The sequence below is a fragment of the Pelodiscus sinensis genome, chromosome 23 (genome assembly GCF_052426305.1).
Source record: "Pelodiscus sinensis isolate ZL-2025 chromosome 23, ASM5242630v1, whole genome shotgun sequence".
NCBI lineage: Eukaryota > Metazoa > Chordata > Testudines > Trionychidae > Pelodiscus > Pelodiscus sinensis.
Window position 1 is genome coordinate 20343031 of NC_143074.1, and position 141935 is coordinate 20484965.

At 50.7% G+C, this 141935-nt stretch overlaps 2 protein-coding genes across 4 annotated transcripts; one reads left to right on the forward strand and one right to left on the reverse strand.

The window, feature by feature from the left end:
- Positions 1-2450: 2450 nt before the first annotated feature.
- AGPAT2 (1-acylglycerol-3-phosphate O-acyltransferase 2) lies at positions 2451-32103 on the forward strand. Its single transcript, XM_075905348.2, has 6 exons — positions 2451-2718; positions 19680-19813; positions 21984-22159; positions 22879-22974; positions 26458-26530; positions 29305-32103. The coding sequence occupies exons 1-6, from the start codon at positions 2525-2527 to the stop codon at positions 29469-29471; spliced, it is 840 nt and encodes a 279-aa protein (XP_075761463.2). The 5' UTR covers positions 2451-2524; the 3' UTR covers positions 29472-32103.
- A 2829-nt stretch (positions 32104-34932) lies between these two features.
- Positions 34933-71046, reverse strand: EGFL7 (EGF like domain multiple 7). 3 transcript variants are annotated; one of them, XM_006120759.5, is made up of 10 exons: positions 70803-71046; positions 63910-63979; positions 49793-49987; positions 46529-46651; positions 45978-46090; positions 44133-44228; positions 42677-42856; positions 39998-40062; positions 39476-39638; positions 34933-35288 (listed from the first exon to the last, which is right to left on the reverse strand). In XM_006120759.5, the coding sequence occupies exons 3-10, from the start codon at positions 49867-49869 to the stop codon at positions 35266-35268; spliced, it is 840 nt and encodes a 279-aa protein (XP_006120821.3). In that variant the 5' UTR covers positions 49870-49987; positions 63910-63979; positions 70803-71046; the 3' UTR covers positions 34933-35265. The 3 variants fall into 3 exon arrangements, with proteins under 3 accessions (XP_006120821.3, XP_075761461.2, XP_075761460.2); XM_075905346.2 differs by lacking the exon at positions 63910-63979; XM_075905345.2 differs by lacking the exons at positions 63910-63979; positions 70803-71046 and adding an exon at positions 60045-60136.
- Between the last annotated feature and the right edge of the window lie 70889 nt (positions 71047-141935).

The window sequence follows — 141935 nt, forward strand, 5'->3', positions numbered from 1 at the left end:
GAGTGCCGGGGGGCGGCGCAGGGGGACAGGCAGTGAGGGTGCCAGGGGGCGGCGCAGGGGACAGGCAGTGAGGGTGCCAGGGGGCGGCGCAGGGGGACAGGCAGTGAGGGTGCCAGGGGGCGGCGCAGGGGACAGGCAGTGAGGGTGCCGGGGGGCGGCACAGGGGACAGGCAGTGAGGGTGCCGGGGGGCGGCACAGGGAACAGGCAGTGAGGGTGCCAGGGGGGCGGCGCAGGGGACAGGCAGTGAGGGTGCCAGGGGGGCGGCGCAGGGGACAGGCAGTGAGGGTGCCGGGGGGCGGCGCAGGGAACAGGCAGTGAGGGTGCCGGGGGGCGGCACAGGGGACAGGCAGTGAGGGTGCCGGGGGGCGGCACAGGGGACAGGCAGTGAGGGTGCCGGGGGGCGGCACAGGGAACAGGCAGTGAGGGTGCCAGGGGGGCGGCGCAGGGGACAGGCAGTGAGGGTGCCAGGGGGGCGGCGCAGGGGACAGGCAGTGAGGGTGCCGGGGGGCGGCACAGGGGACAGGCAGTGAGGGTGCCAGGGGGGCGGCGCAGGGGACAGGCAGTGAGGGTGCCAGGGGGGCGGCGCAGGGGACAGGCAGTGAGGGTGCCGGGGGGCGGCGCAGGGAACAGGCAGTGAGGGTGCCGGGGGGCGGCGCAGGGGACAGGCAGTGAGGGTGCCGGGGGGCGGCACAGGGGACAGGCAGTGAGGGTGCCGGGGGGCGGCGCAGGGGACAGGCAGTGAGGGTGCCGGGGGGCGGCACAGGGGACAGGCAGTAAGGGTGCCAGGGGGGCGGCGCAGGGGACAGGCAGTGAGGGTGCCGGGGGGCGGCGCAGGGGGACAGGCAGTGAGGGTGCCAGGGGGCGGCGCAGGGGGACAGGCAGTGAGGGTGCCGGGGGGCGGCGCAGGGGACAGGCAGTGAGGGTGCCAGGGGGCGGTGCAGGGGGACAGGCAGTGAGGGTGCCAGGGGGGCGGCGCAGGGGACAGGCAGTGAGGGTGCCAGGGGGCGGTGCAGGGGGACAGGCAGTGAGGGTGCCAGGGGGCGGCGCAGGGGACAGGCAGTGAGGGTGCCAGGGGGCGGTGCAGGGGGACAGGCAGTGAGGGTGCCAGGGGGCGGTGCAGGGGGACAGGCAGTGAGGGTGCCGGGGGGCGGTGCAGGGGGACAGGCAGTGAGGGTGCCAGGGGGCGGCGCAGGGGGACAGGCAGTGAGGGTGGCAGGGGGGCGGCGCAGGGGACAGGCAGTGAGGGTGCCAGGGGGGCAGTGAGGGTGCCGGGGGGGCGGCGCAGGGGACAGGCAGTGAGGGTGCCGGGGGGCGGCGCAGGGGACAGGCAGTGAGGGTGCCAGGGGGGCAGCGCAGGGAACAGGCAGTGAGGGTGCCAGGGGGGCAGCGCAGGGAACAGGCAGTGAGGGTGCCGGGGGGCGGCGCAGGGGACAGGCAGTGAGGGTGCCAGGGGGCGGCGCAGGGAACAGGCAGTGAGGGTGCCGGGGGGCGGCGCAGGGAACAGGCAGTGAGGGTGCCAGGGGGGCAGCGCAGGGAACAGGCAGTGAGGGTGCTGGGGGGCGGCGCAGGGGACAGGCAGTGAGGGTGCCGGGGGGCGGTGCAGGGAACAGGCAGTGAGGGTGCCAGGGGGCGGCGCAGGGAACAGGCAGTGAGGGTGCCAGGGGGCGGCGCAGGGGACAGGCAGTGAGGGTGCCGGGGGGCGGCGCAGGGAACAGGCAGTGAGGGTGCCAGGGGGCGGCGCAGGGGGACAGGCAGTGAGGGTGCCGGGGGGCGGCGCAGGGAACAGGCAGTGAGGTTGCCAGGGGGCGGCGCAGGGGGACAGGCAGTGAGGGTGCCAGGGGGGCGGCGCAGGGGACAGGCAGTGAAGGTGCCAGGGGGCGGCGCAGGGGACAGGCAGTGAGGGTGCCAGGGGGCGGCGCAGGGGACAGGCAGTGAGGGTGCCAGGGGGGCGGCGCAGGGGGACAGGCAGTGAGGGTGCCAGGGGGGCGGCGCAGGGGACAGGCAGTGAAGGTGCCAGGGGGCGGCGCAGGGGACAGGCAGTGAGGGTGCCAGGGGGGCGGCGCAGGGGGACAGGCAGTGAGGGTGCCAGGGGGGCGGCGCAGGGAACAGGCAGTGAGGGTGCCGGGGGGGTGGTGCAGGGGACAGGCAGTGAGGGTGCCAGGGGGGCGGTGCAGGGGACAGGCAGTGAGGGTGCCAGGGGGGTGGTGCAGGGGACAGGCAGTGAGGGTGCCAGGGGGCGGCGCAGGGGGACAGGGGGGCAGTGAGGGTGCCAGGGGGGCAGTGAGGGTGCCAGGGGGCGGCGCAGGGGGAGTGTCCGGGCCGGGGCGCACGGGAGGGAGGGCAGGACGCGCCGGGTGCGCCCGACGGGAGGGCAGGAGGCTGCGGCCGGCGGCGCTGGGCGTGCCCGGCTCGGGCCCTCCCCCGGCGGAGGGCGGGGTGCGCGCACCGCCCCTTAAGGGCGGCAGAGGCCGCGCCCGGCCCGGCTGGTCTGTCGGGGCTGAGCTCGCCGCGTGTCCCGGGCCCATGGAGCCGAGCTGGCTGCTGGCGGGCGCCGCGCTGCTGCTCCTGCTCCTGCTCCCGGCGCTGGCCGCGCTCAGCCCCGCCGCGCTCTTCCAGCTCAAGATCGCCGGCTACTGCGCGCTCTGCCTGGCGGCCTCGGCGCTGGCCGCCCCGCTCTGCCTGCTGCGGCACGGCGGCCGCACCGTGCGCAACATGAGGCGAGTGCCCGGCCGGGGGGGGGAGGAAAGTCCCGAGCCCGGCTCCCCTCCACGCGCCTTGGTGCGCCCCCCCCCGACGGCTGAATTGGGGGGCTGCGCCCCGGGGAGGGGTGGGAGCCTGCGGCGTGTCGGGGCCCGCACGTGTGCAACGCGCCCCCCCCAAAGCAGCCTTGCGCTGTGACAGCGGCTCTGCCCTCCGGCTCGACGGGGCGGTCCCGGCTCTTCTCCGCGCAGCCCTGGGAGCTCCGAGCAGCAGCTGGTCGCGGCGCTGGGCAGGATTTGGGCAGCGGGCTGGAAAGCTGGCAGTGGCGGGTCCCAAGCGGCTAGAGCCGGGAGGAAGCGGAGCTAGGCTGGTAGCGTGGCTGTCTGCCCCCAAACGCACTTCCTGAGCGGCTTGCAACCAAAACAGTGACGGCCTTTAGCTCTGGTGGCTGGCTACTGACCTGCGGTGGTTTGCCAAGGGCTGGCAGGGCTAGGAGCGGGCTAAAAATACCCTCCAGACTTTCCTAGCTTTTGGTTTCAGAGTTGGAGCCGCCTTAGTCTGTAACAGGAAAAACTTAAAACCACCCCCAATAGTCTGGTAGCCCTGGAAAGACTAACAGGATATGTAGATGGTATCATGAGTTCTGAAGAAGTGGGCTGTGCCCATGAAAGCTCATGATACCAGCGACATGTTTTTAGATTTTCACGTGCTACCAGACTGTTGGGGGTGGTTTAAGTTTTTCCTAACTTTGTTTGCACCCGATACCAGTTACTATGCAGGGTAGGGACAGCCTGTGTGGGTATGCAGGAGGGGTCTGCATGCCCTCTCTGTTAAGATGTGATATGGCCTGAACACATACTTGGGGCTTTTTATTCCAAGAGGTAGGAGGAGATCCTGGTGAACTGTAGCTGTTGTGTTGTGAAGTGGGCGTGTGGATTTGCGTGTTTCATGCAGCTGGTTGGACAGCATGGGTTAGTGGGAAGGAGGGCTTTTAAGACACATATTCTGTCACTCAAGCAGTTTTAATCTCAAATTGTTTTTTTTTTAATCCATCCCATTGCCTAAAATAAAACACCGCAGGCTTAGAGGGGAGACTTGTTTGTCTCTTTCTTGTTCAATAATGCACCTGGTTGCTGAATGCCCCACAAGAAGGTATCTGAGGGGTTGCAGTGTTAGTCTGTAACTTGTTAAAGAACAAGTTAGTCTTCAAGGTGCCACCGGACTACAAGTGTATGTATCATGAGCTTTCATGGGCAAAACACACTTTCTCAGAGGGTATGAAAGCTGGCAAACCACAGAATGTGGTTTATTCCAGTCTCTGAAGCTAGTGAGCTGTATTTAGACCTAGGTAGCCTGTGCCAGTTGGAGCCCTGACTTATTTTGCCTCTGCTGCTTAACTATCTGTCCTACCTGGCACTTAGCTTATGCTCTGCTGCTGTCCCCAGACCTGAAGCAGAGACTGTGTAGCTCTAAGGCTTGTAATTTTTTGGCCCGGTTTCTATTGGTGGAAAAGATGAAACCTCTTTCTGTATTGCCGTACTAGTGCGGGGCTTACCGGTTACACTGCTCTGATTCTAACGACATTCAGTCCAGGCTAGGGTGAGGGTCTGTGGGAAATCGAGGCTACCCCCAGGGCTGGACACACAATCCCACCACTTCCAGCAGTGCCAACGTGATGCAAAAGTCCCATCTCGACTGTGTTGGCTCAAGCACTGCTGAAAGTGGTGGTGTAGCTCAGTGGTTATCGAACAGTGGGTCACGCCCCAGTGCTGGGTGGTGGAGTGTCCAGCACTGTATCGCATTGCTGCAGGGGGATCAGGTGAGCAGTGGCGGGGCTAAGGCAGCGACCTGCCTGTCCTGGCACCGTAGACTGCCAAGCAGCTGGCAGAGGCCCGGCTCCTGAGGGGAAGAGCGCACCGGGCTCCATGGACTCTCCAATTCCCGAGCTCTCATTGGCTGGGGATCTGCTGCTGTCTGCTTCTGGGGCACAGCATGGTCTGCGGTGCTAGGAGAGGCAGGAAGCTGCCGTAGTGCCCTGCTGCACCACTGACTGGGGGCCGCTCTGCGTAAGCCCCTCCTGCCTTAGCTCTGCCCCAAAACTGGAGGCCCTTCCAGCACTCCGAAGTGCTCATCCTCAGCCCTATCCCGGAGCCCACACTCTAGTTAAGTTACGTTGGGTCCTGGGCACCAGCGATCTTCTTCAGCTGGATCCTGAAGAAAAAAAAGTTTGAAAACTGGTGGTGCATAGTGTCCAGGCAAGCTGAAGACAGTAGAATTTCCTATCCCGGTCTGGTCTAAGGTTGTTAACATGTGGCTATTTGGCAAATCGTAAAGAGACGCTTAGTCGATAAGCATCTCCATAGGAGTCGACTCGAGCTGGGATTGAGCAGTCCTGGCTTGTGCCGCAGCTCCAGAGCCACCTGTACTGCAGCTTTGCATTTTAAATGGAGGAAGAGCCACTAGGCTCTTCCTACGTTTAAAATGCAGAGGCGCGGCGATCCGCATGAGCCGCCTGCTCGGTCCCGGCTCGTGCTGAGACCTGCAGCCCCTGTTCGTGGCGGACAGTCCTGTCTGCCACCCACAAGTTGGTGCCGGAGCAGCCCCTGTGTTGTGGTTCTGAGTCCTGTCAGCCCCGTCCATGGCCAGACTCCAGAGACCGTAGTAAGAACAAGTAGTAAATATTTTGGGGTCTGTCCTGATTTGGTGCCGGTCTGCCTATTGATGAACCCTGGTTTAGAGTTGTTTGAATGAATGAATGAAGACCGTATGTTTCCCGGATTATTGGTTTGGCTTAAAGGAGAACTGGGGTAGGGAGAAACAAGCAAGAAGGGGAGAAAATGGCTCAAGACGAGCCATTTCTCAGCAAACCCTTAAGAATTTGGAGATGATGCCGGGACAGGAAAGAGTCAGGGAAAACTACACTGGGATGCAGGTGCCTGTAGCAGTTAGGTTTGCGGAGGTGCCCATTGGAGATCTATAGGTAAGATGGATGTGCTGGTAAAATGTTACCATCTGAATGCTTTGTTCCTCCTGCAGTATCAACCGTACTGTTTTGTCACCGTAGACTCTGGGTCAGACACCATCAGAGTCCAACCAAACACAGTCCCATCTGCTGAGTAAGAATGGCTGAAAGGCCAATGGGCAGTGTTCTGTAAGCTGGGCACTGGTGCAGCCACTCGGGAGAGAGTCCAACGCTGCCCAGCTGATTAGCAGAGCACCCACAGCTAGGTTTTGTTTCTACTGGTGGTGCACGTTCACATGTGCCTTGGTGCGCATAAATTATTCCGCACGTGGATGGAAAAAATGAGGGAACATTGTCCAGGGTGAAAGTGGGAGAATTGTGGTGGTCCACCTTAGGAGAGGGAAAGGCATGAGGTTTAAGATGTAAGAGGTGCACTCAGAAACCAGCAAATGTTCAGAGGTGCAGCAAGTTCTGTAACAGTCTGGAGCGGGACAGTAAGCCTCTTCTACAACCAGGAAATACAGGTTGAACCTCTCTAATCCGGCACCCTTGACTGGTGCCAAGCCAGAGAATGTGCCGAATCGTGGGAGGTCAGTATTATCTAGCAGCATGACCAACCCTTCCACTGCTTAAAAGACACTTAGGGGTAAATTAGAGCTAAATATGAGCAGACAACATTAGTCACCAGTCCTGGCTCTCAAGTAAACTTTACAGGACTGTGGGGAAACTTAGCCGCACCCCTGAGTAGACACCCAGCTAACTAAAATCATGCTGGACCACAGATGTTGCTGGACTAGAGAGATTCAAACTACTGTGGTGGAAATTTCCTTGCTGTTGCTAACGCCACTTAACTGTATTGGGAAGCCCAGCTGTCAAAAGGCTGCTGGTTGTTCAAGCCATCCTGGGATTCCCCCCTCCTCCCCCCCCCCCCCCACACACACTGCCCCTCCCCCAGAGTGGGGTTGGCCATATCTTGAACACGGCGGATGTTTATAGCGACAGCTGTTTCTGAAAGCCGTGTGTCCTTTGCTCTTGTATGTCTGTTGGTGCATAGTCACAAGATTCGTCTTCTGTTCTCTGTGCACACGTGACAGTTTCATTTTTATCAGCTGCCTGAGAGCCATCTTTCCCCGTGCCTTCCAACCTCTCCCAGGCTTGTCTAATTGGCAGCTGCTGCTGTTTCGGTTCATTGTGAGGGCGTTTCCGCATTAGGGTCATATGACCCTAATTATACTCCTGCCAGCAGCCAAAGGGCTTTTCAAAGAGCATCCGGCTAGATCAGTGTTTGCTAAAAACACTCCTCTTTTTTTGGTCTGTTAACTCTAAGGTGTGTGGCTGGAGGTGCTTTCTTCTGAACCAGATGTGAAGCGCAGGGTTGCTCTCTGAGGGTCCTTGCCAAATTCGGTTAGGGGTTTTTCAGTTTTCCTTAGATGTCTGCCCACGGAACCCATCCTTACTCATGTCCCATCTTGAACTGGAGCTGCGTGCTGTTACGCAGCTGTTGTGTATCACCCTGGAGGTAGAGATGTTTTAGTGGTGGGTGGTATGAGATGCTCCTGGATCTTAGGGGTGTGTGTGTGTGGGGGGCGGGCGCCCGCCCGCGCTCCCCTTCTCCCCCCGCATTGCTGGCTCCCCATGAGCACTGGCTCTCACCTGCCCCATTCTCCCCTCCACTCCAATCATGCTGCTGCCTCTGTATCCGAGGCAGCAGCATGGAGGGAAGGGAGGCGGCTCAGCAGGAGCTGGTATGTGTGGGGAGGCAGCCGTATGGGTAAGATGGGGCAGTGTATAATGGTACACATTAACCAATGAGCCCAGGTGTATCGGTTAACCATGTACATGGTTATCTCATTTCCATACTGGATAGTAAATACAGATGATCTGAGTCCAGTGACATTCTGTTCTCACTCCAGTGCTGCAGGAATACAGTTGAGTAGCTAGAGTGACTTTTATAGGTATGTGGTATAATCTAGGGCGCAGGAACAAGCTACCCCACGTTGAGCCTGCGTATGTACAAAACGAATTGATTCAGAACAGGTATGTGGAATCCTTGTTAACCATTCGCATCCCTGATTCACAATGACTATTTCTTGGTATGTTTCAGATCTCTGTCTTTAAATGGAAGGGTGTAGCTATCAAACCAATGTCCCCGTTTTTGTTGTCGCTTTTGACAGCTGTGGCCTGTTGCAGTCAGATCAGAAGAGCCCCTCTAGTGTTCCCTTGAGCTACATCCCTGTATCTTTGAGCCTCTTTAAGCCATTCCTAATGTACATCAACTGGTATTGGTCCTACAAAACCCAAGACGTGCGCTGCATGTTATCTACTAGCACTGTACCAATCTGCTGGCTATTTGCATATACAGCTGCTGCTTACAGAAAATTATTCTGATAGGCACTAACTAGTGGTGGCTTTTTTAAACTAAAGAATATTTCTGCAAAGCATGCACAGAGTGATTGGGCAACAAAATGTCAAATGAAATTTAATGTGGGTAAGTGTAAAGTAATGCATGTTGGAGGGGAGAAAAAACCCCAACTATACGTACAGTATGATGGGGGGGCTAATTTGACTACGACAAATCAGGAAAGATCTTGGCGTTATCGTGGGTAGCTCTCTGAAAACGTCCACTCAGTGTGCAGCGGCGGTCAAAAAGGCAAACAGGATGTTAGGAATTATTAAGAAAGGGATAGAAAATAAGACACAGAATATCTTACTGCCCCTGTATAAAACTGTGGTACGCCCACATCTTGAATATTGTGTACAGATGTGGTCTCTTCACCTCAAAAAAGATATTTTGGCCTTAGAAAAGGTTCAGGAAAGGGCAACTAAAATGATTAGGGGTTTGGAACGGGTCACATATGAGGAGAGGTTAACGCAACTGGGGCTTTTCAGTTTAGAAAAGAGGAGATTAAGGGGGGCTATGATAGAGGTCTATAAAATCATGAGTGGTGTGGAGAGGGTGAATAAAGAAAAGTTATTTATTAGTTCCCATAATAGAAGAACTAGAGGACACCAAATGAAGTTAATGGGTAGCAGGTTTAACACTAATAAAAGAAAGTTCTTCTTCACACAGCGTGTAGTCAACCTGTGGAACTCCTTGCCAGAGGAGGCTGTGAAGACTAGGACTAGAACAGAGTTTCAAGAGACGCTAGATAATTTCATGGAGGTTAGGTCCATAAAAGGCTATTATCCAGGAGATAGAAATGGTGTCCCTGGCCTCTGTTTGTCCGAGGCTGGAGAAGGATGGCAGGAGACAAATCGCTTGATCATTGTCTTCGGTCCACCCTCTCTGGGGTACCTGGTGCTGGCCACTGTTGGCAGACAGGATACTGGGCTAGATGGACCTTTGGTCTGACCCAGTACGGCCGTTCTTATGTTCTTATGAATACTTCAGCTGAGGGGACAGACTTGTAGGAACCACCATGAAACTGAAAGACTCCTCAATCTGAGAACCTACAGCTGTACTGTCAAACCAGGCTGAGGGCTTGATAAAAAAAATTCTATAAAAGCAAAAATACTTCTCCTGTGCTCTTGCTGTTAATCTTGCTACTGTGACCTCTCTTTAGATCTGGAGGAAGGAAGGGAAAAAAAAATCGACTTGTACTTCATTTGACCTCCGAGGTACTGTTCTCGTGTTGTCAAAGCAACCGCTGTAGTTGAAGGGCAAGTCAAGCTACAGTTAGATGTTTAAACGTTTTCCTTGGGTCATTGACTGAGTGTGCTGAAACTTTCACTGCTTTCCCATGTGTGTTTCTTGGGATCCTGGCCGCCTGCATGGCACATCGAGTCCTTCTGTGACCTTGATAAACAGCCAAAAGGGTTCTATGGCCATGGATAAATAGCCTTGGGAAAATTTGTCACTTATGGTACAGGTTGGACCTCCCTGGTTTGGCACACAGGACCTGAGTGGTCTCGGATGAGGGATTTTTACTGGACCGGGGAGGTCACTTCTGGCCCTCTGCTGCCCCCGGCTTTCCCCAGCCAATGAGAGCTCGGGAATTGGAGAGTCCATGGAGCCCGGTGCGCTCTTCCCCTCTGCATTGTACCAGGTTCTCAGCCCCCTTTCCATAATGCACCTGAACTCTCTAATCTTAACATCCATGGTCCTGCCGGATCATAGGTGTTGCTGGACCAGAGTCCTGGTTTATAGAGGTGCAACATTTTGGTCTGAAGACTCCCTTCAGAAGAGGAATATTACTCAAGGTCTTTCCTGTCTCTAACATGGAAAGTGGACTACCTTGTCCTTGTTTATTGGTCTGTCTGTGTTTTAAGCTAGTCTTCCATATGCCATCACTTAAACATCTCCCCTACTTTGATCTCCTTTCCCTTGCCTACTTGTATGAGGGGCAGGGAAGTAAAACTATAGTAGATGTTAGGAGCCTGGACTTTTTCCAGTCATTGGTGTGATGGGCTCGGGCCCTATCTGGGTGGGGAGGAAGGATTTTTTTTTTTTCTTCGCCCTGGTGGGTGAGGAGCTGAGAGAAGCAAGAATAAAGACTTGTGTAAAGGAGAGTGAGTGAAGGACACAAGTAGCAAATCGGAGAAGGGGTGGGGACTGAAGACAAGATGTTACGACTGGGCAAGCAAAGTGTTGTACTTCCTTTAAACGTGTTTCCACGTGGGCAACAGTGGTCCAGTGCATGTAAATGTATACAGATTAGCTGTCTGCTTCCAGTGAGATTAGCTGCATGGTTTTGCATGCTGCGAAGGTTGTTCACTGCACACCAAGCACAGTTCAGTGGTTACAACAGCTCCTGGGAAACGTTCCAGATAGAATGGTCTTTCCTGGATTCTTCCATTAAGACTCAGAGGGTTGTGGAACTCTCTGTGCTAAACGGCACAACCGGGGCCCCTTCAACTCTAATTGTTGGCTACACTTGTAGCATGCTGGTGCAAGCAACAGCAGCGTTAGCTGCCTAGCTAGGCCTGTGTTCTGTGCCTGGCAGGTGCTTGCTGGCTTGCTTTGCAGTCTAGGCACTTGGAATGTGTGTGCCATGTTAGCAGGGTAATTCCTCTGAACTAGGCCCATACTCTGGCCCTCTTATGTGCATGATGGTAGCTTTCATAATTGGACAGAAGGCCATTAAGTACCAAGTACTGTAAAATCTCGAGTACAATGCTCACCGATTGTATAATGAGCACCCTGACTTTGAAGTCTTTTCACAATGGAAAAATCTAGATGCCTATATATAATGCGCACCTATGAAACGAACCTGTAAGTAGCTCCCGGGCCGGGGAACTCCCCCTCTCCTCCTCACAAGGCGAGGAGCCGGCGGTGCTGCCAGGCTGCAGCACCCTGGTTTGCTGCCTGCCTGGTGCTCCTTCAGGCTGTGCCCGGTGGCCCCTGCGGCAGGCGCGGGCTTGGCACGGTGCGGGGCAGCTGTCCGGGGGGGAGGGGAGGGCAGGTTTTAAACTCCGCCACCGGCTCCCCGGGTTGCTCCTCGCCTTGTCCGGCTCTCTTTGCAGAAGTGGCTTTTCCGCTAAAAAGGCTGTTTGTCAGAACACCTCCCTCCCCTCGCAAGACTCCTCATTCCTCAAAAATTGAGGTTGACAGTCTTGCGAAAGTCGTCTCCCCCCCCCCCCCCCCGACATGGCCTTGTCTACACAAGGCTTTTTATTGGGGGGGAAAACCTCTTCTGCAAAAAGAATCGGAAGAAGATCTGTACATGTAAGCGTGATTTGCATATCCTCTTCCGCAAAAAAAGCAATGTAGCCGTAGCCTTAGATCCCAGGGACATCTTGGATTTTAAGAGCTGAGAAAAGTTTAAAAAAAAGAATCAGTATTTTGCAGAGACTTGATGAGGACTTCAGTCTGCTGCTGTTTGTTGCTTTTAACCAGGGTGGATTTGATCAATTCAAATGACTAGTCAGGAAGATGCAATTTAATCCTGGTTTTCTACACAAGTGCATTCTTGGTGGTGGTTGTAACCTTGAACTATGTTCTTCACAACTCAGTGATAGATGTCGATTTCATTTTTAGAAGGCGTGTGTTTTTAAACAGTGACTGACTTTGAAAACTTTTCAGATTAATTTGACAGCTATATCAGAAAGTGAAGGATTAGGTATTTCATTTACCAAAGGTAATTGAAGCAGATAGTACACCTCCCAATGGCTTCACAAATATCTCTACTTTAACAGTTAATCATTAATATTTGGAGAACTTTCGTGCCATGCTGTATTAGGAGAACATCACCAGACAGATATTTTAAATTGCTTTATTTAACTAAAACAAGGCCATATGTTACAAGTTTGCCGTTTGGGGTGGGGAGAGAGTGTGTTAACAAACCAAGCATTGAAATTCAAACATTCAAATTTTTTAAAATCAAGGTTTTTTGGTTAATTGGTTTTTAACTAAAATAGTTTAAATGAAATTTTTTTTTTAAACGAATTAAAGTGACTGTCAGCCAGGTCAAGGTGAGAAACATAAAATATTAGCTTCAATTCATTTTTTTAAACTTTTTGCACTTTTAGAGAGGTGAGGGATTGACTGTGTGTACACATTTGCAGAGGGACAATAGGGTTAGTTTCTCACCTCTACAACGTGTTTAAAAACATTTTTGCTTTTAACAAGCGTGTTGGCTCTGGAGACCCACATCCACAGTTCGGGAACTGCAAAATCAAGCATCTCTGATAGTATCTTCTAGACTTGAGCACGGAGTCCCATTGTGGCGATAGAAAGATTAATTTAATCTATACAGAAGTCTCTGGAACTCCATAAAACCAGGTCCCTAATCCATGAATTATTGGAACTCCTTTACAAAACTCTTCTTAAACATTATGGCTACGTCTACACTGGCATGATTTTCTGGAAATGCTTAAAATGGAACAGTTTTCCATTATAAGTATTTCTGGAAAAAGCTCGTCTACATTGGCAGGATGCTTTTCCGGAAAAATACTGCCAATGTAGACACGCTTTTCCGCAAAAAAGCCCCGATCGCCATTTTCACGATCGGGGCTTTTTTGCGGAAAAGAAATCTGTGCTGTCTACACTGGCCTTTCTCCAGAACAGTTTTCCGGAAAAGGACTTTTGCCCAAATGGGAGCAGCATAGTTTTTCTGGAAAAGCCCTGATGATTTTACAGTAGATCGTCCGTGCTTTTCCGGAAATTCAAGGTGCCAGTGTAGACAGCTGGCAAGCTATTCTGGAAAAGCGGCTGATTTTCCGGAATAAGTGGCCAGTGTAGACACAGCCCAAATGAATTAGAATTGATGATCCCTATTCCATGATGAGCGATCTTTGAGCTTTGATGCATCTTAATTAAAATGATCTTTGCATAACTTAGTGTTTTATTTAAACTCCAATTTAAATTTTTTTTAATCCATCCTGCTTTTAACACTGGATCACTTTGTACTGTTCTGGACTTTGTTCATTCAGGGCAGCAGATGGCCCCCTCCCTTGGCCAGGTAGTACTGGGCCAGCCTCAAGGCATACTACCTACTGAGAGCTGTTTGGGTGAGGGTGAGGGGGTGTGTAGGGGGGAGGCACTTCTGGCTTCAACTTGTTCTGGTTAGAACAAAGGTCAGGTTTATTTTAAAAGCTCTGCTCCACTGAGGCAGGATTGCACATGCTGAAGGCTAGGCTTGCTGGCATGGCAGCTCTGTGGCTCGAATGTGAGCCAAGTCTCCTGTCGGGGGGGGGGTATTCATGTTGTGTCTTCCGTTGGGTACAGAACATTCCAATGCCGGAACTCGGTCTAGGCTGATGTTGCCATAAAAAAACGGTCCTCTCTGCTGTAAAACCTGGCCCGGAGTGTTTTTTGGGGCTGGTGTTTCGAGCACGGCTGAGCTGCCAGGGACTCCATGTGTGTTCCTGAAATAGTGCTGTGCCCTGGGATATCTGTAAGCAGCTAGCCGCCTAATCAGCTCAGAGGAACTGACGTGAGAGCTGTGCGCACCTGCAGAAGCTCTGGCTTCAAACGCTGGGTGATCGGACCTGATGGCTTGCCGGGTTCACTTGGTTCTCTGTGCCACTGCTTGCCTGCTGCTGTAGCCAGATAGCATGGCTGAAATCAGTGTGGTTTCTTTTCAGTCCGTCAGCAAAGCTGGTAGGGGGGTGTGTGTGTGTTTGGGGAGGGGGGTATACATCACAGTTGGTAGGAGTGTGTATGTGGGGAGGGGGGTGTACACGTCAGGGTATGTAGCTTTTGGCTTTTAATCCTTAGCACCAGTCTCCTGGCTCCAATCTCTAGTCTTTCCCCTTGACTAGTGGATTGAGGTTTAACCGGCACTGATGCAAGCTGCCTAAATAAGTGAATGACGTACACAGCTTAGATAGCAGTGGCAGACTTTGTCTCTGCCGCTGATTCAGCTCCTGGCTCCATAATGCCAAGCCCAGTGTGAGTGGGAAGAGGTCACTATAGACCAGCAGTAGGCTCAAAGGTTGCTTGTGCCACCCACATCCGATGGTAAAATCTCCTTAAGCTGCCAACATGTAGCCTGCCTCATGAGAACTGTATAAGCACAAGGTACATCCTGCATGCACAGTGTCATTAACTATTGACGGGCGTGTGTGCACGGCAGATAGGAACCTGCAGCTGACGCAGGCTGATGGCCCCACAACCTGCGCCCTATTTTAATTGTGATGTGCAAGGTCTACACTAGAAGTCTAGCTAGGGCTGTGGCCTAGGACCCTCCCACCTTGGAGGATTGTAGAACCCAAGTGCCAGTGTCGATGCTGAAATTAGACACCCCGCAAGCCAAGCTCTGAGATTGTCAGCAGACGAAGGCCAGATGTGGGTTCTTTTAATTACAGTGTAGACCTGTGCTTGCAAATACTCCTGGCCAACCAATATGTTATCAGAGGCCTAATTAAACTCCACATTAGATTGCGAAACTAAAAGGTTATTTGTGGAGGCTTGTGCAATCCAGTCGGGTGGTCAGGAGGTTTGGGTGCCCGTGACTTGTACAGAGGGGAAGTGTCTACGTGCCAGGGACCAAGCCGAGTGTTGGAGAGAAGCATGCAAACGGGGAGTGAGCGCAGCTGTTCCAGTGCAGTTTGCACAGCTATCAGAGGCCCTGCATCTGCATCTAGGATCTGACCAAGCTGCAGCAGGTTGGCTGTTTCTCCCCCTCTGGGTAGCCGTGAAAATGGACACTTAGCTTCAGGAGCAAACAACTGACTTAAGAACAGCAGCAGAGTCAGGGACTGGAGGAAGACAGAGCCTGGCCAATATGACTAGTCCCCCTCTTCTCCCCACCCCTCCTCTGTCCCTTGGAGTAACCAGGGAGATAAAGGAACCCATTTCCTCCTGTCCCCTGCAGGCATCTTAGTAACAGGAGACTCCTGGCTGTTGTAGTGCTGTCAGGTGTAAATCCCAGCGGTAACGCCCTCTTGCCCAGTTACTGTAGCTGAATGAGTCAGCCCCTGTGCGCTCTGGCTTTGCCCCTCTTGTGCATGAGCAGTCTTGAGGCACCTCTGCCAAATTGTGCAACATGGACCTTCCTCTCTCTGGCGAGAGCGAGGGAGTGGCTTGCTGTGGCATATGCCCTTGGGTAACTTGCAACCGGCTCCTCCTGCTGCTTTCTGCCCAGCAGCCTAATTTCCAAAGCAGTGACCTCTCCTCTGGTTTGGAGGCGGGGTTGGAATTTGGGTCATTCTCTTGGCTGGGATATTTCGCAGTCCTTATGCTGACTGTCACACCCCTTTGCCTGTGTGTCTGGAGGGGGACAAATGGTCTGCAACAGGAGTGGAATCCCATTGTAGAAGTTTCCCTATTCAGGAGGACAGTAAAACCTGCTAGTCCAGTAGTCTGGTCACTTACAGGACTAGCTGCACCTCTGAACACTTGCTGGTCTGAGTGCATCTCTCATGCCTCATGCCTTGGGCCTACAAAGTAGGGATGTGAAAGTTTAACCAGTGGGGGCCGGAGCAGCCCCTGCCTACTGCGTGTGGGGGGAGGGCGGGGGGAGGCGTTCTTGCCTAGCTGGGCTGGAGCAGCTGCCCAACCTTCTCTTGAATCTGTTTAACTGGTTAAACAATATGTTTAACCAATTAAACAGGATTTTACATCCCTACAGCAAAGACTTAGTCGCTGTGTTAGAAAAATCTTGGGCATGCTAGGTGTGAGCGATTGCCTCTTGTTGGTTACTCTTGGTAGTAAAACGAGCTGTGCAGATACAGACTCGAATGCAGCCTGGATTGGAAATCACTGGGAGTTGCCACTTAGTGCATGGAGCACTGGTTCGTTCGGACACCCTGAGAACCAGGAAAAAAAGAAACGTACTTTATTTGTAGCTTACCGGGCAGGAGTTGTTAGCTTCTCTTTGGAGGCTTGTTGGGCTCCTGGGGGCCAGTCTACAAGGGGGTGACGGATTAAAATCGACTCAATCACTTTCTCTGTGGGAAAGTGTCCTTGGTGCAAACCACTCCTGCCGTTGACAGGAAGTAGAGCGTTCGTTCTCCCAGGTCTTGGCACAGACTGTGCTGGGTAGGCCACAGGAGTTAGGACTGATGTGCTGTGCAGAGAACATAAGAACAGCCGCACTGGGTCAGACCAAAGGTCCATCTAGCCCAGTATCCTGTCTGCTGACAGTGGCCAGCACCAGGTACCCCAGAGAGAGTGGGCCGAAGACAATGATCAAGCGATTTGTCTCCTGCCATCCTTCTCCAGCCTCTGACAAACAGAGGCCAGGGACACCATTTCTCTCTCCTGGATAATAGCCTTTTACGGACCTAAACTCCATGAAATTATCTAGCTTCTCTTGAAACTCTGTTGTTGTCCTAGCCTTCACAGCCTCCTCTGGCAAGGAGTTCCACAGGTTGACTACGCAATGTGTGAAGAAGAACTTTCTTTTATTAGTTTTAAACATGCTACCCATTAATTTCATTTGGTGTCCTCTAGTTCTTCTATTATGGGAACTAATAAATAACTTTTCTTCATCCGCCCTCTCCACACCACTCATTTTATAGACCTCTATCATATCCCCCCTCAGTCTCCTCTTTTCTAAACTGAAAAGTCCCAGTCGTTTTAACTTCTCTTCATATGGGACCCGTTCCAAACCCCTAATCATTTTAGTTGCCCTTTTCTGAACGCTTTCCAAGGCCAAAATAGCTTTTTTGAGGCGAGGAGACCACATCTGTACACAGTACACAGAGGGGCTCGCATTGCTGTTCTGGAGGTAGAGGGCTAGGGTTTTCCAGCACTTTCCTTACCGGTGTCAAACCACGTCTGGTACTCCGTGGATGTGACCAGCTTGAGGAGTATGTGCTGGCCTGTCAGGAGCCTAGACGTCTCGCTAACCACCTTACAGCAATAAGATTTAGTACTGATCCGGGAGGGAAAGTTGTCCTCGCCTGTCCTTGCTGCTTTCTAAGGAAACAAGCAGCAGCAGAGTAGGACTAAATCAGACGCATCTATCCGTACTGTTAACTTCTGACACAATGAGACTCTGCAGAAAGCTTCTGCTTCTCCTACTCTCCTTTTGCAATCGGAAACAGCATTACCAGAGCGTGGTGGTTTCCACAGTTGGACTCTTTCTGGGAGGGAACTTGAACATGTAGCAAGACTGTCAATTTTTGCCTGCTTTCTGTGGAGGGAGAACCTGTCCTGACCAGCTTTACACCTGACACGCTGCCCTCTGGACCCTCCCTAAGGCGTGGGTGTTGGCTGCTTCCAGCCTCCCACTCAGCTGGCTGTAAAAAGCCTCAGTCTGTTCAGTCCAAACTGTAATTACTTGTGGCATTATCTCGAACCTAGCTGGGGTTTGACTGAGAGAGTTCTTCCTGGTCTCCTCCCAGCAGCCATGCTGTCATGAAGAAAATCCTGAGGCAGAAATGTATGGAGGGGTGTCCTGGTGGGTTAAGGACTAGGTGAGCTGGGTTCTGTTCCTGGCTTTGCCCTGGCTCCACTGGGCCTGTGTCTCATTACCCTTATTTTACCCAGACTGGGGAAAAACGCTGGCTTCCTGTAGAAAGTGTTCTGAGCTCTGTAGATGAAAAGTGCCATAGAAGAGCTAACTGGGGGTGATGGACAGGCGAGAAAACCCTAACGTGTAGCATGGACAGGGGTGGTGCTTGGATCAACAGCTGGCGTGACGGACTCTAAACGTGGCTTGTGTCTGCGTGGCCTGTGGTAACACTCTTCTGGTAACCGTGGCAACTCACCATGTCTGCACCCTACCAGAGGCCTAGCTTGAAACATGGGCCTGTGGGGTGGTTCCTATGGTGTGTTGGAATCTCTAACCATGTTCATAGGCTGCTTTAACCAGCTGAGCTGGGAGGAAAAGCAGCCTGCGGCTCTGTGCGGATGCCCGGGGCATGCTGGCGCCGTGACCTAAATGCATTGAGTCCAGGTGATGGGTGTGGCTGTACAGACAGTCATGCTGCCAGAAGCTGTTGTGTGGGCACAAGCGGAACAGCAACCTTTGTCCTACCTCGCTGCAGAATTGCTGCTCCATGCCAGTGGGGGCAAGTCTGGGCTGAGGGGGAAGGGGCAGCCAGCAGGTGCTTCGGAAATTGCCGTCCCCTTTGCTCGGGCGTGTATTAGGGCGGGAAGGCACCCATCCCATCCCATTCATGCCTGAGACGTTAGTCTTGGTGACGGGGCTGTGCCTGGCGTGTTTGTGTGGCAAGGTGGGAAGGTTCGGTTAGGGTGTGTTAGCATCTTCTACTCCAAGACAAGAGCCAGTCTAAAAGACCTGCCTCCCTCTCTTCCTTCCCCTGCCAGCAGTATGGGAGTATGAAGTGCATTCATATTCCTTGTTAACTTTCAGTGCTGTCACATGTTCATCTTCTGGAGAAATGGTCTGAAGCAAATAAGATGCAGCTTAATAAGGACAAAGGCAAAGTACTTCACTTGGGAAGGAACAATCCCTTTCACATGTACAGAAGAATGGGAAGTGACTGTCTAGGAAGGAGTACTGCAGAAAGGGATCTAGAGGTCGTAGTGGACCACAAGTTAAATATGAGTCAACAGTGTCACCCTGCAAAAGAAGCAAACTTCATTCTAGGATGTATTAAGAGGAGTGTTGTGAGCAAGTCACGAGAAGTCATTCTTCCCCTCTACTCTGTGCTGATTGGGCCTCAATTGGAGTATTGTGTCCAGTTCTGGGCACTGCATTTCAGGAAAGATATGGAGAAGGTCCAGAGAAGAACAAAAATTAACGGTCTAGAAAACATGACCTATGAGGGAAGACTGAAAGAACTGGGTTTGTTTAGTTTGGAAGAGAAGACTGGGAGGGTGTCTACATAGAAAAGATATTTTGGAATAATGGCCTTTATTCTGAAATAACTATGCGAGGATCTACACTGCAATTCTGTTTCAAAATTATTTCAAAATAACGGATGGCTTATTCTGACTTCTGTAAACCCCATTCTACGAAGAATGCCTATTTCGAAATAAGGCATGTGTAGATGCTTCACTTCCGCTGTTTTGAAATAGCCCCTCACCAAACCATTCTAAGTTATTCCTCCTGGGGAATCTAAATCGAGATAGCATGTCTACATTTGGAAAGCCTGCCTCAGACTAATTTTGAGGCTTCCTTGCAGTGTAGAAGTGCTATTTCGGAATAACTATTCTGGAATAGTTTATTTTGAAATAACTGTGCAGTGTAGACTTAGCCGATGTGATAGTAGCTTTCAGGTACTTAAAATAGGTGTTAGGAGAAGGGAAAACCATTATTTTCCTTAATGTCTGATAGGACAAGAAGCAATGGGCTTAAATTGCAGCAAGGGAGGTTTAGGTTGGACATCTGAAAAAAACTTTCTACCTGTTTGGGTGGTTAAGCACTGAAATAAATTGCCCAGGGAGGCTGTGGAATCTGCATCACTGGAGATACCTTGGAGCAGGCTAGAGAGAACAAATGATAGTTTGACACCAGTGTCCTGTGAAGTAGGGATGTGAATGGCTAAGTGGTATGTATTACCCTTACCAAGGAAAAGTGACACTCTTTGCTCCTCAGGCCTCTTTCTCTGGCTTAATAGTTTCTTTCTCCTGCCCTAGTGCGTCTTCCATGCTGTCACGTAGACCCTTCTTGACTCAGAGGCCTGCTGGCTCCTGACTTTCTTCTCTCGTCTATGCAGAATCATTGCCAATATCGTCAAGACCTTCAAGTATATTTATGGCCTGAGGTTTGAGGTGCAAGGTCTGGAGAACTTCGAGGTGGAGGGGCCATGTGTCATCGTGTCAAACCATCAGAGCATCCTGGACATGATGGGTGAGTTGCTTGGGTGGGGAAAGATGTGGTCTCTTGTTCAAAAGGGAACAGGTGTGTGTGGGGGGAGACACGACACCTAGTTTTGCTGTTGGGGAAGCTCTGTGCTTCTCCGTGAGTGGGAGAGTATCCAAGATGTGTGGTGGAAGAGGCAGTAGGAGCCCTGTTTGGGTGTCACAAAGTGCATTGGCCAGTTCCATCAACAGAAATTGCCCCACAGGTGTCCAAAGCCCCAGCAGTGTCTTAAGGAAAGTGATGCACTGTATATTCGGGGGGCAAAAGGGGGGAGTGCCTATGGTCTGGCTCTCTAACCATAGCATGTGGGAAGTACTGAGCTCTGTAGCCTGGTATGTAGCAGCCTAGGTATTGCCAGGCTGGATCAGCCCCCCAGGTCTGTCTGGTTCAGTGTCCCCCATGATGGTGACAGCCGCCACCGGATGCTTTGGATGCAGATGTAAGAACAGTTGTGGGATAATCCAGCACAGTCACAAGAGGGAATCAATAGTGTGAGTTCTAGTCTGAACTGTCCCTGACCAGCGCTGTGCCCCCTCCTGGGGAGAAGAATGTGGCTCTCCTCCTCTTCTTCCCCCCCCCCCTTTCACTTCTGTCCGTGCTTTCTAGTGATCCTATGCTGGATATTTGTTACTATAGCTACCTAAGGGCACACATACGCTTCTGCAAAGATAGATGCTCTGGATGTTGAGCTTCTGGCATTTGATTTAGCAGGTCTGGTAAGGACCTGCTAAATCAAACACTCAGGGCGCCCCCTGTTGACCCCAGAACGCCTCTCGGTTATGAGGAGAAAGAGGAGTCGATGGAATTTTTCCTGTTGCCCACTCGCCATGCGGCCCTCCCAGAAAAATCAGTGCAAGGTACATCGACTCCAGCTATGAGAACTGCGTTTATCTTGCATCAGTATTTCTCCGCCAGTGTAGACCTGAGGCTCTGAACAGATATAGCGGGGCCTCCCTGATTACTGACCGATGGTAAGCATGAGTCAAGTCTAGGCCTTTATTTCAGGGCAAGCACAGAAGAACCTTTCTGTGAAACTGCAGGTTAAGGTCTGCCGGTGGCCTAGGGCCAGGTGCTCCTTTCAGAATTGACTGGCTGCCCTAGCAGAGGGCTGCAAAGCAACCTTCCTCCCCTGCAAAGCTCTAAAAGACAAGCCAGGCAATGAGGGATGTGGAGGGGCACCCACAGGCTGTGCTCCCGCTTTCTCCAGGTTGGGACACTGGTCCTGGGGGGAGGAGGGGGGGGGGGCAGTGCGTCAGCTGGAATGCCTCTTGGCTTGCTCGGGTATGTCCCGAGGGCTTGTTCCTCTTGACAGATGTGAACACGGCAGGGGTAGTGAAAGGCTTTAAACCAGCTTGGCTAAGCAGGTGGGCAAACAGAGCCCTTTGAAGGAGGGAGGAGATGGTGGCTCAGCACCGCAACTCCACAATTGAGACTGCACTGTTAGTGTCCTTAGATATGGAGAGAGACCTTAGGGCCTCGGCTGTGGAGCAGGAACCCGCTGTGCTCGGTGCTGTACAAATGCCACTTGAGTCCAGGAAGGATCAGGCGATCTGAAGATGGTGGTGGAGTCTGACTCCACCTTATAGACATGGGAGCAAGCAGGGGGTCTAACGCTGAGGTAAAGTGAGCGATGGCCAAGCTGGAATAAAACCCAGGTTCCCCCCCCCCCCCTTTCTTGCAGCCCTTGGCTTTTCAGGATGGCAGCAGGTGCCTGTATTTTAAATTACCTTTCTGGGCTGCAGCCCCTATTCAAGAAGCCAAGGTCCTAGCATGCCCAAATATGTTTGCTGCTGCTCCTCTGCTATAGAACAAAGGAGGCCTCTGAAGCAGACCTCCTAAAACAGCTGCATGTTCCCCAGGTTTCCTTCCCCCTCCTGCCCGCATGCCGTGCCCTGGTCTCATTCCATCCTCCTATGACCAACTCTCTTTGGTGTCTAATACCTGAAATACCCTCTGTGCTTTGAGCACCAGCTGTGCCGGTGAACCGCCACCCTGCCTGAACACACAGGCTGTTGCGCCCCTTAGCTCCGGACATTTGCTGTCAAGCCTGGCTCGAGTTCATCTGCTGCCGCTCTGGTTTGCAGGTGAAAGAATGGTGTTCCAGCTTGGCTTACTGTGGGTGGGTTTCTCTCTCTCCCTCTCTCTGCTCCTGGCTTAGGGTTGATGGAAATCCTCCCCGATGACTGTGTTCAGATCGGCAAGAAGGAGCTGCTGTACACAGGGCCGGTGGGCCTGATCATGTACCTGGGCGGTGTCATCTTCATCAACAGGAAGAGCACAAGCAATGCCAAGACGGTGATGTCCGGAGTGGCTCAGACCATGCTGGATGAGAACGTGAGTATGGTACATGGCCAATAGAGACCAGCAGTGCCTAGCACGCTCACAGTTTTAGAGTAGAGTGATGCACATTATGGGACATAGATGTCCAGTGGATTAAGTAGAGGAGGATACTTGGAGAACTAATGTGGACTTCAGATGTCCATCCTGACTGTACCTACAACCCACAGCAACATCTTGGCTACGTCTAGACTGGCATGATTTTCCGCAAATGCTTTTAACAGAAAAGTGTTTCCATTAATAGCATTTGCTGAAAAGAGCATCTAGATTGGCACGGACGCTTTTCCACAAAAGAACTTTTTGCGGAAAAGCGTCCGTGCCAATCTAGATGCAGTTTTGCGCAAGAAAGCCCCGATCGCCATTTTCGCCATCGGTGCTTTTTTGCACAAAACAATACCGCGTTGTCTACACTGGCCCTCTTGCACAAAAGCATTTGCGCAAGAGGGCTTTTGCCTGAAAAAGGGAGCAGCATAGCATTTCTGCAAGAACACTGACAATCTTACATGAGATCGTCAGTGTTCTTGCGGAAATTCAAGCGGTCAGTGTAGACAGCTGGCAAGCTTTTTCGGAAAAACTTGCCAGTCTAGACTCAGCCCTTCTGTTCCAAGCAACTCAGAACAGGTATACAGTCTAGAGAGATTGTGTTTGGTCAGATTATGTGGGTTAATTCTACAGCAGTAAATTCCATTTGTTCAGCTGATCTCCCTGTCTTGCAGGTGAAGGTTTGGGTGTACCCAGAAGGCACGAGGAACGGGAATGGGGACTTGTTACCGTTCAAGAAAGGCGCTTTCCATCTCGCGGTACAGGCGCAGGTAAAGCTTGCTGACCTCTCAGGGCTGCCGACGACCTAAACAGGCCTTCCACCAAAAGGACTGCCACTGGCCACGTGGGAATTCTTGAATGTCACTTAGCATGCTCACGTGTATGGACCAGAGTGCCCAAGACAGTAAATGGCAGAGGGGCAGCTTTCTCACCAGGCACCCTGAAATATGAATCTCCTTGGAAGACTGCTCCTGAAACTTTTTTTGAGGCTCTTGTTCCTGTCTTGTTTGTGGAGGGCTGATCCGGCCAGCAGTAAACCTTTCTCCCTGCTGCACTATGAGCAGAACACGTTTTAGCAGCTGTACCCCTTCTGGGCTGAACACGAGGCCTCTGCAGTTTTGCACACAGCAACATGGGCACGGATGTGCTCTGAGACTTGCTGGGCTTTGATTTCTCCTCTCCCAAAGCAGACCCTCTCCCAAAGCAGACTCCTTGCTGGGCTTTGATTTCTCCTCTCCCAAAGCAGACTCCTTCACGCTGATGGGTGGCACCAGCCTATCGGCTCCCCACTCCTCTGATCTTCAGTCTCTGGGATGATTTGTGGGTGAAAAGCTGCGCAACAGCCTGGGGGAAGCCTCCTTCCCCATCTCTCATGGGTACAGCACAAGCAGCAGCAGCAGGGCCAACCTAGAGCAGGCCGGGAGAGATTTCTCCCCATAGCCCACTCAAAAGTCCCTCAAAGAGGGGCAGTGCAGCTCGAGAACCAGAGCGCTCCATGGGGCTTCAGATGCTAGTCGCAGCCCTTCCTTCTGAAATAGCTGCTGCTAAGCAGTGGAGAGCCCAGTGTCTGGCATGCTTGCGTGTTCCCAAACCCCAGTGACATACAGGAAGGAGCAGGTGATCCCACTTGGCCATTCCTGAGGTCTTGTCTGCTGACTGCTTTGTCTGCTATAGGCAAATCTCCATTAATTTAGCCATCTCCTAGAACTGGAAGGGACCTTGAAAGGTCATAGTCCAGTCCCCTGCCTTCCAGTCCCCTGCCTTCACAGCAGGACCAAGCACCATCCCTGATGAATTTTTGCCCCAAATCCCTAAATGGCCTCCACAAGGATTGAACTCCCAACCCTGGGTTTAGCAGGCCAATGCTCAAACCACTGAGCTACCCCCTCCCTAGGCTAGCCCACTGCCATCTAGACTCAGTGAGCTGACGGAAGGCATTGTTTGCTGGTGTCTTGTAGCCCCCGTCTTCCCCATGGGTGGCGGGTGAAGGCCCAGTTGGGGAAGGTGAGCACCAGACCTGCCTCTTCCACCTGAAGCCCCGCCCACCCCAGCCCAATCCTTCCCGGCCACCTGGAGAACTAGGGCTGTCATGCAGTGGCTCCAGCCCTCCCTGGTGGCTGGGGAAGCCATGCTGCTGCACTGCAGCTGGGGCGTGTAGGCAGTTTTGGGACGGCAGTGCCCATGCCCTTCCCAAACAACGTTAGCTGTGCTGATAGTAGGGTGGGGTTTTTTTGATTGACACTGCTGGGTGTACACGCCAGAGTTTTGCCACTATTGATACGTTGGCGCAGGGTGTGTGACTTGTATGCTCCTTGCCTGGGGGCCACTTAATGAATTCTGGTATGTGGTCACAGGCTGGCTCCATTCCCCCACCCTGGAAGGAGTAGGAGCGGGGCTGGGGACTAGCCTCTCCCCAGAGTTGTCCGGGACCAGAAGCTTTGAATTAAAAACCCAGCAAAGGGCTCCCGGCTCTGGCCCCTGCTGGGGTAGAGCTACAACTGAGAGCCCTTTAAATCACTGTAGCAACCCCAGGCGACTGCCAGGCAACACAGTAGTGACCGGCCCGGGAGCCGCAAGCCCTTTAAATAGCAATTTAAATGGCTCCCAGCCTCTTCACTACCACGTTGCCCGGCAGTTGCCCTGGGTTGCTGCAGCTATTTAAAAGGCTCGTGGCTCTGGCCCCTGCCTGGGTAATACCACGGCCATGAGCCATGGCCATTTAAATAGACTCCTGCTGCCTGAACCGCTGCCTGGAAATTCTGCGGCAGGCTATAAATAGGAAGTGGCCAGATGTAGTCTGGGGGCCAGATCAGTGTTAGCTGGGCTGGATCCGGCCCCCCGGACTGCATCTTGCCTGGGCCTGCCCTAGCCATTATAGCCAAGCTATTCTAGTGCTATAGAATGCTATTATAGCATTCTATTATGCTATTATAACCATGCTCCCAAGACTTTGGGCATTTTGCTTCAAATACATTTAGTCAAGTCCCAGACAGCTGTCTCCCGGCTTAGGAAGGCCTACTGACTTTGAAAGCCAAAGACCGAACTCTGTGATCTCTCATATCTGTTCTGTGTTTGCGGAAGGCATGATGGTGGTGTGTAAACAAACTTTCAAGGGACCATAATGGACTAAGGATGTTAAATAACCCTTGACCATGAACTCCGGTAGTTCCCGGCCATCAGGAGCAGCCCTAGACTAGCTGTTGGTAACTGGTGCCCTAGGTGAAACGTGTGACTGGTGCCTCCGCCTCCAAAGCCCTCTATGGCCGTTTTTCTTGGTGTCCATGGCGACCGCCTAGGTCGCCTGTATTGACTGGCCGCCACTGCCAGCCATGTCAGGCCTCCACAGCTGCTGTGGGGCTGGGCGGCAGGCCTGACCTTAAAATGACTAAAGGTTCATGTTTAACCAGCTAGGCATTTTAACATCCTGATCAGGGACAGTGAAGAAGAAAATCCTGAGATTGTAGCTGTTAACCTATTTCCAGTATATTTGCCTCCGCCTCCTTCCTATCTAATGGGCAGCTCAAACCCAGTATGACTTACCAAGCTAATTCCAGCGAACTACCACAAATAAGTCACCCGGTGACAAGTCAGTCACGATGGATTGGTGGTGACTGGCTCCATTGGCCAAGGATCCTCCATAATGTGCCAGATGTACAAATTGCTGCCTCCTCTCCATTGTTCTGTCAGGCTCCTCGGAAGTGACTGGAAACAGCGATTCCTGTTCTGAAATGTTGAACCAGTCCCAGCTGGCCTGCTCCTCGCGTGGGCTTAGAAGCCTTTACAGGGCATGTTAGAGCTGCTTCTTCACCAAGGGGGGCTTCACCAAGAAGGATTAAACGTGGCTCAGCAGGACCGTGGCTTTAGGCTTGGACTAGTCAGCAAGTGGGATACTGGGTATAGAGTGCTGGCCTGAAACCTCAGGTCTGTTCCCAGGGCTCCTCGTGATCGTAGGAAAGGCATTTGGGGCCCCACTCAAAGGGATGGGGTTGCCTAATTTCCACTGATCTCAATGGGCGTGAAGGGCCTGATACCTCACTGAACACCTGAGCCTTAATCTTGGACTCCATTTTACATACAGGCGCGGAGGGAGTAACTTTCTCCTACCCTGTGTTCTTGGCCTTGGATGGCAGGTTCATCAGGATTAAGGCTCTGCTCTGTATCTATAGAGTACCTCGTACAGTGGGGCCTCGGTGTTGGCTGGTGCCATGCTATTGTAATACAAAAATCCCTTTCTGTACTCTTTCCCCGCCTAGGTTCCAGTTATTCCCGTGGTGTATTCCTCATTCACTTCGTTCTACAATCCAGCCAAGAAGCTCTTTATATCAGGTACTGTCTAGCTTAGTCCTTTGAAACCCAGGTTGCTGCTCTGGCTGTACCTAGCGACCCCTTGTTTACGGGTGATCTGTCTCTGCTCTCCCAGCAGAAGAAAAGCCGGGCACAGGTGCTGTGACGTGTTTATCTTGTGGTGGTTGCCTGCTTACAAAGCTGTTTGTTCAGTTTCTTTGCGTCTCCCAGAGCCAGACTTTTTTTTTTTTTTTTTCCCTCCAGCAGAGCTCCTCTCAAATCCCTCAGTTGAATTTTCTTGACCATCTGGGCTGTAGGTGCCCCCAAAAGGAAGCCGAGTCCCCTTCACATACACTCTTGCACTGTGCCCCCCGCCCCCCCATCCGGTACTCAGGGCAGCATTTAGGCTACAAGGAGCACTTGGTGTTGGAACAGGACTGTGTCTGTTGACTGGCTGCTCTTTAAATGTACCCTACTGTGCATCTTTGAGGTCTTCGGATGGAGACCAGAGATCTAATTCTAGCAATTTTTGGACACGTGTAGCCTTTCAGCTCCCAAAGTGTTTTTATTTAAAAAAAAGAGTAGGTCAAAATCATCTCCATTTTACATATGGGGAAACTGAGGCACAGAGCAGAAAAGTGACTTGCCTGAGCTCACCCACTAGGCCACGGGCAGAGCCACGGAGTGGCTGTTCTTATGGCAGGCATTGTGGCCGTGTGTTGAACACGGGGCTTGGGAGATCTCGGTTCTGTGCGCCTGGTACTGCCACTAGCCTGCTGGGGTGATTTCAAGCAAGTCACTGTCCTGCTCTCTGCCTCAGTTTCCCCATCTGTATGATTGGGGTGATTTTGACCTTCATTTGTTAAAGCACTTTGAGGTCTTGGCTGGAAAGTGCTGGGTAAGAGCTAGGCTAGGGTGGTGGTGGTGTTCCCAGCCCAGAGCCACTCTTCAAGGGTCTCCCCACTGGTGGGGGCACAAGGAGAGATGTAAACACCCTGCTGCACTAGCGAATGGGCTGAGATGTGGTCCAGGACGCGCTCGCTGGCAGTGGATGCTGATGGGCCCAAGAGGAACAGATGAGCAAAGCAGCTTCCTGCTGGGCATGACCCAGTACTGTCACTGTCCTGTTTTGTCGTCCTCTGCAGCTGCTCCCTCCACAGGTGCAGGCTAGGTCCCTGGTTGGCTCTTTTTGGCTGACGCGCTCTCTCCAGGGTATCCGCATGCACCTGGCCCTGTAAGACAGAGCGCCTGACGGGCTCCGGCCTCACCTTGCAGGAGTGTTTACCAAGGCAGGAGTTTCTTTATCTGCTCAGTCAGGAGCTTTTACCATCAAAGGAGCGACTCCGCGCTCTCCCTGAAGGGCTTCCGGAGTGGGTTCAGCAGCACCTGCCGGCTGTACCCAGCCTCTGACAGTCAAGGGCACCCTGGACTCTGAAGTGGTGATTGTGACTTTCCTGGAGTGGGTGCATGGCTGCCCTCTTGGGGCCCTCTCTGCCGTTGCGTGCCACAGCCGTTCTGCAGAAAAGCCGCCGGGTATACGACCTGATGTAACAGCAGGATCTGTTAATTCTGCGCCTCCCCTCTTCCCCCCCCCCCCAAAAAAAAAAATCTTGCCCTGCACAGCAAAAGCCACCCCAGAGAACTGCACCTCCAGGCAGCCATGTGGAGGGTGGCTGGTACTTTGCTTCAGAGCCCAGGCACTCCTTAGTCATGTGTCTCTTCTTCTTCTCCCCCCCGTCCCCTCCCCAAAGGAGCAATGAGTTTGAGGTAAACATGCAGTTCCAAGGAGTGCTGACTTCTCTGAGAGCCAAGTGGCTTGGCCTCCAGTGAAGTACCTGGGCTTGATTGTGGCTTTAGTGACTGGCCTGGGCAGATCAGGTAGGCGAAAGGGTGCGTAGCGCAAGGAGCGTATGCCTAGAAACAGAGCTTGGCCGAGCACATGGAAGGCTCTTGTTTCGGACGGTGCTCTTGCTGTGTGTAAGCTCATCCCATGATCCTACCTAATACCTCCCAAGGACCGACAGATTCCAAGAGTGAGATCTTGTTCCAATTGGCTCAGTTCATTCCTAAGGGGGAGGCCGAAGATGCAGGCTTGGGCATTGAGTGTAAAAATACACAACCCTGAGTTTCATGTACTTGTATGTTGCATAGCATTGACGACTTGACGTGACACATGCCCAAGGAAATCGGCTTCATGGGATGCTATTCTCTACTTGCTTGGCTATGCGAGGGGGTTGTGCTATCCCAATCCTCTGTAGATAAGGCTTGATTAGTAACAGCTATGACAATATTACCCTGCTTTCTAAAAATGCCAGGGCCTCTAATTAGAGACTCATACAGACTCTGCCACTAGCCTCGTGGGAGCGGGGAAAGGATATTCCATTGTCTGCCCTGTGTTGCGGTTTGCAGGCATTTCCTGCAGTAGGAAGTCACAGGGGTGGGTCTTGATGCCTGCTGCCAGGAGCTGCTTGTACGCAGCCTTGTGTCATAGCGGGAAAAGATCTATCCTCGGGAATAGCTGCCACAGCTTACGGGATAGTTTGCTTAGACTGGGCTGTCGGCTCTGACCCGCTCTGCTAGGCTCAGGTGCACAGGTGTCGGAGGAGGGGTTTCTGACTGGTATTGAAGCCGTAGGATTGGTGGAGAATGGCCATCTAATGTGGACTCTCCACGGGAGATCGCACGAGCAGGTTAGACACGCCTGTTGGGGATGGTCTGGCTAAGACTTAGCCCTGCCGCGAGGGCAGGGCTCTGGACTAGAAGACTTCTCGAGGCCCCATGAAAATGCAGAGTGACATTGCATCTCCTGTTCTTAGGTAAAATCCGGGTTGAGGTGCTCCAGCCAATTGAGACCAAGGGCCTGACAGCCGAGGACGTCGCTGACCTCACGGAGAGATGCTACTGCACCATGAGAGAGACGTTTTTCAGACTGTCCGGCACAGCCAGGGAGGTGAACGGCTCAGCCCCCACCTCTCAACAATAGTCTCCCCAAAGAGCAAGGACTGAGAGGATCGGTTCCCGTTGCCAAAATATCCAAGGGGCTTCTCCCCTTCCTTTGCAGCCGGCTCAGGTGAAGCTGAACTTGCTGCTTAGGGAGCCCTTAGTTGACAAACGCCCTTTGTTGGCCCAGTTCTACTGTTGAGTGAATCGTTTGTGGGTTCTTTATCGCCCATCGGGAAGAGCGTCCACCACGCGGAGTTTGACACCTTGCCGGTGTTAGTGAAGGGTGCCTGTCTAGACGCCCGGTGCAGTGATCTCTCAGCTCTTGTGGGAGCTGCTGGGCTGGTTGGGGTTGCAGAAGACCGTGTTAAGGTCCTAGCCTCGACCCCAGTAAGCCTGTGCCAAACCACTGGATGCCAAAGACCCTATTGAGTACTACATCTCAGCCTCCAGGTAACTGAAACCCACATTCACCTTGTCCCTAGCTGCTGCCTGAAGCAGTGAGGGTCGGAGCAGGTGTCCAGGTGATGCTCTGTTAGTACATTCTCAACACTTAATGCAGGGGTCTCAGACGTGGGCCAGCTGGAGCGATGGGGCAGTCACTCCAGCCGGGCGCTGGAGAGCCTTGATTGAATGCCTAAGGCAGTAGTCTCTGCCAGTAAGTCTGGCTCAAGGCTGAAATTCCGCTTCCCAGAGCTGCCCTGCACTCCGTGTTCACAGAAGCGTCTTTCTTCCCAGCCTCTCGCCTCCCGACACAATGGGCTCCTGCCAGATCCGCTTGTTTCGGTGCGTGGGCGTGTCTTTGCGCATGCAGCATCTGGGATGTGGCTCAAAGACCAGCCGCTCACTCCTCTCCGATGCTCTTCTGATGTAATGGCCAAGTCACACGACACAGCCCAGGGTGTTCTGACCAGGAGTTCTGAGGCAGGTTGCACAGATACCAGGCCCTACCTGCTCTCCAGAGTGAACTCCCCCTCCTACCTTCCCCCCTCCCCCGGTACTTTTAGCACTCTGCAGCCTAAGGCTTGCTATGGGCAGGTTTCTACGCTCACTGCCTTCAGGTTCAGGTGGGCTTTCTGGGGCTTGTTGTTTTAGACACTGCCCCTTCATGAAGTCAAGTTTCCATGTCCACTGAGTGGACAAGCTCCATGTGGGGTCATTTAGGGATGGGTGGTGGGGAAACCTGATATGGCATTAGGGTAAAACCAATCAAGACACTTAACATGATGGCTGCCGCAATGCACTTTGTGGGGACGTTATCTCAAAACCAAATTTTTTTTTTTGGGGGGGGGAGGGGAGAATACACTTATGCCAAGAGCGGCGCTAAATTACAAGGATGAGACACCCACAAAGATGGGGACCCATCTCTTTTCATTCCCAGTTTTGCAATACTGCCTGTACCCCTGACTTGTGCTCCACCCGATGGCCGGCTTTTAGCCTGGTGCCAGGTATGGCAGGCTGAAGAACAGGTAGATGAGGCATATCCTCGGTATTTGTTGCAACATTTTCAGTGCTCCCACATGCTGGTTAAAATACTTTAATCTGGGCTTTATACCTAGACTCGCTCTTGCTTCCTAAGGGTTTTATTGGGCTGTTTGAAATGCTGCACTTCTGAAGCATTGACCAAAAGACCATGCCTGCCATGCAAATCTGTCCTGAAACGTTAGCCTTACTAGGACAGTGCGTTTCCATTGTGAAAGCCGTGATGTTGGAGATGTAAAATGGGCTACGTGGGGGAGGTGGGTGATGACCCTGCATCAAGGTTTCTATCCATCTGAATTGGCCAGCTGAGAAACAGCACCTAGAGGGATTCCCACTGAATCGCTGACAGATGGGTGTGAAGGGCTCCTGGTAACTGAGTTTTAGACTCTCCTCACCCAGCCATAGAACTGTAGCACCCCTATCTCTGCTGTTACTCCAGTTGAGGTTTGTTCCCTGGGGGAGCACGTGTTGGCCATGGGAACTCCCACAGACTTGCGTAGAGGCCTTGTGGGAATGCTCCCTCAAGCTCCAAAGGCAGAATGTCTCTTCTTGTAATGTGCAGGGCATCTTCCCCCAGCCCCCTCCTCAGCAAGTGGCAGTGGAGACGTTCCTGTCTCAATTGCTGAATGGCCTGTGTTTCCATAAAAGAACACCCACGTCTAATGCATAAAGCACTAATGCAGAACAGGGAGGACCCAGATAGAGGGTGTTGGGGGTAGGCAGCGCCACTTGGCCAGGGGTAGTGCTGGGATGACCAATGAATAGTTGAGTATCTGTCTTGTACAGTCCAGACCTCAGTTCTGAAAGCAAGCCACCCTTCTGCTTTTCCTTGCTGGTCTGATGGCTGTTCAGAATGGTGCTTTGTCTTCCCTTCTTAGGGAAGGAAAAAAATGGCTGTATAATTAAGGCCAAGTTCTTGTGGCGTTTGCCTGAGTCCTGCCCAGAGAGTCCTGTCTAGGGTGAGCAGCTGGGCTGGGAAGGTGACTGCACGGGGTGGATAATCTTTCTTCAGCCAAAGATGACTCTGTATCAGATGTATAAAGTGTAATTCTGCTATGAACACGGTGGGAAAAGGGGATGAGTGTACACAAAGGCCGTTGTCCATTCAGTTTTTTAAAACCATGTATATTTGATCAGATGTACACTTTTATAAAGCAGTTATTTAAATAAAAAGCCTTGTGTGAAGTGGTTTTGTTTTTGTTTTTTTTAAACCGGGTTGAGTTGATTTTATTACCTGAGCCCCAGTCTACGCCAGGGAGTTCTTTCAGACAGTGTCCACACTACCAAGCCAGTTTCAAAATAATGGGCTGGTCATTTCAAAATCTGCACTCTGGTGTGGTTTTTTTCTTTTTTTTTTAAATAAGGAATATGCTAATTTTGAAAGTGTTAGTGTGGATGGGCCTGTTTTGAAATAACTATGTTAAAACATGGTACTCTGGGGCAGATAACCTGCAGGTTATGCAAAGTTTTACAGCCCCCGCCCCACACAGGCTATAGTGTGTGTGTGTGTGTGTGTGTGTGTGTGTGTGTGTGTGTGTGTGTGTGTGTGTGTGTGTGTGTGTGTGTGTGTGTGTGTGTGTGTGTGTCGCAACTGTCACAGGAAGGGACCAAGCAGGCAGAGCAGAGGGGGATGAGAATTCAGGGAAGAGGTAATCAGCTGTGGGGAGGGAGAGGAGATTCCCCTGCTGTAGAAATACCCAGCAACCTTTCTTCCCTCTGTTGCATCTGTCTGAATGTGGCTGGCTTTCTGTGACGTGGCTTTAAGGATACGGCTTTAAGGACACAGCTCCTTTGCTCAGCTTTGGCTGCCTGGGGCAGACAGCTCACCCCAGGGGAGTGCACAGCACAGGCAGAAGGCAGCTGGGGAAGGTTGGAGAAGGTGTGAGGGGTAAGCCCAGTCACCTTCCCTTCCCATGCAGTGTGGGGCAGACTCACCCCAGGGGAGCCAGCCTGTCAGGCTGTGGCCATCTACTGTGCTTTGGCAGTTGAGCATTTAGGAGCTTAAATGCTTCTGAACAAAAAGCTCAGACCCTGAGGCCAGAGTTAATTACCTTCATTATCTTTCATTAACAGTACCTGCGGGCTATACACGTGTGCTGGGTAGGTAAGATGTTTTTTACTCAATCAGGATAAACCATGGGTACTAGACAGGTGCAGGTAATACTTGTGTGTGGGTTATATACGCTGATTTACGGCAATTACTCCCCAGTGCTTCCTGGGCCTCTAAGTGGAGGTATTGCAGATGCACTAACAGGGCCTGCCTTGGACTACTTTTGAGGCTCCGGTGTAGCAGGGAGAGCTGATTTCAATTTTATTTTGAGTTTTCAAATTTTAGTTATCTTGAAATTTCCTAGTGTAGACATGCCCTCGGGGTGCTTACTTTTGAAGAGGTAGTGTGCCCAATACTGTCCAATTAGCCTTTGGTACTTATGAATCTGCCCCTGGTCAAATCTTTGTCCCCTGCAAGCAGGGTGAGGTAATGGGGGAAGAGCCGTATGTGTACCAAAGCTGTGTTCTGTTCCTTCCCTTCTCTCCAAATGGATGGTTATTTGACACTTACTAGCTGGAGACAGGGGTGTGAGTACTAGAGTGCATGACTGTGAGGATCACTGCAGAAGATTCTGCTCTGATTAACAATTTTGTGGGAAATTGTTAGTCTTCCCCAGTGAAGCACTTGACAGCTTGTGTGAGGCTACCCAAGTGACATGCCCCTGTTGAGACACAGGACTGAATGACTCATGCTAGGGAAGTAAAACGTGTTACAAACATCTGCAGCGAGGGATCATCTGTGTAGTGTGTGGAGTCCTCCATGGACACAATCTATTCACATCTGAGTGCTCCATGGAGTTGGGGGGCTGTACAGTCACATGCTGGCAGGCTGAATACTGCTTGGCCTACAATGCCTTCTGATCCAAGCATGGCTGGAGCCCTGAGGACAGCAGGGGCTTCCTTCTCCTGAGCCCTAAGGAACCCTGTGCTCCCTATTTAGCACCAAGAGCGACGAACAGAAAAGATCTGCTGGCCTTGAATAGCTTCCTTTACCAGCCCTTCCCCTCTACTACTGTTTCCCCAGAGCAGCAGGCTGGTGTAGAGGGTAGCTGGCAGCGTGCTCTCCTTCGGCTCCGGGGTTTCCATGCTGCTGGAGATGTGATGGGGTAGTTATGTTTCCCGGGCAGCTGTGTACAACCCCCTCCTGCTAAGCCACACTGCCCCTTCAGGCCTACCATGGCTTTATTCCACTTGTGCCTGTCTCTCCCCTACTCCTGCCTACGCCATCTTCACCTGCTTCTTCCTACTGCGGGGTTTGGCTCTGCATTTCAATCAAGCTGCGGTAACCAAAAGCTGCTAGGCTCTCCACCAAATTTGGCCGTGCCTGAGGCAGGGAAAGGGGAGGATCCCCTGAGAAGTGCTGATAGAGGGTAGAATAACATCCCTACCCCATGGGACTGCATAGGGTTTCCTCCGTGGCTCAGTGTATTGGCTCGGTTCAGCCCGGCCCTGCCCTGCCCGTGTTAACACTGATAACCAGCCGCGCGGCACAGCATGTAACTTTAATGCAGAAACAGCACCACCCTACAGAGTGCTTGGCTGATAGAAGGTGCATGACTTTCCTACTTGCGAACAGCTGGAGCCAGCAGGCCTAAGTCTTACGGGGTGGGCTCTGGCCGGCCCCTGTGGCAGGGAGCAGGGCCAATGAAAGCAGCTGGCTGCTCCCTGTGGCTTTTTGCATGGCACCCTTAGTTCCTATTGGTGGAAACCTGGCCAATGAGAAATTTTGCTGGGAGTAGGGGCAGTATGCTGAACCCTCTGCCTTCCTCCCTTCCTTCCAACACAGCCAGCCACCTGTCTGAGACTGCTGGGGGTGGGGGGGGGGGAGAGAGTCCTGATATTATAGGCTCTTCCCCCTTAAGATCTCAGACTTCTACGCTAAACAAGCTGCTGCGCCTACAGCTCATCTCGTACGGCTGTACCACACAGTTAATTTGTTTCTGACTGAGTTAGGTGAAAGACCAGGCCAACAATTAAGCACCACATGGTTTTGCTTTTAGTAAGTCTCTGGGGCGGGGCCAGCTGGACCGACGCTGGGAAGAAAGTGTTACAACCCTGAGCATCTTGTACAACTTGGCTGTGAGGGCAAAACACAAAGCTGCTTTAAAAGCCTTCTGGGAGAGGCTCAGTTTTTTGAAAAACACACTGGGCCTCTTCAGATCAAGATAAACTATGCGCCTCCATCCCAGGCTGTCCTCAAGGCCTTGTGGTATCTTCCTTCAGGCTGAATCCAGCAGTGCTGAGACAGGACGTGCACGGTTATCGACGCTCTCTGGTCCCACCGGGAAGTGCTGCACCTCTTCTCATTAACGTTCGTTCTTACATGAACCTGAAACCAGACCATTCCAAAGCCAGTGTTAGTTGGGGGTCAGTCTCCATGCAGATGGACTTTATTTTTCAGATGGGAGTGATCCTAAGATCAGCCCAACTAGTACAAAAGCAACATGTAGACCAGACCCAGTCACAGTGGGGGTGTTTGGGACTTGTTACCCTTTTACAAACTTCTAGGCTACATCTAGACTGGCATGATTTTCCGGAAATGCTTTTAACAGAAAAGTTTTCCGTTAAAAGCATTTTCAGAACAGAGCGTCTAGATTGGCACGGATGCTTTTCCACAAAAGCACTTTTTGCGGAAAAGCGTTCGTGGCCAATCTAGACGCGCTTTTGCGCAAAAAAGCCCCGATCGCCATTTTCGCAGTCAGGGCTTTTTTGCGCAAAACAAATCTCAGCTGTCTACACTGGCCCTTTTGCGCAAAAGGGACTTTTGCCTGAACAGGAGCAGCATAGTATTTCCGCAAGAAGCACTGATTTCTTACAGTAGGAAGTCAGTGCTTTTGCAGAAATTCAAGCGGCCAGTGTAGACAGCTGACAAGTTTTTCCGGAAAAGCGGCTGATTTTCTGGAAAAATTGGTCAGTCTAGAGACAGCCCTAGACTGTCAGGTATCTGGTTTTTGCCCAGACAGTCCAGTTTTCACCTCCTCAGTCTGGTTAAAAAAAAAAAACCCAGAAAACACCAGACATGTAAAATGGCCGATATTTTCTGTTTTTCTCGGATGGGAGGCCAGTGGGGACATTCGTCCCCTGCTGCATCTGGCAGAGGAGGGGTAGCGGAATTATTTAAAGGTGCAATGACTTTTTTTTTTTTTTTTGCTCAACAAGTTTGGTGGGGGGGGAGGGGAACCAGGGGACCAATTTTTTTCCCACCATGTTCAGTATTTTTATTTGAAAGTATCTGGCAACCCTACAAACTTCAGAGACACTGCTAGGTGTGAATGAGTGGAACCCTTACACACTGAGTAATTTAGCATTTGATGTTATGAGACAAGTGGGTGTAAAATCACTTGCACGCAAATGCAGCACAACAAACAAACCTAACTGGTGGGGTGGTTAAGCACTGGAATAAGTAGCTTAAGGAGGCTGTAGACTCTCCATCACTGGAGATTTTTAAGACCAGTTTAGATAAACACCTGTCAGGGATTATCAGATGCTGCTTGGTCCTGCTGTGAGGGCCGGGGACGGGACTTCTGGAGGTCCCTTCCAGTTTTAGTGTTCTAGGCTAAAATTCTCTAAATCATGAGGCCCTTAATGTTAGTTAAAACGTGTTTTTTATTCACAAAGCATTTCACCATTTAATGCTTCTAGCCTACTCCTGGTGAGGGAGGTGCAGATTTGCAGCACACAGTACAAAAAAAGGTAACTAAAAGATCACTCTTAGCTCAGTTCTCGGTTTAGCATCAGGCCCTTCGGAGCTAGGTAAGCCTCCAGCACTAATTGCTTGGCACCCACACAGCCAAATACCCCCATACGTGGCACAGAGTGGAAGCAAAACTGCTTGCAAGTGGAGCCTTTACACACCCCTTTTTCAAGAGCTTAGGAAGGTACCTGGAATTCCTTTCCATCCTCCTTGTGACTAAACCCACTGCAGTGTCAGGTTTGGCACCATTGGTGCCGTGTACTTTAGGCTATGTCTACACTGCGCTGGTTTTGTGCAAGAAATATGCAAATGAGGCTAAGCGTAGAATATTGCGGAGCCTCATTTGCATAATTAATGAGCAGCCGCTTTTTGTGCAAGAGGCAAAACCCCCCCTCTTGTGCAAGCGCCGTTCTTCCTGAAAAAAATGAAAAAGCCTCTTGCGCAAAAAGTGGCTGCTCATTAATTATGCAAATGAGGCTTAGTGTGACGAGTCTTAGTTCCCATTTTCCAACATGCTTATTTTAAAAGGGCAAAAATCAGTTGCAGGTATGAACATTAAGTGACCTTAGAAGGCGGCATGGAACTATTCCAGCTAATGGTCTCCTATGTACGCATCCTTATCACGAGCATAACACTGGAATGTGGAGCTGAGTGAGTTGATTTCAAGAAATGTCATGACAGAGCAACTCCTGTAACATTTTCCCCCATCATTTAAGTTTTTCTTTTTAAGCCAAAGCCTTGCCCCTTTGTAATAGGAACCATCTGAAAACTGACTTTGCTTATGTGGGTAAGAACAAGGCAACCTGTATTGGAACGAGGTATGTTGTGGGACTTTCTATGCCATTTCGAGACCGGGTAACTAATTGGGAATTGAATTGTAGTCTTGCTGTACATCAGTCCTGAGTGGACAAACCCAGCAAGGTTGATCTAAAGCGGTTAATGGAAAACAAGGCTTTCAAATGCAAAAGTTGTAAAAGGCTGGCAAATTGCACATTAAAACAAAGCACTTAAAAATTGAAATGGGAAATAAAACACTGTGTTAGCACTCATAGCAGTGCTCCACGGAGGGCTCTGTACACTGAAATTAATGCAGTTGTGTGAAAACACAAACCTCTACCAGGCTGTGCTGAAATAAACATCAACCTAATGCTTGCTGTTAATTTCACCAAGCTGCGTCAATTTCCAGGATGCACATATTAGCTGGATAACTACAGCAGACATGAACATCATGGTGGGAAATTAAGCTCCACGCCAGAGTCTTTCTCCAGCAGCTACACTTTTTCAGACGCTAAGGTTTTCATCAAATGCTTTGTTCAAAGTTGTCGTGCAATTGTGCCTTTTCTAACCAGCATTGATTAGCTGCGCTGCAGAAAAGACATGGTTTAGTTGCTCCAATGTTCCCTTTACTCTGTTTAGTTCTGTACTCACCCAATTCTGATGATATAGCCACAAACCCTAGCATCTAAGTTTGGTAATTAGCTGGACTGTTAGTATTGAGTTTCACTGAAGTTGAGGCAGTTCATGGACCCTGGCAGTGGCAGGAAAAGCAGCAGAGATAATAATATGTACCCTTTATGCAGCCCAAAAAAATGTCATCTCCATTTATTATCTTTGGATGCTTCACGAAGGTTTCAAATTCAACACCCGCACAAACAGCTTTGAAATGAAATGATGCATCTTTTATTAATTACAAGCTGCTGGTTTTGTTGTTCGTTATGTCTAGGCCACAATAAATCTACTTCTGCTCTGAGCCAATTGGTCTGCATGTGAGTGGTGTGTCTACAAAAGATGAGCTTTACAAAAGGGAAGCAATTTGGCATTTGTACCTTACACTGCTATCTGCCCATTTAATTTGAATGGCTACATCTGAGAATGGGCGAGAGCACTTTGTCTCTGTCCTTCCCCCCCTTCGCTCTTCGAGGTAGGGAGGTGGCTTTTTGAAGCGAGCTTGTATAGACAATGAACTAGAGTGAAATCCACAAAGTGCCAGTGTTCCTTCTGATCTTTTCCAGACAGGTGCGGAATAAATTGTACATGCCCCAAGGCATGTGTGAATGTTCACCACCAGTAGAAACAAAAACCTCGGGCTGTGTCTAGACTGGCAAGTTTTTCCGGAAAATCAGCAGCTTTTCCGGAAAAACTTGCCAGCTGTCTACACTGGCCACTTAAATTTCCGGAAAAGCACTGACGATCTCATGTAAAATCATCAGTGCTTTTCCGGAAAAACTGTGCTGCTCCCGTTCGGGCAAAAGTCTTTTTCCAAAAGACTTTTGCCTTTAGGGCCAGTGTAGGCAGCATAGTCCTGTTTTCCACAAAAAAGCCCCGATCACAAAAATGGCGATCGGGGCTTTTTTGCGGAAAAGCGGGTCTAGATTGGCCATGGACGCTTTTCCGCAAAAAGTGCTTTTGCGGAAAAGCATCCTGCCAATCTAGACGTGCTTTTCAACGGAAAACTTTTTCCGTTAAAAGCATTTTCGGAAATTCATGCCGGTGTAGACGTAGCCTTGCTGTGGGCACTTTGGTAATCAGCTCGGTGGCAGTGGAATCTCTCCTGCATACGCGCCCAGCTTACGGAAAATATTGGTGATTGCTGATCCAACCCCTTTCTTTTAATAGTAGAGGAAGTGAAATGTAACCGAGTGGTAGAACCGGGATTAGAATTCAGGAGCAGGGTGCCTTACCAACCAGGCATCTGTGGCAGCGCCGTTGCCATAGGAAAAGGCGCAGGGGGTGAAGCGAACTCGCCAGTAAAAGCTCTAGCAATAACCCAAGCCAGTGGGCTTCCCCTTGCTGCACAGGGCCCAACTAGCCTTGCCCCTTACATGTCTCCAGCCGCTCCTCCAGGAAGGCGATCTGATCGCTCAGGGAGTCAATTCTATCCAGCTGCCGCAGGGAGTGAATCAGCAGGCGGATGGGGTCTGTGCTGGCGTCATCTGCTGCCGATGGCACGAAGTTATGGAACGGCGCCAACACCAGCTGGAGTTTCTTTAGAGCGAAAGGAGCCAGTTAGTATAACAGAGATGGAAACTATCAGACCACCCACCGGGACCTGCCCCTATAGCCCAGGGCTGGCAGAGCGGAATGGTAGGGGTAGAAGTTAACCAGGCTCTTGTTCCCGTGTGCGCTGCGTTCAGCAGGCCACACAGCTGGGAACGCTGATCCCAGGAGGCCAGATGCTATTTTTAATTTCGCCACCTCATCGAGCCGGGGGAAGGCAAGACGGCTGGATGTGACCAGCTGTGCGGCGAGGCGCTGGAGTCAAACGGGCCGGGGTTGATTGAAAGAGACACCGACAAAAGGCGGCAGCGCGCTCGCCTGCGTCTCCGGGGGCACGTGCGTCTCACCTGCTCCAGCGCCTCCACCCGGCTCCTCAGGGCCTGTATTTCTCCCCTCGTTTCACCGGAGACACCTGCCAGGAGCAATGGTCACAGACACCGCAGGAGTTAGTCACGGCCCGCACTGGGAACCGGCGGCGTCCGCAGCGGACTGTGGGCTGCCACCTCTGCGGTGCAAAAGACCTAAAAAGGCGGCGCAACGGGGTGCACTGAGCCCTGATGGATTCCCCAGCTCTCCTGGGACAACCTGGCCACCCTCAGGGAGGCGGGCAGCAGCCAAAGGATTAAACCAGAGGGCTGCCCGCCTGAGGGAACCAGCCGCCTAATGCTGAGCTCTGACCTGCCCGGCAAGACAAGGGCGCTACCTCACAGCTCAGACGTACTCCCCTCCCCCTCACACCCCATATCAGTTAGCTAGAAATCCCTATAGGGTGGTTGCAGGGCAAGGTCTCGTTCACGCAGGATTGGCCCCTCTACGCGCCCGAGTGAGTTCGTTGGACAGGGGCCTTGGGTGGGGGCAGGGACATGCACAGTCTGTGGCACCACAGACTTCCGTGGCGTGGCCCTCTGAGGGGAGGTTTTGCAGATGCACCAAGCAGGAGCCTCACCTGCTACAAACTAGCCGTAGCCCCCCTGCGGCCAATAACGCAGCTGAAGGGGTGGCCCAAAGCCAGCACCCAGCCCACGGGGACAATCCAGCAATGACTGGAGCTCGGGGTCTTTGCACGGTTGCATGAGGCATCCAGAGCCTAACCCTGCAGGCACATTACCCCACAAACTACAGCCAGACTTTCCCCCTCACTGGGGAGCAAACCCCGGGTCCAAAATGTGTGTGTGGCGGGCTGGCGAGAGGGCAGCGGCTGGGGAAATTGTTCTGGACGGGAGAGAGCAGCAGCCAAAGGCAGTCAGTAATTCTAACCATTCCTCTAATTTAGCCCTGGAGTAGCTTTCCCCAAAGGCTCTGAATTAGACACATGGCCCTCAGCCCCTGCCACTGTGCCTTCGGGCTGCTCCGGGGCCAAAGCTACTTTGCAAGTGAAAACCTACTACAGCCCTGGGGTAAAAATGAACCCACGGGGCCCTTGGCACGCTGCTCCTCCAGCAAAGCAGGAATGGCCCGACCCGTGGCGCGCCAGAGCGGGCTGCAGCCAGGGGCCGTTTGCCTTGCGGCGTCTGCAGGATGGTGGCTTGCAACGAGGCGTCCCGTTGCTAGCCACCGTCCTGCAGACGCCGCGAGGCAGTGAGGTGCTTTCACCGCATCGGCAACACCCCACCAGCTAGCCGCCGATCTGCCGAGGGAGCAGGTGTTGGTAGGCGGTGCCGGGCTGTGACGGATGCACGGGAGGCCCTACCCCCCCACGACAGCAGCACCGGGACCAGCCCCACAGCTGAGGCGAGCCGGCGCAGCTCCATCACCTCAGCAGGGTGACGAGAAAAACGGCCCCTGCCCTCGGACTAAAGCACCATCGTGGTGCTGCTGCTCTTCACGGGGCGGGGGCAGCAAAGCGTTGGCTTGAGGTGGGACAGGCCTCTAACCCGGTCAGGCCTCTGCCTCCGTAGCGCCCTCGAGATCAGGCCTCGTGCCTCGACAGAACTGTTGGTCACTATGGCGATGATGCCCTCGCGGGGTCTGTGATTTTACCAGACGTCTGTGGCTACTGCTGTCGTCCTGCCCCTGGAACCTGGACCCCATGCTCCCCGGTCCTGCAGCTTGTGGTGGGGGCTATGGCTGGGGCTGTAGGCCTCTGCCTCATGGCTTTGGCTGGGCACTAAAGCCAGGGCCACACACCATCCTTGTAGCTTCCTAGGGGTGAGCTTCCTCCCTCTTCTCCACCACCCCCATGGCTGTGGCTGGGGCTTTGCAGCCGGGGCCCCGTGGATGCCTCCTTCCCCCATCCCTGTGGCTGCAGCTGCTGAATCTAGGGTTGAGGGGTTCACTCTATGGAAATGGGGCTCGGCTTATTGGTTTCCCCCCTCCCAGGACTCTGGCCGTCATTCTCCCCCTCCCTGGTTATTTTTAGTAAAGCCACAGACGGGTCACGGGGCACCCATGAATTGTTGCTTGTCGCCCAGGACCCGGCCGTGCCGTTTCCTAAAAAGAACCGGGATGAAATCTGAGCCAGCTGGGATGTCCCGAGCGGGGAAGGTGGCTCTGGAGATGAGAGGGGGCAGGCCGCGGGGATCACGTCCACAGCCACGTGGGCAGGTGCAGCCCTTCCGCCCGTGCTGCTCCGGTCTGTCGCCAGGGCTGGCCGCAGCGCATTATTACTCACGGTACGAGTTTGAAGTGTCACAGCGCGTACCAAAAGTAATAATGAGCCGGCACCAGCGTCGCCGCCACGCCCGTCCGCGGGGCCCGGGAGTCACACGCAGAGGAAAGACGATGTTGTGTTGACCCAGTTGTCTCGCTGTTGGCCATGGGGTCCCTGGCCTGGCCAGGAGCTGGCTTCCCATCAGCTAGGGTGGGGGTCTCATCCCGTAACTGATTAAACCTCACAGCACGCCATTATCCCCGTTACAGGCAAGGCTCCTAGCCCTGGTCACACGTCAGAATTGAACCCAGGAATTCTGGTTCCCAGCCCCCTGGGCTAGCGACTCCCACAGCCTCGTAAAAGCCCCGCAGTTCAAATTCAGCCCAGCCCTACACTGACAGCTGCACCTGCATGAGCTGAGGCTGTTCGCTGTTACCTGAGTGGTTGAAGGCAGGGGAGGCAGCGACCTCTGTCCCAGGGGGTGGCTGCAGAGCGTGGCATGATTTTCCGTCGGGGCCGAGCCTTTGCCCAGACGGACAGGCGCAGCGATAGCTCCCCGGAGTGTTGACACAATGCTGGCTGCAGCCGTGACTCCGGCCGGCGCATTCATCCACATCTGAAAGCAGAGAGGTATAGTCCTGGGGGTCTGAGCTCATGTGCCATCTGGAACCCTCTCCCACCCCGGGCAAAGCCCGTGGAAGAAGGTGGCAGGTAAATCTGCAGTGCTCTGTGCTCACCCCCAGCAAGACGTGGTCCCCTCACAAAGCGCATAGGTGGGCCTGCGTGAGGGTTAGGAGTGGGAGAGCTTCGACTACAGAGCCGTCTGTCATTCCTTGGGGGACGGCTTAATCCGGGCCACAGTTTGGGGAGGCCTAATGTGGTGACAGCAGGCCGGATTAGTTTGAGAACAACTATACCCAGCTGCCCGAGAAGAGACTCTCTGCTGTCAATGCAGCCTGCTGGAGTATCTCTTTGCACAGGCACTAAACGTCATGGCCCTAATTCTCCACCGTGTGACTCCCATTTCATGCCTCTGTTGCTACACCAGGAGTAGCCCCCTGACACATCAGTCCCAGGGCTCCTCCAAAGGGCAAAACCAAAGCCCCTGGTCTGAACACTCCCAAATTCTGGCTCTACATCTAAACATCCTCTGTCAAAGCAGCACCGTCGTCTCTCCAGCCTCCCCCCTGCAGCAGCAGCCTGCTGCTGTGTTCCTAGCAAGGCAGAATGGGAGCAGTCCAATGATTTGCCTTGTTTGTGCCCCAAACAGAGCAGCTCACTCAGTTATCAGACGCTTCTCGGAGCTTTGAAAAGGGGGCGGGGGGGAGAGCGTGCACATGCCTGCAGGGCAGCAGAGATCACAAAACACTGAGCACAGCCATCAGGGTAGCCATTATGGGATACTAATAAAAACCATTTCTCTTGACAAAACAAACAGCAGAGTCCATGCTGGCTCTTTGTCAGCAATAAAGGGAGGGGAAAAGACAAAAGACTCTTGCAGGAATGGACGTTTTTTGTGGCCAAAACTGGGTATTTTTCCTGACAAAAGTCGCATTATGATGCGTATGCGCTCACAGTTTTGCCACCAAATGGCAGTTTTTGGAGACAAAACGTGCCAGTGTAGACAAGGTCTTACTCTTTCAGCCAAAGGGGCAGAGGCCTGGGACTCTGGTGGTGCCCAGTTCAGGGTCACTCCCTGCTGAGAGCCAACAGGGGAAACGATTAGGCCTACACCCTCTTCCCAGGGCTACTGGCTAATACAGGAGATGGTTGTCAGCTACTGCAAATCACCTTCTACAAGTCAGCCTGACTTATTCCCTCCCCTGCCCCTACACTGCCGGAAACTCCAGCAAAGACACTGGGATACACAACTGGGAGACCAGCACTGTTACCTGTCTGGCAGGATTTCCCCATCCACCCTGCGGGGCAGGTGCATCTGTCTGGGGCTGAACAGCTCCCACCGTGTTGACACGGCAACCTGCAAATTGCTGTAAAACAAAAGCGCCAGGTCACGGTGTTGCTGGGGCGAATGTCTGGGCGTCCCGACACCCGCACGTGCGCCCTCCCTCACAAACTCCTCAGGTCAGGGAGACTTTACTGCACAGACAGTAAACTGCAGGCGCCCCTCAAGCGAAGCCCCAGATCTGGGCCGGAGTCTAGAATGGCTCTGAAAGCAGACGGGCCTGCTTTCCATGAACGCCGGTCTTGCATATGTAGCTCAACCCGCTGCAGCCCTGGAAAGAAGACGCCATCCTGACAGCATAGGAAGTGGGAGTCACAAAGGGGAGGGGGCGTCAGTAGCCGCGCTCGCTCAGTGAAGGGCTTGGGGGGGGGGCGTGTTATTCTATCGCAGTCTAGTTTGGTCTGGTAAGAGCTTCGCATCCAATGTGCTTGGCGTTGCTTTTGCGCGGCACATCACTTTTTCCCCCGCAAAGCAGAGCTGTCCCATTACTGCTGATTTATGCGGAAAGGGTTTCTTCATTTCCCCTCGGGTACAAGCCACGCTAAGAAAGCGATATGTAAGCCAGGCGAGCAAAGTGGCAAAGAATGGCTGTACACGCCCGGCTAATTGAAACCGATCTGTTCTCCAATGTGAGTGCTGGAAGGACACGGGACTGCTTAGTGCAAGAGGGAATTACGCTGGGTTCAGACAGACCTGATAACAAGGGAGAAACTGGGCAGGGTTTTCAGGCGCATTCTGTGACCAGAGAGATGCTGAGAGCCGTTTACAGTGTGTTAACAGCCCGTCTGTGCTCTATTCCCCTCCTCACTAGCACAGCCAATCCCACCAACCACTGGTGGAGATGCGAATACTTTTCATTCAGGCTATGTGTACAGTACAGTGTTTTCCCGGAAAAACTCTGCTGCGTCCACGAAACGTGTCCGCTTTTTGGGAAAAGTTTCGGAAAAAGTGGGCATGTTCTTTTGGAAGCCCTGTATTCCTCGTTTTGGCTATGTCGACACTGTGTTCTTTTTTCGGAAAAAGATATGCAGATTGCAAATCACAATTTGCGTCCCTTTTTCCACTTCTTTTGTGGAAGAGGCTTCTCCGACATTTGGCCCGTCTACACTGGGCCAAATGTCGGGGAAAAAAAACCCTTTTTTGGAACATCCCTTCTTCCTCGTAAAACAAGATTTACAGGGATGCCGAAAAAGCGCATCTGCTCTTCCGAAAAAAATTTCGGAAGAGCAGACGCATTCCTTGGACGCAGCAGAGTTTTTCTGGGATATCAGCGGTATCCCGGAAAAACTCTGCAATGTAGGCATATCCTTTATGAGGAATAAGGGCTCTTCCAAAAGAGAAAGTTTTCCCCACTTTTGGTCCTGGGAAAAAAAGAGGGAAAAGATCGCAACGTAGACATAGCCTAAGAGACTTCCACACAGAAAGCTCATTGCTATTGACTTGGCAAGAGCCATGAGCAGATCACATCCTTTCTGGTGCCTCAGTTCTCCCTTCGGTGACCCAGAGGTTCTAAATACTCCTCCCACGTCCTCAAGTCAGGAGCAGAATCCACCTCTCCGGACTGTCGATCCGCTAGGCCGATGCTGTCCCTCTCGCAGCCCTGGGACCAATTCTGCTCTCGTTTACACCAGGGTAAGTCAGGCAGAAATCCACCGACGTCAATGAAAAAAGACAGGTGTCAAACCGGTGTACGGGACAGCAGGACCAATGCGCCGGAGGGGAGATGCTGTAATCTCATCATGACCCCTATTCTGCTCGCGCTGCCCTCGTTTACCTTTGCTGCATCCGACTGCGTGGGCACTTGTCCGTCTCCATCCGGGGCAGCACATATACACGGGCTGGGAAAGTCTCTGGAAGGCCTGGCGATAGGCAACCTTGTATGTGGTTCTGCAGTAAGGTTCGGGAAAGGTGTTAGGGACTGAGCCGGTACGGGGTGAAGAAAGAGCCAAACCCTGCCTCGGCCTGGCTCCAGGGAGCAGTGGATCAGCCCTGTGCCGCTTACTTCCCTTGCTGTGTCCGCTTGGCCGTGCCCACTCCAGGCTGATGTCCTCCCAAGAGTAGGGGTTGTGTCCTTACCCACACCAAGAGCCAGGTAGCTCTGTCTCTCCCAACAGGGATCTGGGGGAACAGGCTTCCTCCCTCCCTGTGTGCAGGCGTGTGAGACCCAGGGCACGATCGCGCCTTCTACACCGGGGACAAACCCTTTGCTAAGACACTGCGTCTAGGGGCCAGTCTGTGGGCTCCGCATGGGCGTCATCCAGCCCCGGCGTGGACAGGTGATTCCAGACGCCGCCTGGTGCAGCGACAGCCCCCATCCTTCCTCACCTGTACGTACTGCAGAGCCGGTATCCCTGGCACGTCGTGAGGTAGGGCTGGTAGACGGGCTGCACGTAGGACTCCACGTACGGCACGGCTCGGTTCTGCACCGCCGCGGTGCACACTCTGCGGCTAGACACAAGGCAGCGAGTCTCACGCAAAGGGAAAGCCACGGGGATCAGCCCCCGAAGGCCAAGGTTGGAGGGCGGGGAAGGGATGTGACATGAAAACCAAGGCAGGAGGCCAAATCCAGCTCCCGTGCAAGAGGATGCCATGCCACGGTCTTCTGTGCAACTGTGCCCTTACTCCTAGGCTTGATTTGGCCATGGGGAAATCTGATTCTCAGCCAGGGGTGATGCTCAGCTTGTGAAGGCAAAGACTTTCATGGGGGTTAAAAAAGAGGTAGATAGCCATCGATGGACCTACCCTCCATGGGGTGGGAGGAGGGGTGGGACTGGTGTCCCTAGCCTCTGTTTGTCTGGAAATGGGTGACAGGAGAGGGATCGCGTGAGGATTACTTGTTGTGTTCCCTCTTTATGGGGCACCTGGCATTGGCTACTGTCAGCAGACAGGATCCTGAGCTAGATGGACCTTTGGTCTGGCCATTCTTATGGTCCCATTCCTTCAATGAAGCTGCGTCAATTTCCACTGGCGGAGAATCTGGCCAAGAACCTCGAACAGACTCGGGTTAGCTGCAATTGCTAAGGTTCCCTTCATTCCTCCGCTCTGGTACCTTTGGGAAGAGGAGCCAATACAGGCTTCTAAAACTGAGCTCAGGTAGAGCCCGGGCATATCCGCTGTGCATCCTGCCACGCGGCTGCAGGGAGTTTGCACGCCGCACATCTCTCCGAGAGGTTCTACACTCCCAGGTAGGCTCCCTTCCGCCCTCGAGCTGCAAGGCTCCCTCTGATTGGCCGACACATTGTCACCGGGAACAGTGCCGCTCGTTCCAATGTCGGGAACAGAGATCTGCAGCTGGCACGGCTGCCATGCAACGTCTCGGCACAGAGACCTATGCTGGCTGCTGTACAATTACCGAGCGAAGCAGAGGAATCCAACCCCCCCAGTGAGGGAATCGTTTCCTCGGGAGCAGCAGACAACACCCCCACAGTATAGGGGACATGGCAACGCTGTAAGAAAAATCATTCGCTTTTTAGCGGGCCTTCCATTTGTTTTCATGCCATGATTGTGGCGACACTGGAAACACCTGGGTGATGACCAAAAATCAACAGCGAGGGCCAGATTCTGCTCAGCGGGATCAAACCCCTTCCACCAAAGTAGCTCTACATTTGCACCGGGGCGACTGAGATCAGGATCTGCCCCCTACCCCAACTACACCCCCCGCAAGGCAAAAGTTTCATGCAATTCACATCCAAAGAGTTCTTGGTTAAGGACGTTGGCACCGTTTTGCCTTTTGCCAGCTGGAGAGGTGCTGTTCCACTGGATGCAGTCTGGTACAGATCTTAGCCTCTGGAGCAGATGCCCATTAAGAGACCCAATTATTTGTGCCAGCTCCTCAGCCAAATTAGAAACTCGAACTAAAGTGCTGAAAATTAATACTGACATCAGATGCCTTCCGTTAACTCCGGATAACTCATTTCGCCCTGCTGGATTCGTGGTATGGGAGAGGCAGTTCTGCTGACATTTTTATTAAGCTATCTCTGCTCTGGACGCGTGGATATATCTCAGCAGCCAGTCTTTCTTCCCCGAGAGTGAGTGCGCGTGCATGTGCGGAAGACACAGAGGTTCAGCTTGAGGACTTCATTACTACAGGATGGCAAAAGATTAAGTGCTGTAGCAAGGGCTAGATCCCTCACTGCCGCGGTGTCGCCAGAAGGGCTCACTTGAGTGGACCCTGATTTCGAGTGGGCAATGATGGGAGGGGAGATTAAACCCCAGCATCCCAACCCTGCTCCTGGCTGGAGCACCGGGCGCAGAGGGATCAGCCCCTGCACCAAAGCCCTGCTCCCTCGCCAGAGCCAGGTCGGTCTCTGCACCTGGCCTGCATGGATAGACCTGGAAGCAAAGTGGGTGGGGTATGGCCCACCGGGGCTACACCACTGCCTCATTGTAGAATCTGTCTAGGTAGGTCAGAATTACACAAGTGGGGTCCAGACAGAAATATTTCCAGGAGGAGATGAATTAACTGGGGTGCAGAATCAAATCCAGACTTCCTAAAATGTCAACATAGCCATCAAGAGGAAGTCTTGCTTTGGAACTGGGTTGCTGGTTTGACCCATTACAGAGCTGAGGGTTCATTGTGACATAGCAGACAAATTCCAAAGAATGCCAAGATCTACGCTACCCCAGGAGGAATGTGCAAATTTTCCTCTTATGCCCTATTTAGCTTTTTGATTCCCCACGCCAAGTGGCGAAGACACTCTCTTTGTATATGCTGCGCGAAACTCAGCTGATTCTCTTGAATGTATTTGGAGGACTTTCTGCTTTAGAGATGTAGCAGACAAATGCCAAAGTTTTCCTATCCTGAATTTCCCCACAGTTCAATGTGTATTTGGAGCCAGAGGTTTGGTTTAGATACTATTAATAATTATTTTATTTTTAGTAATAATAATAGTATTAATAAGTAATAATTAATAGCAATTATGTGTGATCAGATAGGAGACATCAAATCCCATGCTTCAGGACACACACAGCCACTGTGGTCCGGAAGGAACTGTTCCACCGTCTACAGCATTGCCCACTTGGCTAAGTACACTGAGGGCGCGAGAGTTTGCCCTCGCCTGATACGTCACTTCTTGGCTGCTGCCAGTGGCAGGATACTGAACTTGGTGAACCAGCCATTCGTGTGTACGTGCACATTGACACGTGTCTGGGGGCGTGCAGCAAGAGTGTGCACGTGTGTGAGTAAACACGCGGATGGGTGTGGCGGTGGAGTGTGTGCCTTTATGCTCGAGGGGGGGTGAACACCCTCAGGAGTGTGCCCTAATGACACAAACCATTAGCAGCTTATGCTCTATTTAGCTTTTTGATTCCCCACACCAACCGGCAAAGACACTCTATACTGCACAGAATTCAGCTGATTCTCTTGAATTTATATGGAGGACTTTCTGCATTAGAGACGTAGCAGACAAATTCCAAAGTTTGCCAAGACCTACGCTACTACCATAGGAGGAATCTGCAAAGTTGCTTCTTGCTTGGCCCCGCATGTGAAAACTGCTTATTCCCATGCAGCAGACTGGCCCCCGAAAAGGCCTCTCCTTGTGTGTGTGAGGCAAGCCAGACTTCTGAAGTCTGGACAAAGACGAGACTTACCCTGACCAGGCAAAACGCTCCGTGCTGGTCACGCCCAGGAGGACAAATCCCGTGAGGAGGCAGAGGATGGTCTGCATTTCCTGTTCTCTGCGGGGTTTTTCTTTTCTGCCGTGCAATATTGTGTGGCATGAAGGAGTGTCGCTCCTGGCTAGGAAGCACCAGCATTTACTGCATGTCTCTCCTCAGTGGGGAACCCTGGAAGCAAAAGAATAACACTCTTACCATGCAGTGTCCGTACTAGGGCTACATCTAGACTGCAGGCTTCTTTCGGAAGGACCTTTTTTCGGAAGAGATCTTCAGGAAAAACATCTTCCGAAAGAGCACATCCACACACAAAAGCGCATTGAAAAAACGATCTGCTTTTTCAGCAGATGGGGTATGTCTAGACTACATCCCTCTGTCGCCAGAGGGACATAAATTAGACATACCGAAATTGCTAATGAAGCGGGGATTTAAATATCCCGCTCTTCATTAGAATAAAAATGGCCACCACTTTTTGCTGACGCTGCACTTTGCCGGCAAAAAGCAGCAGTCTAGACGGGGACGGGTCAACAAGGAAAGCCTTTTCCGAAAGATCCTGTAAACCTCGTTGCACGAGGTATAAGGGATCGGTCAGAAAAGGCTTTCCTTGTTGACCGATCCCCGTCTAGACTGCCGCTTTTTGCCGGCAAAGTGCTGTGTCAGCAAAAAGCGGCGGCCATTCTTATTCTAATGAAGTACGGGATATTTAAATCCCCGCTTCATTAGCAATTTTGGTATGTCTAATTTATGTCCCTCTGGCGACATAGGGATGTAGTCTAGACATACGCATAGCGTCCACACTGAATGGACACTGTCTCCCATGTAAGTTGTGATTTCTATGGATGGAGTGGCCACCAGAGTACCTGTGTTTTTTCCTCTTCCCTCTTCTTTCGAAAGAACTCCCTCTTCCCCATCCCCACACACCTTTTCCCGAAAGAGCTCTTTTGGAAAAAGTCTTCTTCCTCGTAGAAAGAGGTTTACCAATGCCGGAACCTTCCCTACCTCCCCCGCCCTCCGCCCCTCATTCTTTCTATTTACTTTTGGAAGAATGCGATTGTAGTGCGGACGTAACTCAGATTTTGTCGGAAAAACAGCCATATTTCCGACAAAAGTCTAACGTGTAGACGTACCTTGGGCCAGTGATGGTGACGTCTCCGTGGGGTCAGGGAGCGCTTTCACTCGAAGGGACTCAGAAGTCCCCTGCGGTGTGCTAGCAAAGCCATACAGCATCTGCTCTTACAGCGACACAGTGTGAGCTAAGCCGGCGGTAAAAGAGCAGAGGCCTCTGGCCTGGGACTCAGGAGATCGGTTTCAATTCCTCTTTCAGTCACCGTCTCCCTCTGTGACCTGGGGCACATCGCGGAAGCTCTTGGTGCCCTTATCTGGCAATGGGACTAGTAAGATTGACTTTGCCTCTTTCAACCCTAAGCATTCTGGGGCAGGAACAGTAGTTCCTCATTTAACCTGTGCCCGCTTAACACGTTTTCACGATAGCACAATTTTTTTTTTAGGGAATGTTTTTTAAATTACACGAATGTCCCCGGAATAACACGATTTTCCCAGCCAGCCCATTGCTGGTGGCTGCGCGGGGCTTCCCCCACCTCCCTGCAAAGCGGCGGAGGGCTTGCCACTTGCCGCACCGTTCCCCGGTGACGCCCCCTCGCCGGATGCAGTGCGGGTCCCAGCAGACCCATCACAGGGGCATAGTCCCAACCCAATCCCCCTCCCCTCTCCTCCCCCCTTCCCTTCCCCTGAGCCAAAAACCTCCCCTACCTGCTATAACCCAGTCCCCTTTCTCTCCCAACCTTATGTCCCGGTCCCAACAGACACCACCGCTTGAAACGCAACCCCCACCTTTTTCATTATTTTCAATGGGAAAATTGACACGTTTTCACTTAACATGATCATTTTCTGAAACATATCTATAGTGTTAAATGAGGAATTACTGTACAGCATCTAGCTCAGCCTATTTATTACTGCGCTGGTAGTAACGTAGGAGTCACAATTATGGACTTTCAAAGAAACAAACATCACTCAGGCCAGCCACCCACTGCTCTCAATAACCCAGCCCGCACGAGTGAGTCTCCCTGTAATAACAAACCAAAATGTCCCGCCAATGCTTACCACCGACCCTACAATAACAAAGCTCCCTGCCGCTCACAAGTCCCTTCTACAGGAACAACCCAGCGTGTGCAACAACCTCCCTTCCAAACCGTTGTGCGGTTACCAGCAAGGATAAGACAAGAAGACCTGCAGGGTGTTAAATGTAGAAGTGTTTTTAAAAAAAATTAAAGGTCATAGTTATTTCACAGCTGGTTCACGCTGAATACTGCTGGGTCAAATCGTCACGTGGCCTAAAAATCCACCACGCTTCAATGACGTCAGCGGCATTACACTGTTTTACACCATCTGAAGATCAGGCCTCACAAGTTTTAGGAAGATTTTCCTTTTCTAGGGATAGAATAAATGGCTTGTTGATCTGAGAGAAGATCTGTACCGCTCATGCCAGATAGGGAGGCCGATCGAAAGGTCTGTAATGTATATGGCTTCATAACAGTGCGTGATTGAAATACAAATGAAATAGTGCAAATGAAATAGTGCAAGAGGCCTCCAACACAAGGGTCCTCTCCGGTACTTAGGAAGGCGGCATGCTCTCACTGCAAAGTCAATACTAAGCAAGTTGGGAATAAAGAGGCATTGATTCGGCTAGCAGAAGGCAAATAGACGAGGCAGAGTTCTAACAGGTCAATAACACTATCTAGTTCAAACAAACTACAGTGCACTGACCTCCAGATGACAGGAGTGAAAGGGAGAAAAAAAGCCCAACTCAAATTCATGACGATTAAAGAGGGTCAAGTCTTTCCCAACCTACTCTGTGAAACAAACCAGTTCTACTGGGAGACGTGAGCTTAATAAGGAACGCCCGCCTGGGAACGGGGCAATATCACAGTGAGAGCACTAACAGCTTGTAAAAGGGGAAATCGAGGCTGGAAAGAGAATGGGAACGATCCACGCTGACATCATGGCGTTTCTTTAGGAGACTTTCCAGCTCTCCGGATCTTCAGCTGGTGTCGAGCGGCAAAGCTCGATGGAAGCCTGGTGTGACGCCGGATGAGCATCTGGTTCAAAGTAGCACAAGGTGCAGAAAATAATGGTTATGGGGCCTAACCTGACTCCCGGTGGATTGGCTCCTATGTACTAGGGAAGCTGTGATGGCGCATCGGGGTTCCCCCCGATCCTGCACCCCCGTGGCAGCCAGAACAGTCTCCGCCAGCTGATAGAATAGAGAGGGTTTATTGCTTCTCCAGGGTACAGCCCAGCATAGACGTGATGTGGCTACAGGAGTCAGGGCCAGGATGCCTCAGACCCCTTGAGATGGGGTGTCTAAGCCTCTAGACTCCCAACCCCCTGCTTTGTCTGTCCCCTTCATGGTTTCCCCTAGTCAAAACCTGACTCTTCCCCCAATACTCACTGCCTTTTTTCAGTCCCTGCCCTCAACAGGTAAGCACCAGTTGGGTCACTGTCTATGTGACCTTAGGCTCCTCAGGCGCACCCCCCCCCACCCCTCTACTGTGCAGTGTTTACAGATACAGGCCAGTAGGGGTCACCCACAGCCCAAACACAGTGCCGGTGTGCCCACTACATCACAGAAGCAGCCTGAAGCAGCGGTGGAGGTCTGGCGTAGAGGGGGAAGTGAGGTCGAGAACAGAGGAGGAAGAGCTCGAAAAAACGTAACAGCAGCCCTTGATCCAAACACTCTTGCTCAAGGAGTGACATGATGAGCTCAGCGGCAGCAGGTGGGCTGCACCCTTGCAGAGGACAAGTGCGATTGTAACCTACTGCTTGGGCTAAAAGCCAGCTGGCTCTCAGCTAAGGTTACAGAGCAAACTCATTCTTTCTCTCTCCGAAAGTGGTCTACGTGCCAGTGGTTTTCAAACAACGGGTCGCGACCCAGGACTGGGGGGTGGAATGTCGGGCGCCGGGTCTTGTTGCTGCAGGGGGATTGGGTGAGTGGGGGCGCTAAGGCAGGTTACTTGCCTGTCCTGGCACCGCAGACTGCGCTGCGCCCCAGAAGTGGCCGGCAGCAGGCCCGGCTCCTAGGTGTGGAGGGGGGGAGCGCACAGGGCTCTATGCACTGCCGCTGCCCCGAGCACTAGTTCCACACTCCCATTGGCTGGGAATCTGCTGCGGCTGTTTCTGGGGCGGAGCAGGGTCTGCGGTGCTAGGAGAGGCAGGAAGCTGTCTTAGCCCCCCCACTGCACCGCTGACCCATTTGAGGTCCCAGCCCTGAGTCCACAAAGCCAGAGCCCCCTCCTGCAGCCAACGCTCTCATCCTCAGCCCCCGTCCCCAGAACCCACACTCCAGTCAAACTATGTTGGGTTGTGGCACCAACAATTTTCTTCCACTGAGTCACGAGACAAAAAGTTTGAAAATCTCAATGCCACTAGATGGGCCAGTGAACCAATCACAACATGCCATGTCATAACCCAAGTCCACTTAAGATTGGCAGTTTCCACAGACACCAATGGGATCTGGATTAGCTTCCTGGAGAACATGTGGGAAACAGCCAGAGAAACAATGGAGAAGCAGAGGGGTGGCTCGAAGCTGGTTCAAATCCCCAAGTTCCATGGACTAGAATCAGATCTATAGATCTGAAGACCAGAAGGGACTTTCTGGTCACCTGGCCCTGTCTAACCCTAAGCGAGGCGGTTAGAAGTTATTCTGCCATTCCTGCAGTGGACAAACTGACATGTTGCACTGGTACTTCATTGAGAGGCAGATTAGAATATGCAAATCCCTCGCATATTATGCAACTATTAACATAATCTTCCTGTGTCTGAAGGGTTCAAAGTTCGTCCTGGTTTCTTGCATGTGTGTCTGCATAATGATTTCACTGGGGGAGGGAGGATTTGTTGATTTGCTGCCATTATCGCTTAGGGAAATCTAGCTGCTGAGATGAAGTCTGTGTCAGCAGCGTTCGTCCCCCTTGCCTGGGTACTGGCAGCCAGTGGCTCGTTACTGGCAATGAGCACGCTGCACAGCTTTGTCCCAGCTTGTATTAACAAGCAGGTTCCATCTCACGGTAGGGATGTTAAATATCGGTTAATGGAATAGTCGAGTAACCTCGTGAATTCTTATTGGTTAGTCGATTATGCTGTAGTCCCCGGGGGCGGGGCCGGCAGCCAGTGCACTCCAGTTCTACTTCCAGGGAGCCCGCTGCTGCCTCTGATACAGCGTGGGGTGCCAGGTGGGAGCAGGTCCGCGAGGATAACCCGTTTAAAAACCAGTTCCTATCACGGTCTGGCTGCCTGTCGCCCCTTCTGCTGCCACTGATAAAGAGGCAGCAGCGTGGGGCGGCAGCAGCCCCTGTCTGGGGCAGGTCTGAGCTCCCAGACCCGGCACGAGCCAGAACTGAGTCAGGCTGCCTGCCTGCCTGGCTCCTAATACACTTTAAATGCAGAGCCGCAGCAGGGGTAGGTCCCAGACCCATCACCCCTGGACTGAGCCGGCCAGGACTGAGCCGGCCAGCCTGCTAAAAATGTACTGGCGGCAGAGGAGTGGGGGGAAAATGCGTGTAGTCTATAGCACTAACCTATAAGCTTTTGCTTATTGGTTAATTGGTTAATCAACTATACTATTATGTCTCTATCTCATAGCAAGGAACCATGAATTTTTGCTTCTTCACACTCAACCCGCTCCTCCGCTGGCTCAGTGGGACAATTCACCAGACCCGAGGATCCGACCCAAAAAAGCGCAGCTCTGACTCCATCAGGAGATCGACGACCCAACCTCCCTCTTCCACCACCGCACTGTGTCTGATAAATCCTAAATAGTCTCAGGGTCATGGACAGTGTTGGCTGCCTCCCGTGCGCCCCCTTGTGGCCAGGCAGCCTTCGCAGGGCCCTATTTTCCCCCTTCTTTGGGGCACCTCAAACTTTCCACAGTCCAAAGAAACATTCCCCCCCTGGGAGCCCGCTGGACCAACTCCAGCATCGTTCAATGTCTCCCCAGGAACTAAACTTGCTGTCAACAGCGGCTTCTTCAAGCCAGCGGCCGCTCCTTTGACTTCTGCTTCCCTTCGCTGGCTCCCTCCCCTTCACAGCAGCTCTTTATAGGGAATTTCACAATCTCATTCAGGTTCTGCTCACCCTGTACTCGAGCCTGCCCTACCTCCAGCCTCCCCAGCTCATGGGGTACGTGAGCCTGTTACTGGTGCCAAATCCTCACCAAGTTGCTTTGTTGCACCTTTTTTAGTGGGGGAGGGGGAGCCAAAAATCTTTTCCGCCCGGGGTGACAAGGCACCTGCTCAAATACGGCAGTGACCGTTCACTGCTTGTCTACAGATGATTTTGCCCTTTAACTAGGACTCTGAAAGAATCTATGTGAGAGTCCTTACAGAGGGCGGCACCACAGAGAAACGAACAGCATCAACAGCCCGCAGGAAGGGAAGGAAACTCTCTATGAGCACTGAGTTGTGCAAAAGACACCTTAGCGGGGGTCATCAGATCACCTAAAGCCGTCCTAGCTCCTTCTGACCTCACCTAGTGTACGATGCAAACCATAATCCTCCACGCCAATGGTATTTCCTCAACGAGACTGAATTCCACGTTCTAAACCAAACCCCAACAATCGTCTCAGACCATCCACCGAGCTCCCACTGACTGAGGTAGGAGTTTCGCCAGCATGGAGGCCACAAAGACTTACAGGTAGTGTTCCCTGTCAGTTAGGTGCTTGTGCAGCCACTCGGGAGAGATACAAACGCCACCCAACTGATAAGCAGAGCACCCGCAGCTCTGCCGGAAAGAATTAATGGACACAAATCCGATATCCAAAAAGGCAATACACAGAAACCTGTTGGATTACACTTTAATCTGCCCAGACACTCATTAATGGATCTCCAAGTCACCATGTTGCTTCTGGTCAATTCCACAAGCCAAATACACAGGGAAGGGTTGGAACGTAACTTCATTTACAAGTTTAATTCTTATGCAAATAGTATGAACAGGGACATGGGCTGGCTCACACAAGGCTGGCCAACCAACCAACCAACCAATGGAAGTGCTAATTGTTCTTATCAGCCTCTCATAACTATTTGAACCATCTACTCACTGTCTCTTTTTTTCTTTCCCCCTTCTTGTTTCTCTCTCCTACTCCCCCCTGCCCCCACCCCGCTTCCCTTATTTATTCTTGGATCTGGACTTCTAATACTCCAGTCAACTGAAGAAGTGGGTTGCACCCACGAAAGCACATGATCTGGTGCCAAATCCTCTACATGTTTTGTTAGTCTGTAACAGAAAAAACTTAAAAACAACAAATAGACTAGTAGCATCTTAAAGACTAACTTGGCTACCCCTCTGAAACCCACAGCTAGGTTTGTGTTTCTTCTGGTGGTGCATATTTGCACATGCCTTGGTGCATATAACAAAATGTATTCCATGCAGAAAATCCACCTGTGGATGGAAACGAATAGAGGGAACATGCATTATAAGCCCGGGTCCCAAAGGACAATTTGTTTTCATGTCTTTGGTTTTTAAAAACAGAACAAAACAGATTTGTTTCCCCTTTCCCTTTCCCTCCCCTTCTCCCCCCCCTGTCAGAAAAGACGCAGTATCCTTGGTGTCTCGTATAATTATTGTTAAACATCAGATAAAGAATGGATCTTGATACAATCAGAGCTGTTCTACACATTGTGAATGCACGTATGAAGCCAGGAGCCATCAGAGCGCCAGAAGAGGCCTGATGCTTGTGTGTCAGATTGCAATTTAGCCCTGGCTTTTCTCCGTTTCTTTTCTACAATGATTGGCAGCAGTAACAATGCTGCTTCTGTGTATGTCACAGCAAAATCTTGGTATGATAAGAACAAAAAAAAAAAGCCCAACACAAGACATTTTTACGCAGCCTTCCAAGTCTCAACGGTGTCTCAAGTTGTACCATGTAAAGTATGTTGCTCTTCTGTAAGCAGCTGTAGGCTCCTGAAATGTTAGGAGGCATCAGAGCCTTGTAATGTGAGTGTCTGTAGCCAAATGTGAGTCTGGTGGTTGCATCTGACTTTTAGCCAAAAGTATACGCTAAAATTCCAACCCACAAAGCTGTTGCCTAAACTACTGCAGGAGCCAACAGAAAACATTATCACATGGTGTGTGTCAACCGTGCCACTTTCTCCAGCTCCGTAGCCGACACCCAAGCCTTAGCGAAAGTCTATTATGGAATCACTGTGCCGGGGTCTATTTTCTAAGTAATGCCAGGGTTCAGTGCTGCAGCTCCCATCCACCTTAGCAGGAGCGAAAACATTCCTTACGGATCTATTCTGATGCTGGGGGGACTTTTGGAATCCCATTCCTGTCACCAGAGTGCCTGATCCTACCTGGGGACATCAAAGTCCTCTGGACTTGAGCGAGAGACAGCAACTTCTGTAGGGACCCAGCCTCAAACTACTCACAACAATTCCTCTTCCTTAGTGCTCCACAGGCCACTGCAGCAGGGCACCGCATAGATCAGTGGTGGACAACACGCATGTGGCCTGTGAGACATTTTGTTTATGGGTTACCAGATTCGGCTGGTTTTCATCTGCACAGGGTTTTTTTTTTTTCCTATTGGTATTACTAATGTGACACCCGAATAACACAAGGGCAGGTGAAGTGAGCTGTGTGTTCATTGCCCACAACATGGACTGTGAGAGCCGGGTGCTCCCTCTGCATCCACTCAAAAGCCCTGCTACAGTTCCATCAGCACCCCCTGCAAATTCTAGGCACGCAAGCGCAGTCAGCAACACTGCCCGACCCCGGGACAGCATCTTGGTTAGGACAATCTTGCCACCCACTGGGATGAAGGAGGGCCTCTCATGCAGCCCACTCACTAGCCTAGGTTGCCCATCACTGGTGTAGCTGAAGTGTCATATTCATGAAGCAAATTACAACTAGATCCTGCAGTCAGTGGAGCTGAAGATTAGAGAGAGAGAGAGAGAGGTATATGGGGATAGATAGATAGATAGATAGATAGATAGATAGATAGATAGATAGATAGATGTGTAGGGGATGGATAGATAGATATGTGGGGGATAGACGGGGTGTATAGGGATAGATAGATATGTGGGGGATGGAGAGGGTGTAGATAGATAGATAGCGGTGTGGGGGATAAATAGATATGTGGGAGATAGGGCGTATAGGCATAGATAGATAGATAGATAGATAGATAGATAGATAGATAGATAGATATGGGTGTGGGGGATAGATAGACAGACAGACAGACAGACAGACAGATAGATTAGATAGATAGATAGATAGATAGATATGTGGGGGATAGACGGGGTGTATAGGGATAGATAGATATGTGGGGAATGGAGATGGTGTAGATAGATAGATAGATAGATAGATGTGTACGGGATGGATAGATAGATATGTGGGGGATAGACGGGGTGTATAGGGATAGATAGATATGTGGGGGAAGGAGAGGGTGTAGATAGATAGATAGATAGCGGTGTGGGGGATAAATAGATATGTGGGAGATAGGGTGTATAGGCATAGATAGATAGATAGATAGATAGATAGATAGATAGATATGTGGGGGATAGTCGGGGTGTATAGGGATAGATAGATATGTGGGGAATGGAGATGGTGTAGATAGATAGATAGATAGATAGGGGTGTAGGGGATAGATAGACAGATAGACATGTGGGGGATGGAGAGGGTGTAGATAGATAGATTGGAGCCCCAGCTTAGATGCAAACTTCTCCAAACTCAGAGCTGAGTGTCTGGTTAAGCTTGGACTCATTAAAATAGCTGGTTAATTTTAAAAAAAGACTTTCACTCCAATTCTGCCCTGGTGGCGCTCGGGGAAGATGTGTCTCCTTTCCCCACCTCGTCCCACCCCGTGCTCCCAGCAGAAGCAGCCCCCAGTACACGAGGCATCTCGCCGCCCTCGGACACTGCGGCCCCGGAGCCGCTAGAGGGGGACCTCTCCTAAGGGTCCGGGCGAGCCTGGCGCTGGGCGAGCCCAGGGTGCAGGGGCGGGGCGGGGCGCTGTCCCCAGCGGAGCCCGCCCGGGGGAAGCCGGGGCCCCGCAGCGCAGTGTCTGTCCCGGCGCGCGGGGTTCGCTCCCCCGCATCGCTGCGACCTCCCCGGGAGCCTGCTGCGCCGGGACCCGCTCCTGCCCACCGCGCCGGATCGACCAAGAACCCGGTGCCCCCCCGTTGCCTTTTTGCAAGGAGCCTCCCGGCCCGTTTAGACCCACCAGCCAGAGGAATCCGAATTGCAAAGGGAGCCGACTCCGTCCTGCCCCCCGAGCGCGCTTCGCCAGCCCGGGGCTGCCGCCTACTCACGGTGAGGGAGGGAGGCGACTGGGCAGCGAGAGCCCGCCCCGAGCCCGCCGGCTGCCCCGAGCCGCGCACACGCAGCGCCCCTGCCCCTGGCTTTTGCCTCCTGCCTGGCCCCTTTGCACTTCCTCCCCCCTCCGCCCCCGCCGCGTCCCTTAACCCAATGGGAGGGAGCCGAGCCCGGCACCGCGGCAGTGAAACCCACCGAGTAGCGCGGGGGGGGGGGTCCCTGCTGCCCCCCACCGGGCTCCGCTTGCAGCCTCCCTCACCCCCTTTGCACCTGCGCCTGAGAATCCCCTCCCCCGGGGTAAGGCACCAGGGCAGCCCCCGCAGGGGTCCCCGGTGTCCGGATCGTGTCGGGGGTGACTGGTTGCACAGCCCTGCAACAGGCAACTAAAGAGGAGCAGCGTGGAAGGGGTGTGTGTGTGTGGGGGGGGGTGTTCGGTGGGTGCCCCCCTGCGGGGTACCCTCAACAGCGCTGTAAAATCGCCCCCTTCCTAGGAAAGCAAAGAGCGGCCCGATCCAGCCAGCGCACCCATCGGATGCCCAGAGACACCCCCTTTCAAGAAAGATGTGGAGAAATTGGAAAGGGTACAGAGAAGAGCGACAAGAATGATTAAAGGTTTAGAGAACATGACCGATGAAGCCAGGCTTCATGAACTGGGCTTGTTTAGTTTGGAAAAAAGAAGATTAAGGGGGGACATGATAGCGGTTTTCAAATATCTAAAAGGGTGTCACAAGGAGGAAGGAGAAAATTTGTTCCTCTTGGTTTCTGAGGACAGGACAAGGAGTAATGGGCTTAAAGTGCAGCAGGGGAGGTTTAGATTGGACATTAGGAAAAAATTCCTAACTGTCAGGGTGGTCAAATATTGGAATAAATTGCCAAGGGAGGTGGTGGAATCTCCCTCTCTGGAGATATTTAAGAACAGGTTAGATAGACATCTGTCAGGGATGGTGTAGACGGAGCTTGATCCTGCCTTGAGGGCGGGGGGCTGGACTCGATGACCTCTCGAGGTCCCTTCCAGTCCTATTATTCTATGATTCTATGATTCTATGATTAGCTCCGGGGAGCTTTCTGCGGTGCCTCAGTTCCCCCGCCCCGCCTAGGCAGCGCATGGTGGGATCATCCAAACCCCGCCGCTCACATGCCTGCCGTGCTCACTAGGGGGCGCCACGCGAGCCCCCCTCAACCCCCACTGCAATTTGAAAGTTGTGGGGGTCCCCCACCCCGCCCCTTCTGCGTCTTTGCTTGGTTAAATTGCTGTCCCCCCCCCCAACTCCACCCAGATGCCGGGTGGAGACAGCTGCTCCCACAGAGAGAAGAAAGATGAAATTCGTTCCATGATGCTGTGAGGGGGCTGCTTTAACATGTGCCCAGTCAAATGCAAATGGAAACCATCTGAACCTTACCGCTCATATGTTGTTCACATTTGTTTTAAATGCCCCTGAGAACAGTGTGTCCCTGTCCCCCCCACATACACACACACTTCATGGAAATAGCAGGGGCGGGGGAGTTTTTGTTTGTTTTGTTTTGTGTTGGGGGGGTTAATTCCAACTCTTATATCCTAGGGTTCCCAATCGTTTCATGATTAAAGGGTTGTGGTATTTTCAATCTAATTCGTAAGCTCTCTTCCAGGATGTGTGGAACTCAGTTCAGCATAAACTGAGACTCAACGTGCCAGGGGTTCGCTCAGAAGCAAATCGCTTTCTCTGTGCAAAACTTTTAGACAACTTTTTCTAGCGGCGTCCGAGCGGCATAAAACTGGCAGTGAAGGCCTGGCATTATTTAGCTGAGTGTCTGGGGCGCTCACAATGAGTGAAAGGGGCTTTGAATTCTTGTCCCTGAGACAGTGAGATATCCTTCAGAACTCTCCAAATTACCAAGAGAAATTATATATCTACAGGACACCAGCGCTGGCCCAGCTGCAGTGTTGCAACTATATCCCTGTAGCGCCAAAGTGTAGCTGCTTTCTATATCAAGGGAGCAGTTTTCCATCTCCAGGGCTAATTCACCTCTTGGAGAGGTAGTAACTAAATCCACACAGAATAGTAATAGAAATGTAGCCGTGTTAGTCTGGTGTAGCTGAAGTAAAATGCAGGACTATGTAGCACTTTAAAGACTAACAAGATGGTTTATTAGATGATGAGCTTTCGTGGGCCAGACCCACTTCCTCAGATCAAATTTGTTAGTCTTGTTAGTCTTTAAAGTGCTACATAGTCCTGCATTTTAAATCCACACAAGCTTTCTTCCTTCAGCGTAGTCACATCTACCCAGGGTCAACTCTGTTACAACAGCCCTGAGCAACATCTACAATTTTAAATGTAGATCTGGCCCAACAAATTCCACGACAGACCAAGAACCAGGCATCCCAACTGAAGGGCAGAAGGCCCAGTTCTAGCGAAGGCAGCGGTGCTCCGCAGTTCACAGGATCGGCCCCCTTGCACACTGCATGACACAGACGGAAAAAGATAACAGCCCAAACGTGTCCCTGATGCCTCTCCAGTCCCTCTACCGCAGTTTCTTTACGAGGCAGGCATCCCGCCAAAGGGTCCAGCTGCCAACAGCTTTCCTCAGCTTGCACGTTATTTTGTTGGACATCTTGGTCAAAGAACCTCGTTCAGTCCCTTAATGCAAAACTGGGATGAGCTTTGTCCTGGGCACGTCTCTGCTGCAGGGCAAGAGTCGAATGAAGCGATGCAACTTCAGCGACGTCAGTTGCACAGCTGAAGTCGAAAGAGCTTAATGCGGCTTTTGACTCTGTCTCCACAGCAAGAAGTTGAAGGAAGAGCGAAGGCTCTGCCTTCCATTGCCCTTCCACCTCGTGAAACGAGGGGGACAGCAGTCGAAGGAAAGAGTCCGCCAGCTTGAAATCATTTTGGAGATGCGCCCTTTGTTATTTCGAAATCACGCTGCAGGGTAGACGTGCCCTATCTTCCCTCCCGAGGAATTGGAGCGCAGTAGCGTTACTGTTCCCAAAACACCCTTAAAGCCCTCGCCTGCTGCCGGGCCATGCACAGAACTGCCCCCAAAGCCAGCCAGAGGCTGGTGTGCAAAGGCAAGTCAGGAGATGGGCCACATAGGGATAGCTGTTACCAGGGTTTAGGGGACCCAACGCAGTACTATTAAACTGGAGTCCTTATGCCCAACTGCAGCCGGGGTGGGTGGGGGGACACGTTTGTAGGCATGTGATTTTATATGCGCCGTGGGGCGGACTCTCCCGTGGATTCATTGTGCCAAGTGAGTGTAAAACACGCTGAGCCAGATTCTCAGCTGGTGCCCTAACTCCATCAGCGGAGGAACTCGCCCTGCCTTTGTGATTGATAGCGTGCGATCCCCCCTCGGCTCTGGTGCAATTGACAAGGAGCAGGGGTGTGGAGAAGGAGAGGTAGGGTAGGTGATGGGATGGAATAAGTGGGAGGAGACCAGATCCCCACAGAGGATAACCCAGCCGGTGTCTGGCTGAAAAGGCAGCTCCTTTTTGTGAAGCATCTTGCATTAAGTAAGCACACGACAGGACTTGTTTTATTCCTCTGTCTGGATCCATCTCTCCCTTTGGTTATTACTTACACTCATTTAATCTCATAAACTCAGAGCTCCTCCCAAGAGCCTCACAGGGACAGTCATAATCTTAATGCACAGTCTTTTACAGTAGCCCTAGTGCCTGGGGGAAATGAACAGTGCCGGCTTTTGAACTCTGCTTCCAAATGCATTTCTAACTATTAGCCAAGTGAAAAGCTCAGCCATACAGATGTTAGGTCTCATATCGCTGCCGTGCCACTTACCTGATCTGTCGAAATCCGTCATTTGTCAAGAACGGGGGACGCTTCCTTTAAATGGCACCATGATTTCTTACTGTTGGAACAAATAAAACCACGGTTATGCACTCCCATTCTCCTGATGCAGGGTTTCCTGGAGTCAGATCTTCATCATTCAGGGCTTATTCTTGGATTCCTTGTGCAGCCAGACTATCTGGGTGGGGTAGCAGAAGTCCAGGATCAGGCCCAGTTTTTACACACCTTTGTAGCAAATATTTAGCATGACACCACACTACAGTACAGGTAGGGGTTGGTGGGGAATGGCGGGAAAGAAGGGATGGGAACTATTGCAGGACTGCGTCTGTGCTTTGAGAGAGTACTTTTTTCCCTAGACAACACAAGTCCTGGGGGACAAATTTTCACTTGCGGGGTTTGCGTGCAGATACCGTGCGCTTGATGCGCCTCTCATTTACACTCGTCTAAACTGGGAGTGACCCCACTAAAGTCAGTGGAGTGGAGGAAAGTCGGGGCCAGTATGATCTTGGATTATGCCAAAGTGTTGTTGTAAAATAGGCAGGAAAATAAACGTGTTGATTCCAAAGATCTCCAAGGCGGGACCCCTAACTCAGGACTGGTCCTCAGCCCCCACACAATATGGTCGGCTGGATGCGATATTCCTTCCAAAGCAAGGCACGTGGCTGAGATTTTCAGAGGAGCCCAAGGACTCTCACTGACTTCTCACGAGCGGCGAACATCCGTCTTCCTTAAACGCTTGGAAATCCCTCCGTAGCCATCCCCAAGCAGTGTGTTGTACCCTATAGCCCTCAAGGCTCGTCTGCATGGGGAAACAGCCCGGAATAGCTCTGCACTAGCTCTCCATGCGGATGCTCTGTCCCCACACTGCACTGGGGCAAGGCTGCATTATGACTTTCGTGGGCCCCTTCCTCCATAAAAAAAATATTAAACGTTATTTTCGATCTAACTTTCAATATTTCACCATTTTATTTTTTTTCTGTTTTAGGCAAAATTTAATAGAATTTCATGGGCCCTAAACGTTTCATTTTTTTCTGATGTGAGAAAAAAAATGAAAACGTTTTCTTCGACCCTAAAAGTTCATTTTTTTCTTCTGATTTGAAAAGAAATTAAAACATTTATGTGGGCCCCTAAAAGTATCATGGGCCCTAGGCACTGTGCCTAATGGATAAGTTGGCCCTGCACTAGGGTAGTTTAGCTTAATCCACTTTGAAAGCACTCCCAGTGGCGTGAGAACACAGGACATCCTAGTTTATTTCAGAGTTGCTCCCCTATGCAGCATGCCGTGCCCAGCACTTGTCCTGGAGCAAGGTGAGACCATATTCAGTGCTTGCCCCTCACCCTGTAGCACATTCAGACAGCTGTTGTACATCTACCACCAAATACAGCAGCGCCCTTCCACGGACAAACGTCTCAGTTCTCTAGAAATCCTATTGTGTGTAAAGCTCTCGCCACCCTGCACAATGAATCCTCATTTCATCCCTTGGAGGTAGGGCAGTGATCCGAATCCCGTTCTGCTAACAGCGGTAGAGAGGTTATGTGACTCACCAAAGGCCTCAGAAAGAGTTCAGTGTCAGAGACTTCAGGAATGGCTGGCGCCCTGGTCTGTGCTCCGCCCACTACACCATACCACTCTTTGCCAAACTGCATGCGTATTTAAGGCAAACCTTTGACTGAAAAATGGGGGGTCCAGATCCTGTAGGAGTCCAAACACCCTCAACCTCAAGCCAGCGAGAGGGCAATTCTTAGCTTTGCAGGGTCATTCCTTAGCTATGTAACAGAAGCGAAAACTCATACTCAGGTACCAACACGTGAAATAGGGTGTATTAATTCACACCTCACTGCGTTCATGGCACCCAGCTTTTAGCCTCACATCTAATGACGACACACTAGGTAGGAATAAATGCACCATAATTCAGGGTCTCTGTTATCGGACTGCTTCATAAGTTCTTAAGTGCAGTGCAGCCCTTTATAATTTTGCAGTGAAGTTAGTGGCTAAAATGTTTGCATTTTGACTCCTTTTTCTGGGTCCTATCTTAATTCAGGCAAGCTCCACTTGACACCAGTGCATCTGCGTAAGGACTGAGGATGAACTAATAAGCTGATATTCTGGATGACTGACCCACAATGCACCCCCTCCGACATTACAAGTGGGCTCCTGCTACATGGAAGAGTGCTTGTCTCAAGAGCAAGAAACTTTCAGGCATAATCACTTCCTATTTTTAACAAAGTTGAAATCTCTCTGCCAGCGCAGATCAGCAGAGCTGCTTCGCTTCCCGCCCCGCCACCCCCCACTAAAATGTAAATTATTACACACTCCAAATGCTTTCCCGGATCAGTTCTAAATTAAAAGCCATGTTAAGTGTTAAGGGTAACATTTCTCCCTCACACCCTCATCCGCGTGTCACCCAGAGAGCAGGTTCTTATAGCCTGTGCTGCAGACATTCTAGGCACACAGCTTTGCTGAAGTGAGTGGGTATTTGTAAAGCAGACATGAAATCCTAGGTCCTACTGGAGGCTCAATGAAGGCTAATGTGTGATCCTGGATTCCTTGCACACCCAGTTCCCATGACATCCGAGTTTTGGGTGTGTAGCAAATGTAGGGCCCAGAGGAAGGAGTACAGGGACTTGTGGCTTTGAATGAAAACGATGCCCTGTAAATATATGAATGACTAACAGGGGAAACACAATAACACTCAGCACTAAGGCCCCGATTCAGGAAAACGATCCTTATTCAGGAAGGCGTGTACACAAGCACATGGGAGCGGCCAGACTGGAGTCACACCAATGGTCTGTATAGCCCAGTATCCTGTCTGCCAACAGCAGCCAATGCCAGGTGCTCCAGACAGAGGAGCCAAAGTGATGCGCTTTTGCACAAGAGCGCGTCCACACTGCACGGACGCTTTTGCGCAAGAAAGCTCTGATGGCCATTCACAGAATGACCATCAGAGCACCTGTGCTTTTTCGGATAGGCTCTTTTTGCGCAAGAAACCCCTGCGGAGCATCCACACCTGCCTTTTTGTGCAAGAGCTGTAGCCCAAAAAAGAGTGATTCTTTGTGGGGAGAGAAATAACTCTACCGGCAAAAGCCCTCTGTCCTGTCGATTTACTGTATTTTTTTGCACAAAAATGGGCTTGAGGTGTGGACACTCCGCCGGTTTTTGCGCAAAAATGGCTGTTTTTGCCCAAAAACCTTGTAGTGTAGACATGGCCAGTGAGAGAGAGTGTATATGGAAAGAAAGAAAGAAAGAAAGAAAGAAAGAAAGAAAGAAAGAAAGAAAGAAAGAAAGAAAGAAAGAAAGAAAGAAAGAAAGAAAGAAAGGAGACCGAGTGTATGGAGATAGAGAGAGAGAGAGAGAGAGAGAGAGAGAGAGAAAGCAAATTCTTAAAACCTACTTGCAATAATGTTTCTATAAAATCAGGATTAAGCCAGTAATCATTCCATACAATACCTCTCCTAGACTTTAGTGCTTCTTTTTTAAGATACCAAACGGTTCCTTTTTTAAGGGAACGCTTTTCCAATTGGAATTCCCGAAAAACTTTTAAAGGAGTCTTTTAAGTTAAGGACATAGAGGAGCCAACGAAGGTGGCTCAGGAAAAGAGAAAGCCCACAACTCTGTTCCCTGCTGTACACCAGATTTTGATCTCATTGACATGGCGTAAATCCACAGAAGCTCCACTGAAGTCAAGGCAACTTAAAGCAAGTAAAATTGAGATAAGAACTTGGCCCATGCCTTTAGCCTGTCAGCTCACCTACTGCCCGGCGCGGTGGGTACCTCTGGTCCAAAGTCTACAGTCACTACTCAGGCATAACTCACAGGAGGTAAATGTTTTGCCAGGCTATGACAAACACTGAATGAGGACCTTAGGACGGGCCTCTTATAATTAAATACTACAGCAATAACTCACAGCAGTTTAACTTTCTCTAACATAAAGCAAATGCATGAACAACAGTAACATCTTTTATTATTTAGCCAGGTTTATTTTTGATTGTTATGTATACTTGCATATTATTTGTATAACACTTATTATATGCTGATAGTTGCTGTATAAAAATCAGAGCTAGGGACTTACAAAACATGGCTCTCTCTATTGCACCTGGATCAATCAAAAGTTACTCCATTAACTTCAATGGAATTACACCAGTGCAAAGTTGGCATAAATCAGGAAAGCTGGCATATATTGTGTTTTTCTGTAGATTCATGTAGTAAAATGACTCCCTAAGGAACATATTGTCCTCAGTCCACAGCAGGAATTGATCTGCATTGCCTGCATGGATCAAATTTGTCCTCAAATCATGCCTATGCCAATGAATAATTGCTTCAAGGAGAAACCATTTTAAAACAGAATCAAAGGATCATAAAACCACAATGATCTAAGTGGCCATTTCTGGTTCAAGAGCGATTGGATGTAAGTATGCGCTACATGGACCAAAGTAAAGCTTTTCTAGCTTATCTGCTTTGCAAGATGCAGATCAGCTAGGAATACAAAAAGTCACATTACGGGAGGGAGGGGGTTGCAATGGGAGAGGAGGACAGAGAAAGTTGAATATGGGAATATTTTAAATGATCCAGTTTGGTTTTTCTGACAGTCTCTTTTTTGTTGTTGTTCTTTAAACACTAAATCTGCCCCCTGATGCTCTAAAATGACTTACTGTCACCCATGTATATTTACTGCGACTTAGATTTATTTTGCTGCAGTTGGTAAATCTATTGCCTGTCCACAGAATCCAGATCACAAAGACATTTGCCAAGGTGAGCAAGCTTCTGAGATTCAATTCCTGGAGGTATTTAAACACACGGGAACTCAAATGGCATGTGGGTGAAGAAAAACTCCCTTCCCTCTGCAAGGAGTCCAGGATCACACCTGATGATCCAGAAATCCCAGGCTAAGCTATAATTGCATTGGGCAGAGGACAATGAGCTGTGGGATAGCCCAACAGAGCTGAATCTTACATATTACAGAGGGGTGCAAATTCAGGCCTCAGAATTAGCCTGTGGATCACAGGGAATAATGTTTAAAAAGCCAAATACACACTGCGGGTACCGTGTTTTCTTACCCCACCGTTAATTCCGCTGTGATCCACAATAGAGCCGGATTTAGGGCCGGGGTCTGAGCCCAGCCATTCTATCTGTGTCGCTGGCTTGTGCCATCAGCATCCCACTGCTTGATGAGGACAGTGTCTGAAGCCTGCCCATCAGCTTATCCCCTACAAGTCCCCGCTGCTGCTGTTCTGTGCTTGGGGCATTAACCCGATTGCCATTGCTGCCCCCAAAGAGAAATGCATGTGCAAAACCCGGTTTTCATAGAGAAAAAAAAAAGGCCCAATGCAAGAGCGGTCCCTAATTCTGCAGATCCCCTCGCCCCACAGTTTGGATATCAGAGTAGCTGGGACCCAAAGTACCCTCCAAACTAAGGACAAATATCGTCCCACCCAAAGTACCCTGCAAACTAAGGACAAATATCATCCCACCCAAAGTACCCTGCAAACTAAGGACAAATATCGTCCCACCCAAAGTACCCTGCAAACTAAGGACAAATATCATCCCACCCAAAGTACCCTGCAAACTAAGGACAAATATCGTCCCACCCAAAGTACCCTGCAAACTAAGGACAAATATCATCCCACCCAAAGTACCCTGCAAACTAAGGACAAATATCGTCCCACCCAAAGTACCCTGCAAACTAAGGACAAATATCGTCCCACCCAAAGTACCCTGCAAACTAAGGACAAATATCATCCCCAAACCACAGACTGCTCCACCTGCCACTCACCCACATTGTGTTCTGCCACGGACTGAGGGCAGTACATGGCTGACTACAGACTGCAGGTATATAGGACATCACCCAGCACTGAAATGCAGCCCCCTCTGGAGTGAAATGAGGCAGCTCGCTAGCCACACACAGAACTGCCGGAGTGCTCCGGGCAGAAAGTAGGCACGTCAGCTGTAACTTCAGATAGGCTTTGAGGGCTTGCTTGCCAGAATCAGCTCATTGGCAGCAAATAGACGCACAAAAGCTACCCGGGGTGTGGTGTCTTGGTTGGAGATTTCTGGGCTATTCCCAGCCCCCGATCATCCAGTGCTGCATTTTGCCTAATGACTTTTTTAGTATCGGTAATTGAAAACAAGTGGCTCTGATCAGTAATCAGCATGAGAGCTTTTGAATCACTATCACATGGGGGATGAGGGGCGGAAAGAGTGGTGCATATTTGCACTGTGTGGCTACAGAACAACATGCATGTATCATATGCAAGCGTGACAGGTGGGGGGGAAAGAAAGAAAGAAAGAAAGAAATGTAAATCTTTTGCCACCGTGTATGGGCTCCCACTGCCTTAAAACCCAGGGCTTGCACCACACCAGTGCAGTACCTACATGAAAAGTCTTCTATTTGGCCTCTGCCACTCTTCTTTTCCAGACCAGCAGCTCAAGAGGCCGTGAAGCGAAATGGCAAATTAGCACAAAGGGTTGGCGTCTGCCCTCAGAAACACTGAAGTGAAAGGAATTCCTCTGGTTTACCTCAGTGTCACGGAAGGCAGAGTAGGCCCTACCTCAGGACGCGGTGCTCTTCTCGAAAGAAGCCCATCGCTGCTTTAAAAACCAAGCGCTACTGCCTATCCTCTTTCCTCTTTGCTGCAGGAAGGATTTGCTACGGTTATTTATTGAGCCAAACCCTGAGGTTCTTAGTTACTTTCTCTGTTTCCGTTCTCTCTGATGTGCAAAGCCTTCCATGGAAGCCACAGGAGAGAGACCTCAGGGACGGGCCTGAGGTGATGGGGCTAAATAGGCCCTCGCTGGCATCTCTTTTCACCCGCAAGTGCGGGCTTTCCTACCCATCCCTAGCACCCGGCAGTTCTTGGGCACTGTGCCCACCACCGGCATACGGTACCTGCTCCGTCCGCTCCTCTTCTCTGCGGCCCGCTGCAGCAGCCATGGGGAACGGGGCCACCTTCTCCCACTCCAGACAACTCTCCACAACCCAGCTGCCACCTCCTCTGCTGCCGTTTGCCGCTGCTGCATGGCCCAGGCCTCTCCTCCCCAGCTGGCTGCATCTGCTCCTCTCCTGTGCCTCCTCCCTGGCGTGGCTGGTCACTGGGGCTGCAGGCAGGCAGGAGGTCCCTTTAGAGGTGGAAGGGCGGCTTTTTATGCTTTTCTTCCTGTATAAATCAGGATTGGAATGGACAATCCCAGACAGGACTTCCTGTGTGTGTTGCTGGCTGATAACGAGCTCAACGAGCAGAACAAACACAGGGGACGGCTCACAGTGGGCCGAGAGAGGGAGAGGACCCAGGGATGAAGCGTCCCCCTCAGGGCTCCCCACCCTCCGCTCCCAGGGACTCAACAGCATCCTCGGGGGTCCCCTGAGGAGACGCACCCACACCCCCCGGCCGACAGGCCTGAGGGAGGGCAAGGCCTAGGCATGAGCCCTCGTGGGCTGCCCCAGTCACAGCTAGAGTGGGGGCCAAGAGCGTCTCCAGGCCACCCCAAGTGGTGCTGGGACCCGCAGACTGACGGACACAGACAGCCCCAAGTGGCTGCAGAGAGAGCCCCTCTCTTGGGCTGCCCGAGCTGCACTGAGGGCCAGCCCCAAAGCGGGGAGGGAGTGTTCAGAGACACTGGCACGTCTCAGCTTTTAGCAGTGGGCCCGGCCGCCCCTCTGGCTCAGGGCTAAAGCCAGTTCGTTAGCCCTGCCGCCTGAAAACACGGTCCCCCTGCTACACAGCTCTGAGAGAGGCGCTGCGGGACAGCGAGGCGGCCATTTCTATGGTACGGACTTCCCTTCCCCCATCCCGGAGCACATCCTGAGGCCTTCCTTGGACATTCTGGCTGTGCTCCGTCAGGCCAAGACGGAGCGGGACTTTTTGCTAGAAGTGTTAAACCCCTCCAGGAACACAGCAGCCTGGTTGCTCCCCTCCTCTCCCTCTGAATCTGCTTATATGCTGGAGGCACTTAAACACACAGGCCCTCACATGGCGTAGGGGTGAAGAAAACCCACCCCACCCCCAGCACCTGGTGAGCCATAAAACCCTGGCCAAGCTGTCACTGCAGTGGGCAGAAGACAATAAGCCTTTCCTATCTGCTTCATGGGTTGGAACGCATCCCAGGGCAGCAGTGACTGGAAGCCAGTTGCAACTGCTGGCCGTCTGGCCTCCTACATAAAACGAGCCTCGGTCAAGTTCCCAAGGGGGAGGTGTGCGTGGCCCCAGCTGGTGGCTTACTGGAAGCCAAAGACCGAATTCTCCTCTCGCATTGTCTCTCCGGGTTCAGTTCCGAGCACACTGGCGGGAGAAGCTTGCGCGGGAATTTTTTTTTTATTATTCTCGCCATACCCCTTGCGAGATAAAGAAGTGTTCCTCCCATTTTACAGAGGGGGAGCTGAGCAGCAGGGCTGAATAAGTGACTTGTCTCCAATCAGGTAGTCCACAGTCAAGCTGGGAGCTGAACGTAACAGACTTTCCTTTCTCCCTCAGTATTTCATCTAGAGTGCGCCATCTGGTACTTAGCACCTGCACTAAATGCACTGGAAAACAGAAGAGAAAAATATCGGGATGCATAAGATTACAGCGCATCGGAAGACAGGAATGTTGTCAAAATGTCTCCAAGCCAACCCACCCCTTTTTGCACCCAAATTTTATGAGGATTTCAAAATGTAAAGTTCACCCAGCCAGCATGGGTCAAAGATTGGAAGAGAGTGGAGCTAGAAAGTCAAACTTTTCCCCCTTTTTGAAAATGTGGAAATTCACAGTTTTGATTGAGAAAAGAAAATCACATTTTGAAAAACGTGCTATGCCTTGTAAAATATTCAAAGCCATTGCTATGTTTACCTAATCCTCTGGAAAGGAAATAATCTGAAAACACAGCCCACATCTTTACAGCTGTGCTGCCTCAGTTTCTCTATGCTGCTGAGGGAGAGCTTTTTTTGGTATGCCTGGGTGTGTTTCTCCCCAGATTCAGATAAAAACATTTAATGCCCGGACATCCTCTTTCAGCACAGCATTTACTCATGTGAACAGGCTCCTTGGCATCAAAGCTACGCCATTCCTGTTATGTGCATACTTAACTGTTCGAAGGTCTTGAGACAGCAAAACACTTTAGCGTGTGTTTAATTTTAAGCCTACATGTGATCGCTTCCCTGTTCAGCAAAACACTTAAGGCAGATGCATGATCCGTGAAAAGCAATACAGAAATGTACCTCACCAGAGCAAGGTGGACAGTGTTATCCCAGATCAGAGACCCTGCAACACCAGCACATTCAGATACAGAGATGACCTGATGCTAAACTGTGGGTTCAGCTGTGAGTGATCTCATGTCCCCAGTTCCTCCGGCTACCAGTCTCAGCCCCCCTGAGTTTATGAAAGTTATCAGCTCCTGTGGCTCGGTCTAACCCCTCCTTTTCCATATCTGTTGTCTATTCATAGCAGTAGGTCACAATCCATTGTTGAGAGCATATCAGCTACCTCCCAGCAACGGAGGATTCTTTCTGACCTCTTCGTTCAAACCAGCGGGAGTGAAAAATATGCGGTGTGGAAAACATTTCCTGTTTACTGACATGTACCGTCCATGTTAGCTGGCGAGGCGGGAAATGGTCACCAGAGGCCACAATACTGCATATGTTGAAATTCAAAATAAAGACAACTTCATCTCCCAGAGATTCGTTATCCTCCGGCGGGGGTCAGGACTTTGGAAAACATGAAACTCTCTGTGTGTGTGTGTGTGTTCACATCAAAGTGCTGTCTTGATTTGTAGCTAGTACTGCAATGTGTATATGTGTGTGTGTGTATCGTGTGCGTGTGTTCACATCAAAGTGCTGTCTTGCTTTGTAGACAGTACTTCAATGTGTGTGTATCGTGTGTGTTCATATCAAAGTGCTGTCTTGCTTTGTAGGCAGTACTTCAATGTATGTGTAAAGTGTGTGTTCACATCAAAGTGCTGTCTCGATTTGTAGATAGTAGTTCAACGTGTGTATGTGCGTGTGTGTATCGTGTGTGTGTTCACATCAAAGTGCTGTCTCGATTTGTAGATAGTAGTTCAACGTGTGTATGTGCGTGTGTGTATCGTGTGTGTGTTCACATCAAAGTGCTGTCTCGATTTGTAGATAGTAGTTCAACGTGTGTATGTGCGTGTGTGTATTGTGTGTGTGTTCACATCAAAGTGCTGTCTCGATTTGTAGATAGTAGTTCAACGTGTGTATGTGCGTGTGTGTATCGTGTGTGTGTTCACATCAAAGTGCTGTCTCGATTTGTAGATAGTACGCAATCTCTCTCTCTCACTGTGTACACATTCAAAGCACTGTATTGACTTGTGGCTACTCAGCCCTGCAACCCGCCCGCGTGTGCAGTGCTGTGCGGAGTTGTGAGCGGCGGCTGCCGATGAGGTGCTCCTTGGTGTGGATGGCGGCACATCACACTCTCCATGCACAAAGAGCACAGTGCGAGCGCACGACTGCCGTGGGAGAGAGGGCAGAGGGGCTCAGGCTGGGAAATAACGAATGCGGAAGAAAACGAAAAAGACAGACGAGCTGGGCTTCCGAGCCTGGGGCGGAGGACAACGAGCAAAAGTGCCATGGGCCAGACTGTGCCATTTCATCTGCCTTGATCCGGTGGTACGGTGCTTAAGGAGACACACTTAAGGGTCGTTGAGCTTGCTCTTTCCAGCCATACCCCCTTCGGGACAATTTGCTCCCTGGGGTACATGCCATCCTCCTTACACCCGGCATCTAAGGGTCTCCTTGTGGTCCCCATACACAGTCCACTAGACATTGGCTTGGAGACCAAATTGATCAGCTCTGCCAATGGGCACTACAGGAAAACACTTAAGCTACATCGACTCTGCAGGCTTCTTGCACAAGAGCACATCCACACCTCAACGCGCATCGCAGAAGTGATGTGCTGTTGCACAAAAGAGTGTCCACACGGCATGGACGCTCTGGCGCAAGAAAGCTCCGATGGCCAGTCACAGAATGGCTATCAGAGCATGTGATGGGGCGCCTGGCTCCGAGTGTGCGGAGTCCCCGGCTCCCTGGCTCCCCGCACTCCCTGGCCGCCCGGGGGCGTGCTGGGCAGCAACTGGGCAGCCGAGAGCCCGACAGAGGAGACAGGAGGCGTGGGGAACTGGAGACCCCAAGTCGTCCATGCGGCCCTGCAGCGTTCCTGTCTGGGCTGTTTGGGAGGGGCCTGGCACCGAGCCGAGACCGGCAGGGGAGAGACTCCCAGAGGAATGGGGTGGGGCCGGGGCTGGCGGGTGGTTTAAACGGCACCCCGCTGTGGAGGATGGGGGAGTTCGGAGCCCGACGAGTGCAGGCAAACAGGGCTGACGGGACCGGAGAGGCAGATGCGGGCGGGAGGAAGAGACCCAGGACGGGGATCAGCGACGGAGTCGCTTCCTATCCCGTGGGTTGGTGAGTTACGGGCAATTCCCACCAACCAGGCAGCCTCTTCAGCCTGCTGCCTTTAGGGTGCTGGGTCAGGACCTGGAGAGGGGGCGGGCCCTAGTCCCCCTCCTACCTTGCAGCCGATTGGGCCGTTACGGCCTGCCCGGCCAGAACAAGACCTTTTTAGGTCCGAGAACCACACAACTGATGAGCTGGGACCAAAAAGCACAAGTAGTGGGAGGTGATACAGGGTGAGCAACCCTGATGATAACAGGGCTGTAAGCCTGAGGGGGAGCCAGCCCTCTCACAGAGCACCTGTGCGTTTTCCCTCTGGAGTGTCCACACTTGCCTTTTTGCACAATCACTGTAACACAAAAGGGAGTTACGCCTCATAGAAGGAGGTTTACCTATGGCGGCAAAAGCCCTCTGTTCTACCGTTTTACCGCTCATTTACTTGCGCAAAAGCGCATTTGAGGCATGGAAGCTCCGCAGCAGTGTAGACCTAGCCTAAGAGGGAGAGAGAGAGAGGCCAGGACATGTCTTTTCGGGTGACCTTGATCCCAAAGCTGTGTTCTGTCTTAGCGCTCTTCCAGCACTGATCATTTGTCTCTCATGGCAATCAAAGCAGTGGAAGAACCGCTAGGTCATCTGTGCCATTACTGTCCCACTGCGGGAGATCCATTTGCTCAGAAATGTTTATTCTCCCAAAAGCTCATCTCTTTTTCCCAAGACGCGGAATGTGGCCTTCTTTGAATAGGAGTTGGGGGGGGAAGGGGACTATGGGCATGATTTCAGCGAGTCCTCAGTATGAGGAGCTTGCCCTGATAGTTGGCGGGCTGGCATTTTAATTAGGGCTGTCAATTGACCCGCGTTAATGCCTGCAATTAGCGCAGGACAGGATTAACGTGTTAATGCGTTAATCACAGGCGTTAATACTGCGCTGCCCCTTTGAAGTGCCATTCCGGCACTTCAAAGGGGCAGCGCAAGTGGAGCCAGGCTCCTAATGCACTGCCCCTTTTAAACGCCACCGCAGCGCTTCAAAGGGGCAGCACTGCATGGAGCCCGGGGTCAGCTGGGGACTCCAGCTGATCCTGGGCTCTTGCAGTACTGCCCCTTTGAAACGCCGCCGCAGCATTTCAAAGGGGCAGCACACGCGATTAGTCGCGATTACTTTTTTTAATCGCTTGACAACCCTCATTTTAATCAACACCCTGCGTGGGTTCCTGGGAGAGTATCGTGCTCCAACAAGATGCAGAATTTTCATTCAGGACTGTCCTGGAATATTGAAGGAAGCCAGGAGCAAACAAAAGCAGACGGCAAAAGCACCATCACATTCCGTGGGGCTGATCCAGCTCCCTTCATGCCGCTTCTCCTTGCTCATCTCACCTTTGATGGAGGCACCTGTGGGGCCACAACCTCCGTGGGTGTAAATCAGCATCTCTTAGTTAGTTTCAATGGCGCGCATGCTGACTTACCTCCCTGATTCTTTAGCGTTGAACTGTGCTAGGATTGCAGGGCCCCTATCAAATGTCGCCAGTGAATCAAACGGCAGCGAGGGAGCGGTGTAAACCCTTTGCAGGCTTTTATGGCAACACAATGACTTTGGGAGTATTAATTCAATGTTTCTCAACCTTTTTTTATAAAGTACCCCCAGTACCTCCAGTTTTCAGAAACAAACATTTTTGTTTCTACCATTGCAACACATTTGTTTAAACAACTTCATCGTAGCCAGGCGGGCAATGAAATTTTGAGGTGTAAAAAGTGCAAAAATAATAGAACGCTGTAAAACTTAAAACAAAACTCAGTTTTCTCCAAATTTCAGTTGTGTTGACGTACCCCCCAGACTTCTCTCCAGTATCCCTAAGGGTACTCGAGCCACTGGTTGAGAAACACTGTAATAGCTAGTGACTGCTTGGTCTCCTGCATGCTAATCCCAGTGACTTCTTAACTTTTGTGATCTTGGGGATAGTTATTTAACGTCTCATGTGTTTGTCAGGGGGCAATAAAATCTTCAGTTCTATCCCAAGGGTTGTTGTGATGCTTAATCAAGTCAAGACTATAAAGCTTCTTTTTAGATTTTAGCTTCTTTTCACCAAATGAAATTAATGGGTAGCAGGTTTAAAACGAATAAAAGAAAGTTCTTCTTCACACAGCGTGTAGTCAACCTGTGGAACTCCTTGCCAGAGGAGGCTGTGAAGGCTAGGACTATAATAGAGTTTAAAGAGAAGCTAGATAATTTCATGGAGGTTAGGTCCATAAAAGGCTATTAGCCAGGGGATAAAATGGTGTCCTTGGCCTCTGTTTGTCAGAGGCTGGAGAGGGATGGCAGGAGACAAATCGCTTGATCATTGTCTTTGGTCCACCCTCTCTGGGGCACCTGGTGCTGGCCATTGTCGGTAGACAGGCTACTGGGCTAGATGGACCTTTGGTCTGACCCAGTACGGCCGTTCTTATGTTCTTATGTTCTTATTAATGCATGAAATGTTCTACGCATAGGGGATTCCTTTGATTCCAGGTGACACGGAATACCACTCTCTTGCTCGTCTTCAGAAAGAAATCAGATGCTTACCTGAGCTGGAAAAGGTGGCTGGAAACATCATTTTCAACCTGAAACTCTTTGGGGACCAGGGATTTACAACAAAGCCTTTTAGCACTGGGCCTTTATTGCACCTGGTTAGCTACTCTCAACCTTTCATGCCTCACTGATTTGCTAGACGCGGGGGTGCACCTGTCAGCTGCATAGCAGGTGTTCGTCACGGGGGAGGCTAGAAAACACTGCAGTACAGGCTGGTCGCCAATACGACCATGTTGCTCCCCTTGAATTCATAGCCACACAAGCACATCCGAGAATATGGGCCCAACGCATCACATGGAACATCTTCCCTAAAGTACTTCCTGTTTCTTACCGGGCCTACTTGCCCTGCATTGCATTGCAGCTGTTCTCTTCTTTCTCCTTGATTCATTCTAATAGTGGACAGAGCCAGGTGCCCTGGTGAGTTAAGATTCAAGCCACCTTTGGGACCAGCACAATGAATGGGCAGCCGCTTTAAAACAAATAAAAGGACGTTCTTCTTCACACAGCACATTGTTAACCTGTGGAACTCCTTGCCTGAGGAGGTTGTGAAGGCTAGGACGATAACAGGTTTTAAAAGAGAACTAGATAAATTCATGGAGGGTAAGTCCATAAATGGCTATTAGCCAGGATGGGTAAGGAATGGTGTCCCTACCCTCTGTGGGACACCTGGAATTGGCCACTGTTGGCAGACAGGTTACTTGGCTGGATGGACCTTTGGTCTGACCCAGTATGGCCGTTCTTATGTTAACTCTTAATAACTGCCCATAGAATTAGTTTGGGGAGCCCAGCTGGCCCACAGACATTCCCCCGACCATGGCATTGGAACGAACAAGGGAGAGACTCCTCCCCCAGTTAATCCATCCCAGATTTTACAATAAACCTAGCACATGGTAGGCCTGAATTTCAGGAGGTTAGGCAGCACTGTGGGACTGAACCTTTTGGTGCAGACATGGTTAATAGAGCTCCGAGGTTTTGTTCCTCCTTCTTCATTTTTTATGCACGGGGCACCTGGTGGTCCACAGTACAACTGGTCGAAAAAATGGGGAGGGGGAGGAGAATCTGTCAAAACATTTGGATCAAAATGAAAAAACTAGCCGCCGCTTTCTCATCAGATCTTTCAGGGATTGCATAGAAAATCTGAAACCCACAAATCCAAACAAAAGCAACCAACACCTGGTTTGCAGAGCTTTGAAATAAAAAAAAGTGCAATTGGCCTCAGACATTTTCCGCAGAGATTTGTTTGGAAGAAACAGCCATTTTTTTCTCAAGAAACAACAAAATAACCTCAAACAAAATGGAAAAACAAATAAACAGCACTATTTCAATGCAAGATTTCATCCAGGCCTGCCCAGCATGTCTCACCAGGGAATAACACAATGCACTTGGATACTAAGGGGACGGTGAATGGAGGGCGTATACATTCTTCAGATCGATGGATTAGACGGATTAATTGGAAACATGGCTAAGAGCTTCAGAATGACTAATGAGATAGGTTGTCTGAGTCTGTGGGGGAGACACATTTGGACTATTTGGTTGAATGTCCTTGGCATTTGTGGGGTGGTTTTTTTAATGCTCCGATTTTCAAGAGCTGGTCTCAACTACACCTTTTAAAACACAAACATTTTGTCAAATTCTGTTCACGCCAAGTCTCTCCCAGCTTATTTCAACCTGCCTGAGGCTTGTGATCGATTCATATTTCACGGGAAGGGCTTCCCAGTTGTCTGAAGACATGAATTAGAAAGGGTTCCAAAGTCCCAAAACCAAAGGCCATGGCTAGAAACATCAGTCTACCCCTCCTCATTTTGAAACTTCAGGGTTCTAAGATAAAAAATGATTCCAGTCCCATCACTAGACCCCCAAAACAGAATTCAAGGTTAGCACGTTGTTGGGGCAGAAGCCATCTCTTGTCTACATGGGTACAGCACCCAGCACAATGGGGCCTGACCCCTTACTGGGCCCTCTAGAATCTAGATGCTAGTGTAATCCACACACCATCTGGGCATGGTGCAATGTCCCATGTAGTGGCACTTAGACAACTTCCAGAGAGAAAGTGTTTGCTCCACAGCCTTAGCTGAGAGCCAGGTGGCTTTTAGCTCAAGCTGTAGAGCAGGGCTACTCAATGTTGGAAGCCCCGGGGGCCAAAATGATACTCACGGCACATGCCGAGGGCCGCAACTTAAGTGTGGTAACATATACATGCAAATATATATGTGCAAATAGCTTCTTTCACACTGACAGGCATGAATACAAAGATTAAAGCAAGACTACACAACACACAGGCCCCATTTAAGTCAGTTCTGCTGATATTAATAAAACTCAATATTTACCCAATTTCCACCCATATGGCAGCACTTTTCATGAGCAATTACAGTCCAGGAATTTAACTACTAAAATATATACCAACAGAAGACCATTATAGTGCCTACTTTTTTGTTTTGGCTCCCACCCATGGGCCCTGTGTAAACCCAAACTGCACTACAGCCCACAGACAAATGGACCGTGGGCTGTTATGTGTTGAATAGCCCTGCTGTAGTGGCTCCTCCACTAAGCTCCAAAGGTCCTGGGTTTGGCTCTACCTGTCTGTGTAATGCTAGCAGAATACAGGCAGTCCCCGGGTTACGTACAAGATAGGGACTGGAGGTTTGTTCTTAAGTTGAATCTGTATGTAAGTCGGAACTGGCGTTCAGATTCAGCCGCTGCTGAAACTGATCAGTTTCAACAGCGGCTGAATCTGGACGCCAGTTCCGACTTACATACAGATTCAACTTAAGAACCCCAGGCGTCCCCAAGTCAGCTGCTGCTGAAACTGATCAGCGGCTGATTCCAGGAAGCCCGGGGCAGGGGCTTCCTGTAGTCAGCCCCTGGTCAGTTTCAGCAGCGGCTGACTTGGGGACGCCTGGGGCAGAGCAGCTGGGGTGCTGGGTTGGTCCAGTAGTGCCAAGGAGCGGCGGCGCTACTGGACCAACCCAGCAGCACCCCAGCTGCTCTGCCCCAGGCCCGGGGCTTTGCTCCATGTCTCCCTGGTCTGCTGGGGGGTGGGGGGCGCACTAGCTGCGTCCCCCCCCGAAGACCAGGGAGACACTGAGCAAAGCCACGGGGGACCCGGGCGGGATCGCGGCGCTGATCTGGAAGCTGATCTGGCTCCTCTTCTCCCCCCCCCTCCCTCCAGCAGACTAGGGAGACGCAGAGCAGCTTTTCTCGCCCTGGAGGACAGGGGCGGCGGGACCAGGCGTCCCGCCGCTCCCGTCCTCCGGGGCGAGAAAATCCCCGTTCGTAACTGCGGATCCGACATAAGTCGGATCCGCGTAACTCGGGGACTGCCTGTATAAAGAAAGAAATGATTCATTAACAGCCTGATCTGACAGCAGCGTGAGACTTCCCATTTGGATCAGGCCTTTTCATTACTGCTTCTCCTAATTTAACTTCATCAGCCAGTCATTAGTGATTCACAGATTATTTAACCATTAAACTCCTGGGGCCCAGTCTCACATTGGAAGCAATAAGGCTACGTCTATACTGCAGGCTTTTTGCACAAGAACAGCTGTTCTTGCGCAAAATCTTGCAGAGCGTCTACACTGCACACGTGTTCTTGCGCAAGTAAATTTACAGTACAGCGTCGGAAAACAGGGCTTCTTCCGGAAGAGTTATTCCTCTCCCCGCGAGGAATAAGCCCTCTTGCACAAGAGCTCTTCCACAAGAAGGCAGTGTGGACAGGCAATATGAATTTCTTGCGCAAGAAACCCCTATGGCTAAAATGGCCACCAGAGCTTTCTTGCGCAAGAGAGCATCCGCCCTGCCATGGACGCTCTTGTGCAAAAGCACATGGCAGTGTGGACGTGCTCTTGTGGAAGACCTTTTGCACCAGAACTCTTGCACAAAACGGTTCTTGCGCAAGAAGCCTGCAGTGTAGATGTAGCCTAAGAGTTTTGACCGACTACAGCCAGAGGTGGGGACCCTTTTTTGGGCCAGTGGCCGCTGACCCATAGAAAAATCGGTCGGGGGCCATACACACGTAAGAAGAAAAAAAACCCAAATCCTCACTGATGTGACCCCCGACCGAGGAGAAAGACACCCCCACATTCTCCTTGCACATCAGACCCAGGCTAGTAGATTGTGTGTGCTCCAGCCCTGTGGAGGGATGGCAAGGGGACTGGAGCACCAGTGCGGGCCCTTGTGGACCCTGAGCCTCAGACACTGGATCCAGGCAAGCCAGGAGCCGCATCTGGCCCCCAGGCCTTACCCCACCTCTGATCTAATCCCACCAATGCTGGCGTGAGCAGCCCTTCCTAAGGCCAACGGTCCTTCTGGCTTTAGTGGCATGATTTGGTCAGTGGAGGACTATGGAGGGTGGAGGGGGTGACAGTCCATAGAGTTAGGCTGTAAGGCCCCCTATTTGGGAAAGTGTCTCTGTGGTGGGAACACTTGAAAGCACACGCTGATCGTTAAATACGTGCTCAGAGCCGGATTAAGCGGGGGACTAGCCGGGCAGCTGCCTGGGGCACCAACCTATAGGGGGCGCCTGATTGAAATGGTAAGAGGCACTGTGCACCTGGGGGTGTGGCCGCACATGTGCCCCTCGCCTGGGGGTGTGGCACCCCTTACCATGCCAATCAGGTGCCATGTGCCCAGGGGCGGGGCTGTGCATGTGCTGCGTGCCCAGGGGCGGGGCCACGCATACACCACACGCCCGCTGCCCGGAGCGCAAGTATGGCTCAGTCCAGCACTGATGGACTAGAGTACATGTGGAAGGGCGGTTTGGAATCAGGACCCAGGTGAGAACACATGGGCCAGAGGATCCTGTGAGGTTATGGGAGTGCCCCTGGCAGTCTGCTCAGCATGGAGGCGCTGTTTGGCTCACATGCCCCATGCACTAGCTGTGGGAAGTGCTTGACTGCATTCTCCCTGCTGATCCACAATGGAAACTGCCCAGACCAAACTACTCCTTCTGTCACTATTTCATTCAGTTCAAGGTGGCTGTTGCCAAATCAGACCCTAGGTGGTACTATCCTTTCCTCTTGCTTTGGGATGTTTCTGATTGCCGATGAGAGTTCCAGGAAAACCAGATAACAATGGGAGGGAACTTGGATACTAAAAAGCCTTCCAAATGAATGTCTCTCTCGCAGAGAAATCTGGCTCTAACCACACAGAGGAGGAAAAAGGGGCAGAGCATGTTATCAGATAAACCGTGGCTGAGACCTTTAATGTTGCCTTAGAGATTCAGAGTCTTTTCCCCATTCATTTTAGCTGGCAGTATGTGCCCAACTCCCTTTGGCAGCATTGAAATGGTCATCTTTTCTCTTTGCAATGGCACACATTCTCCGAAATTTCGGGAAGAGGGAGAGAAATGTCATGGATGTAACAAATGAAGCAGCGTTGATGGCAGACTTTTAATTAACAAACGTGGTAAACGTTTCCTGACTGCTTTCCTGAACTTCTCTTTTGTGCGGGATAATGGTTCATGTTTGTCTTGCCAGAAAGAGTTTTCCCTTAGCTCCAAGATATCGTGCTTGTTCTAGTGCACAACATGTTTGCGCAAGTCAGTGTCTCTGTGAAGCCACAGAAAAAGCAAAGAAATGGAGGTGGGGAAGGATCAGATGGAGGGGGTTGGATGTTTCTCTTTGCACAGCGAGGGTATGTCTACACTGCCACCCTAGTTTGAACTAGGGTGGCAGTGTAGACATACCCCTAGATACTAATGGGCTGGGTTCGGAAGCAGCACTACCAAGGTAAATAACTTTATTTAAGGGTTCAGCAAATTGCAGGATTGGGCCTGGATGCCTAATCTGGTTCTCATCTTTAACTGAAGTCCATGATGAAAATAATTTCCAAAAAAATCTGATGAGGTTCAACAAGGACAAGTGCAGAGTCCTGCACTTGGGACGGAAGAATCCCAAACATGGTTACAGGCTGGGGACTGACTGGCAAAGCAGCAGTTCAGCAGAAAAAGACTTGGGGATGACAGTGGATGAGAAGCTGGATGCAAGTCAACAGGGTGCCCTTGTAGCCAAGAAGGCTAATGGCATATTGAGGTACATTCAGAGGAGCTTTGCCAGCAGATGTTGGGAAGTGATTATTCCCCTTTATTTGGCACTGGTGAGGCCACATCTGGAGGATTGCATCCAGTTCTGTCCCCCTTCCCCCATTATAGAAAGGATGTAGACACATTGGAGGGAGTCCAGCGAAGGGCAACAGAAATGATTATGGGGCTGGAGCACATGACCTATGAGGAGAGGCTGAGGGATTTGGCCTTAGTTAGTCTGCAGAAGAGAAGAGTGAGGGGGGATCTGATAGCCGCCTTCAACTACCTGAAGGGGGTTCCTAAGAGGATGGAGAGAGGCTGCTCTCGGTGACAGATGGTAGAGCAAGGAGCAATGGTCTCAAGTTGCGGTGGGGGAGGTCTAGGTTGGAGATTAGGAAAAACTATTTCACTAGGAGGGTGGTGAAGTACTCGGATGGGTTCCCTAGGAGGTGGTGGAATCTGCATCCCTAGAGGTTTTTCAGTCCCGGTCCTTTGGGCAGGGCGTTAGACTTGATGACTCCTGAGGTCTCTTCCAACCCTGTGATTTTATGATTTTATGACTGAACATGAACCTGAGTATTTGGTCCCAAATGATGTACACGTGCCAATTTACAGTACATTGGTTTGAAGACAGGGTAACGTGTGTATGATCCATCGATTTCTTGAATGTAAAATGATTAGATCCCTGGATTTACAAGCATCTGATGCAAAACTCAGAGACATCAAAGTCTCATTGTCTGAAGCAGGGGCCTTTTACATTATAAAAACATACATAAATCCAGCCGGGAATTTCACTCGGTTAATATCTGCTATCTTTCATTTCCATGAGAAGGCTCTGTATAAACAGTTAATCATGACTTCCATGATCACCCTGCTTATGTTTTTGGAAGCAAATAGACCTGAACGTTTGTGTCTTTCACTTTTTTCATTTCCCCTTAGGTTTATATCAGGACCCAAGATATGTCAATGTACGTCAACAGATCGTTACCGAATGGCTGATATTTGCTGCCTGCTGTTTTGCATTATATGCCTCCTAATTATTTTTTTTCCTACCAACCACTTGCCTACAAAGCGTAATGCCGAAAAGCAGGACTCCTCTTTCGGCAAAAAAATAATATATAATGTGGAATGTTCTCTAGTAAATGACACTTAGGGTGTGTCTTGACTACAGGGTTTTTTTTTTAAAAAAAAAAGTGGCCTTTTTTTAAAAAAAATCCCCTGCGTCTAGACTGCCGCTGCGTTCTTTCGAAATTAAATTGAAAGAACGCCTTGGTTTTTTCGACCGCAGTAAACCTCATTTTACGAGGAAGAACGCCTTTTTTTCGAAAAAGCACTTTCTTGAATGCAAACAGGTCTTTTTCGAAATAGAGCATACAGACTGCCTGGGTGCTCTCTTTCGAGAAAGCAGCTCTCTTTTTCGAAATAAGTGGTTGCCGTCTAGACGCTCTCTTTCGAAAGAGGCTTGTAGTCTACATGTAGCCTCAGTGAGTAAATGAATATAAATAAATCAATCCCAGACACTTCCTACACTGTGTGGATGCTGCAAAGAAACATTCTCTCACAACCCCAGTCCATTTCCAACCTTAGGATACGTTTAGACGACAGGCTTTATTGATAGAAGTTTTGTCGACAGATACTGTCGACAAAGCTTCTGTCGACAGAGAGCTTCTAGACTCCATCCAGCTCTGTCGACAAAGCAAGCCACTTTGTCGACATGAGAGTGTAGACGCAAAGGACAGTGTAGATGCAATAACGCCTTCTGTCAACAGAGCTCTGTCGCCAAAAGGCGTTATTCCTCATAGAATGAGGCTTATAGCCGTCGACAAAACTGCTGAGTTCTGCCGACGTTATGTTGACAGAACTCAGCAGCAGTGTAGATGCAGGTATAGTTTTGTCGACAAAAGTCCACTTTTGTCGACAAAACCCTGTAATCTAGACATATCCTTAATGACTGGTGTATGAAATTTTTTAGGAGTAAATCAAGTCTATACTTAAAAATCAGTATTTTGCCAATGAATAATATATCTTATTGCAGACGCTCACTCTCTCTCTTGCTCTCTCTCTCTCTCAAACACACACATGTGCATGCACATAGGAAAAGCACGAGCTGAATTTTTGCTGGACCAATTACCATTATCCTCAGATTATTAGGCCTCAGTTAGAGTACTGTGTCCAGTTCTGGGCACCACATTTCAAGAAAGATGTGGAGAAATTGGAGAGGGTCCAGAGAAGAGCAACAATGATGAAAGGTCTAGAAAACATGAGCTATAAGGGAAGACTGAAAGGGGACATGATAGCAGCTTTCAAGTACCTAAAAGGGTGTTAAGGAGAAAAATTCTTCTCCTGGATCTCTGCTGGTAGGACAAGAAGCAATGGGCTTAAATTACAGCAGAGGAGGTTTAGGTTGGACATTAGGAAAAACTTCCCAACTGTCAGGGTGGTGGAACACTGGGATAAATTGCCTACGGAGATTGTAGAATCTCTATTACTGGAGATATCTAAGAGCGGGTTAGACAGACATCTATCAGGGATGATCTAGGTGGTGCTTGGTGCTGTCATGAGGACAGGGGACTGGACTTGATGACCTCTCGAGGGCCCTTCCAGTTCTAGTGTTCTATAACTTTATGATTCTAAAGGCCTTTGGTTTTTTTGCCCGTTACTTCTGATACAGGAACTCTGATTAATCAGGTGTATGAAAGTTTTCTTCTGCCGTTGACTTCAGCGACCTAAAGTACCCTCTGAGATCGGGCCTCTCTGTAGTACCAAGAAGGCTGTCCTCCAAAAAAAGTTGAGTCAGTGAAAAAAGGCACAGAGAATGAAATTCATCCCTCTCCAGCATAAAGCCTATGCCCCATTTAAGTTCCACGCTGGGCCTGTACAGCTCAACAGCTGAGCAAGTGAGACTTGAATGACACTTAGGGTTGAAGTAGGATGTGAGGGCCACATTTGTGTTGGCTCCCTGCACAGAGGTGGTTTTGACCCCGTATGAACAGGCCTTATAACGAGAAAGCAATTTTTCCTCTTGCCTCCTCGGAACAGTCTCATTTTTTTATGAATGGCACAAGACAGGATGAAAGTCTTGGAAGCTGTTTCTCTGTGACACGCCCTTCCATCTCAGCCTCATAGCTTGCATATCCCTGAGCATCCCGATTTCACGTGTCTTAATAAAGACAGATAAAGAGCGTAAAGAAAAGACAAATTCAGACGCGTAGAAGAAAGGAATAAACCCCACAGCTAGCTAGAGGCTTGACAGTCATGAGTGAGGTATTCCTAATAAGGTCAAGGGGGGAAGCTTTGCAGGATAAGTCCTGTTATTGATTAATAGAATAATATTGAGCAATAAAGAGTGTTCCTTATAAAAAATCATGTTGTGATGACAACTATACTCTAAGGGCTTGTCTACACTGCCTCTGGACTGTGCTGTAACTTTCTTGATAGGGGCTGTGAAAAAACCCACCCTCGCTCACCAAGAACAGCAAGTTACAGAGCTGTAAAGCACCAGTGTAAACAGGCTCCCAGGGTCTGGAGCCGTGCTCCCAGCATGGTTAGCTATACCCTTAGTGGAGATGATTTACCGCGAGAGCTAGGAGAGTGCTCTCTTACTGCTGCTACCTTGACCACACTCCTATGTAGGGCTTTAAACTTAAAAGTGTGGACAAAACCTAAGGATCTAACTCTGATCTCGATTGCACTGGTGTTAATCCAGATTAACTTTCCTTCTGGAGCAGTCCTATAGAATGTAACAGATACTAAACAAACAGGGTTCGATAGAAATGAACTAGGGATTTATAGATATTACTCAAACACCGAGGCTGCGTCTAGACTGGCAAGATTTTGCGCAAAAGAGGCCGCTTTTGCACAAAATCTTGCCGCCTGTCTACACTGGCCGCTAGTATTTGCGCAAGAACGCTGACTTTGTACTGTACAAAATCAGTGGTTCTTGCGTAATTACTTTGATGCTCCCGCTCAGGGATAAGCCCTCTTGTGCAAGTATTCTTAATTTCTTGCCACCTTAATTTCTTGTGCAAGAGAGTGTTTATACTGGGCACAGATGCTTTTGCACAAAAGCAAATCTTTTGAGCAAAGGCACATGCCAATATAGACACTCTCTTGCGCAAATACTTTTAACAGAAAAACTTTTCCGTTAAAAGTATTTGCCCAAAATCATGCTAGTCTAGACGCAGACCTATAGAATTGATTGGAGCATGATATTTTTCTATAGAATTGTTGAAGCAACCTATATCATGGAATCAAGCATTATATCCCCATCAGAAAAGTTCCCTCCATTCCTTTAGGCTATGTCTAGACTGCAGGCTTCTTTCGAAAGAGAAATCCGCTTTTTCGAAAGAGAGCACCCAGCGAGTCTGGATGCTCTCTTTCGAAGACGGCATCTTTACATTGAAGAACGCCTTCCTTCAAAAGAGGAACTTTCGAAGGAAGGCGTTCTTCCTCGTGAAACGAGGTTTACCGCCATCGAAAGAAAAGCCGTGTTCTTTCAAAATAATTTCGAAAGAACGCGGCTTGAGTCTGGACGCAGGGGAAGTTTTTTCGGGAAAAGGCTACTTTTCCCGAAAAAACCCCTGAGTCTGGACACGGCCTTAAAGACGCTTTTCTCTGCCAAAGAGGCTCTCTGTCTTTGCTTCTGACCTCATTGGATTTACCCTAATGTAGCAGAGAAGCAGAATTCTGTCCCAAAAGCCACACCGGGGATGCAGAAGTCAAAATTTAAGAAATAAGAACAACCAAAAAGAAGGGTTTTGATTTTTTTTTCTTTGAGATTTGACATGAATCAACATGGTCTTAGCCATTTATTTTGTTGAAGCACTTATCTCAGCCAAAGGAAGAGGAAATTCTCAAGAATGCATGTTTGTTAAAAATATTAACTAGATGCAGTGATTATTTTTGGTAGCTAAAACTTCCTGGGCTGATGGTTTTCTGAGGGCACTGGGCTTTACCGAATAGTTCCGAGCAAGTTTCATAAATATCCATTATGCTCCGCTCACTACACCGTTTACAATGCAATTGAAAAAAGGGTGGATGTGTGTTTCTCTTTCTTTTGTTTTGTAAGTCACTGGTAAAATGCACAGTGTTACACCGACTTCGCATTTGGTTATTTTCTCGTATCCTCAAAGAAAGGACGCTGGTTCACACAGTCAGAAATCTCTGTTTCCTCTCTGACAGGAAACAGGAAGTGAATGCAAAGGAGAGATTTGGAGCTTGCTCCTAAGAACAATTAAACTCTCATCCAGAGAGGAAAGGGATCTGCGTCAAGAGGAATTAACCTTTTTTCTTTTTTGGAAGGGAAGAGAGAATGACCTTTCGTTTAAAAGCCTGAAAGAATACAAAACCTAGGCATTTCGAGCTGCCTGCACAAATATAGCCATAAACGCCTTTTCCTGATGAAAAGATCCCAGCAGCCCCAGTGACATTGTTAAAGTGGTTCACACTGGTGGAGTGGTGGGTTCTCATTGAAAATGCACCGAGTTGCTATTGCAGGTGAAGGGTGTTGCTCAGACCTGCCGACTGTTCCTGTTTAAGAGAGACAGTCCCTGTGTGGTTGGTTTTCTAAGCAAAATATTTACCGTTTTTTACTGCGTTTCTCCCAAAAGGTTTCCCAGCCCAAAGCACATCAATGGACTTTAGAGGACAGTCCTTATCTTCCTTCCCAAATAGCCCTATTTATAGTGCTCCCGCCTAGGCAGGTAGGACTTCAGTACAGCCTGTGACTGCGACCAGAATGAACAATGAAACAGCCAATGCTGCTCCCTTTAAAGTCACTGACAAAACTTTCAAGGGATTTTCTCAGTGCAGGATCGTGCCCTTCTGCCTTGGTCCGCCCTCCTCGCCAATACAATTCGTGAGAGTGTTTCCCCTGATTTCACAGGGTGCTAAAGTGAGTTCTTTGTTCGCAAATGGGGTCCATTTTTCAAAGAGGTCTCTCCATGGTGGATGGAAGTTCTTCATTTCATGCCTAATCCTGCCTGAGATTTGAGCACCGTCTGGCACCCATCGGAATACACCACCAAAACCAGACGGGGGCTTTAGCAGAGCTGCGTACTTCCAGCCCCACGGTCGAGGGCAGGCCGCCGGGGGAATGACAAAACCGACACGGGCAAACCGTCTTCATTCCACACAACCGGCCTAGGGAAAATGCTCGGTATGCTTTGGCCCAGAACAATCTCAAGCTCAGACCTATTCACACAGAGCAGCCAAGAAGATAGGAGCATTCCCCCCCGGAGGTGCTGGAGATGGATTGGCCCCGTGCCTTGGATAGAACAGATTCCATCCCCAGCATAGCAATAAATGGACACTTGAAATCAAGAGAAAATGAGGCTGCCTGAAAACGACATGGCGACGAGCGGCGGAAGCCGAGCTGAAAAACTTGGGGAGCAGCTGGAGAACCCCTGAAAGACCTGCCGGGACAGACAGACATGGAGGACTTTTGTTATGGCCTTACACTCCAGAAACATCCGGGCTACTAATTAACTAACGCAGGCACAATTCCTGGTGGAGATGAAGCTTCTGGAGCTCTGAGTGGGTACGAATGGAGAACCTGATGCTGTGGGAGCAAGCACCCTGAACACCCGCTCAAGTCAAGGTCTAAACAGAACTAATCACAAGGCAATCGCATGTTGCACCTCTCTCAGGTGCCGTTCACCTTGGCAGACTCCAAGTACTGCATAGCTATCCATCAGGCCTTGCAGTGGTGCCTGTGAGGTAGGGATGGTTAAACTCGCTGTATTTGAGGGATGGCGAAGACAAGGCCAAATGAGGCCAGAAGAAGTGGAGACTAGAACCCAAGTGTCCAGACTCCTGGCTCACCTGCTGTAATCATTGGGTGCATTTGGATTCTCAATGGCAGGGAGGCCAACTGGGCAAGGTGGGTGGGGCGCCCAGAAAGGGAGGGGGTCACAGCCAGAAGGGGAGGGGCTAGGGCAGCCAGCTCTCTGTGCCATCCTGGGGGAATGTCTATGCTACAGAGGGGTTTTTTGGAAAAACGGCGGGTTTTCCGAAAAAACTTCACTTATGTCCACACTGTAATCGCATTCTTTTGGAAAAAAAATTGAAAGAACTGAGGGGTTTTTCCGACATTGGTAAACCTCTTTCTTTGAGGAAGAAGCCTTTTTCCGAAAGAGCTCTTTCAGAAAAAAGGCGTGTGTGGACGCGGAAGAGGGAGTTCTTTCCCAAGAAGAGGAAAGAGGAAAAAGCACAGGTACCGGGTGTCCACTCCATCCATAGTAATCACAGCTTACGTGCGAGATAGTGTCCATACTGAATGGACACTATCTATCCAAAAAGCGGATGGCTTTTTCGATGCGCTTTCGCAGTGTGGACTCTCTCTTTGGCTATGTCTACACTGCAGGTTATTTTCAGGAACAGGTTCTCAAATTGCAAACTGCAATTAGCGTACCTTTTTCCGATTCCTTTTTTGGAAGAGGCTTTTCTGACATTTGGCCTGTCTACACAGGGCCAAACGTGGGGAAAACCTCCTCTTTTGGAAGAGCACACTCGCTTTTTCAGAAACTGATCCAAAAAAGCGGACGCGTTCCCTGGATGTGGCAGAGTTTTTCCGGGATACCAAAGGTATCCCGGAAAAACTCTGTAGTGTAGACATAGCCTTTTCAGAAGATCTCTTCCAGAAAAGCTTCTTCTGAAAGAAGCTTGCAGTCTAGACATAACCAGAGTCAGCTACACTGTGTTCCCCCTGCCTCCCAGCCAGCCCTCAGAGCTGTGCGGAGCACATCACATGGGACTCCAGCAGCAATTTAAAGGGGCCTGAGGCCCCGGCTGCTTTTTTTTCTGCAGCGGTGGCACCGGGAGCCCTGTGCCCTTTTAAATCACCAGGCCCCACCCTGATAGGCAGGCCTTCTCATCTGGCATAACTCAGCAGCACTCTCCTGGCTGGAGCAGAGCTAGTGACCCAGTTTGTGCCAGCCGAGGCTCTGCCGGTAATTTATAGGGGATGGCTGACTGAGGGCCTTTGGGATGGTGCTGGAATTATTCTTCCCACATATTGAAGTGAGCTAGCTCCAGGCAGGTTTCCTCTCCTCCAAGCAAAATATTTGCTCAGCTCATGAAATCACAGCTGGGCAATGTCAGCCGTGACGGTTGGTGAAGTGTCAGCGGAAGGAGCCGAAACAAATTAGACAAAAGGGTCCAAATTCCTCCCCAGGGGAACGTTGGTGAAATCAATGCAGGAACACCAGGAAATTGACTATGGCCCAATTAATACATCAGTGATTTCTGTGCTCCCTTCCTACCTCCCTCAGGCAGGTAGACCCATGGATCTCTGTGCACATAGGAGACTGCATCTCCTTAGCACCCAGCCCCACAGCAAACTAACTCTCAGAATACGGCCCTACACCTCTGGGCTACGTCTACACTGGCACCCTTTTCCGGAAATGCTTAAACCAGAACAGTTTTCTGTTATAAGTATTTCCGGAAAAAGAGCGTCTACATTGGCAGGATGCTTTTCCGGAAAAGTGTCCGTGGCCAATGTAGACGTGCTTTTCCGGAAAAAAGCCCCGATCGTCATTTTCGCAGTGGGGGCTTTTTTCCGGAAAAGACTACTGGGCTGTCTACACTGGCCCTTTTCCGGAACAGTTTTCCGGAAAAGGACTTTTGCCCGAGCGGGAGCAGCATAGTTTTTCTGGAAAAACACTGACAATTTTACAGTAGATCGTCCATGCTTTTCCGGAAATTTAAGAGACCAGTGTAGACAGCTCGCAGCTTATTCCGGAAAAGCGGCTGATTTTCTGGAATAAGTGGCCAGTGTAGACACAGCCAATGTGTAGAGCTAATCAGAGGAGCATGGATTTATTCCCACTTAATGTAGACACAGCCCTGCTGATTTACCCGGTCTGATCGGCACTGCCCAGCAAGTGCCATATAATCCAGTTCTGCAGACAAATGCTGAACTCCAGGAAGTCACAGCTTTTGGATCATGGTCCTTGTCCATCCCAGGAACTGCCCTAGTCTAGCTGCCAGCAACTGGCACCCTAGGCGAACCATGCAATCGGCGCCCCCACCTCCAAACCCCTCAATGATATTGTGCCACCATGTGGCGCCCCATTTAACTTGGCGCCCTAGGCGACCGCCTACTTCGCTTCTATGGACGGGCCGCCCCTGGTCCCGCCACATAGGCCAGGACATCTGCGCTTCATTTGCATAAGCTTTTGTGGAAGAAGGGTGCAGTAAAGATGTAGCCTAGGTGTGTAGGTTGCACTTCCATTTGCAAGCGTGTCTCCTGGTGACAGATTCACAATACACTTGGCTTGTGATAAAAGAACGTGCCAATGACCTATCAGGAAAGCAGCCTGTGGCATGAAGGGTGAGAAAAAAAAAGGAAAGCTGGTGAGACAGAGCAAGTTGTTGGACCCCGCTGAGAAAGAAGCAATTGGCTTCCACTTCAGCGGAGAAAACACGCGCCTGAAAAATCACGGCAGCCTTCCGGGGTGAATTTCTGTCTTGGGGTTCTCTTTCCTCATCTGAGAGAGCTTTACACAATGGCTACGTCTACACTGGCATGATTTTCCGAAAATGCTTATAACGGAAAAGTTTTCCGTTAAAAGCATTTTTGGAAAAAGCGCGTCTAGATTGGCAGGATGCTTTTCCGGAAAAGCACTTTTTGCAGAAAAGCGTCCGTGGCCAATGTAGACGCGTTTTTCCGCAAAAAAGCCCCGATCGTCATTTTCGCAATCGGGGCTTTTTTGCGGAAATCTGGGCTGTCTACACTGGCCCTTTTCCGGAACAGTTTTCCGGAAAAGGACTTTTGCCCGAACGGGAGCAGCATAGTTTTTCCGGAAAAGCACTGATGATTTTACATTAGATCGTCAGTGCTTTTCCGGAAATTCAAGGGGCCAGTGTAGACAGCTGGCAAGTTATTCCGGAAAAGTGGCTGATTTTCCGGAATAAGTGGCCAGTGTAGACACAGCCAATGTGTAGAGCTAATCAGAGGAGTGTGGATTTATTTCCCACTTATGTAGCACAGTGGTTTCCAACCTTTGGTTCCGGCTCTTGGAGGTCCATAGACCATGTCTAAGGGGTCAGTGAAAGGTTGCGGTTGTTATCACAGAAGAGTGGTTCTCAACCCACGATCCGTGAACCCCTGGGAATCTGCAGACTACATCTAAGATTTTCTCAGGAGTCTGCTCCTCCAGTCAAAAATACCTATTTCCTAGGAGAGGCCAAACTTCTTCCTACTCCTAAAGGGCTTTGACATGCTTGGCGAGCCCTTCGGTGAATTCAGGGAGGCCGTACTGTGCATAGGGAGCTGGCAGAAGAAGGCATTGAGGTGACCATGTGTGATGCTAACAAGGCAGGGGCTATTAGCAAAGCCTGACAAGCACTGATATCAAGATGGTCCGGAGAGTTTATAGTCCGGCTTTCCCTAAAATCAATGGGCCCTCGCCAGGAAAAGGACCGGGTGAAAACTGGGAAAGACCCTGACCTATGTCCATGCTTGCTCTGAGAGGAGAGCACACAGGTCTGCAGACATGCTAGAAGCAGCTACGGCTTTCCATGCATTCCACGGCCAGTCGGAGGATGTTCTGGCTTCCTCTCGCTCCCGCTATAGGATCGTGGAACCTGAGCCAGCCAAAGAGATTCCTGGAAGGCTGAGGCCACAGGCAGAAAGCAAAAAATAACCCTTTAGCCACTTGATTGATAAAATGCGACGTGCAGGAATGAAGCAGATGCTTGCGACCAGCTGCCCTCTCCCGGGCGGACGTGCCCAAGGGGTTGGGTCGCTAAGCCAGAGAGGACGCCCCAGCTCAGTAAAGGCACCGTGAGTTAACATCTGTACCGGTGGGATGATGGAAGAGAAACCAGCTCGGGCCAGAAAGTTGTCACATGACCAGGGCCTCCCGCTTCAAAAACAAACATTTCTGTCTCAACACATTTATTTTCCAGACACGCATCAAGTTTTCGCTCCGGCTTTCAGCAAGGTAGAGGCAGGAGACTATCATCTCCTGAGAAAGAACAGTACCTCAAACCCAGGACTACTGCTTCCCTAGCCCCACACGCCCCGTGCTTAAAGGCTCTGCAGCCCCAAGGCCTGTCCGCTAACAGATTAAATTTAAAAAACAACAAATAGTCTGCTAGCACTTCATAGACTAACAAAACATGTAGATGGAATCATGAGCTTTTTGTGGGCACAGTCCATTTCTTCAGATGGACTGTGCCCACGAAAACTCATGATTCCATCTACATGTTTTGTTAGTCTGTACAGGATAAACTTAAAAAACAACAAATAGTCTGGTAGCACTTTAAAAGACTAACTTGGCTACCCCTCTGAAGTGCTCTAACTGATTGTGTGTCTTGGATTCAGAGTCATTGGGGATACACGAAATGTGTTTTGTCTCGCTGCTTTGCTTTGGTTGCATTTGTCTCGTCTCAGACGTAACACAGTTCGCAACACACCCTAGAGCTCATTCAGTGGCAAAAGTATTTTAGCAAGGACACGTTCCCCGGTACCGTTTTGAGAGCCAGCTCGATTCAAATTCCGATTCGCTTGTCCCCTTTGTGGTGGCTGCAGGTTATTTTGAGCACCTGGCGCAAGAAGAATTACCATGCACAGAGCTGAGCAGACCTCTGTACCCAAGTGGCTTTGTCCGGGGCAGAACAAAACTGCTGGCTTTGTGCTCGGGCGGGGGGGGGGGAGGCCTTTGTTTCCCAAGTGGCATTGTTCACAGCTTGCCAGAGAATATGGTAGAGGAACCACATGCTCATCGGGAGCTATTTTCAAAAAGAAACGCCGGGAACGAATTTGCGACAGATAAGCAAAAGAATGTTTGCAGACTCTGGGAAGCCCTTGTGCAAAAGGGTAAAGACAAAGAACGTGAAAGCTCTTTATTTGTGACACATTTTCCAGGATGGGCCGCCAAACAGGACTTCCTGCTTCAGTTCTCCTTCCTCTCCTTAATTAGCATTGTGTTCGGGACCATTACTGTCGGCTCAGCATTTCCATTGCAAAGTCCTGTTTTCAAGACAGTTTAGGAACTTGGCCCTCGAAAATTTGTCGTCAACATAACTCTGCTCCATCGAGGGTTGTCTCTCTCTTTTTCTCTTTTCCACGGAAAACCAGAAGCACTTTATGTTGCCGTTGACACGAGCAGTATGCAAACCAGATACCGGTTCAATAAGGAGGGGGAAGGTTTGTTTTGTCCTATATGGACAACCAAACAAGAGTCTGAAACCATAGAGTCACGCTCCTCTTAACTCTGGAAAAGTTTAGATTCCATTCCAAACCATACATCCGGGGCTCATCTCAACTTGGAAATGTTTTATTTCTAATCAGAAATGTTCTGGACTTTTAAATCTGTAAAGTTGATTTAAAATTTGGAGGGCTACCTTTTTCAAAAGTGACTGGTGATTCCGGAGGCCTCCGTTTTCAGGTGATCTCTGTGAAATACCTTAAATGATGATTTTTAAGCTCAGCTCTGTCTGAAAATCAGGCCCATTTTCAATGTCTCAATTTGGGGCCTGTAAAATTGAGATACTCAAAATCTCTAGAAGTGGATTGTACCCACAAAAGCTAATCATAGAATCATAGGACTGAAAGGGACCTCGAGAGGTCATCAAGTCCAGCCCCCCGCCCTCAAGGCAGGATCAAGCTCCGTCTACACCATCCCTGACAGATGTCTATCTAACCTGTTCTTAAATATCTCCAGAGAGGGAGATTCCACCACTTCCCTTGGCAATTTATTCCAATATTTGACCACCCTGACAGTTAGGAATTTTTTCCTAATGTCCAATCTAAACCTCCCCTGCTGCACTTTAAGCCCATTACTCCTTGTCCTGTCCTCAGAAACCAAGAGGAACAAATTTTCTCCTTCCTCCTTGTGACACCCTTTTAGATATTTGAAAGCCGCTATCATGTCCCCCCTTAATCTTCTTTTTTCCAAACTAAACAAGCCCAGTTCATGAAGCCTGGCTTCATAGGTCATGTTCTCTAAGCCTTTAATCATTCTTGTCGCTCTTCTCTGTACCCTTTCCAATTTCTCCACATCTTTCTTGAAATGTGGCGCCCAGAACTGGACACAGTACTCCAGCTGAGGCCTAACTAGTGCAGAGTAGAGCGGCAGAATGACTTCACGAGTTTTGCTTACAACACACCTGTTGATACAACCTAGAATCATATTTGCTTTTTTTGCAACAGCATCACACTGTTGACTCATATTCAACTTGTGGTCCACTATGACCCCTAGATCCCTTTCTGCCATGCTCCTTCCTAGACAGTCGCTTCCCATCTTGTATGTATGGAACTGATTGTTCCTTCCTAAGTGGAGCACTTTGCATTTCTCTTTATTTAAACCTCATCCTGTTTACCTCCGACCATTTCTCTAACTTGCTAAGGTCATTCTGAATTATGTCCCTATCCTCCAAAGAAGTCGCAACCCCACCCAGTTTGGTATCATCTGCAAACTTAATAAGCGTACTCTCTATCCCAATATCTACATCATTGATGAAGATATTGAACAGTATGGGTCCCAAAACAGACCCTTGAGGAACTCCACTTGTTATCCCTTTCCAGCAGGATTTAGAACCGTTAACAACCACTCTCTGACTATGGTTATCCAGCCAATTATGCACCCACCTTATCGTGGCCCTATCTAAGTTATATAATGATACCATCTACGTGGTTTGTTAGTCTTTAAGGTGCTGCTAGACTATTCATTGTTTTTTAAGTTTTTCAAAATCTCTAGTCATTTTTGAAAATTTAAGCCACAGTCTTTTAGTATAAAAGCTGCATTTTCAACTGCATTCTTCACACCTGAAATTAAGATCAATCCAGATTCTCTGATATTCCTCATAAAGGTGGACTCCAGATTTCTCAGTGGAAAAGCAGCAGGCTGGCTTGTTGATTGTTACATAGTTTCATGTGTTCTTGCTCTTTACCTTCTCTCACTGCTCCGGGTTTAGAGCAGTTCAGTAGTTTTCTAAGCAAGTTTTAAGGGCTTCTGACTTTTTTGCTCTCACTCACATATGCAGGAAAACCGACTGCAAATAATGTGTTGTAAAAATGCTGCTTACAAAAACAAACTAAATGATATGGTGGAATGCAAGGGGGTTGTAAAACTAAGTAAAGGGTCCAGAAATCCCACACAGACCGGGTGAGAACTACATGATACCAATAGCCATGCTGGCAAATGGTTTGGCTATCAAGTGACTTGTGAAATGGACTGTTGATCATACTCAACAGAAGCTTAACAAATGTGGGAAAGGTGGTTTGCTGCAAAGCATAATCTGAGTGTTGAAAATCTTTCTTTAAGAAACCCAACTCAGATCAAGTTTAGTTGGTGGAATTGAAATACCAAATGAAACCACCTCTTGTTAGGTCTGTCCTTTGACGGTAGGTCCTGCCTGTAGACAGAAAGGTAAATTCTAGCAGCCTGCATAGCAAATGGGAATTTTTCAGTTCTAATCCTCTGGCTAACACAGTCCATGCTGTGCCACTACACGGTACCTCTCGGTGGTGAAAGTAAAGTACTTAGCTCGTAGAAGTGTAGAGATAATTGGTTAACGAGCAAAATGCATCCAACGACATTGATTAAAGCACTGAGTAGGTTTAACGTTGAGGAAGCATTTTTATAATGTTTATAAGCATTTTTATAATGATGGATCAGATCTTTGTGTTTCTTCCTGGCCTACCACAAGAGAGAAACTAGTTCCCTTTTCCAGATAGGGTCGCACTAGAAGGTGCGGATGTAGTGGCTGGTAGTTTCAGTGCAGCATTTCAACCGAGGCTAGCCAGAGGCCCTAGCTGAAGACAGAGTCCAGCTGGACGTTCTTTCAGCGCTGGTCCATCTCATTGCAAGAACGATGATACAAATGTAGGAGGACTCCCTCCCAGCAGAGCTATCCCCAAGCAACGGGGCAACCAACTTCCTACAGCATGCCTCAGCCGTGAGCCGTGCAAACTGGGAACGCCAGTGAACTAGGACTTAGCTCCCCCTGTGCGGCAAATTCAAGCACCAATCATTTGGGGGGACTGCTGAGTTGAACCAGGTGTACCTGGCGTGGTCCTTTCTCTGGTGCATATGGAGCCTACAATACACAGTGTGTGTGTCCAGAAAACTGCGTCAGTAGCCAGAGGCTCTTCATTAAGAAAAAATGATTTGAGACATCCCAGTGCAGCCTGGACAATTTCTGCCAGACTTTAGCTGCCATCCACCCCAGTTCCACACCCCCCACCCCCCCACGCCACATGACAGCACCTTTCCTTAAACAATGGCCTTTATTTACATAGACCTCTTGCCTGTTTCCAGAGCCCTTAGCTGAGTGCTACTATTTTGAGAGTGGCTCTGGAGGGCTGTGTCCCTAACAAAGACCACCGGGCCCTGACTCCTGCTGTAAGAGTGATTAACAGCAGGAGAGTTTTCTTCTCCAGGGGGCTTTTCCACAAATGCCCTGGAGCCTTCTACCCCAGTGCAAATGTAGCAGGGACAGTGCGTGAGGCTTGAAGTAAAATGAAGTGACGGAATTCCCCCGCCTCAGTAAATCCACTGTCTTACTTGTTCCTCACCCACCCGGACACCTGCAGTTTGGGTCTTGGGAAGGGAAAGCTTCCTACTTATTATCATTGCTAGAGTATGAGCTGTGGCCAAGTCGAGAAAGGCGGCTCCATTCACCAGCTGCTACGATTTTCCGAAGTAGATTTTGCTATCCTGTTTCCATGACATTTTATTTTAATGGGACTTGGATAAAACCCCCGGAGGAAGCTTTGAAAATGCAGTGCTCATGGAAGGAGATTTACAGCACAAGTCCAGCCTGGCCAATGGCAGCATCAGTTTCCCTAAAAATGTTCCCTGTGTGGCCACTCAGGATAAATTCCAACCCGCCCAGCTGATTAACAGAGCCCTCTACCCCCGTTTAGGTTCTTTGTTTCTATTGGTGGTGCACATCTGCACATGGCTCGGTGCCAATAAAATTATTCCGCACATGGATGGGAAAGATTAGAGGGAACATTGTTCCCCCATGTCACAGCATCACCAGCCTAAACCCATAGAGCAAAAGGGGTTTTCTGCCTCAGTACCCAGTCAGTCCTAGGCCTCTGTTGTAACAGGGAGCCACGAGAGGCTGTGCTGTGGATGACTACCCACGGGGAACTGGCGTAGGACCATGATGTTCATTTCATAGATGGCACCAAAGAGCCATCGAGGGGAGGGGGTGACTTGCACGAGCTACTGACCTGGGCTGCCCTGAAGCCAGTGACCAAGAAGCAAAGGGCTCTGGGTCCCGGTGAGCACACTCACTATGTTCTACACCAGCGGTTTGCAACCTTCCGCAGGACCCAGCTGAAGAAAATTGTCGAGGCCCACGACCCAACGTAATGTGAATAGGGTGTGGGCCCCGGGGTGGGGTGGAGGATGAGAGGTGTAGGATGGGGCTCCGGCTTGGGGTCGGGGGTCAGGACAGGGGCAGGAGGGGGCAGATCTCGAGCAGCTCCTGGTCAGCGGTGCAGCGGGGGGGGGGTAAGGCAGCTTCCTGCCTCTCCTGGCCCCGCAGACCCTGCTGCACCCCAGAAGCAGCCAGCAGCAGGTTCTAGCCAATAGGAGTGCGGAGCTAGTGCTGGGGGCAGGGGCAGTGCATGGAGCCCTGTGTGCTGTTCCACCCCCATCTAGGAACTGGATTTCCGCCGGCCGCTTCTGGGGCACAGCGCAGTCTGCGGCGCCAGGACAGTCAGGGAGCTGCCTTAGCGCCCCCACGGCTCACCTGATCCCCCTGCAGCAACGAGACCCAGGGCCTGCCACTCCCCGACCCACACACCATGCAGTTTGCCAGCCCACGCGCCTCCCACGGGATGAGAGAGCTTCCAACGACGCCCCATTATGAATGCACTTGCACCATGTAGACACACATCTCCACTTTGGGCTATGGCTCCATCCCCCCTCAGCCGCTCTCCAGGTGGTGCCGCCACCATGAGCAGCAGGCCTATGGGGTCGACTCCCCCGCTCGCCAGCATGGTAAACCACACTCCTAATGCTCAGTCAAGGCCGGAAGAGCCCGGGCGGAGATGAGTGTTTCTTGCTTCCCTGGAGTGAAACAGAAAAGAGCCGTCAGTCAACAGTCCCACAAGTGCAGGGGTAAGATAACTGTAGATCACTTCCGCCTTTTGTCCCTGGCTTTTGTCAGGCCTTCCTGCCGAGCGGTGTTCCGCCTCTGAAGGAATGTTCTTTCCCCCCGGCAAGCTGTTCATTAGACGTCGCACAGCCACATGGTCCGCTGCTGGGGGAGAGCGTGTGCGGTCCCACGCCTGCGTGTCGGCAGGGCCTTTGCGATCCCTTCTTGAGGGCATTGTCGGGCTCCCGGACTCCCTGCCCAGGGCTCCAGGGCGTAGTAAATCCCCACAGATTCACCCAACTCAGATTGGTGCGGTGTGAGTTCACGGGAAAGGGCCAGAAATGAACGCATTGGGGGAGTCCAGCAGAGGGCAACCAAAACGATGAAGGGGCCGGAGCACATGACTTATGAGCTGAGGGATTTGGGCTTATTTAGTCCCCAGAAGGGAAGAGTGAGGGGGGATTTGATAGCAGCCTTCAACTGGAGGATTAGGCCAAAAGAAGTTCAACAAGGATTCCTGCTTGGGACGGAAGAATCCCAAGCATTGTTACAGGCTGGGGACTGACTGGCCAAACAGCAGTTCTGCAGAAAAGGACCTGGGGATTACCATGGATGAGAAGTGGAGATGAGTCAACAGGGTGTCATTGTAGCCAAGAAGGCTAATGGCATATTGGGGTGCATTAAGGGGAGCATTGCCAGCAGATCTAGGGAAATAATCAGCGAATCATGAGGATGGAAGAGACCTCAGGGGGTCAGTAAGTCCAACCCCCTGCCCAAGGCAGGACCAACCCCAATTAAATCATCCCAGCCAGGGCTTTGTTAAGTCAGGACTTAAAAACCTCTAGGGATGGAGATTCCACCCCCTCCCTAGGGAACCCATCCCAGTGCTTCACCATCCTCCTAGGGAAATAGTTTTTCCTAATACCCAACAAGACCTCCCCTACTGCAACTTGAGACCTTTGCTCCTCATTCTGCCATCTGCCACCACTGAGAACAGCCTCTCTCCATCCTCTTTGGAACCCTCCTTCAGGAAGTTGAAGGCTGCTCTCAAATCCCCCCTCATTCTTCTCTTCTGTAGACTAAATAAACCCAAATCCCTCAGCCTCAGCTCATAAGTCATGTGCTCCAGACCCCTAATCATTTTGGTTGCCCTCTGCTGGACTCTCTCCAATGCGTCCACATCCCTTCTATAATGGGGGGCCCAGAACTAGATGCAATACTCCAGGGCTGTGTCTAGACTGGCCAGTTTTTCCGGAAAATCAGCCGCTTTTCCGGAAAAACTTGCCAGCTGTCTACACTGGCCGCTTGAATTTCCACAAAAGCACTGACTTCCTACTGTAAGAAATCAGGGCTTCTTGCGGAAATACTATTCTGCTCCCGTTCAGGCAAAAGTCCCTTTTGCGCAAAGCTTTTGCGCAAAAGGGCCAGTGTAGACAGCTCAGATTTGTTTTGCTCAAAAAAGCCCCGATCGCGAAAATGGCGATCGGGGCTTTTTTGCGGAAAAGCGCGTCTAGATTGGCGCGGACGATTTCTGCAAAAAGTGCTTAGAAAGCCTAATTCGAACTACCTACTCCGTGCCACATGTAGCCGCGGGCATGGAGTCCGCACTAACGGGGATTTAAAAATGGCGGCACCCGGCAAGATGAAAATGAAGTCCGGGATATTTAAATACCAGGCTTCATTTGCAACTTCGATTGACTACATTAACCACCCTAGTTCGAACTAGGGTGGTAGTGTAGACATACCCTCTGTTCCAAAAATGCTTTTAACGGAAAACTTTTCCGTTAAAAGCATTTCCGGAAAATCATGCCAGTCTAGACGCAGCCCAGATATGGCCTCACCAGAGCCGAATAAAGGGGAATAATCACTTCCCTAGATCTGCTGGCAGTGCTCCTCCTAATGCAACCTAATATGCCATTGCTTTCTTGCCTACAAGGACACCCTGTTGACTCATATCCACTTCTCATTCATGGTAATCCCCAGGTCCTTTTCTGCAGAATTGCTGCTTAGCCAGTCGGTCCTCAGCCTGTGCTTGGGATTCTTCTGTCCTAAGTTCAGGAATCCTTGTTGAACCTCATCAGATTTCTTTTGGCCCAATCCTCCAATTTGTCTAGGTTACTCTGGGCCCCCTCCCTAACTTCCAATGTATCTACTTCTCCCCATAGCTTAGTGTCCTCCACGAACTTGCTGAGGCTGCAATCCATCCCCTCATCCAGGTCATTAATAAAGATGTTGAACAAAACCGGCCTCAGAACCAACCTTTAGGGCAATCCTCTTGATACCACTCGCCAGCCAGACATCGAGCCATTCATCACTACGCATTGAACCTGACAATCTAGCCAGCCTTTCTATCCACCTTACAGACCATTTATCCAATCCATACTTCTTTAACTTTGCTGGCACGAATACTGTAGGAGACACTGATACCTGGGTCTGATTTCCATTGTTGGGTTCAGAGTGCTGGTGTTGGAGGCCTGTAACACACGGATCAGCCAAGATGCTCTAGTGGTCCTTTCTGGCCTGAAACTCTATGATTCTTTATGACCTGTGAGGTAGTAACTGTGTTTCCCTATGCCACTGTTCTGTGCCAGGCCCAATGGGCTCTAAGGCTATGTCTACACTACAGGGTTTGTCTGGGATACTGAAAACTCTGCCGTGTCCGGGGAATGCATCTGCTCTTCCGCTTTTTTTTGCAGAAGAGCAGACAAGCTTTTTTGTCTGGACCATGAAAGCTCATCATCTAATAAACCATCTTGTTAGTCTTTAAAGTGATACATAGTCCTGTATTTTGTTTGTTCTATCTTCCTCCTCCCACGGAAAAGAAGGAGGAGCCTCCGAAAGAGGAGGCTTTTCCAAAATTTGGCCCAGGGTAGGCGGGCCAAATTTCGGAAAAGCCTCTTCCAAAAAAAGATAGGGAAAAGGTACGCAAATTGCAGAGCACAATTTGTGTACCTTTTTCCAATAGCTCAGTGTCATCTAGACATAGCCTGAGCCAAGTAGGCACCTCCAAGCCCCGCCCATAGCAAATAATAACTGTAAACAGCCCTGAGTTTTGGGTTGGTTCAGAAGCAAAACCGGATTTGTGACCCATACTTTACACCCGGCCCCTATAAGACTGTAGCCAAAGATCCCAGAATTAGGAAGCATCTCAGGGCAGATTAAGAGGCCACTTCAGTATTTCATTTCCTCAGGATAGCTGCAGAGCCAATACCGGCCCTCAAAGTGGCACAGGGAAATTAAGAATCAGAGCTATGAGTAGGGGGGTTCCTGTCATCTTTCAGGATACACCTGGTACCTTGAAGAATTGGGAAGTGGCAGCGTCAATATTTCCAAAGAAAAATCCAGATTATTAGTCTTGTATCTTTCTCTCCTCAGGACAAAAAATCTAGATAGTTTAGACTGATATTTCCAGCCTGGGGATCCTTCGTTACCAAGTATCGTGCCCTCTGTTCTTATCTAATTTCCAGTGAGAAATTACTACCGAGAGACACATAAGAACATAAGAACGGCCGTACTGGGTCAGACCAAGGGACCTTCTAGCCCAGTATCCTGTCTACCGACAGTGGCCAGCACCAGGTGCCCCAGAGAGGGTGGACTGAAGACAATGATCAAGCGATTTATGTCCTGCCATCCCTCTCCAGCCTCTGACAAACAGAGGCCAAGGACACCATTTTATCCCCTGGCTAATAGCCTTTTATGGACCTAACCTCCATGAAATTATCTAGCTTCTCTTTAAACTCTATTATAGTCCTAGCCTTCACAGCCTCCTCTGGCAAGGAGTTCCACAGGTTGACTACATGCTGTGTGAAGAAGAACTTTCTTTTATTCGTTTTAAACCTGCTACCCATTAATTTCATTTGGTGACCTCTAGTTCTTCTATTTAGGGAACTAATAAATAACTTTTCTTTATTCACCCTCTCCACACCACTCATGATTTTATAGACCTCTATCATATCCCCCCTCAGTCTTTGGATGATGTTTAATGGCTGCCATGCACCTTGGATAGGTGTGTGCCTTTGTCATCCCTATACATTCTTCCCACGACTTTCTGTTATGGTAACAGGCCCTATCACGCTCCCTTCCTGCTGGGCCACGTTTCTCAACGCCAGGGACGTTCAAGGTACTGGATCTTACTTGTCACATGACCTCTTCCCACCATTTCAAACATTTATCATAAAGAGGGGGACCGTGCCGCTCGCAGACAGAGCCTCGCATACACAGCCGCCAGCCCCCACGCCGGAACATGGCTGCGTGAGTTGCTGTGGCTCAGGATGGGTCAGCTTTCCCGTTATAAAAGCCTTCCTCACAGCTGAGCCATAAACATTTGCTCCTGGCGGCAGATCTGCTACATGAGAGAGCAGAGCCGGAGAGCAGATTTTGTTTGAAACGATCTGACTCTGGATGTTTCCTTTTAATCCTCCCCTCGGTTAAAAATGGCTTAATTCCAAAACTAATCATACAAGTAAATCCCCGGCGGCTCCATTTGTGAGCCCAATGGAAACCCAGGGCCCAAAATTGTGTTTTGATTCATGTCATCCCAATTGTGTTTTGATTCAGCTGCACCTCATGTTCCTTTGGGGACTTGGCCGATGACGTCACAGGTTGTCAGTGCTAACCGGAAATGTGGGGATTGTCTGGTTGTTTTTCAAGTCCAAAACAAAGCCCCGGACTCCCAGCTTGACAGTCGGGGGCCATCCCTGCATTCAGCGCCATTTGTAACGGCATTTTGGAGCAGACCGTCAGAGGGCGATCACTGCTCAGGCCCGGCCCTAGAGGTGCGTGATACAAACAGTGAAAACACCATATGGTTGGTGATCCCTTTCCACAGTCTCTGAGACTGCCTTTCCTTGCACATTTTGTTCCCAGGTAGGAAATGCCCGCTGACATCCGGAAAGAGAGGAGGAAACACATTTCTGCAGGGCAGGGATGAGACTCTGGTCCTAGAAGAGGTCCTTTGCTCTACTCCCTGCACACACACACACACACTGCAATTCACACATTTCCACTGCACTGAAAGTAGGTCTCATGGCCTGACACATTATGGTTTCCATTTGATATATGGGCTAGCGCCAGATGGATCTGGATTTCCACAGAATTCAGGGCTGCTCATGTAATGCCGACAGGCAGAATCAAACCTGGAACCGCTGGAGCTGAGGCCAGGTCTACACTCATAGGGAATGTGGAATGAAGATACGCAACTCCAGCTACGTACCTTGTTTCGTGTTTCCCCGCTGTCCCCGCAGCGGGAGGCCGACGGGAGCAAGCAGCTCCTGTTGGCTTCCCTTACTCCTCCCACAAGCAGCAGTACCAGCCTGGCGTGGGCACTCTCTGAGTTCAATTTAGCGAGTCTTAACTAGACTTGCTAAATTGAACTCCGCAAGATGGATCGCTGCCACGGCAATTTTCCGTTTAGCGTAGGCATGGCCTTAGTGCACGATGAGCCTTTCCGACATGAGCCAAAAGCCAGCTGGCTCTCAGCTAAGGCTGAAGAGCAGGCTCATTATTCCCTCTCTAAGTGGTCTCAGTGCCACTAGATAGGACAGCACCACATCCAATAGGTGTGTGGGTTAGATTTTGGAGTCAGGCCACCTCCAGCTTCAGGAGCACCACCCAGCATTGGCCATGCGAGTTAGTGGACCCCTCAGGCCCCAGTGCGAAATTCAAGCAGAGGCCCACACCCATGAATTCAACCCTGTCTGTAAAGCAGAGGGAGTGGGTTTGGCCAGTTGAGCGGACGCAGTCTAAGATCCAATCGTGAAGAACCAGGAGCCGGGTGGGTTACAGAGACGTCTCACAGCGCTGAGGCTCGGCTTCTCAGGCCATGGACGTCAGCGAGAGCCTTTCCATTGACTCAAGAGCTTTGGCGGGCTCCCTCCGGGAAGTAGCCCGGACTTCCCCTCCCCTTTGTTGCAGGGAGAGGGCCAAGTTCAGGGTGAGGTAGAAGAAAGATGTAACCCCCCTCATGGTTGGGCCCGTGAGGGTAATTACAGGGAGGGGAATGTGGAGGGGGGGTGGCAAACAGGGAAGTTGCCTGGCGGGGGGGGGGGGGGGGTGAGTCAAAAGGGCCTGGTGCTCCCAGCTGTGGCCGCTGCTACTGCAGCAGCTGTGGTGGCCGGAGACGTGGCCTTTTAAACCACCACCGCAGCCCTGGGTGGCACACTCCAGGCCCTGCCACTTCTGGAAGCCCTGAGCTAGGCTCCTCTGCCTTATCTAGGGGCCTGGCAGTTCGGTTGACCCCCTGCTCCATGGCAATAAAAGCCCTGCAGCATAGCCGCAGCTGGCCTGGGCCAGCCAGTTTGGGCTGGTGGGGTTCAGGCTGCCGAGCTACAAATTGCAGCATAGACACTCAGGCTGAGGCTGGAACCTGGCCTCTCTCAGACCCCGTGACCAGTGTTCCCTGTAAGCTGGGCGCTTGTGCGGCTGCTCAGGAGAGATTCCAATGCGCCCCGCTGATTAGCAGAGCGCCCGCAGGTGGTGTGTTTCTCCTGGTGGTGCACATGCCTCAGCGCAAATAAATTATTCCGCACATGGATGGAAAAGATTAAAGGGAACACCGCTCGCCACAGGGAGGATCTCAGAGCCCAGACTCCAGCCTATGCCAAATGCCTATGCTACCATGTTTTACCCTGCAGCCCAACCCCCGTGCGTCGTAGTCAATTGAGACTCGGTGCTCCGTTTTCTATCACAGTGTAGACACACCTGCAATGTCCCGGGTATGCCATTTTATGCACCACTTCTGAGCCTGGCCCAAGGGCTTGACTCTTCTGTAAGCAGCTCGTATTGTTGGTTTTCTTTCCCCTGTGTGTGTTAAACAGCTCCCGTGAGGTGAGGAGTGACTCCTCCGCCAGACCCTGACAGCCAGGCTGCCGCGGGGAGGGGGAGAGGGCCGGCCAGAAAGGAAAAGGATATCACGCTTCTCGGAGCTGCAGCCGTTTGGAGGCTACCCAGGGCCGGGGGTCAGAATGTTATCCAATCTCTCGGAGCAGACATTTCCGGACACACAGTTATTCTGCTTCATTAATAAATCACTGATTCCTTGGAGAGGAAAGAGGAACCTGTCGGTGTGGAGAGCCCGTGTGTGTCACAACCAGCTCCACACAGAGGGACGAAGCCCTTTGTGCGTCTGCCCAGAAAGGTGTTTGCCGTTGTTTGGGACACATCCTCGCGCCGGCAGCTCCGACGGGCTTGTCACGTGGCCGATCCTAACTCGCAGCCCGGGGCCACTCGGAACCAGTGAGAAGCTGCAGGCGAGTGCCCTTCTCCAGCGATACGTGGCGCACTTCCTCACGGCAGTGTCCTACCGATCTGTGTGCCGCCTTGCCAGCAGGCAGGTGTGGCCCAGCAGGTTCCCAGCCCTCCGCCTTCCTGCTCCAAAGGAGGAGAACCAGGAGCACTGGCTACAGACAGACTATCCCAGCTGCTCTCCCTCCTCAAGGCTGCATCCGCATTTCCGTTCAGAAGCTTCCGCCTCAGGACGGGTCTAGTTGGGCCTTTAAGGAATCACCACAGCAGGAGACCTGGCATGGCAGAGGCCGGGGACAGAAAACTTGTTTTGTTTCCAGCCAAGGCCCTCACAACCCGCTTTCACGGGATGGGATCCTCAGGAAGACGCGGCCTGATGGTGGATGAAGGGCTGGAGTGCAGGGTGCTCTCAGGGAAAGACATTAGCCCCAGAAAGGGACCCTTAAAGTAATAAAGAAATTGCAAAAGTAGCTGATACCCACAAGGGCCGGGATAAACCCTGCGGCGTTCAATGCGTTACAGAGTCCCCCAGCATTCTGGGAATCTGGAAAACTTGCTTGCTTTGGAAACCATTTTTCCCTATAACTTACACCCCCTCGCAAACCCTTCCCTCCTCCCCGCCCCTGGACAATTAATTAACGACAGCCAACACCAGAATGTTCTCCTCACTCAAGTGTAACCTACGCATAGACGGGACCAGGCTTGCTGATGCCAGTGGGGGGGAAGAGGGCAATTGCCCTGGGGCCTGGCGATTCAAAATGGCCGCCGCTGCTGCTACTGTGGCAATGGTGGCCGCCGGAGCCCCCGATCCTTTAAACCGCCTTTAAGCGCTAAGGGCTGGCTGCCCTCGGTCTCCCCTTCTTCCTGTGACCCCACCCCTTCCTGGAGCTCAGAGCTGCCCCCTCCCCTTGCCCAGGGGCTGGCAAGGTTGTCGGCCTCCCTGGATGGGACAGATGAGCCCCTGACCAGGCCTGACAAGATGGCTGCCCTATATGCAGGATGTAGCACTGAGGGGAAGAAGTCCATGTGCCCTCCCCTGGATTCTAGTATGATTCCCATCAGATGAACGCGCTAAGTGTGGCCCTAATGCCATGGTGAAGCGGGAGTGGGGATGTGAAGTTGGCTTTAAGTCTCAATCTTGGGCCCATCCAACATATGCTGGTCCATTCACAAGACCGCTCTGTATTCGACAGATACGTAAAGCTCTGCAAATCCACCAATATCCGTTTCATAGCCACGGGTATCACCATCCGAGGATGTGGATGCAGATATTCGCAGCTCATTTTTGCGCATACAGACACAAATTTTGTATCTGGAATTCTGCAAATTTGGGGATATACTCTTTATAGCATGGGTTCCCAAACTGGGGGGCATGCCCCGCTGGGGGGGTGTGAAGAAATTTCAGGAGGGGTGCGAGGTGACCCAACCCCCCCCCCCCCATTTAGTTTTGCTGTCCCCGTCAGTTCCTTTTTTTTCTCAACAAGTTTTGCTGCTATTTTGGGGGGGGAGTGGCGTGAGGGTTCCTCACAAATCAAAAAAGGGGCGTGATGCCAAAACATTTGGGAACTACTGCTTTATATCCTCAGGTATCTACATCTGCCAATGGGGCTGCAGATAACCATAGATCATTTTTGTGGCGGCAGATACCAATTTTATATCCACACAGGGCTCTGCAGATATGCTTGTGAGGATGAGTGAAACACAACAGAAGCTTCTCTAAATAGCTACAAAAAACTGGTCCTCCCAGGTCTGCGCTGCCACATAGGCTATGTCTAGACTGAAGAGTATTTCCGGGATACCAGAAATATCCCGGAAAAACTCTGCCGTGTGCAGGGAACGCATCCACTCTTTCGGAACAGTTTCCGAAAAAGCAGGCGTGTTCTTTCGGCATCCCTGTATTCCTCATTTTATGAGGAATAAGGGATGTTCTGAAAGAGGAAGTTTTTCTGACATTTGGCCCCGTGAAGGAGGGCCAAATGTCAGAAAAGCCTCTTCTGAAAAAACAAGCAGAAAAAGATACGTAAATTGCGGTTTTTCTGAAAAAAAAAAAACCCAACAACAACCGGCAGTGTAGACATAGCTTTACTGTGATTACAGCAAGATTAAACATATGATGTTTGATGGAGAATAATTTACAGAAGCCGTACTGAGCTGGCCAGTTTTAGCACATGTAACAAATACAGTTTTCCTAAACTCCATATGGAGTTTTATAGATGAATGTCCCTGTTTTTTTGCACGTTCACCCCAAGGAAATATCACACAATCTTTCAGCCCATCATGGTGTGGGTTTGTGAATACCAGTTGATTCAAGATGCAAGCTGAAAAAGTCCAGTCTTTAAAAATCCCCACGTTTCCACCTGGATGCACTATTCTCCTTGGTTTTTTTGTGTTCCCTGGCTGTGTGCAGAAAAACAGCTGCCATGTCCCACCTCAGAGGGGGCTGCATTTTATTGGTGAGTGAAATGGGAGTTCTCTGGCCTACCTTTTGGGAGGGAGAGATGTTTAATTAATTCATATTTATAAAATCCCTTGAGAACTTTAGATGCAAGGCAGGAGAGAGGTCAGCCCTGAGTTTCAAGCCCTGCATTATAGAAATATAGGGCTGGAAAGGACCTGGAGAGGTTTTCTAATCTAGCCCACCATGCTGAGGCAGGGTCAAGTAAACACAGACCACCCCTAAGTGGTATTTGTCTAACCTGTTCTTAAACCTCCAGTGATGGGGATTCCACAACCTCTCTTGGGAACCTATTCCAGTACTTCACTATCCTTATCGCTATGAAGATGTTCCTAAGATCTAACCTAAATCTCCCTTGCTGCAGATTAAGTTCATTACTTCTGGTCCTGCCACCAGTGGGCATGCAGAACAATTGTTTGTTTCCATCTTTATAGCAGTCCCTATAGGCAGTCCTCGCGTCCTTCCCCAGCTCTTCTTTTCTCAAAACTAAACATGCCTGGCTTTTTTTTAACCTTTCCTCATAGGTCAGGTTTTCTAAACCTTTTCTCATTTTTGTTGCTCTCCTAACAGACCTGCATCTTTCTGAAAGGGTGGGCCCACACTGACCAGAAGGGGCTAAATCGGGCTGGAGGTCAGCCTGAGCACAGCCCTGGCCAATTAGGGAGAGGCTTTTAAATAGCCAATCAGAGGGCAGCTTGCTGGGGTAGCCCTGTATATAAGGAGCTGCCCAGCAGAGAAAGGCAGTTAGGGCCTGACCAGGAAGGATGAAGGACTAGCACCCTGGGGGGGGGGGGGGGGGGAGGAGGAGAGGGAGAGAGAGAGAGCGAGAGCAAGCGCAAGCAAGCAAGTCTTGATCTAAGGGCGGCCAAGAGGGTGCAAGGCGTCATGGGGAAGTGGCCCACGGCACTAGAGGCAGTAAAGGAAGTAGAAAAGGACGGGACAAGGCTGCTGCCAGAGGGTCCCTGGGTCAGGATCCGAGTAGTGGACGGGCCTGGGTGCCCCCTTCGCCTTTACACCTGCCTTTCCCACCAAGGCATGGCCCATACAGACTATGGCTTGCCCCTAGACAGAGGGGTGAGGCTTTAAGACCACAGTGGCAGGTGAAACTGGGACCTGCTAATACAACTCCCTCAGCCGGCTCCCGAAGGGGGCAAGAGACTTTAGTTGTGGGCGCTGCTAGAAGGCAATATCCAAAGCAGACGCAACGGTTTGTGAGAGAATCCAGAGTGAGAATGTGGCGCGCGGATGGGGAAAACACCAGCCAGGAGGAGGTGCCCTGCTGACAATCAAACTAATTCCCTGGAGCTACCACAGCCGTAAGTCCCTGCTCGCTTGGTGGCACCCAAACTGGACACCATATTCCCGTTTAGGTCTCACCAATGCCAAGCAGAGCGGGACTTACCGCCAGTGTCTTACGTACAGCGCTCCTGTTAATACCCTCCAGAACGATATTAACATTGTTCAGAGCTGTATCGCTCCCCGCACCCTACACAATTCAAGTGTCCAAGGCATCTCGTTTCTTTGGGACAGCGAATGTGGCTTGTCAAAAGGCCACTCCACTGGCAACGCCGATTATCAGACCGAACCAGAGAACAAAGCGAGTGTTTCTGTGTCCGTTTTCTCGGGGCGTTGGCTGCGTTTTCCAGCCCTTGGCGAGGCCTGATACAAAACAGACTGTACCAGTGTAACTGCCACCAGGCAGATTCAAACCTATGATCTCGGGAGTTTAGTGTACAAGCCTCTATGGCGTGAGCCATAAAGCCAGCTGGCGCTGACCTTTGGCTGTAGAGCTCCATTGTTCTTAACTCTCGCTGTCAGGGCTGGATGGAGGCATGGGTGAGCCGATGGGGGGCGCTTGATGGCAGCTGTAAGGAGCGCAGTGTCCTTTACAGCTGCCATCAGGCACCGCGCACCCGGCTCCCGCAGCACCGGCCCGCATCCCCGCGGCTCTGACCAGCAACGCCCTTCCCCCCACGGCCACGGGGCCCTGCACGGCCCAGCACGCGCGCCAGCAGCAACAGCCAGGCCTGACGGGGCCGTGCTGGCGCTGAGCGCCCCGGGGGCGGGCCCCGGGCTGCGCGCCCGCGGCCGTAGCCGGGCCGTACATGTGCCATGTGCCTGGGGCGTCAGAATGCCTCGGGCCGGCCCTGCTCGCTGTAAGTAGTCTAAGTGCCACTACGTAGGATACTGCACCACAGCAGGTGTGTGGATTATACCTGTAGCTGATGGTTAGATGAGAGGATCCAGCAACTCATAGGACCCCAGGCCAATGACTCAAACCACTTTTTGACTCCCTTCCGGCCAAGGCTCTCCAAGCACTTTGGGGATTAATTCTTGCTCCTTCCTAGCGAGGCGCTAGTCTCCCGTTGCATAGAAAGGGAAAGAAATGCTTAGAGAGGCCCCGGGGGTTTTTGCTCAAGCACAGAAGTTCTCCCTGGTCCCCGTAAGCTGAGCGCTTGTGAATCTCACAAGCGATCCAAATGCCATCTAGCTGATTAGCAGAGCGCCCATGGCTAGTTGGTTTGTGTCTACTGGTGGTGCACATTCACACATGCCTTGGTGTGCATAGAAAAATTTATTCTGCACCTGGATGGAAAAGATTAGCGAGAACACTGCTCCCGGGTCCCTGCTCCAGTTGGGCTGCCTTCTAACAATCCGTCGTCCCTTCTGGGTTTCTTACCCACTTCCTGGGAAAATGAAAGGCCCATGAACGAACAAAGGCCCCTCTGCAACAAAAGTGGCCCCCGAGATAACACATGCAAATCTCTCCTGCTCAGTGCCAGCTCTGCAGGGCCCGAATGCCGCACTGACCCGTTGGGCTCTGCTCTGGGCGACAGCCTTAGAGGAGGGCCGAGGAGATGTGTCTTGGATGCGAAGTGAAAAAAGAGACCCCTTTGCTTTTGAAACATCCCAATCCATGGCTGCGCCCGCTAAATTATTTGTTGTTACTCCTCTCCCCTCCCAGAGCGATCTAACTACACCCTGGTGTCTCAGAACCCCTCGCGACCCCCACGCTTCTCTCAGGGGCACCCCTATCACCCTTGTTAGTGTATTTAGTCTCCCAGCACCCCGTGAGGCAGGGCCAGGCTCTATCATAGGGAGGTACAGAGAGACTGCCCGTGACCGCACAAGATTGTCTGTGGCAGACAGGCCTGCCAATGCGGGAGGGGCAAACGGGCCTAGTGATTCTAAAGGGCCCAAAACTCCCAGTCACCACCCTGGGTCCTTTAAATTGCCGCCAGAGCCCTGCACAATGGACTCAAAGGTCTGGTGCGGCGGGGGGAGGGGAAACAGTGCAGTCTGAGCAGCGCTGGGGGGGCTGGCTGCCCCAGCCCCCCCCTTTTTGTCCAAGGCCCCAGGCTTTCCAGAGCACAGAGCCACCTCACCCCCCAAACACACACACGCTCTCAGGCTATGTCTACCCACCTTCCCTCTTCCGCAAAAGCCTATGCAAATGAAGCGCAGATTAGCATATTGTCGTGCTTCATTTGCATCATTAATTAGGAGCCGGTTTTGCACAAGAGGTTTTTGCGCAACAAGGCGCCTTGTTGCGCAAAACCCCCCTCTTGCGCAAGAGCCGTTCTTCCTGAAACAAGGAGGAAGAACGGCTCTTGCGCAAAAAGCTCTTGCGCAAACACGGCTCCTAATTAATGATGCAAATGAAGCGGGGCAATATGCTAATCTGCGCTTCATTTGCATAGGCTTTTGCGGAAGAGGGAAGCTGTGTAGACATAGCCCCCCCCAACACATTGTCCAGCAGGGCTAGCAAGCCTGTCAGCTCTGCTGGTGGTAGAGGAGGGATGGAATCCAGATCACCCACGACCCACGCTTCCAGTCCTGCGAATCCGCGGACATCCGCTTGGTATCTGCGGCTCATTTCTGCAGATACGCCTGCGGGTTCACATTCTGTATCTAGCACCTTGCAAATCCACGGAGATCCACTTTATAGCCACGGTCGCCCATGTCCACGAAGGAGGAGGTGACAATCTCCAGGTCATTTTTGGGGGGAGGGATAGCTTAGTGGTTTGAGCATTAGCCTGCTACAGCCAGGGGTTGTGAGTTCAATCCTTGCAGAGGCCAGTTAGGGATTTGGGACAAAAATTTGTCAAGGATGGTACTTGGTCCTGCTGTGAAGGCAGGAGACTGGACTCAATGACCTTCCAGTTCTAGGAGGTAGGCAATCTCTATTAATTTATTTTTGCGGATATCAATTCTGTCTCCGCGCAGGGCTCTACCCATGCTAGCCCTCTCCCCCCCGCCTCTCAGTCCTTCCTCCCACAACAGTTTCAGGGTGCTGAGTCACTCCTGCCTTCCTGCAGTTGGGTTCCCAGCCGCGGTACGCTCCCGGCTTAGGAAGGCAGCGCTGAAGCGGGCCCTTCGGCTGCAAAACCGGCTCACGAATTTCATGCCGCGCCGACGCAGCCCCTCTGAGCAAATCAATGCCCGGCTGGAGTGGCCAGCGTGGAAATCCGGCGCCCGCCTGCTCTGGCAGGAAGAGCTCCTAGAGCACACGCTGGCCCCGCAGCCTGTCTGCCACGGTGTAGCTTTACAGTGTAAACACTGGTGTAACGGCCCAGCGGGATCGCTTACAGATGTTTCTACACAGATAACGTAAGGGGGTCCCTCTGGACCTCAGGCATGTTCAACTATTAGTCTAATGTGTCAGCAAACTTGGCGGGGGGGAAGGGCTGGGGGAGAGCTAGAGTTGGCTCCCAAAAGCTCCTTCTGATCCTTTAGCAAAGCCTCCGGACAGGCCCGCGGATGGGGAGGGAGCAAAAGGGAGCAACTGCCTCCAGGCCTCAGCGATTTCAAAGGACCCAGGGTTCCCAGTCACCTGCGGCAGCAGTGGCCAGACTCCCGGGCTCTTTAAATCACCGCCAGGCCCCCGTGCAGCATTGCAGGGCAGGAGAGGGAGGCCAGGCCCGGCCCTGCTTCTTCACTTAGCTGCCCCCTCACCTGGCCCAGGGGCCTGGCAGGTCTGTTGCCCGCCCCCAGGCCAGCTGTGAATTTGGCCAGCGAGGACATTCGGCCTCTAGTAGCGGATTGAGCCGAGGCTGGATTTGACCTGCTTAAAGTGGAGTATGTGTGGGGGTCCTGGGCGGCGGGGATCAGAGAAGGAGTGGTGCTACCCCTGGGGTTCAGCTGTGCTGAGGCTGGGAACGCTGGGACATTGTGCCCTCCCTGCGTGCCGGGGGCTGGGAGGCTGGGGCCATGTGCTGCCTGCACTCCCCGTGGTGCTCAGGGGTAAGGGAGGCTCCTGTCCGGGGCTAAAAGCTTGCCCCTGTGATGGGGGTATTGGCTCCTGTGGGGGGCAGGGCCTCTGGCAGAAGGGGCAAGGCTGGGGGGCTCACCTCCCCCAGTCGTACGTTCCCCCACCGCCCATGGTCAAAGCCCGTTCTTCCCTCTTTTTTCCCATCCACACGTGGAATAAATTTTGTTATGTGCACCACGGCATAGGCACATGTGCACCACCAGTAGAAAGACATGTGTGGGTGGCTGTGAGCACTCTGCCAGCCAGCGGGGCAGCATCTGAATCTCTCTCGGGTGGCTGCCCAGCGCCCCACTTACAGGGAACTCTGTTGGGGCCCTGCCACATCTCTGCCCGTTGAGTCGCCACATCCCAGGGCCCAGCCTGGCAGGCAGAGCCCCGTATGATGTGTGCGAGGGGACGCGGGGCAGTGGACACTCAGCCGTGCTGATTTCGGGAACAGACGAGGCAGAGACCCACAGCGCGCAAGCTCGGAGCCCCGGCATTAAGCTTTGCATGACGTGACGGCACCCCGGCCCACACCTCCTCTGTAAAAAGCCATCGGGTTTGCTTGGTCATAAAACAGACCCCTGCCATCGACGCGATTTCCTGTTTTCCCGTTAAAAGGGATCGTGCTGAACCGCAGCCCTTGACCCTGGTGAGACAATGTTAGATTAGAGAGGATGTGATGGAAATACACGCACACAAAAGGCACATTCCTCAGCGGGGCTAGGTGGCAGTAACGTAGACCAGAGACGGCTGACTTATTTGTTTGTACATCTGCAGAGACACAATAGCCTTGCTCTGCCTTCGGTCCAGGCGCGGCTGCCGGTTTCCTTTGAAGCCAGGCGAGGAATGTCGGCGAGCACAAGGCAGAGAAGCTGGACAATGAACATGAAAATCTAGGCTGCCCCCTGTGATTTACAGTGCATTGGCTTTTCCGAATGGCAGGATCTGGCCCTGGGCTTGCTTAGTACCAGCTGGATTCCTCCGGGACTACTTCTGATCCCAAAGGGTGCAGGATAAAACCTGACCCACAGTTCTTAGAAACTCAGCAGATGTCTCCCTACTCTTCAAGGCTGTTTGGATCGGGCCCCTCTTTCTTACACACATCTGTATCCTGTCACCAGACCGCCCTGGCAGAAGTGGGGCTGCGCCATCCATTGCTGCCATCCAGGCTCGAAGGAGCTTGGAGGTGCACATTAGGGCTGTTCAATATCGGTTAATTGAGTAGTCGGTTAACCTCATGAATTCTTATTGGTTAGTCGACTATTCTGTAGTCCTGGGGCAGCCCCTGTCCGGGGGGAGAGGGGTCTGAGCTTCCGGACCCGGCATGAGGCAGAACTGAGCCGGGCTGCCTGCCCACCTGGCTCCTAATACGCTTTAAATGCAGAGCCGCAGCGGGGGTAGGTCCAGGATCCAGTGCAAGCCAGGACTGAGCTGGGCTGCAGGCCAGCATGCAAAAAATATACCAGCAAGGGGTATGTGTGAGGGAATGCTTGCACTGGGTCCTGGACCTAACCCCGCTGCGGCTCTGTATTTAAAGTGCATTAGGAGCCAGGCGGGCAGGCAGCTTGGCTCAGTTCTGGCTCATGCCGGGAACTCAGGGCCCTCCCCCCTGGACTATAGAACAGTCGACTAACTGTAGTCGATAGCAGTGTTTCTCAACCGTTTTTTTTTATAAAGTACCCCTTTACAAAAAAAAAATTATAAGTACTCCCAGTACCTACACTTTTCAGACACCCAACATTTTTTTCTACCATTGCAACACATTTGTTTAAACTACTTAATTGTAGCTGGGCGGGCGATGAAATTTTTGGGTGTAAAAAGTACAAAAATAATAAAATGCTGTAAAACATAAAACAAAACGCCCGTTTTCTCCTAAGGGTACTCATACCACTGGCTGAGAAACACTGGTCTGTAGCAAGAACCTATATACTTTTGCCTATAGTTAAGCGACTACACTACTCTAGGCTAAGCAGCAGGAGGTGTAGCTACACTATTACATCCCTAGCGCACATGTGATCAGCACACCCCAGACACCAACCCAGCATGCACAATTTCCCCACCAAATATACCAGTGCCGGTTCCAAGAGCCTGCACAGTACCCTTGTCCAGAGACCGACTACAGTAGCCCCAAGCCACATGGGCAACTTCACGTTTGACCTGCACTGCTCAACACATTGCAACAGGCAGCATCCGACATGACTGTAGTGAGGCTAAGCAGCAACGGGGGATCAGATGAGAGGAAAAGTGTCGGGGTGAAGAGCAACAAGGGGAGCTGCTGCTGTGAAGACGGGATTGTCTGTGCATGGTTTGCCTTCCAGTTTGTTCATTGCACTGCCCAAAATCCTGGGGCTATTTTGGGGGGAGTCATTTAAAACTAATCCAATCCAGGGCTCTTGCTAGCTACCCATACTTCATGGAAAGAGCCTGTTCTGAGGTGATACATATGATAGGGCTAGTCCCAGGCAGCTGGGGCCTAAGTTGGGACCTACCTACTTCAGCCCACATTGGGGGTACGTCTAGACAACAGGCTTTTGTCGACAGAGGCTTTGTCGACAGATACTGCCGACAAAGCTTCTGTCGACTAAGAGCATCTAGACGACAGCCAGTTCTGTCAACAAAGCAAGCCACTTTGTCGACATGACAGTGTAGCCGCAAAGGACAGTGAAGATGCAATAACGCCTTCTGTCGACAGAACTCTGTCGACGAAAGGCGTTATTCCTCGTAGAATGAGGTTTACCGCTGTCGACAAAACTGCTGAGTTCTGTCGACGTTATGTCGACAGAACTCGGCGGCAGTGTAGACGCAGGTATAATTTGTTGACAAAAGTGGACTTTTGTTGACAAAACCCTGTAGTCTAGACATACCCTAAGTCCCCAAGTCAGAGGACAGCCTATGCTCTCATTTATAGGTCTGCTCTCCTCTGCAGGGGGTGGAGTTAAAAGTTTGGCTCCCTTATTAAAGGGCCAGGCCTTACGTTAGCTGGCACACTCAGCAATTAGCTGTTCCCACTCAAGAGAGAAATTGTGCGTCTTTGCGGATAGTTCTCTGAAAACATCCACTCTATGCACAGCAGCAGTCAAAAAAGGGAACAGAACTTGGGAATCATTGAAAAAGGGATAGGCAATAAAACAGAAAATATCTTATTGCCTCTATATAAATCCATGGTAGGTCTAAATCTTGAATACTGTATGCAGCTGTGGTTGCTCCATCTCAAAAAAGAGATATTGGCATTGGAAAAGGTTCAGAAAAGGGCAACAAAAATGATTAGGGGTATGAAACAGATTCCGTAGCAGAGGAGATTACAAAAACTGGGACTTTCCAGCTTGGAAAAGAGATGATTAATGAGGGAGATGACAGGTCTATGGGCGTGTTTACACAGCACCCTAAATTCGAAATAAGATACGCCATTTGCGTAGTGCCAATTGCGTATCTTATTTCAACTGAATTTCGAAATAAGCTATTTCAAAATTTGGCGTGTCCACACAGGACCAAATTTCAAAATAACGTGGTATTTTGAGACATCCCTTAACCCTTGGGGAACAACGGTTATAGGGAGGCCGAAATAGCGTGTCCGTTATTTCGAGACCTATCTCGAAATAGCGGGTGTGTTCAAAAGATGTAGGGTAGCTATTTTGGGATATTTCTGGTATCCTGAAATAGCCCTGCTGTGTAGATGCACCCTATGAACTTATGACTGATATAGAGAAAGTAGATACGGAAGTGCTATTTACTCCTCATAACACAAGATCTAGAGGTCCCCATATGATATTAATAGGCAGTGGGTTTAAAAACAAATAAAAGATAGGGATGCTCTAGACAGTACTTGGTCCTGCCTTGAGGGCAAGGGACTGGACTCGATGCCTTCTCAAGGTCCCTTCTAGTTCTAATGTTCTATTATTCTATGAAAAGGAATCTCAGTGTCACAAAACTCACCCCAAACCTCAGTTCCTACCATGCAGTAGTCAGAACGCAGCCCTCACTGGGCATCCAGCCTCAGCTGGAGTACTGTGTCCAGTTCTGGGTGCCACATTTCAAGAAAGATGTGGAGAAATTGGAAAGGGTACAGAGAAGAGCGACAAGAATGATTAAAGGTTTAGAGAACATGACCTATGAAGCCAGGCTTCATGAACTGGGCTTGTTTAGTTTGGAAAAAAGAAGATTAAGGGGGGACATGATAGCGGTTTTCAAATATCTAAAAGGGTGTCACAAGGAGGAAGGAGAAAATTTGTTCCTCTTGGTTTCTGAGGACAGGACAAGGAGTAATGGGCTTAAAGTGCAGCAGGGGAGGTTTAGATTGGACATTAGGAAAAAATTCCTAACTGTCAGGGTGGTCAAATATTGGAATAAATTGCCAAGGGAGGTGGTGGAATCTCCCTCTCTGGAGATATTTAAGAACAGGTTAGATAGACATCTGTCAGGGATGGTGTAGACGGAGCGTGGTCCTGCCTTGAGGGCGGGGGGCTGGACTCGATGACCTCTTGAGGTCCCTTCCAGTCCTATGATTCTATGATCCTGCCCAAAGTAGGCACCAAAACCCCTTGTAATATATGGAGATGTACCATCTCATAGAGCTGGAAGGGACCTTAGATGGTCATCAAGCACAGTCCCCTGCCTTCACAGCAAGACCAAGTACCATCCCTGACAGATTTGCCCCAGATTCTTAAATGGCCCCCCCCTCAAGAATTGGGCTCACAAAACTGGATTTAGCAAGCTGATGCTCAAACCACTGAGATACCCCCTGCCACATGTGCACAATTTCCCCACCAACTATATCAGTGTCGGTAGCACACCTGACAGCAAATAACAGTGAACTAGGCTGGCCCAGTCCTGTGACCATGGTGAACATCAGTATTAATAATGAATGGTTGCTCTAGTCTTTTCTACTGAGGTTCTGAAACCATGCTCAGCACTGTGCTTTCCAGGTTCATGTTGACTAGTAGAGAAGGTACTACAGTGGGTTTTGGTATGGCCTAGGAGCTAGGGTGCCTGCCTGGGGAGGGTAGGGTGGTGGGTTTGAGCCCCACCTAGGATGGGTCAGGTGGGGATTGCACTGCCCCAGGGCAGGAAAGATAAAGGCATGACACTTCCACTTTGCAAGGTTTCAAACTTTGCTTTTGCTCCATCCTGGAATGAAACAAACAAACAAGACCTTGAACTTCTTGACCTGAAATGCAATTAGAATTGTGGACTCATAGAACCCTAGAACTGGAAGGAACCTCGCGAGAGCGTCAAGTCCAGTCCCCTGCCCTTACGGCAAGACCAAGCACCATCTAGATTAGGGCTACTCAACACACAGCCTGTGGGCCACATGCGGTCCCCAGCCCGTTTGATTGCGACCCATGGTGCGTTTTGGGTTTACACAGGGCTCAGCCTGGCCACCACTGGGAACATGCTCCACAACGGCGAGGCGTCTCTCAGGTGGGGTGAGCATTGAAAGCCATAAACAGACGGGCTGGCTGGAACAGACAGGTACAGGGTGTCAGCATTTCTAGCCCCCAGGGAGGAGGCACCAGGAGCATGGGGCATTGTGGGAAGTGCTAGCTGCTTAGCCTTGTGGGCAGAGCCTCAGAGGTGCTGACTGGCTCACACTGGCCACGTTTGGGTTTTGCGCTGCAGCTTAAGAATTAATCTTGGTATTCATGCCCGTCAGTGTGAAAGAACCTATTTGCATATATTTACATATATACTTGCATGCATATTTGCATATATATTTGCATGCATATGCAACCACACTTAAGTTGCGGCCCTCGGCACGTGCCGTGAGTATCATTGCGGCCCCCGGATCTTCCAGAGTTGAGTAGCCCTGCTCTAGATTATCCCTGATAGATTCTATCTAACCTCCTCTTAAATATCTCCAGTGATCAAAACATGCGGATTTGCTTTTGAAAGATCAGGCTTTCAGTGCCGGTCTCTCGCCGACCAGAAGTGACCCCAGAAACCCTGCAGTCGAAAGCCTCGTTGAAATCGATGTGTCTCCACAAAACATTTTGGCCGTGCCGAAAAAACCCCAAACAATCCTACTTGGATGAAAACACATTTAGTTAAAAACGTTCTGACCTGCTTGACTTGATACCTGTCCTTCGTGCCCTGCAAAATGCTTAGCAAAGGCAGGTCGGGAGTGAACCGTTTCCCTCTCCAAAAAAAAACAACTTAGAGGATCCACTTACAACACACTCAGCCCCTCCATGGGTTAGACATGCAAGGCTTTAGCTTTGTGACATGACCCGGTTTCAAGACAGCAAGGCCTCATGGAAACTCAATGTTTCTGGACCCCTGGCTATGTTATTTTGATAGTGCTGGGAGGTCCCCGGGGTTGCGTTTTCAAAACCACTCCACATCCCAAGGAGAGTTCCGGGTTTGGGAGCTGCTCCACACACTGGGTGGACAGCCCTTTGGGAAATCTGTCCTGTAGTTAGGTGCTTGTCTAGAAGCTGAGCTCTTGAAAAATCCATCTTCAGTGGTGGGTGCTGACCCCCTGTCAGTCTGGTCTTGAGGAACATGCCCACAAGTGTCCTGACCAAGTTCTGTGCACCACAGTCAGATCACCTTCCCCCGCCATTCATTTGCGCGCTGGGCCCCAGCAAGAAGCAGAAGGGGAAAGGAAGGGAATCTCAAGAGAAAGCATCTTTTCAGGTGATTCCCAGGCCAGGCTGGCACACTTAAGGCTATGTCTAGACTACGGAGTTTTTCCGGGATCCTGGAAAAACTCCGCCACGTCCAGGGAACGCGTCTGCTCTTCCGACCTTTTTTTGCGGAAAAGCAGACGCACTCTTTCAGAAGCCCTGTCTTCCTCGTTTCGTGGGGAAGAAGGGCTCCTCCAAAAGAGGAGGTTTTTCCGAAATTTGGCCCAGTGTAGATGGGCCAAATTTCAGCAAAGCCTCTGCCGAAAAAGCTAACGGAAAAAGATACTCCAATTGCGGAGAGCAATTGACATACCTTTTTCCAATAAAAAGCGGCAGTCTAGATATAGCCTAAGGGTGTGTCTAGACTACTGAGTTTTGTTGACAAAAGTGGAGTTTTGTCGACAAAAGTGGAGTTTTGTCGACAAAACTATACCAGCGTCTACACTACCGCTGAGTTCTGTAGACATAACGTCGACAGAACTCAGCAGTTTTGTCGACGCTGGTATACCTCATTTTACGAGGCATAACACCTTCTGTCGACAGAAGGTGTTATTGCCTGTAGGGTTGCGTCTAGACTACAGGGTTCTGTCGACAAGGCAGCTTGCTTTGTCAACAGAACTCAATGTGTCTGGACGCTCTTTGTCAACAGAAGTTTTGTCAACAGAGACTGTCGACAAAACTTCTGTCGACAAAATGTGGTAGTCTAGACGTACCCTATGAGAGGCCACTATAGCTTGTTTCAGAGAGGTTGCCGTGTTTGTTTGTTTCAGCAAAAACAAGGAGTCCACGGGCACTTTAAAGACTAATGAATTTTTTAGGGTATTAGGGAATAAGCTATAACTCACTTCAGTAGATCCTCTATTCTTTCTTTCTTTCTTTCTTTCTTTCTTTCTTTCTTTCTTTCTTTCTTTCTTTCTTTCTTTCTTTCTTTCTTTCTTTCTTTCTTTCTTTCTTTCTTCAGCATCTGCTGAAGTGAGTTGTAGCTCACGAAAGCTTATGTCCTAATGCCCTAGTACTATGGTTCTCAACTGGTGGTCCATGGTGACTTTTTTGGTGGTCCACAGGAACATTGTCCAAAGTCACACGGTGTGAGCAGGCGCCGCCGTTAGGCTGTTTTACGCCATGTTCACAAGCCCGCGGCACGTCAAGACGTAACCGCACTGTGTTGCCAGTAAACTTCCATCTGAGGCTCTGAGCGTCAGTGTAGCTGCCGCCGTTGTGCTGAGCGGTTGCTGTGTCGTTCGTCCTGTGCTACATGTGTTGGAGGTGATCATGAACATTTTTTGATTGGCCTGGTGGTCTGTGGACTGAAACGAGTCGAGAACCACTGCCCTAATAAAAGTATTAGTCTTTAAAGCAGGGGTGGGGAACCTGAGGGCTGGATCCGGCCCCTGAGGTTCGGGGTTCCCCGCCAGTATTGGGGAGCCTGTGCTGGTGCTCCAGCCCTCCCCCCACCATTGTCTCCCTGTGGGGCTAGAGAACACAAAATCTACTAGCCCGGTACCCCAGGCTCTGGTGTGCAAGAGGAATGTGAGGAATGTCTTTCTCCTTCTCCATCAGGGATCACATGAGTGAGGGTGTGCTTTTGTTTTCCTTCTCACTTGAGTGCAGTCCTGTGATTGATTTTACGTGGGTCAGTGGCCCCTGGCCCAAAAAAGATCCCCCGCCCTTGCTTTAAAGTGACACTGGACTCCTTGTTTTTTTTCAATACAACCTGATTTCCAAACAGTGCATTTCCTACCTTTTGCCCCTGCTGGAATGGTCTGTCCCGAGATTACTTAGCCAAGGGAGCCGATTAAAGGCCTGGTTTTGCTAGTGTTGAAACTCCATTCCTTTCTTCCCCCGTGCGGAAATCATATGCCATCCTCAAGCCATTCCCTGTGGGTTCCAAAAGCAAAACTCCCCACAGGAAGAGAAAGAACCCTTTCTATTTCCATAGAATCATAAAACATTAGAACTAGAAGGCACCGTGAGAGGTCATCAAGTCCAGGCTCTCACGGCAGGACCCGATCATCCCTGGCAGATATTTATCTAAGCTGCTCTTAAATATCTCCAATGATGGAGATTCCACAACCTCCCTAGGCAATTTATTCCAGTGTTTAACCACCTTGGGTATGTCTACACTACCCTCCTATTTCAAACTAGGAGGGTAATGTAGGCATGCCGCAATTGCAAATGAAGCCTGGGATTTGAATTTCCCGGGCTTCATTTGCATAAGCGGGGCGCCGCCATTTTTAAATCCCCACTTGTTCGAACCCCGTGCCGCCTGGCTACACGCGGCACGAACTAGGTAGTTCGAACTACCGTTACTCCTCGTGGAATGAGGAGTAACAATTTTTCCTCCTCCTTGTGACACCCTTTTAGGTACTTGAAAACTGCTATCATGTCCCCTCTGAGTCTTCTCTTTCCCAAACTAAACAAACCCAATTTTTTTAGTCTTCCCTCACAGCTCATGTTCCGTAGACCTTTCATCATTCTTGTTGCTCTTCTCTGGGCCTTCTCCAGTTTCTCCATATCTTTCCTGAAACGTGGTGCCCGGCTCTAGACACAATACTTCAGCTGAAGCCTAATCAGCACAGGCCTAATCTTTTAGGATGGCTGGACGATGGTTTTAGTTCAATGTAGCTTTTACTTTTGTGCCTCTAAAATAACCCTCCTGAAAACCAAAACGTTTGTGGATGGACCGAAAACAGGGGATGGGCAAACAGGCCCAGACAAAACAAAGACTGGCTCACATTGGGGTGCTGCTGAGTGATGCCCACCACCTCCCTACCAACAGCTGGACCATCTGCGCTTGAGCCTGAGGCCAACACCACTGAAGTCAACGAGAGTCTTGTCAGTGTGCTTTCGGCCAGGTCCTGGGAACTGAGACAGCTGCTTAGCCTCTGAATCATGATCATTTCGTTGTCTCCTGCTTGTTTTTAGTCTAGGCGAAAATGCTCTTGGAGGCAAGCACTTTTTAATAAGGATGTTAAATAGCGAATAATTGACTAGTCGAGTAGTCGATGGAATTTCCATCGACTAGTCGATGGGCACTTCCGCAGTCTACCTTTGAAATGTACAAGAGACCCCACTGGGTCTCTTGTACATTTCAAAGGAGGAATGTGGAACTCCGTGTGCAGCCTGGAGCCAGCGGGAAGTCCCGCAGACTCTGGGCTGTACGCGGGCATGCCAGCTTTGAAATGTACAAGAGTCGCCAGGGGGGGCTCTTGTGCATTTCAAAGCAGAAGCGCCCTCATGGAGCCTGGGGCCATTGGGAACTCAGAGTCCTCCGCTGACCCAGGCTCCATGGGGGCACTGCTGCTTTGAAATGCCACGCGGAGTCTGGGGTTCCAGGCAGCATTTCCACGGAACCCAGGATCAGCTGGGGACTCCCCAGCTGATCCTGGTTTCCACGGAAATGGAGCTGCCTCGGCATGTCAAAGGGGCAGCGCCGCACAGCTGAGCCGGGGATCAGCTGTGCGGCACTGCCCCTTTGAACGCCGCCTTTTCAAAGGGGCAGCACCACTTGGAGCCTGGGGTCAGCTCCTTGCGGCGCTGCTTTGAAATGCCACTACGGCGTTTCAAAGTGGCAGTGCCACATGGAGCCCAGGTACAGGCTCCATGCAGCACTGCTGCTTTGAAGTACCTCCTCTTCCCCCTCCCCTTTGCTGCCTCTATCTGATAGAGGCAGCAAGTGTGTGTGTGTGTGGGGGGGAGATCGACTAGTCGACTAGTCCTTAACATCCTTACTTTTTAATACATCTGTGTGAACATAAGAACATAAGAATGGCCACACTGGGTCAGCCCACAGGTCTATCTAGCCCAGTGTCCTGTCTTCCTATAGTGGCCCATGCCAGGTGCTCCCAGAGGGAATGAACAGAACGGGGAATCATCAAGTGATCCACTCCCTGTCGGTCATTCCCAGCTTCTGACAGAGGTTAGAGACACCATCCCTGCCCATCCTGGCTAATACCCATTGATGGACCTAGCCTCCATGAATGTATCTAGTTCTTTTTAGAACTCTGTCCAAGTCCTGGTCTTCACAACATCCTCTGGCAAGGAGTTCCACAGGTTGACCGTGTGTCATGTGCGTGTCTGGCAACATCTGTGGTCCGGCATGATTTAAATTATTGTGGCTGTGGCCAAGTTTCCATGGTCCGGTAAAGTTTATTTACAGTCACCAGTGTTCTGTGCTTTTATTTAGTTCTAATTTACCGTCAAGAGCGAAGCAAGCTATGGAAGTGTTGATAATGCTGCTAAGAGTAAGCATGATTTTATGCTTTATCTACTTATTTCCTTGTGCCAATACAGTTATGTAACAATAACACGATTTTATGAAGAGAGCTGATAAGCCTTGGCTAGCCATAGGGAGGATCAGTACAGTACAATTATTAAGCAGTATTGCCTGGGTCTCATTTTAAAAGGACAGTTCCTACCTTTTTTCCTTGAAAACAGACTGATGTAAGTTGATGATTAGGGATTAAAGAAATAAGCCAGGTTCTACTCCTGCAGCACAAAACTGGGGGGGGGGGATTCCCCCCATTACACACACACATACTTTTGTTTTAAATTTGATCTCTTTGAGATCTAATTACCCCTCCCCAAAGCCCTCAGCGGGTCCAGTGTATGGGAGGAGGAGGCTGGGGGCCAGCATTGTTCCATTTGTTCACCTCGGTGAAATAAAAATAAAGAAACCCACTAAATACAATACTGACCTCCTGTGGTTTGGCCAATTTTCTGGTTCAGCACCGGTCAGGTCCCAAGGGTGCCGGACTAAAGAGATTCAACCTCTAGTTTGCATTTTTATCACGCCTTCCACCAGAGTATCTCCAAGCACTTTGCAAACACTAACACCACCCCTTGGGAGCTAGATCAATATTGTTATGATCAGCTGCCTTATTAGACAAGGAACTTGAAGGAAAAGAGGATAAGTGACTAACCCAGGGTCGTGTAGCCAGTCAGTGGCTGAGCCAAGAATTGGAGCCATTTCTTCTGGTTCCCAAGACCACATGCTCCTCTCAGAGCAGAGCCAATTTTGTTTGTTTATGTTTTTTTAAAACCCCTTTTACAGCCAAGCAGCTAGGTACAATGCAGCGGCACAGTCCAGCAGAAATGTAAGTCCTTATCTTTATTCACAGCAGGTCCAAGTACAACAGAACAGGACTCTATTGAGAAATGGTGTAATAGTGTAATGAAAGCAGCCACTGGTGAACACAGGCAACAGTTGAGTGTCTTGTCCCATGGCTGACCTCTGTAAAAATAACTACTGGACATTCCAGTAGTGCCCTAGCACCTCCAGAAAGCCATTATAAAAATGCCCGGCTCTCATTTTAAAAGGACGGTTCTTCTTTTCCTGGTGAACAGGCTTGAAAACAGACTGATGTAAGCTGATGACTAGGGATGAAAGAAATAAGCCAGGTTCTACTCCTGCAGCACAAAACTGGAGGGGGGGGAGGGAGATTCCCCCCATGACACACACACATATTTTTTTAAAAATGTGATCACTTCAAGATCTAATTACCCTTCTCCAAAGCCCTTGGCAGGTCCAGTGTATGGGAGGAGAAGCCCAGTGGGCAGTAATCAATTACCATTTTATCTCAGACACAGATTGTTATAAAAGCTAGTCCAAAAATGCAGTAGCTGACTCTGCAAGTTCTTTTACTCTTTTTAGCCCTGTAGGAGCTGGTACAGCTGTAAGAGAGTGAGCAAGATGATGGGCCAACTAAAATCTGCTTTGCCTTCCCAGCTCTCCCTGGCCTTCATGGTCGTTTAGAAGCGCGGTTCATTGCATTCTTCAGCACTGTAATTGTGTGTCATGGTTCACCTCTCTCTGCCAATTAATTCTCTTTGCCTTTATGGAGTTCAAGTGACCCACCAATGCATATCGACTGAGTGTTGTTAAATCTTGCATTTAAGCTGCATCTTGTTCAGAATGGGATCTTGGAGCAAGGCGCTGAGTGGGGATATTGGCTGGCTCAGCGACATGGAACCGTGTCCAGCAAGGTAAGGGAGTTACACAAAGTGATACTGTCAGAAAAGTGTTTCTGTTTCATCATGCTGATGCCTTCAGAGCAGCACGGGAAGCAAATGCCCCGTGTTTTGAAAGTTTTTCATCTCCTGGTGTGCTCTCTGGATTTACGATGCGACGCTGCCTTCTGGTTTCTGGGGGCTGCATCTTTTCACTTTTAAGGACTATCCCTGCAGATGGAGTTCTACAGCCACGGTGCTCTCCCTCACACAGACTTTACTTTTGTCCTTTCTTGTTTTCCTTAAACCAATGCAATTTAAGATGGTTGCCTATGGAAAAACAAAAAAAACCCACAGGATTTAAAGAATGTGTCCTTAATATCAGTGAACAGACAATCAGGTTGGGACACTGAGATAACTCTGAAGAAGAGCCACAGAAAGGATTACAATGGAGATTCAAATTCAGCTGAGCCGAGGCAGTGTGATCTAATGGTTAGGGCACTGAACGCTGTCCAGAAACCTAACAGCTGTGTCTAGATTGGCATTAATTAGCGCAAATACTTTTAACGGAAAAGTTTTTCTGTTAAAAGTATTTGTTCAAGAGAGAATCTATATTGGCAAGCGCCTTTGCGCAAAAGAATTGCTTTTGTGCAAAAGCATCCGTGCCCAGTATAGACATGCTTTTGCACAAGAAAGCTCCGATGGCTATTTTAGCCATCGGGCTTTCTTGCGCAACAAATTAAGGTGCCTGTCCACACTGGCCCTCTTGCGCAAGAAGGCTTATCCCTGAGCGGGAGCGTCAAAGTATTTACGCAAAAAGCACTGAATTCTTACATTAGAACATCAGTGCTCTTGCGCAAATTCTCGCAGCCAGTGTAGACAGGCGGCAAGTTCTTGCCAGTCTGGATGCACCCAACATCTATTCCCAGGTATTCATTGTCACTCTTTCACCCATCCCATCCTTTATCAGTTTAGACTGTATGCATCTTGGGGCAGAAACTGCCACTCCTTGCATGTTGAACAATGTCTCTAGGCATTGCATTGATACAAATCATAACTAATATGCCACACCTCTAGGTTTGGAAACACCTTCTCCTTTTGCACATAAGGGTTGCTTTTCCAGCACAGCTGCAGCTCCCTCTGGGAATGAGGTCTGAGAATGCACAGAGAGACTCAGCAAACTAGTGTGATTGTGCACTGAAAGATATATATGCAGAGGAAACAGATGGGAAAGGCCCTGTCCATAGGTTTATTATTTTGCTAAGGCCACTAAACTCGGACCTTGCTGGACCACTAAACTGAACTAGCACTCACACACCAAGAAGATTAAAATGCTAGTGACTTCATAAAGCTAGGAACAACTCTCCAAAAAGGCAGTTCTCCATCTTATGGGGCAGGGATGGGGGTGGATTTTGCCTTTGTTCTAAAGGACTTTTCAGGGCGGAGCATCTGGGGAGATCTTGATAAGAGACAGCAGAATAATCTGTTCACTAGAGCACTGACTGTAACTTGATTCTGTTTTGCTGCACTCGCTGGAAAGTTCAGAGTGTCAGTGCAAAGCGAAGTTGGTGGAAGTTCAGGGTACTGGGCCCCTTGCAAGATGGAGATAAATTTCCTCCCCCTAGAATAGCCTTGCTCTTGAGAAGGCACATTTGTAATCTCAAATGGCTAGGCGCAAACCAGTACCCAGCTCGTGAAACTGCATACTCTGTAGAGTCCTGCAGATCTGCAGATCTCCGCTTTATATCCACGAGCATTTCATCCGCAGATGCCAATGCGCATATCCGCCACTCAGGCTACGCCGACACTGTGGGTTTTTTGCGGAAGAGGCTATGCAAATGGAGCACTCATAGGCATATATTGCGTGCTCATTTGCATATATTCTTCTGATCCTTTTTGCGGAAGAGGTTTGGCTGTTAAACACCCCTTGTAGACGGGGCCATTTGTCAGGAAAAAAACCCTTTTTGCATAAAACCCTGTAAACCTCATTTTTTGAGGAATAAGGGATCTTGTGCAAAAGTTTTTTTTTTTTCCGACAAATGGCCCCGTCTACACGGGGCTTTTTAATGGCCAAACCACTTCCACAAAAAGGATCAGAAGATATGCACATGAGTGTGCGAGATATGCAAATGAGCACTTCATTTGCATAGCCTCTTCCGCAAAAAACCCGCCGTGTAGATGTAGCCTCATTCTTGTGCATACAGATGCGGATGTGGCTACAAATTTGGTATGAGCCAGGGCTCTGCTTCTCTGCAGCCATGGCGTTCCCTAAAGAAATCATCCATCCATGTACGGATTGTTAAGGAACAGGCATTGAATCTCCAACTGACGGGCAAAATTCTGCTCTCGGACGTGCACGCCAGATCTCAGCTCCATCTCCACGTAGGATGCCCGCGTTTCTTACTGATGCTATTGGGAGATGAGAACGCGTCAGAGCCCCAGCCCCAAACAGCCAGCAACGTTAGCAAAGTGGATGTCTGGACCCAGATCCACATGCAGACTTGGTACCGTGGGCTCAGCTCTGACAATGGAATCTAGAGACGGAGGGAAGGCAGAACTCAGAGCTGGAATCGGCTTGCTGATCTGAGAGCAGACCCGTGCACCAGACGCCCGCGGGTTTCTAGCACAAGGAGACGTAACGTATCAAGTAACTTTCGTGTTTTGTAAAACTCCCCTGCTCCCAAAACTGGTTTGCACAGGCCTGACTTTAGAAACCTCGGGGTTTCTCAGGGATGAGGAACTGTATGACGCTGCCTTAGCCTTTGATGGTCACAGGGGTGGCCCGTCCATATAGGTGAACTAGGCAGTCGCATACGGCGCCACGTTAAATTGGGCACCACAAGCCTGACAGCACTATCGGTAGAACAATGGAACCTGTGAAAGAGACATTCCCGTCGTAATGAAGCCATTTGCCAGCCCCGGGTATCTACAGTCCGTTTCTGTATTTACAGTGTTTGTTAGTCCACAGGACGCGCGTTTACATTTTGCTTTAAAATATTTCCTCAGTGTGTTGCTGAAGGTTATAAAATCGCATCTCTCCAAAGTTCCCCTCTCAGCTGCTGTTGGGCGTAGGGCAGGGGTCACCAAGCAGTAGATCCGGATCGACTGGGAGATCTTGGAGCCTCTGACGGGTGATCCTGACCGGTTTGGCCAAGAGGCTGTCAAGTGCCAGCACTTCAACTGCCCCTCCCTCACTGCTGTGCACCTTCTGCCCTTTGCCTTGGCGCTGCCCCTCCCTGGGAGTCTCCCGCTTGCTGTGCGGCAGGGGGAGGGAGAGGAGGGGCACTGATGTCAGGGTGCCCCCCTCCCACCCTGTATTCTATCTCCACAGAACAAAGGGGGGGCATGGCTGTGCTTGGCATGGAGGGGGTTCACTGGCTGCTTTGGAGAGTGGTGCAGGCCAGGGCGGGGGTGAGCCTGCCTTAGCCTCACTGCTCCTCCATCCAGGAGCCACCTGAGGTCAGCAGTGTCCAGCTGGAGCCAGCTCCGAACCCCTACACAGGGCTGGATTAAGGGAGGGGGCTAGCCGGGCAGCTGCCCGGGGCGCCAGCCTATGGGGGGGGCGCCTGATTGCTGCTGTAAGGTGCGCAGCGTGCCGGGGGTGGGGCCACGCATGCGCCCTGCACCCGCTGCCCGGGGCACAGGAATGGCTCGAGCCGGCCCTGCCCATACCCCGGGCATGATCCCCTCCTGCACCCTTAACCCCTTCCCCAGGCTCAGCTCAGAGCCCCCTCACATTGCAAATCCCAAAGACCAGAGCCTGTGCCCCAAACCTCTGCCCCCGCCTGGTGAAAGGGAGGCAGGCATGAACTGAGGCGGGGCCTCGGAGAAGGGGCGGGAAGGAGGCGGGGCCAGGGTATTTGAGATTGAGGTAGATCCTGGATTGCACTTACATTCAAAAAGAGATCTCGTGCTTCAAAAGGTTGGAGACCCCTGGCCTAGTGGCACCAGTGTAATCGTACTGCGTAGGGCCCCCATCGATCCTAAGGACGGCCTTGTTTTCAGATTATGAATCTGACGTCAGTCAACCCCCTCCCCTCCCATTAGCTTCAATGGAACCACACCTAATGGTGAGCGCATGTCTTTTAGTGTACACCGGTCACAATATTTTGATCCAGATCAAAGAGCTGAATGTCCCCCAGACCTGGGGGTTCTCTCAACCAGCACACCTGTGCGTCTTTCACGTGCTCACCACCCTGGTGCGAAGGGACACGTCTGGGCAAGGTGGCGAGTGCTCCTGTTGTGATGTGCTGTGTGCCGGGAAATCCCAGCCAGGTCAGTGGAGTGGCGTGTGCTCAGTGCCGTACCGGGCTGAGCCCCAAACACATCTGAGCAGGGCTGGCCTCCCTCTATTTTTAAAATGATCTTTTCATCTTCATGCACCTCTGCTGCGACCAGAGATCAAATGACCACAAGGATAGCGGGGGCTGCATGATGTTTTCTCCACCCTCCATTGAAGGGACTTTGCGGATCCCCATTCAAGACTGTGAGATGTTCAAATACACCAGTAATGCCATTCCCCTCCCCATGCCCATAGGAAGCAGGGCCGTGCCGGTCTCCTCACAGTACCATGGGAAATGAGGCCCTGTAAGGCCAAGCGACCTTCCCACAGTCACACAGCAATTCTGCAACAAGCAAAGGCTTGAGCCCAGCGTGCTTAAGCTGGTGCGCTAACCACTAGGCCAGTCTTCCTTTCAGCACACCAGGAAGGCCAGGGGATCTCCCTAGGAAACGTACTCTTGTGCTATCGCCAGTCCGGGGGTTGCAAACCCAAGTCATGTCTGGTATCTGCATCCACATTTTTAAGAGCTGCTCTGAATTGCCTCCAAACCTCTGCATGTGCTGTTTGATTGCCTGTCAGGGATCTGCCGTAATGCCAAGGAGATGCAATGGTTTGTTGCCATGACGCGCCAGCGCAGGCCCGAGACCGACGCTTGCGGGCTGAGTCTGAGCCCAGTGGATCCACTTTCCCAGCACCAACCAGAAACTTGGGGTCTCTGTATCACCAGCGTTACTTGCTTAAGGGGGCTGCCTTTGTGGTCGCCTCCCGGCATTTCTTTCTTTTGACCTTTCTGAGCGAGTGTCATTAATATCTCAAAATCACAGAGTCATAGAATCCTAGAACTGGAAGGGACCTCGAGAGGTCATCAAGTCCAGTCCCCCGCCCCCATGGCAGGACCAAGCACCCCCAGTGGTTCCCAAACTTTTCAGCATCACACCCCCCTTTCTGATTTTTGAAAAACCCTCACGCCCCCTCCCCCCAAAAAAACTTGTTGAGCAATAAATAAATAAATAAATAACTGAGCAGGGCAGCAAAACTTAATGGGGGGTCACCTCGCGCCCTCCCTCCCCCGGAATTTCTTCATGCCCCCCAATTTGGGAACCCATGGTCTAGATCATCCCTGATAGATGTCTATCCAACCTGCTCTTCAACATCCCCAGTGATGGAGGTTCCACAACCTCCCTAGGCAATGTATTCCGGTGTTTAACCACCCTGACAGCTGGGAAATGTTGCCTAATGTGCAGCCTAACCGTCCCTTGCTGCAATGTAAACCCACGGCTTCTTGTCCTGAAATCATGAAAATCATGAAACTAAAGGACTGAGACTTGGGTGTTATCAACTAACTTGCCAGCTAGGGAGGCGAAATCTGAGCAACAGCTCCCTCTGCTGTTCTCGTGGCTAATCCTCTTGACCGAGACACCAGCTGAGTCCAGGCTCAGCTGAGTCCATCACAGCCACTCGGTTTTGTCACCGAGTCCAGATTAAAACACAGGCCTCCACGGGGCCTGCCAGGGAACGGACTGATCCAGGCGCGTTTTCCAGACGTTCAGTAGCTCACCTCTCAAGAACAAGGTGGCCACTGATTGGATTCCCAAGAGGCTTGCACCCTGCAAGAGCCATGTCGGCTCTGGGGTTGCATCAGACAGGGCGATAAACACAAAGCCAGGCTTTCTGATGGCTGCATGATGCAGACACCGCCCTGCCTGTGGAAAGGATACATTTCGGGAAAGTCACGGATGTTCAGCGGCGGTTTTCAAACTTTTTTTCTTATCACCCAGTTGAAGAAAATTGCTGATGCCTGCAACCCAACATCATTTGACTAGCGCGTGGGCTCCCGACTGGGGCTGAGGAGGAGAACTTTGGGCTGTACAAGGGAGCTCTGGCTTTGCGGGGGGATCAGGGCTGGTACAGGAGGGGCTGACCTCGAGCAGCTCCCAGTCAGCGGTGTGGCAGGGGGCGGGAGGGCTAAGGCAGCTTCCTGGCCCTGCAGACCCTGCTGCACCCCAGAAGCAGCTAACAGCAAGCTCCCAGCCAATGGGAATGCAGAGCTAGTGCTCGGGGCAGGGGCAGAGGCAGTGCATGGAGCCCTGTGCACTCCCCCGTTCCCACCCCCCTACCTAGGAGCTGGGCCTGTTGCCGGCTGCTTCTGGGGTGCAGCGCAGTCTGCGGTGCCAGGACAGGCAGGGAGCTGCCTCAGCCCCCCACACTTAGTCACCTAATCCCCCTACAACAAGGAGACCCAGCGCCCACCATTCCACCCCCCAATCCTGGGGGGCTCCACCCGTCGTCTGAAAAGCACCGATGTCCAGCACTCCTGCTAATGAGCTAGACCCCGGCAATGGAGACTGACCAACAATCCAGTCAAGAGCCTCCAGTTGCACTTTCTATTAAGGCGCCTTTGGAGACGGTTTCCGGTTAAGAGCTGATTCCGAGGTGCCGCTAGCACGTTGCGGACGTGCGCCATCTGTGTGGTGGATGGCTGTGAGCGCGCCGGGAGAAGGTGCGACATATGGTTATAAGTGACCTATTGCCCTGGTAGAGTCTATAATAATCTATAGCAGCTGATTAGCCATTTATTAAGCCATCTGCTAATCATTTCATAAGGCTGTACAAAGTGTAATAATCAGGCCGTTAATGTGAAGCATGCCTGATCCTCCTTTTACAATGTGGCTCCCATAGGACTGTGGATGGCAACCGTTCAGACCCCCAGGGCGCACGGAGCTGCTGGCACTCGTCCTGGTTTTGCGCTGGTATTTTGTTGGCAGTCGGGTATTACTACTGTCTATACCTAGAACATTGCACTATAAAACCACAGGGCCAGATTCTGATGTTGATTTTTTTTTAGTGGGACCACCCAGTGAGCAAGCTGCTATTCCATGGAAAAGTATCAGTGTGAGACACTACTAGACTGTCTTCCAGAAGCAGCTCGGACCAGGTTAGAGAAAAAGATCAGCTCTGATATGATATGATAAAGGCCTAAAAAATCATAACAGGTGTGGAGAAAGGGAATAAGGAAAAGTTATTTACTTGTTCCCATAACACAAGAACTAGGAGTCACCAAATGAAAAATATAGGCAGCAGGTTTAGAACAAACAAAAGGAAGTATTTCTTCACTCAGTGCACAGTCAATCTGTGGAACTCCTTGCCAGAGGATATTGTGAAGACCAGGACTTTAACAGGGTTCAAAAAAGAGCTAGATAAGTTCATGGAGGTTAGGCCCATCAATGGCTATTAGCCAGGATGGGTAGGAATGGTGTCCCTTGCCTCTGTTTGTCAAAAGCTGGGAATGGGTGACAGGAGAGTGATCACTTGATGATTCCTTGTTTTGGGCATTGCCCACTGTTGGCAGACAGGATACTGGGTTGGATGGAGCTTTGGTTTGACCCAGTATGGACATTCTTATGTTCTTCCAAGACAGAGTGGAAGAGCATTTGCAAGGAGGGGTGTGTGAGTCTGTAGATGCGGTGTGTGGGGGTGGGGAGATGCAATCTGCTGTCCTTGTTATATCCGTTTTGTGGCTTGGAAGAGGACTTGAGACTCCTTTGTATATCTTTCTCCGGTCACCCTCGAAGAGAGACTTGCACAGGGCAACTGTTGAAAACCTTTTCAATCAACACAGACTCCTACGCACTTGGGAAAATGACGAGGACTCCTGTGCTGAAGCGTGTATGTTAGCACAGCTGAACAGAGCAGAAAATCGCACAACCATGAGCCAAAAGCAACATCCCTTATTTCCTTCCTTGTCTACTCATGTAACCTATAGGCCAGGAGTTAGAGACATTTCTGATCCGACTCAGCCACTACAAAACTCGCTGCTTGGAGGAAGCTTTCCATGGCGGCAGACAAGACAGCCCCTGATACAAGAGAGCATGTCAGAGAGGGATGGTTTGGAAGCTTGTTCCTATCCAGCCAGCATCGGCGGGTTTTGTCAGGCACTGACTTCTCACAGAGATTTCGAGCCCAGTTCAAGGACAGGAAGTTGAATAGGGGCATCTCCAATTTGCAGACATCTCTGACTCTGTGACCATTTTCAGTTTGCATGTAGCTCCTGCTGAGGAAGAGGACCTGGTGAAGACAGCTTGGCAACAGACACGGTAAGAAAGAGAGCCCGAGGAAGAAACAGAAGGATTGCATCAAAGGTGAGGATGAGCAGGTGGGGCCATCATGCCGCCTTAGATTACCAAGATGGCGGATACTTGCCTGACGACCAGATCCCAAGCAACGGGAGAAGGGGAAGAGGTGGTGCCTACAGCCCTGTTTTGCTCTGGGGTTTGGACTTGAATGGAACCAGAATCCCCTTAAAATTTGCAGGAGGCCACCAAATTCCATCTGGTTTCACGTGGCAAGGTTGTGCTAGTAAGGCAAGGTACTGGCCCAGCGACCACTTCCGCCCAGAGCTTAGGCATTCAGGTGGCTGTAGTCCCCTGAGGGAGCAAGGGATCTGTAGGCTACCGCTAGGCATGCTGGGAAGGACGTCAGGGGACATAAGAGGTGGCCTTCCCTCAAAATAAGGGGCATGTCTACACTAGATAGTACTTAGACTTAATAACTCCCAATGGAACAAAATCGAAATAGCATGTCCTCAAAATTAGTCTGAGGTGAGCTCCCTTAATGTGGATGCACTACCTTGACTTAGAGCCCCAGGAAGCACTGGGGAGTAATTAATTTGAATTGATATGATACGATACGATACGATACGGTACGGTACGGTACGGTACGGTACGATACGATAAAGGCCTATAAAATCATAACAAGTGTGGAGAAAGTGAATACGGAAAAGTAATTTACTTGTTCCCATAACATAAGAACTAGGGATCACCAAATGAAATTTATAGGCAGCAGGTTTAAAACAAACAAACGGAAGTATTTCTTCACTCAGCGCACAGTCAACCTGTGGAACTCCTTGCCAGGGGATTTTGTGAAGACCCAGACTTTAACAGGGCTCAAAAAAGAGCTAGATAAGTTCATGAAGGATAGGCCCATCAACGGCTATTAGCCAGGATGGGCAGGAATGGCGTTCTTAGCCTCTTTTTGTCTGAAGCTAATTACTCGGAGGAGTTATTTCAAAATAACGGGCTTGATAATGTGGATGCTCCGCTTATAAATTCAACCTAAGGGAGGGGGCATAATTCTGAAATAAAGCCCTCGTGTAGATGAGGGCAAGGAGAATACTCTAGGATTCGGGGAGAGGGAGAAGTTCTCTGAGTTGTGGTTTCTTTGTGAGTCCCCAAGATGCTGTGGTTCTGGGCTGGAACAGGGCTGTGGTGGGTTTGTTGCCTGCCGGAAGGGACCAGCCCACCCCATAAGAGGCACATTCACCATATCTGCAATATTTTTAGATCAAATTGTAAAGTGGCCCAGTTGGCTAGAAATGCCCCATCCCAGACTGCACTGCGAAAAGGAACCTAGATAGCAGGAATGCCTCAGTGTCCCTTGGCCATCGTGGCTGTGTCTGCATTGCACTGTTCTTCCGGAAAAAGCCATGCAGATTGCGAACCGCAATTTGCGTTGCTTTTTCCACATCTTTTTTTGAAAGAGGCTTTTCTGACATTTGGCCCATCTACACTGGGCCAAATGTTGGGGAAAAAAATCCTTTTTTGGAACATCCCTTCTTCCTCATTAAACCAGGTTTACAGGGATGCCGAAAAAGCACGTCTGCTCCTCCGAAAAATTTTTCGGAAGAGCAGACGCATTCCCTGGATGCGGCAGAGTTTTTCTGGGATACCACTGGTGTCCCGAAAAAACTCTGCAGTGTAGACAGAGCCCTTAAGACACTTTACAACAGCGACTATCTGTTACCATCCTTCTACGGAGATGAAGATATCGAGACACAGAGAGCGGCAGAGACAGGACTAAAAACTTTGTATGGTCCTCAAAACTCCTCCCTTGAGTAGCAGAGCATGCTGGAGGGATGAGAACCCAGTCCACCACGTCGGCTTCCCAAAACTACCACTGCATCCACTCTGCCCAGGAGACTGCCTAATGAACTTCCAAAAATGGGCAGCGCATAGTTCTATCCCACAGATCAAGCAAAGGAAATGACATCAGGACCTGCGGCTCACGTCCCACACAACCACCAGCCTATCTGGAAACCCAGACAGAAGAAAACTGAAGGGAAGCAGCTAGGTAAAAGTGGATGGGCCAAATGTCTGACATTTGGCCCAGTATTCCCTGTGAGCTGAGCCCTTGGGCAGCCACCCAGGAGAGATTCAAGTGTGGCCTAGCAGATTGCCCACAGCATAGAGCGTGTGTTTCTATTGGTGGTGCTTGCCATGGTGCACAAAATTATTCCGCACATGAATGGAAAAAATTAGCAGGAATACCAGCAGGGGCCATTTTATTATGGATATACGTAAGGGGGCTTTGATCCTTGATTGGTGGGATATTAGCATTATTGCAACAACAACAACGGCAACACTCCCATTGATGCTGGCCAGAAACACAGGGCTCTGCTTTTTGTGCAGGTATTGGCGCTGGTGGGACATAACGTGCAAGGCCGTGCGGAAGCAGGTGGCGCTCCAGGGAATGGCAGTATGGACTCGCAGCTCATTAGAGCCAGCATCGGAGCCAGCAGGCTGCTGTTTATAAAGTGGCGGGGTTGGAGAACAGGACAGCTTCTTTCCAAAGCTTGACGTGACCCATACAATTATCTCTGCACCCTCTGACCCGACCTTGCCTCATGCACCTTTGAAAGTCTAAGGAAATAAATAGATCAGTGCCCCGTCTCCGGCATGTGTGTTTGTTTCTGGCTGTGGTGCGGACGGGAGGTGTTTTGGGGGTAGGCTCGCTGGCTAGCTGGCCTGACCTATCGTGTTATTCTGAGCCACCTAAGCCAGAGAGCTGGTCACGTTGTTTGCTTTCTTGGAAGCACTTGAAAAGGGAGGAATTCTGGAGTCTTCTCCCCTTAATTAGCACATTTAATTGGTTCAACGTGTCACATTAACAACATCCCCAGCAAAAGCGGATCCCTGGGACCAAGCTCCCTCTTAGGACAGGTGCGTGTTAGCTAGTAGGAGCCTGATCTGCAAGTCTGCTGCTAATGGGACTGTAACCCTGGTTAAGACCCTACATCAGGCCTTTCGCTGGGGATCTGCCGAGCTCTGAAACCCTTACGCAAAGAAACTAAGGTTGCCAGGGGTCTGGTTTTCACCTGGACAGTCCGGTATTTGCGGCCTCTGTCCGGTAAAAATAACCCAGAAAATACTGGACATGCAAAATGTCCAGTATTTTCTGTTTTTTCTCGGACGGAAGAAAGGGGTGGCGGGAGTGGAGAGCACGGGGATTTAAAGTCACAGTGACTTTTTTTTTTTTTTTTTTTGCTCAACCAATTTTTTGTGAAAGAGTCACAAACCAGGCTGTCTACTGCTCCCACATCATGCCAGAAATCAGCTGTAGGTGGAGAATTGCTGGGGCACCTAACGGTAGGCACAAACAATAGCCTTGAGTGGGTGCATTTTCAGAATGGAAGGGGCTTCCTTTCTTGCAGGGTCAGACTCCCTTTGCACTCAGAGAGGTGCACCCACCAACATGATTGATTCATGGCACAAACCTCAGCATTTGTACTTCTACCTATCTGCCCGTGGACACTGGTCGCATACGTAATGCAGCACAGCCTGCAATTTGCACCATGCAGGTGTGGGCAGGAAAAGGAAGGTGCGTGCTGCAGGCCCTCAGATACACTGGGGCCACATCTATACTTACTGCACCAGAGATTGATCGATCTTTTGGCATTTGATTTAGCACCTCTAGTTAAGACCCACTGAATCAAACGCTGAGGGTGGCTCCAGCTGGCGCTAGTACTCCTCACAGTCTCAAGGAGTAAGGGAAGCTGGCGGGGAGCATTTGTTCCTGTTGGCCTCCTTCCGTGAAGATGGCACCAAGCTCGGCTTAAGATAAACCAACTCCAGTTATTTGCATAGCTGGAGTCGCATACCTTAACCTGAACCTCCAGGTCTAGCATAGACCTGGCCTAACTCTCCCTCTATGGAGATTTCAAGTGGCAGCAATCGGATCTGCGGGCATTACCGCTATTTCTAAACATCAGAGCCGGGAAACGAATGGGCCTAGGAAAATATTTAACCTGGGGAACTCCTTGCCAGAGGATGCAGTGAAGACGAAAACTTTAACAGGGTTCAAAGAAGAGCTAGATAGATTCATGGAGGTTAGGTCCATCAATGGCTATTAGCCAGAATGGGTAGGAATGGTGTCCCTGGCCTCTCTTTGTCTGGAAATCGGTAACAGGGGAGGGATAATGTGAGGATTACCCATTGTGTTCCCTCCCTCTGGCATTGGCCACCATCGGAAGAGAGGCTACTGGGCTCGATGGACCATGGGTCTGACACACAACGGCTGTTTTTCGGTTCTTATGAATATCCCAAAGAACAAGAGGAAGGCCTCCAGCACGTTGAGTGGATCCTTTATGGAGGATTCATGGAAGGACACGGATGAGAATCGTGTAAACAGGAGGCTGTGGGAAATCTGCGATCTCCATCAGTGGCGAGGCCGCCCGCATTGACGAAATCACGCATCTTCCGAGTCTGGCTATTCTGGGCACATCGCTCATAGGCGGGGGTGTCCATCTGGGGAACCAAAAGGAGCGGTGCTTATCTGATGACAGCAGATGGAGCTGGTAAGCAGGGACGGCTGAAAGAGAGAGCAGGAGACGGACAGACAAGCTGACAGGCCGGAACTTTGGGGAGGGGGGGGGGAGTGCTGCAGCACCCCCTGGCTTGAAGGGGTTTCCATTATAGACAGGATTTACAGTTCAGTCCAGTGGTTCTCAGCACCCCCCGCTGTACAAGTTGTTCCAACTCCCCTTGACAAGCTCACATGGTTTGTTCTTCCGGTCACCAAGAACAAGGCCCAAATTCTCCTCAGGGCTAAACATTCAAGTCTCTGATGAATTCAGTGGACACCAGGTGGGGATTTAGTCCTGCATGTTCATAAACAGGATCAGGAGGGGGAAAGGTGAATTCTCGGGGTCTAACTTTACTGCAGAGTTAGCTCAAAAGACCCCTCTTGAGTAGAGCAGCCACCCTGCAAAGTAACATGCCAGCAGCTGTGTCCACACGGGCGCTGGGCTCTTTCCTGGGTGGCACTAGGTATTTGGGGGCAGAACCCAGAGTTCCTAGCACGGCTGGAAGCTGAGCCACTCTGTGGATTCTTTCCCAGTGAACTTTTGGGGA

What these genes read in the sequence shown, in the direction of transcription:
- AGPAT2 (XM_075905348.2), top strand. Translation starts at nt 2,525, where the DNA reads ATGGAGCCGAGCTGGCTGCTGGCGGGCGCCGCGCTGCTGCTCCTGCTC. An exon ending in AGACCATGCTGGATGAGAAC is followed by an intron (nt 22,160 to 22,878) that starts GTGAGTATGGTA and finishes CCTGTCTTGCAG; the next exon opens with GTGAAGGTTTGGGTGTACCC. An exon ending in ATCTCGCGGTACAGGCGCAG is followed by an intron (nt 22,975 to 26,457) that starts GTAAAGCTTGCT and finishes TTCCCCGCCTAG; the next exon opens with GTTCCAGTTATTCCCGTGGT.
- EGFL7 (XM_075905346.2), bottom strand. Translation starts at nt 49,869, where the DNA reads ATGCAGACCATCCTCTGCCTCCTCACGGGATTTGTCCTCCTGGGCGTG. An exon ending in CGGCTCTGCAGTACGTACAG is followed by an intron (nt 46,091 to 46,528) that starts GTGAGGAAGGAT and finishes ACCTTACTGCAG; the next exon opens with AACCACATACAAGGTTGCCT. An exon ending in GGGTGGAGGCGCTGGAGCAG is followed by an intron (nt 39,639 to 39,997) that starts GTGAGACGCACG and finishes TTCGCTCTAAAG; the next exon opens with AAACTCCAGCTGGTGTTGGC.